This window comes from Sphaeramia orbicularis, chromosome 19, assembly GCF_902148855.1.
Source record: "Sphaeramia orbicularis chromosome 19, fSphaOr1.1, whole genome shotgun sequence".
Classification (NCBI taxonomy): domain Eukaryota; kingdom Metazoa; phylum Chordata; class Actinopteri; order Kurtiformes; family Apogonidae; genus Sphaeramia; species Sphaeramia orbicularis.
This window is the reverse complement of record NC_043975.1, coordinates 13,426,312-13,547,938: the sequence shown is the minus strand read 5'-3', so window position 1 is coordinate 13,547,938 and position 121,627 is coordinate 13,426,312. Positions and strand designations below refer to the sequence as shown.

At 34.7% G+C, this 121,627-nt stretch overlaps 5 protein-coding genes across 5 annotated transcripts in view; 1 reads left to right on the top strand and 4 right to left on the bottom strand.

Annotated features, from left to right (window-relative positions):
* Positions 1-7,759: 7,759 nt before the first annotated feature.
* Positions 7,760-29,520, bottom strand: LOC115410217 (annexin A4-like). The gene is given in 18 exon segments (XM_030121757.1): positions 7,760-8,380; positions 8,546-8,668; positions 10,078-10,136; positions 10,775-10,870; positions 11,000-11,039; positions 11,041-11,094; positions 11,407-11,463; positions 13,184-13,263; positions 13,950-14,040; positions 14,284-14,397; positions 14,486-14,499; positions 14,502-14,579; positions 16,204-16,291; positions 16,383-16,526; positions 16,697-16,734; positions 17,753-18,055; positions 18,058-18,118; positions 29,389-29,520. Coding segments are annotated over 17 exon segments (1,491 nt in total). The 5' UTR covers positions 18,110-18,118; positions 29,389-29,520; the 3' UTR covers positions 7,760-8,320.
* A 3,626-nt stretch (positions 29,521-33,146) lies between these two features.
* Positions 33,147-82,339, top strand: LOC115439265 (zinc finger CCHC domain-containing protein 24-like). Its single transcript, XM_030163084.1, has 4 exons — positions 33,147-33,605; positions 46,571-46,771; positions 77,610-77,774; positions 81,786-82,339. Exons 1-4 carry the CDS (start codon positions 33,393-33,395, stop codon positions 81,897-81,899), a joined length of 693 nt encoding a protein of 230 aa, XP_030018944.1. The 5' UTR covers positions 33,147-33,392; the 3' UTR covers positions 81,900-82,339.
* A 16,590-nt stretch (positions 82,340-98,929) lies between these two features.
* On the bottom strand, positions 98,930-108,839 carry LOC115439706 (peptidyl-prolyl cis-trans isomerase A-like). Its single transcript, XM_030163648.1, has 6 exons — positions 108,600-108,839; positions 108,373-108,403; positions 105,213-105,301; positions 105,036-105,132; positions 102,984-103,059; positions 98,930-99,337 (listed from the first exon to the last, which is right to left on the bottom strand). Exons 1-6 carry the CDS (start codon positions 108,750-108,752, stop codon positions 99,202-99,204), a joined length of 582 nt encoding a protein of 193 aa, XP_030019508.1. The 5' UTR covers positions 108,753-108,839; the 3' UTR covers positions 98,930-99,201.
* A 5,278-nt stretch (positions 108,840-114,117) lies between these two features.
* LOC115439708 (zinc finger MIZ domain-containing protein 1-like) lies at positions 114,118-117,639 on the bottom strand. Its single transcript, XM_030163649.1, has 3 exons — positions 117,627-117,639; positions 116,078-116,365; positions 114,118-114,815 (listed from the first exon to the last, which is right to left on the bottom strand). The coding sequence occupies exons 1-3, from the start codon at positions 117,636-117,638 to the stop codon at positions 114,708-114,710; spliced, it is 408 nt and encodes a 135-aa protein (XP_030019509.1). The 5' UTR covers position 117,639; the 3' UTR covers positions 114,118-114,707.
* An 83-nt stretch (positions 117,640-117,722) lies between these two features.
* The window catches only part of LOC115410470 (zinc finger MIZ domain-containing protein 1-like), a 6,935-nt gene continuing 3,030 nt past the window's right edge, over positions 117,723-121,627 (bottom strand). Inside the window, exons 2-6 of the mRNA XM_030122126.1 lie at positions 120,704-120,863; positions 120,539-120,606; positions 119,400-119,468; positions 119,073-119,317; positions 117,723-117,787 (exon numbers count right to left, since the gene is read on the bottom strand). Of these exons, the coding sequence (XP_029977986.1) occupies positions 117,723-117,787; positions 119,073-119,317; positions 119,400-119,468; positions 120,539-120,606; positions 120,704-120,863 (607 nt within the window). The remainder of the gene's footprint in view (positions 117,788-119,072; positions 119,318-119,399; positions 119,469-120,538; positions 120,607-120,703; positions 120,864-121,627) is intronic.

The window sequence follows — 121,627 nt, the reverse complement described above, 5'->3', positions numbered from 1 at the left end:
TGCTGTTCTTGATAAACCTGATCTGGAGTAACATGTTTGAGTGTAAATCAATTATTTGTTAGAAAAAAAAGTTTTGTTTTTTTTTTTTTGTTTTTTTTTGCATATTATCTCCATGAAAAGAGTAATAATTAGCATTAGAATATGTTAAAATGTGAGAAAACATCAGATTTTATTTCATTGTTTAATATCAATTTCTGATATTGGGTTTTAAACACGTTTCTTTACTTCAAAAATTAAATGCATGGACATTTTTGTAACTCTATGAAAAAAACAACTTGATCACGTGGTTTTTTCATGCCTATGGAGGAATAAAACACTCAAGAAAAAACTCTTAACTAAGGTTCTCATAATTAATGCATGAAAGGGTTAATGTTTGTATATTTTCACTCCTGAAATATATAGGTCAATATATATATATTGCTCCTGCTCACTCATGCATGTAAACCTGGGTCTGTAAATTTGGACGAATATCCACCAATCCCCTACGTACCGATGTCCATAAAAGAAAATTCAAAAAAAAAAAATTATCAAATGCGGAACTGGGGGTAATTTTTCAAATGTATAGTGTTTTTTAAATACACCCTGTATTCATTTATAGCCTAAATGTCATCTAAAATTAACATGTATTTGCAACGTAGTATTGCAAAATATTACATGATCAAAAATAAATTAATTTTAGCAAAAAAAAAAAAAGTCTCTGTTTTGAATGTTTGGGGTCGCCAGAAATTTGTGATGTAAAAATGGGGTCACGAGTAGGGATGTCCGATATTGGCTTTTTTGCCAAAAACCGATATGCCGATATTGTCCAACGCTTAATTTCCGATTCCGATATCTACCAATACCGCTGCCGATATATGTGGGAGATTAAACTAATTTCAGGTAACATCATATCTCCTGTCATGGAATTAACACATCATGTCTAATTTTATTGTGATGCCCCATTGGATGCATTCTCAAATGCAACAAGGCTTTCAAAATGTAAACACTGTCTGTGCAAAGAATACATACTTCAACTTAAGTTGTGGAAAAAATGCCATAATTTTTTATTTTCTCTCCCTCCCTCCATGAGTCTATACAGTGTGGCAACTCTACTGTACAATTTTGAAAACTGCACATTTCTTTCAGCTACAAACAATGCTTCATTTACGCGTGTCATTGCCGGCGAAATCAAGGCATTATTTATCGGTTTTAATGATAGGCACAAAAACCGATAACGATATTCACCGATATCACATTTTTTTGCCAATATCGGGCCAATATTAGGACATCCCTAGTCACGAGCCAAAAAAGGTTGTGAAGCATCGGAATAATACCTTATAAAACAGAATATGCAGATGAAAAACAGCAGTGTTTTTTGCTGTCTTTGTAATCATTCGCTCACACTTTAAATAAAGTAGTCCTCATGTTCTATTTTTAGGTGTAAGGAGGCTCCAGGAGCGTGATGAGAAGTGTGAAGGCCATGGGTTGATCAGCCGTTGACCTTAACAGCACCGCCTGCTCTGATGGCGTACACGTGTCCTATTGATCCACCGCCTGTCCACAGCCCATCTACCGTCTCTGAACACACTCAAACCCTATGTGCGTGCATGTGTGTAGAAATGGGATGACTCCCCAAAATGGCTGCAGCACGTCCACATGTTAATAATTAAAGCCACTTTGTCTAGAAATCAGGATCAGGAAAGTGCTCTGTTTTGTCTCTAAAAGTAAAAGCGAGCCAGATGGGAGCCCCACGCCTTTCCCAAACCACTCCTAGATTTCCTTTTGACCCATATATTTCAGGAGTGAAAATACACAAACATTAAATATTCATCCGTCGTTGTCCTTAGACCGGCAGAGTCAAACATGCGGTCCGCGGGCCAACACTAGCACGCCAAAGGTGACAAAGTGAAAAAATTACACTGAAGATATCAACAGTCAAGTGTTGAACCTGTCTAGGTCAGGGGCCACATAGACACAAATGTGATCACAAGTAAAACAAGTGGTGCCAGGTGCAACAAGCCCGCCCCTCACACGTATTTGTAGTTTATTTTGGCTTCGATCCAGCTGATGTCATCATGTCTATGCATGTGCTGATGTCACATATCAACTGCTTCTATATATGTGCCAAGTTTGAAGTAAACTGAAACATAATAGATGTTTTATAGACATGTGAAATTGGGCCTATATAAGTAAATGGGAGAAAAAAAACATTTTAAAAAATTCATAAAAATTTGAACTTTGACCTACTTTTCCCAAAATGTAATGACATCTAGTCTGGGTCACTGGCAATTTATAAACCAAATTTGGTATGAATTAAACCAATAGTTTTGCTGCTAGAGTGTTAATTAAAAACAGAAACAAACTGAACCACAAGCAATACCCCTTGCTTCCCCTTCAGGGGGGCAGGGTAATAATAAAGATTATAACATAACATGTAGATAATCTCCTTTTCTTTGGTTTAATGTGAAAAAAATATTACACTATGCCTATAAATAATGACAACTTCACATTTATCTCTTTGTTTTAGTGCAAAAACCCCATTAAATTATGAAAACATTTACAATAATAAACTATTCTTCAACAATAAAATGTGAATAACCTAAATATGAACAACCTGAAATGTATACAGAAAATCAGTAAGAATATCAGTATTTTATTATTTCTTATCAGTATTTTATTAGTATTTTACTAATTCAGATTCAAAAAATTTTTAATCTCAATCTGATGATAAATTGAGGCATAATATCGTAAAATAAAAATATTGTAAAAACACTTATTTGGTGCCTTTTTTTTTTATTAGGTTATTATTATTTATAGGTTGTTATGTTATTATTTTACTGGTCCTTATTATTATTTACAGGTTATGTTATTATTTTACTGGTCCTTATTAGTATTTATAGGTTATGTTATTTTACTGGTCATTATTATTATTTATAGGTTATGTTATTATTTTACTGGTCCTTATTAGTATTTATAGGTTATGTTATTATTTTACTGGTCCTTATTATTATTTATAGGTTATGTTATTATTTCACTGGTCATTATTATTTATAGGTTATGTATTATTTTACTGGTCCTTATTAGTATTTATAGGTTATGTTATTATTTTACTGGTCCTTATTATTATTTATAGGTTATGTTAATTTACTGGTCATATTATTATTTATAGGTGTTTTATTTCACTGGTCATTATTATATTATAGGTTATGTTATTTTTACTGGTCATTATTATTATTTATAGGTTATGTTATTATTTTACTGGTCATTATTATTATTTATGGTTATGTTATTATTTTACTGGTCCTTATTATTATTTATAGGTTATGTTATTATTTTACTGGTCCTTATTATTATTTATAGGTTATGTTATTATTTTACTGGTCCTTATTAGTATTTACAGGTTATGTTATTATTTACTGGTCCTTATTATTATTTATAGGTTAGTTATTTTTACTGGTCCTTAATATTATTATAGGTTATGTTATTATTTTACTAGTCATTATTATTATTTATAGGTTATGTTATTATTTTACTGGTCCTTATTATTTATAGGCTATTATTTTACTGGTCATTATTATTTATAGGTTATTATTACTGGTCCTTATTAGTATTTATAGGTTATGTTATTATTTTACTGGTCCTTATATTATTTATAGGTTATTATTTTACTGGTCCTTATTAGCATTTATAGATTATGTTATTATTTTACTGGTCCTTATTAGTATTTATAGGTTATGGTATTATTTTACTGGTCCTTATTATTATAGGTTATGTATATTTCACTGGTCATTATTATTATTTATAGGTTATGTTATTATTTTACTGGTCCTTATTATTATTTATAGGTTATTATTTTACTGGTCCTTATTAGCATTTATAGATTATGTTATTATTTTACTGGTCCTTATTAGTATTTATAGGTTATGGTATTATTTTACTGGTCCTTATTTTATTTATAGGTTATGTTATTATTTCACTGGTCATTATTATTATTTATAGGTTATGTTATTATTTTACTGGTCATTATTATTATTTATAGGTTATTATTTTACTGGTCCTTATTAGTATTTATAGATTATGCTATTATTTTACTGGTCCTTATTAGTATTTATAGATTATTATGTTATGTCTTTCAGTGGTCCGGCCCACTTGAAACCAAACTTGGCTGACTGTGACTCCTGAAGAACATGACTTTGACCCCTGCCTTAGACTTTCCAGTAACCGTTAAAGGAGAAAGTTGCAGAAGTGGAGTCATTCGTTTTCCCATTACATTTCCTCTGAGGCTGCACTTGGAAGCAAACAGAAAGACAACTTCAGGACGTTTCTATCTTCTATATGGACACTATTTATAGCCTGTTCATGCTGTGTCACTGGAGCTGAAAAGCAAACCTGACCCCCCCCCCCCCCTCCTCTGAGACTACAGAGCGCAGAAACATCACTTATGTAAGTCACATTACTCACACCTTTTAGCAGAACGTGCTTGTGATGCTCTGAAGAGAAAGAGGGCGTGGGGTGGGGGTGGGGGGGTGGGGTTGAGTTGTTTGTAACACAGACCAAGGTGGAGAAAATGAGACCAGCTTTGAAATGCAAATTGTTTATTGTGTGCCAACTCGCAGCAGGAAATCCACAGCGAGTGTTTCATGCAAACACATGATCCCATTTCAAAGAGACAATACGGGTAAGCCAAAATGTTTGTTTGGTTTTTTTTATTATTCAAATGACTGCTAGCTTTTGTTTTTTGTTGTTTTTTTTTTTTTAAGTCTCCACAGATTTACCGGATGGAAAATGTTAGAAAACTAAATTCAAATTCACTCACTATAGTGTTACAGGACAAGTGCAAGGCAGAGTTAGTGCATAGATACTCAGTCAGCAGATGAAATAAGCACATGGATGCAAGAAGTAGATACTTCATGTGAACAGAAGAGCCTCTGCTGGCAGTAAACACCAACCAGTAAAGGACTGTATGTTAATATGTAAACAAAAGAGTCAAATCCAAACAGTGGAATGAGAATTACACTTATGCAGCTTTTAAAGATGAGCGTTAAAAGCTTGAAAAAAAAATTTAACACTGGTTGTCAATAGTTGGTCTGATTTAACCCATAAAGACCTGGTGCTACTTTATTGGCAGTTCACAATGAATTTTTCACTTTATTTAACCTGTCTGAAGTGATTTATCACCATTTATTATAATATTATCTGTTGTATTTTGTGTTTTTTGAGTGAAAATCAGCTATTTTTTACTTCCTGTGTGTCACTAGACTGCAACAAACATGGACTGGACTTGCATTGTTGTATGAAGTTTGAATGTACATGTACTGTAAACATGTGGGGGATTCACCTTGTGCACTTTGTAAATAAGCTTTTGCACTGGCTGAACACTGGGGTGTGATGGGATGAACGACATCTTGTCTTTTTATGGCAATGACAATAAACTGAAACTGAACTGAAACTATTTTCCTATATTCAATTCACAGATCATGCAGATGGTCACAAAAGCTCAGATTAACCCTTTCATGCATGAATTATGAGAACCTAAATCAAGTTTTGTTTGGTTTTTTCTTCCTGTTTTTCTTCCTCTTTAGGCAAGAAAAAAAAAAAAGAAAAATTTTAATGAACCTATTTTTCATGGAGTTACAAAAATGTCCACTCAGCTGGACACCATTCATTCAATTTTAGAAGCAAAGAAACATGTATTTACTGAAATACTGTGTGAAAACTATGAAATAAAAACATGTTTAATGCTGCTAATCGTATGTTTTCTCACATTTTAACGTACCTGCATGGAGATAGTATGCAAAAAAACAACCTTTTTGTTTAAAAAATACAAAACAGTTAATTACAGTCTAATAACAATTAGCAGTTTTTTTAAAACTCAAACATGTCACTGCAGATTAGGTTTATCTAGAACAGCAAATTTACAGTAATGGTATGAATTACAGTGTATGGGATGATGCATAAGTGCCCACTGTGTTGGCCGATATGGAAAAAACAACAAAAACTATAAATATGCAAGAGACCAGCTTTGATATAGCTGTCCACTGTAGTGATCATTATGCATGAAAGGGTTAAAGTTGACTGTTATATCAGAATCAGAGAAAACTGAAGAAAAAATTACATTTTCAACTAAATATATCACTAACTGAACATAAACCAAGTGCCTCCATCCACTGTTACTGATCCAACTCAATGGGTTTTACTGGTGAATCAATGTTTTATAAGTTGACGGTGTTTCCACATTCACTACAGAGCCTCTGAACGTCCAAATAGGTCTAATCTGATGACCATGAAAAGAGGAAAAACTGCATTTTACACTAATTATTTACATGAACTGACAGAATTAGTGGATTGACAGGTACTAAACAGTTTATATCAGTAGATGATTGTGGTTGCCAGTAGCTTTTTGGGTCTTTATGGGTTAAAAAAAAAGGCACCATGATTTGTCTTCAAGCTTTGGGTTTTCAGCATTTACCACAAGGCAACATTGCGTTAAAGATAATTTTACATTCAGAAGCAAGTGATTTATGAAGAAGAAATGTTCCGAAGGAAACGAAAAGCTGAATTGCATAGACTGGCAAGCAAGAGGCATAAAGAGTAGGTGATATGATAGTGTTGCAGTTTTCTGATTTCTGGTTTGTTAAATCGGTCAATTGGGTCAATACATTCTCTACCGATTACACTGTGGTGGTTTTAGGAAAATTTAGATTTTGTCATTTTTATTGAAGTCCACTGATTTGTCATTTATTTCACTTGCTGAATTCACTAAAAAATACATTCTAGTCCAGTTATTTTATCCTTTAACAATGTCAGAAATGATTCAATTCATTTGTATCACAATATGTTTAAGTGGTTGTGAAACTACACATACAGTACCACAGGATTCTATTCATATCACCTGTTTGTTAGTCCGTTAGTTGATACTAACACTTAAAGCTGCTCATTTCTTGATTACTTTACATTGAAATGACTGTATATACCAAATACACTGTGATTATACTTTGACACTTCAAAAAGACAAATGACACAATTAGTATGTATGAATTAAAGCCTCACCACATGGTCCTGTATAGATTTACTTGTACACAGTTGTAATGCTTGGTAATACAACATGCTAAATGTTTCATATGTGTAGATATACATGTATATAGTTGCCTTCAGGGACATCCATGTTAGATTGTCAGGTTTAATGATTCATGTGAATAAGGTGAAAGTGACAATATTTTTTTTTCTTAAACTGTCCGGTCAATAGATGTTTTCCATTGAGCCTCAAATATTATTTGCACATAAAAATGTACCTAATGGAAAAAACTCTAATTTTTCGCTAAAAAGTTTTTTCAGGCAAGGCGCAAATAGTATATCATGCAAAACTGCAATGGAAAGACCTTTTTCCGCAACTAGAGTCACATGAATTAAAAAAAAAACAGATGTTGACGGACGTTACAACAAGCGAAGAAAAAGAGTTTTAAAAGAAACATGTCGCGGTATGTGTGGACACACCAGGAAACCGAATCGTTTTTTAATTTAGTACGGGATAGAGGGGTAATATAATAATGATGATATATCTGTAAATCAACACAATATTTACGCTTGTCACCATGTTTATGGCATGACTTCTCGTGCCATCTCGCAATAATATATAACAAATTATCGCATTTGTGATTTAATGGAAAAATCGACATTACGCACTTGTTTTTTCGACATTTGGTAAATATGGGTAAAGTTTTGCGGAGATGTCCAATGGAAAAGCGACTAATGAGGACTTAAAAATGTCATAAATGCCCTCTATTTCTGTTGATATCTTTTGGCAGGATGTTTGTTCAACGACAGAAACCTTTTATTCTATAGAAGATTTTATTCACCATGCCTCGCAGAGAAAAAAGTATTTGAAGGCCGAACTATAAAATAACCTGATTTTGTGATTACATGAAATGTTTGACCACTGCACTTGTAGTTTGATTCCCTTGAGGGTTGGGCACTTTGTGTACATGACAAACAAATAAAAGGATCTATCAATGTACTTTTTTTTTTTTCTGTCTTAATTTTATCTTCATTAATCCTCCTTCTGGGGATTTCTTTAACCACTTCAGACATATAGTTCAGCATTTTTACGTAAATTCTGTGTAAAATTAGTACATGTGGCGGGATTTAGCATTAGCTCTAAGATTTAGCATATCCACTCTATTTATAAATCTTTATATAAATATATTTACTATTTGGCAGCTGTCTACTTCAACACATAGTGTACAAAATTAACTGCATGCATCATATGTGGCTTATAGAACTAGAACAATGTTTCAGTGTGGACACTTTAGTCGTCCTTTACGGTGAAGCCGTTTTCCGTCGATTAGTCGCTTCCTCCGCAGAGCTTCAGCAGCAGCTTCTTGTAGTCGCCAGAGGTATCGCCCTGAAGAAGAAATCAGAAAACAAAAACATGAATCTCAAAAATCACCATCATGTTAGCTTCATAACACATTTTAGCAAAAAAAAAAAAAAAAATGTAGGCAATTATGCTATGAGGCTAACGATGTGTTTGTGTCTATGCTGTGATAATACGACTGTGTGGACTTACTGAGATGTGAGTGTACAGTGATTTGCCGTAGGTCCTCAGATACTCCTGTCTGATGTCCAACATGTCTATCTCAGAGCGGGACACCATGATGCGGATCAGGGTTCTGTCCTTGGTCCCTGCTCCCTGTTAACACATCGTATGGGACACTTCATTGTTCTGCTGCAGTAACCTACTCTCCAGATGAACACCCAGGTCTTACAGGAACTCTTAAGTACTCTTTTTGTGTTTAAAATGTCACTTGGTTTCTGTAATTACCATTTTTGTTACATCAGTGGTTCTCAAACTTTTTACAGTGGCATACCCCCTGAAATATACTTTTTTAGCCAAGTACCCCCAACTCTCGCTTCAGCATTTTTGACTGAAAAAAAAATTGGCAAAATTTGTTTCAGTGCCAGACGTGTCTGTTTATATTTCCAAAACTTTGTAAACAAACAACGTATTTTTAACCGGGTGCTTCTATGAAACTGGGTTTATTTTGGTACCTGGCACTTTCCCAGCTATTTTAGACCCAATAATAAAAGAGAAATTTAGACATATTTCCCCCCAGGATATACCTAATGATGACCTCAGATAAATGCAAAAAAAATTATACTTTTGCTCTCAGCCATCCCAAAATTAATGAATTTTTAATAAAATATTGGGGCCAAAAATAGAACCAAAACTGGGACATGAAAAGCTACCTAAGTGTCAGTGCATTTGATCTGGAAAACATGGCTGTAAATGGTCTTACATACTGCTATAAATAAAGACACTGTGTTTAAATTTTAATGATCCTAGTGGTTTTTTCTAATCCACACATGCAGGTTTTCAACGAATCTCAGTCTCATTCCAGGTTCATGTGTAACCCATTGTGTCCACTGGGTTACATGCAGAACCTGCTCATTTAAACACACATAAATCGCAAGTGATTCTACAACAGCGGTCATTTTTGTGAAACACTCTGCCTTGCATAAGTGGTTTGATTCCCAAAAATATACCTGTGACAGAATAAAAAGGTATTCGAAAAAATTTTAGCGCGTATTTTCGTGTCCTTCATATTGTGTTACATGCAGATTCTTGTATTAAAACATCTAAAAATGTGTTTTATCTGAAAATAGTTTCTCTTTTATCTCACTGAATATTTATTTTAAAATAGACCCAAAGTGCTTCCAAACTTGCTTCGTAACAGTCTACATCTGGTTGAATTTTAGCCCCCATGTCCTGTTTTTAGGGACCAGTTTCATAGAAGCACCCAACTGTAATACATAAAAAAATACACATGCACACACATTTCAAATGATCAATAATCTGAACAAATAAAGTCAATTTTAAATATTGTCAAAATAATCACATTTTTTCACCAATCAAGCAGTTTAGTTCCGATCTAATGGAACACATTTTAAAACCTGGTGTAAACTCTGCTGATGTAAACCCTCACAACTCTCACTGTAAACATGCCAACCTCCTTCACATCACGTGGATACTACATTAGCCAAATTCTGGCTTATGCAAATGACTAATGAACAAATGAAAATTAAAAAAAATGGCCGTACCTGCATGGCTTTGTGCAGCCTTTCTGCAAAGTAGCCAGGAGTGTTCTTGATGCATTTCACTGGAAAAAACAGAGCAAATATTGATATTAGTCACTGAAATGCAAAGTTTACCCAGGATAGAATCTAACACGGTGCTGACACGTTTTCTAGTGATCAGATAAGATATAAAAACACAGCCTTAACATCTACACTTGTGCAGAATTCACCTCTTTGTAGTTGTACAGTTGATGCTTTTATCCTGAAAATGTGAGTAACTAATGTGGATTCTGCATTAAACATGTGGGAAAAACTGATTTTAAACTAACGCCACCACAGACACCTTTGATATTTCACACCGTAACACCAAGGACAGCAAACAGACTGAAGTACTGCATGATAACCTGATTTTGTATTACTACATCTACTGAGAGAGCTGCAGATTCAATAGCAGTTCAGACATTTTTCATTATTTAACAGCCTGACAGTATTGGGCCACCTTTAGTGTGATAAATTATTAAGGATATATTAAAGGCATTCAAGCCGACAGCAGACTATCTGACTTATTTAATAACATATTCAAGGCATCGGCAAAATATTTCCAGTTTTTCCTGGAAGGCTTTGTGAAAGAAAACATCTTGAGGAGTAACTCTGATGTACAGATGATGTGTTTTAGGGCCTCGAATCCAGTTCACTGAGGGTTTGGAAATAAAGTACGTACCCACAGCAACCATGCCAGACTCCAGGTTGCCAGACATTTCCCTGCAGATGCTCTTCTCAATGTCTCTACCAGTCATCTGCTGGTACTCCTGGAACACTGTGAAAGACCATTCACACATGAAAACTGAGCCAAAAAGGCCAAACAGAGCAGATGAAGGAATTAAACTGCAACTACAACTATTGTTGGAACACAATAGTTTGTTCTTCTTTTTTTTTTATGACAAACCTGCACGAAGGTGAGGCTTGCTACGAGCACACAATATGGCATTTAAACTGGGACTCATCTGTTCCCACTTTATTTTCCCCAGCAGCATACAATTTCTGTTGTGCACAAACAAAATTAAAAAAAAAAAAATCAGAATCACCTTTATTTGCTGAGTATCTTCAAAAGAATACAAGGAATTTTTACACTGTTTTTTTTTAAAGCTATGCTCTGTACAACATAGTGAACAAGCACTGAAAAAAACACAACTAAAACAGAATTTAATAAAGTAAAAAAAACAAAAAAACAACAACTTTTGTACAAAAAAAAGTGTATAAACATTTAAGTTATGTTGTTAAATCAGAAACAAAACAAAATACGCTAATAGCTTCCTTATGATATAACCCATCCAATCTGAGTTTAACTGGTACCTGAGCGTCCTGTTTGGCCAAAGACACGTCAACAGTTTCCCTCTCGTCACGGTTGCCCTGGAAACATAACATATTTTGCTTTCACACATTGGCAGAGCATATTTTCAGAGTAAACTCAAGTTATGGCCTCTAGTCTCAGAACCTGTGCACAGAAACCAGGTGTGTGCGTGTGATTTCATCGTGCACAGAACGGTGCACGATGAGCAGTTCTGGTTCCTGGAACATTAGGCTGTGAAAAACGCTCACTCTTGCTTGCTACTGCTCAAAACACGCTCGCTCGTCAAGTGAAGTCAGGACAGATGCTTCCTCTCCCTCAACACTCACTATCGCCGGCCTGTCTCTGACCTCTGACCTCATTCTTGGCAGGAGCAACTTCAACAGGAAAAACAAAGCTTCGGGCCAAGTTACTCAGATTCTATGGAGTCATTTGTAAGCTTAGTGCATTCAGATTATAGTATTTTACACCGTTTTACTGAAAAAGTTCTGAATATGTTGCTGATATAAGGTTTAGAATTTCAGTGCTAATACTTGATATCAAACAAGGCTTACGGTGTTGGGGGCTGACATCAAGGGTATATCCCCAAAATCCACCCAATCCTCTGCTATATAATAAAGCAAATAAACAACACAATATACAAAAGACACTAAATTAATTTTGGATTATTGATATGAACCAAATTTGAGCTTGATTGGCCTACTATATCTATTACTAATGCCCAAAAAACAGATGTTTCAACAGAAGCGCCCCCATTTGGACAAGCGATACACCCAAAATCAACAGGGTTCTTCCCCTAGGGTTCACCTATGATGGTGCTAAAGGGGGATAGTTATTACGTTCACATGAAGGAAATCTGGCCTGAATTATGTCAGACAAGATATTAGATATTTGTTGGATGATCAATATGAACCAAGTTTGATTTGCCTACTATTTCCTTGACAATGTCAAAAACAAACAGATTTTTCAACAGAAGCTCCCCCAACCATGTGGGAAAAAACACACCACCTTATTTACAAAATATGACATCATGTAAATTCAGGTAGTGGCATGAAGAAAGATCATTGTTAGACAATTGATATGAACTTAATTTGAGCTACATCGACCTGATAGTGGCAGAATAATGGTCGAAGAAGAACACAAAACTCCACCTAGTGAATGAAAATGATGCCATATGACTCTGGATGGTAGTGAAAAAATGGACATTTGTAAGACGATCAATTTGAAACCAAATTTTATCTCAATTGATCTATTATTGCTTGATTTATGTCCAAAAAACTGATTTTCAACTAAAGCACCCCCATCTGAATGACTTATAATACTCAGAGAAGCTGAAATCGATAGGGTTCTTGCACTAGGGGTCCCCTGTGTTGGATATCAAGGGTGAAGAAATCCAACCAAATCTGTCCTAGTTAACGCAGCGGTCAGGGTAAAACTATTATATCCTCAAAACTCGATTTTGGGGATATAATAATGTAACAACAAGACCTACACAGTTTTTTTTTTTTTTTTTTTTTAAATGGGTAATGCGTCCTGAAATACAAGAGCAGCTGCAAAAACATAACAGAAGTAATTTTTTCAGATCTTAGCATGGCCTGTGGAAGATGAGGTTATGTGTGTCAATCAAACCAAACACTCATTCAAAGATCATGGTTAGTATTAAACTGAGCGCTCAAAGCATTGATATTTGAAAGCTAACATGCCTGTTTTTAATGTGCACAGGTTTGAGCTTAACAGAATGCCACAGTGGTCGTCTGCTATGTACCAATATGCAGTGTTTACCTGACAGAGAGAAACCAGGAGTCTGCGGAAGTGACCAGAGGTGTCACTGTTGATGGCGTCCTCCAGGGTTTTCCCGTACTCTGAAAGGAGGGGGTGGAGCATTTTAGGAAAATAGAATCATTTGAATGGCAGTGTTTGTTAGCTATGAGTCTGGACAACCCTTGAACTGGTACACAGACCTATTTCCTCCTACACTGTTTCTGTTTTTTAGTGATTGTTTTTACATATTTCTTCTAAACAGAATGAAAATTACACCATTTTTGAAACTCATCCCTTTTGACCATGGAAAAGAAAAATGTCTTCCATTCCAATTAAGATTTTGTATCTTAAAACCAAAAAAAAAAACAAAAAACAAGAGATATTTTTAATGTTAACTTCAATTTAAGTCAAACAAAATGACTTTAAATCAAGTTAAAAACCTGAAAATGTTAGAAAAAGTGCAGCTTCAGTGTCAAACAGGCAATGTCTTACTACAAATAGCCAGTCGTCTTCAATTTGAGACATGCATGTAAATGTGGTAAAAACGTTCAGAAATGATAATTTAATAACAAAAGTAAAAAACAATTCTGAGTCATGGTCAGGTCTGTATTAAAAAACGTGGAGGGTTTTAGGGTTTTCCTTTCCTTATAGTTTAATGTAACAACATTTAAGATTAAGACTTAAGATGGTATAAGAAAAAGATGTTTTCCTGTCCTTCACAAGCACAAACATGGCTCCAAATTGTGTAATATTAAGAGTGTGCAGTGAATGTAAAGATGACACTCACCAGATTTGTAGATTCTGTTGATTTCATGAATGTCTGCATTGTTGCGTGATGAAAGGATCTCAATGAGACAGGCCTCATCTGTCCCTGCACCCTGGAAAAAAAAAACATACAGAGATGTTCATAAGACACACCTACGTCACTGACTAAATACAAACAACAATCATTGGTCAAAAGCCTCCAGTCGAGTCACAACTTGTCTGGTCTTAAATTGCATTTAAAGCCTCATTTTCCCTTAAATCCTCGTTCCATGATGAGTCACACAATGTGGTTTGGACAAACAACAAAACCAAAATTAAAGCATTTGCTGAGTCGCGGAACAACTCGAGTCTCGGACCTTTATGGCCTCTCGGAGTTCAGCTGCATCAAACTGCGCGGGGCTCATCAACATGGCAAGAACCAGATTCTCAAAGTTTCCAGTGAGCTCAGACTTCAAATCGCGGATTAAATCCTGAGAGGAAAAGCAGACGACAATAGTGATGTAAGACCCGTTAGAAGGAGCATCAATCATATCTTACAGTTTCTAAAGAAGGCAGTACCTTTCCATAGGTGGTTTATAAGCTGCGACCATTGGAACCCTCTGCTTGTTGGTACGATTTCCAAGAAGTTCGATTATGGCATTCTCATCAGTGCCTGTAACGAAAAAATATAGACAAAGTAGGTTGAGAAGAAATCATGACTCATAAAACCATGTTTGTATTAGTTCACAAGTTTTACACAGGGTTCATACCGAATTAACATCTTAGTACAAATAGTTAGATGATTATTATGTAAATACTTGGCTTTAATCCAAGTCTTAACATGTTGTGGTCCATTTTGGCCTCATGTCAAGATGAGCTAAAAACTCACTAGAAGCCAGTGCTTTTGACCCTTGATGTGGCGTTCACTTTCTGCCTCCCCCATGTTGGAGATATTTGACAGAAAGTGTGCGTTAAACCCTCTTTTACATTTGGAATTCCTTCGCTAACCAGGATTTTTTTTTTCCTTCCAAACTTTGTTTATTTGGAGTTTTGCAGAAATTGAGCAATACAAACATTGTATCATATGTAACAAACAATTAAAATGATTTGTTGCACAATTTCCTTTTGTTTCACAGAGCAGTTTAAACCAGTGTTCTTGTCATGTACATGTTTTTTTCCAGGGTGCAGGGACTGATGAGGCCTGTCTCATTGAGATCCTTTCATCACGCACCAATGCAGACATTCATTCATTCATTGTGGTCGGTTTCAGATGCTGCAGCTCTTTCATAATACATAGTTTGAGTTATTGTTTTGTTCAGTATTAATATGCAGCCTTGTAAATCCAAGCTGGACTGACTGTACATATCCTGACCAAGGAAAATCAAATTCTCACTTTGTGTAGTAATCTAACCCTGGCTTTACTGCCTCCGTCCAGAATAATACACATTATATAGACTAAATGTCATCTAAAATTAACGTTTATTTGCAACATAGTATAACAAACTATTACATGATCAAAAACAAATTAATTTCAGCAAAAAAATGTCTCCGTTTTGAATGTCTGGGTTGCCAGAAATTTGGGATATTAAAATGGGGTCATGAGCCAAAAAAGGCTGGGAGCCACTGGGTTAAACCAACATTCTCCATTAACACATAAGGGGCTTAAAAAGTTTCCATTTAACCCATAAAGACCCAGTGCTACTTCTGTGGCAGTTCTCAAATGGATTTTTTCCTCCATTTAACCAGTCTTAAATTATTTATCACCATTTATAGTAATATTATCCTTTGTATTTTGCATTTTTTCAATAAAACTCTGGTATTTTCTATATTTAATTCACTGATCATGTAGAGGTTCATAAAAGCTCAGAGTAAAGTTGATTGTCATAATATCAGAATCAGAGAAAAATTAAGAAAGCGTGACTTTTTCGACAAAATATATCATTAACTGAGCATAAACCCAGTGTGTCCATCCACTGTCACTAATCCGACTCCATGGGTTTTACTGGTGAATCAATGTTGTAGAAGATGACAGTGTTTCCACGTTCACTATGGAGCCTCTGAACGTCCAAATGGGTCATATCTGATGACCACGAAAAGATGACAAAATGTATTTTACACCAATTACTTCCATGTATTGATAGAATTATTGGATCAACAGGTTTTAAACATTTTACATCAGTAGATGGTTTGAGTTGCCAGTGGCTGTTTGGATCTTTATGGGTTACGGCTCTGTTTAAAATCAAACTTCATACTTGTCGTTAATGCATATGAACCCTGTTATTAGACTCTGCACTCACCAAAACCCTTCATGGCTTTCCGAAGAACCTCCACATCCCTCAGTGGATCGGCCCCTGGAAAGTCCTTCATGGAGCCCCTGTAGCCTTTCTAAAAAAAAAAAAAAACATCACTAGTTAAATATTAAAACTTATTTGAAGTGATTCAAAGGAGGTGTGAACTTTAACAGTGGTGATCTTACAGGAAAGGCCGGTGCCTGAGGGTGGGACGGAGCGCCACCTCCATGTGCAGGCATTGAGGGGCTAGTTGCAGGGCCTGCTGGGTAATTCGGCATGGGCTGGCCTGGTGCAGGGCCCCCTGGGTAACCCTGCGGAGCTCCTCCCGGCTGCAAACAGAAGGCAGCTGTCAGTGCTAAGTATAGGTTAACAAACTCAGAACTGAAGGTGGGGGTGGTGGTGTAGATAAAGTGATTTAAGTAAATAAGAGATTTAGTTTTCGAGTCCACGTGTTATTAATGACACTGCAGGGGTGAGAGGTCAGATAAGATTTAATTACCGCTCCGTATCCGCCTGGTGCTGCACCCCAGCCTCCACCTGTACAGACAAATATTGACACAACATTCAGAATATAATCAATTTACATGTCAAATCATTTTTTTTCCAGCTGTGTTCTGTTTTTGTTCAGTAACAGACAAAGAAGAGTACAGCATCAACTCAAAGGAGTCGTATCATCTGCTAAATCTTCAACAAATACAGACAAACTACAAAACAGATGTTATCTTCCAATTTTCATTCAATGTGTTTTTACAGAGGATATGCATTAATTTGCAGATTAACAAATCTGGAGGCCCTGTGGGAGAAGCTGGACTAAAATAAGTAAAACTATTAAATAAAGTAACACTATTTATAAAGCACTTTTTAAATCACATGATTACAAACTGCTGCACAGGCATAAAAGATAAAACAAAATAATAATAGACCAACCAGGGAGGAATTATAGCAAACATACATGAAATAAACAGGGTTTGTACACATTTTTTCCATGTCAAATTCAAGCACTTTTTAAGCATTTTTAAGGGTCAGTTTCTAAATTTTCCAGCACAGCACCTTATCGCTGGGGTTAAATACATATCTACGGGAATACATGTACTCATGATTTTTTTTCCACTTTTTATCACGTTGATGTACATTATGCCAAAAGGATCTAAAATTATGTTTCATAATAGTAAAAAGTTTAGAAATTACAGGAGAACTCAAGTTTAATCCAAAAAAGGGAGGTGTCTTCAGACACACTCACACCGAGTCAAAGATTAAGATAAAAATGAACCTGGAGTTGACCTGAGAACACCTGGAAACTTTTTTTTTTTGACATAAAATTTTATTTTTCAAAATGTATCATCTCTAAGTAGCTTTGGCTTGCCATCTAACCTAGCAGAGTTAACATAAACAATAAATAAATAAATCACAGAGTTAGAATTGCAAGCACTTAAACTAAAATTCAAGCAGTTTTTAGACCTTGAAAACACAACACTTATATTCAAGCATTTTTTAAGGACTTCAAGCACCTGTATGAACCCTGAATAAACTTTCCCCCATACATCAGCAGACCCACCTGATGGAGGCATGGCAGGGTAACCTCCAGCTCCAGGCGGTGCTGGGTAGCCTCCTGCCTGAGGAGGGAAGCCTCCGGCTGGGGCAGGGTAGCCCCCGGCCTGAGGGTAGCCCCCTGCTGCTGGGGGGTAACTGCCTGCTGCTGGAGGGTAACCACCGGACTGGGGTGGGAATCCGCCTGCCTGTGGGGGGTATCCACCAGCCTGTGGGGGGTAGCCTCCAGCCTGTGGGGGGTAGCCGCCTCCTGCTGGAGGGTAGCCGCCTCCTTGAGGTGGTGGATAAGCGCCAGGTTGAGGTGGGTAACCCCCGTCTGAGGAGGGTACCCACCAGATTGAGGCGGGTATCCTGGGTAACTCATCTTCAGAACCTGCAAGTGGCATAAAAATATCATCTGTTACAGGGTGTGTCATTTTTAAAACTGACTTATTGTGTTTTATGTATATTTTTTTGGTGTGGATGTACGGCTGGGATTCCTATGTTGTGTCACTTTAGCTGCTGCTGTTTTGGCCAGGACAGGATTTTTAATTTCAATGAGCTTTTTTCCTAGTTAAATAAAAATGTCGGCCTGTCAGGACTCTAGAGGCTTGAACATTAATCTTTGTCCTTCTCTATTGTCATATTATGTGATCGGAGACCTACTGCTGTTTCTGGACTTGTGAGTCCTTTGTTCAAGTCCAGTAAAACCCATTTAGATCAAACACCGCTTTGATGTCTATGCAAAGTGTTTAATCCTCTTACAACCAAACTGACCAGAATCTGCTTTTGAATTTTAGACCTACAATGTTTTATTTAACGAAAGAACATATACAGAGACATATGGTAACAAAACTATTCCACTGATCTGCAGGAAACACACCAATATGTGCAGCAGTGTTGCAGGAGAGGCAGCAAAGATGACTCAAGTTAGTATTTATGGTAGAAAACATGTTGAGGAAGTCCGGCAGTTAGGCCTGTCATAATTACTCTGTGACCATCTGATTATTATTATTTGAGCTGACCACAGTCATTTTACATAACTGTTAGAAGTGGATGAAAAGGTCATTCTCACTACAGGGTTCCTACAAGTTAAATTTAAGACTTTTTAAACTAGTTTGAACAGAATTTAATGCCCATTTCACAGCCATACTGCCAAAAATTTGCGACTCCTAGAATTTAGGAAAAAATGTTGATTTCCAAGGCCTTGAATCCCACCACTCCGAGTCATTTCTCACCAGGGGAGGCAAAGTTAGCGATAATTGGTTCCTAACTTCAATATAAATTGTTGGGTTGGAACGGGTGGAACTGAGTTGAATAACGTTAGTTTCTTTGCCGTTTGGACATTTAACAGACACACTTAAACACAACACAGCAAACAAGTAAATTTAAAGATTCATAAAGTACGCACTACATTAAAAAGTTTCTGTATTACCATCTGTGGAGTAAATTTGTGGAACAAATTGTGTGTGGAGATAAAACAAATATCAAACATAATTCAGTTTAAAAAAAAAAAAAACATATATACAATTGATTCTTGAGAGGTACAGTATTTAATAATGACAATGAGTGCTGTTTGTTTATGGATAATGATAAATACACTGTAATCATTGAAGAAAATTGTTGAATTGTTGAGTCTGTTTATATGACCTTACTGCCATGAACATATTGTTATGTCTAATTCAAACACTGCATTATGTATTTGTTGTGGCTGAATGATAAAATTAGGACAAATGTATTGCTTGATTGTTGTATTAAGTTAGTGATAAAGGTGTAAAAGCACTTCCGTGGGGTAGGATAAAATTAGTTTATACTTCTTCCTACTCCTTTTTGACCATGCAAAATTCAGACTTGCACGTACTTGAAGATAGATTCTGTTCATTTAAATGTTATTTGGTTTTTGTCTTAATTTGCTTTGTTTTGTTTTGTTTCTTTACATGTTTGAAATAAATAAATAAATAAAATAAGATAAAAAAAATAAGTTTATGGCAGCATAACACCTACCATAACAAATTTAATACCTTTTCAAGACTTTTTAAGGGTATTAAATGCAGATTTGTAAATTCCAGACTTAAGACTTTTTAAGACCCCATGGGAACCCTGCACTATTTCTCTGTCATCTTCAATCATGTGAAGTTGGACTAGAGTTCTTTTAGAAAACACCATCTCATCGTGCACTGTTTTGCAGATATGGTTGTTGTGTGGAAAATTAGTGTTTCTCTGGAGGTAATTATTTCTAATATTCAAGCTATCATATTTCAGGGTGCACGGATTGCCATTTATATCGTGAGTTATCACATGGAAATAGAACAGGTCACATAGCTCTGTGGGCATGTTTAGGGTTTAAACCACATTAAAAGGAAAGCATCTATCTATCTATCTATCTATAAAAACATTATCTATCTATAGGTATAGATCAATATACATGTTTTTTTTTTTTTTAAACTTAAAAATGTAAGTTATGTTTTATCAACCAAACTGTAATGCATTTTTTATTTCGATGAGAAAAATGTGTTACATCACTGTGTCAAAAACACAAAATATTGATGTATAAAAAAATCAGGTGATGAGAAAAGGGGCAAAAGACAGTTGCAAAAAAGCTATAATCAATGTTCTCAAAGTAAGTGCTGCAAAAATACAACAGCCAGAAACAAGCTCAAGGCACTCTGATACAGAAATAAAAACCCATATTCTCCCACAGGGACACCATCACATCCGCCTTTCAACTAAACAGAGTCACGGCCAAGTTTTATCTGTTCTAATATTCACTGTTCTTCCTGAGGTGTATGGGTATTACTGAACTAGTCTATGGTTATACTACCGCAGTGGTATAAAATGAAAAAAAGATTCATCACAATTATCCGTATGACCATTAAATACCTGATGGTTTCATGATCATGGGATATAATCTTTAAAATCACAGAAGTCACAAACTTCTCCTGATTTTACCACAGAAAACATGAGCTGATATTTCATTCCTGGTGCATTGTGTTTCCTAAAACATAAGAGTTGTTTGTGTTTGTCAGTGAGGATGGTAATACGTTTAGGCTGCAGACAGAGAAACATTAGGAAACAATAGACAGCTTTCTGCCCCAGGGGTAGATGCTGTCATAGATCCAGGAATGGCTGAGGTGGAGTCAATGCATTGAGGCCAGTGGATGCCAAAAAAGTGTAATGGTGTACTTTTGTATAATGTACAGTGTAGAGCTGCGTATAATGCTAATTTTTTTATATACATATATATCCTTAACTACAATTATCTTACACATTTAGTACTTTTTATCCCCACCTAACTAGTCTTTTTAGTATTTGCTGTACATTGTTTGTTCTATGAAACACACTGTGAAACATAATCTTATCCCATGTATGTACAGTACTACACACAAGACTTAGTCCACATTCAGCTTCATTGTTTTAATTGGATTGAAATGTGCATACTTATTTATTTCTCATTCTCTTTTCTTCCAACACAACAAGAAAAAACAGGTATTATGTGCACAGCCTAAACAGACACACAAAAAACTGAATAAAATGGGTGGTAAATGTTCAAGTCACTACTTAGCATGACCAGTGTTTCCTGTGGATTTGATCTGTTGGTGTTGTGGTGTGCAATGGGGGTGGGGGGGCATGTGCGTAAGTGGTGTGTATGGCTGCATAAGTAGGTCGCGTCGGTTTCCATCCTACTTATAATACTATGGGGGTATGGGGCAGTGAAGTCTGTGTCCCACCGCAAAAGTCAAAGTGAAACTTGATGGTATTTTATCTTTTCCATACCTCCTGAAGCTTCACAAAAAAAAAAAATTAAAAAAAAAAAAAAAAAAAAAAAAATTATATAAGTCTAATGCGACGGTGATGATTTTTCTTTGTATGAAATGTTTGAAACGCCGAGTGTGACCTCTGACCCCATGACAAGAACACAAACAGTTATAAACATGTGACATATGTTGAACGAAACCTTGTATAAAACAATCAGAAAATTAATGCAATACATCTGATATTGTCTGAACAAAAGGGTTAAAGACATGTTAAGTGCAATGGGGGGTGTCACTAAATATGACTACATTGGTTTATAGAAGCTGTTTTAGCCTGAAACTTCGGTTTTTACTGCTGTACATACGTCACATATATCCTGTTTGGATCTTAATACAGAGACTGGAACTTTATAAACCAACAAACCTAATGTTGGACTGAGACTTTTGCACTGTACTATACAAGACACACATATGAGAGAATAACAATAAAAGCAGGATTCACTTGATTTCACTTTGTTGAAAAGAATAGAAAACATCATATGACTGAGTCTGCAGGGCTTTAGATTACCTTAATTTGGGCACATCAGATGCTGGAATCGGCGGAGGGGGTGGGTGCGGGATTAGATTTTTCAACAGTAATTCCTGTTTTCTCAGACTATTTCAGATATATTCAAGAGTATGAAGGCATGGATTCCACAAGTCTAATTTCCAGAAATATTGATCAGCATATGGCCAGCTGATTTTAATTCCAAAATCACAGGACTGCATGCAGGCAGATAATTCATATGTCATATATTTCACTGCGTTTGTTATGTGAGCGGCCTGAACTTATAGGTCGCCCACGAGGCATGGTTGTTGAGAGAAAACCTTTGGCGTACAACGTACGAGTCAATCTCCAAGCTCTCATCACCTCTCATTGGCCGAAACGGGTGATTTAGACCAATCAAACGGCGCAAATATGTCATACCTGCTGCCAGACAATAGTCTGGTCTTGTCTGTCTTTTATGTTTTGTGTGTCACTTCCTGTTTTATTTTGTTAAGTTTTCCCTCATGTGTCTTGTCTGTCGTCTTTACTTCCTGTTCCCCGCTCATCCTGACCTCTGTCCTGATTACCTGTCTCCGCCCTAATTTGCTTCACCTGTGTCTAGTTGTCTTCCCTCCCTTTTGTGTATTTAAACCCTGTCTTTTCCCCTTGTCAGTCGCCAGTTTGTAACTCCAGTAGTTCAGACCAGCGTACTTGACCTCGTTTGTTTGCCTGTTTTGGATTCCTCGGTTTTTCGTCTTCTGCCTGATCCCTGTCGGTTTTTGTCTGCCTCATCTGATCTGGTTTTGACCTTCTCGCCCTGACTACCGGTACGTGAGTTTGCCTAGTCCTTATGTCCTGTTGCTCGATTGTTAGCCTGCCTGTGTATGACCTGTTTCCGTCCCTGACCTCCCTTTGCTTTTCCCCAGTCGGGGAAAAGACTCCTAACACCGCTCGGGGAGACAGGCTGCTGCCCTCGATCCGGAGGACGAATCTGAGGAGAAAATCCCCAACCATTATCCTCAAGATTCTGTCACTCATTATATTTTTTCACCTGTGTGTGAACAATAAACCTTTTGGAACTAACTTTTGTTGTCGGAGTTCTGCATTTGGATTCTGTGTTTGTCCTAACGTTATCACAAAATATGACTTCTGCGGGAAGCATGAATACTTGTGCTTTCCTGTTCGGTACATATGTGTTGTTGTCAATGTTTTCTCTGTCGTTATGAACAAGCCTTGTATATTATAACCGATGTGTTTTACGGGAGGAAAAAAGCAGGGGCGAGTCAATACTTTCGTTTACACTCTGCTCTGGCCTTTTTTTATTTTTAATTTGGGGACACTAATTTGGGGACATTTAATTTGGGCACACCGTTAGTCGGCCCAGCCAAGGTGTAATCTAAAGGCCTGGTCTGTTGCATTAATTGTACAAACGTGATATCATGATGAATATACACGCCACTTTTAATCGGTGTGTTATCAGTATGTATAAGCTTACTGTGTGTATATTCATGCCTCGTCAAATACCACGCACTGATGGTTAGGCTTCAGGTTATGTGAACTGGAGATTTTGGCGTTAATTGACACGTGATCAAATGGCATTGAATAACACACAAAAGGTCAAAAATGCATAAGTATAGTACACCAAATGTCATAAGAACTGATGCGATTTCATGATATCAGTCTCAATTGTACTCTGGTTTGTAGTTTTGCATTCCAAAAACCTTTATTAAAAACCTAAAGACACCATATATTTGGTGGCCATAAAACAGCAACCTTGTCAGTAGCTCAAAAATGTCTAAAAATTTTTCTCTGTAATGTCAGACTGGTATGGAAGGTGGCTGTGAGGGTCCATTTCTAAAAAAACAAAAAACAAAATGCTATTTCCCAAAATAGTACGTCCTTTGAAACGTTCCGGTGTCTTATGAGGAAAGTTTTTTTTGTTTTTTAAAAACTGCATCTTCAATTAAGACAAAAATGCAGAACATCTGGCAAAAACATTCTGAAATATATACAGGGTGGGGAAGCAAAATTTAAAATGAACATTTAGTTGTTTTTTCGCAGCAGGCACTACGTCAATTGTTTTGAAACCAAACATATATTGATGTCATTATCATACCTAACACTATTATCCATACCTTTTCAGAAACTTTTGCCCATATGAGTAATCAGGAAAGCAAACGTCAAAGAGTGTGTGATTTGCTGAATGCACTCGTCACACCAAAGGAGATTTCAAAAATAGTTGGAGTGTCCATAAAGACTGTTTATAATGGAAAGAAGAGAATGACTATGAGCAAAACTATTACGAGAAAGTCTGGAAGATACTATTAAAGAAGAATGGGAGAAGTTGTCACCCGAATATTTGAGGAACACTTGCGCAAGTTCCAGGAAGCGTGTGAAGGCAGTTATTGAGAAAGAAGGAGGACACATAGAATAAAAACATTTTCTATTATGTCAATTTTCTTGTGGCAAATAAATTCTCATGACTTTCAATAAACTAATTGGTCATACACTGTCTTTCAATCCCTGCCTCAAAGTATTGTAAATTTTGCTTCCCCACCCTGTATATATAAAAAAAGGTCGAAGTATTGCAGAAAAAGTAGATGTATAGGTAAAAACCAAATGCAGGTGTAATGGAAACATATTTAGCAGATAATCACGTGTATGCGAGGGTGTCGCAGTAATGACACTGTAGCCTAATGTTCACTGAATCAGTAGTAACAGAAATTACATTTTCATGCAAAACATCAAGAAACTGAACCATATAAGAAAAACTGTCGAAACAGACGTTAGTCAAAGGTTTTGATAAACCACGGCAGGGTTTAAGCTTTATGATCCACACCAACGGTTCATTTCAGGGGACAAAAGTAACAGCTAGCTTCAGATTTTTGACAAATATAGGCGACCTCTTACGTCTATAACCTCCATAATGAACAGTTCAGGTGGTGTAATCCTACAGGAAATGCTACATTTTACAGACAAAGCCTTACACTATGATGAATAATCATAATGAAAAACCAGCTGATTTTCACAGTAATGGATGGAAATGGCCCTTAGAGTTAACGTGGTTAGAGTTACATCTCCTATAAACAGAATGGAAATTTAGGAAACTCTCCATTTCCCTTTAACAGCCACAGAAAAAAAGAATTAAGCATGTCTGTCTTCCTCTTTCTTGTTGTGTAGGAAACTGTCTTAACAAAAGTCCTCAAATGTTTTATTAAGCAATATTTTTCACAGTATTCATTCAGTCAATGGGTTCTTATCTGGAGATTACATAACTGTGAGGTATGGATGATGTTATTACAGGTGCCTGAATGTCTGTCAGCTGCCATGAGTGATAATCCCACAGAATGTTTACATGCACACATAAGTGGGCTGGTATTGGGTAAAGCCCTGTCACAATGCGTCATTCAGGGAGATCCTACAAATGCAACTGTTTTTATGGCGTAAAAATTGTACAAAAGCACTTCTGTCCTGTGACGAACCCTTGGAGTTTGTGCTTTTATGATCTGCTAATGACAAATAACATGATAAGAAGCTGGAAAAATGACTGTGTGCAAAAGGTGACGGCTCCTTGAAGGACGTTTCTGATTGTTGACGCACCCATTCTGAATGACTTTCCAGTTTCCTACTTTAGACCACGGTGAGGCTTTTGGGTGTAACTGGAAATATCAGCGTTTCCATTTTAAGGACCATTTCCAAGGATATAAGCAGTTATGTCTATAGTCATTTGTACCTGACAGTTTGGGTTTTAGTGATTTTGCAGACTTTTATTCATCACTATAAAAACAGTCACTATAGGTTTTTTGTTTTAATTTTTTTGCTCTTTAAACCAAAAAGGCAACAAAGTACATCTCAATCATTATTTACTCCTTCTGTTGTATGAAAAACTACAAATTAGACTGGACTCAGCTTTCCATGTGTTGCAACTCATGATTTTTGGTGTTAAATAGGGTAGTGATCTGGAGTGAACTGTATAGCTTTAGTTCTAATTTGGGAAGTAAATGGAACAAGCTAAGCTAAAACATGTTTCTGCTATATGCGCTGACATCTGTGAAAACTTGATGTGATGCGATAATGATCCTCAGAGTGTCAGATGTGGAAAGGAAAGCTAGTACAGAAATGCAAAAATAAGTAAGAGTGAAAAAGTACTATCAGAGTTCAGTAGTATCAAAGTTAAACAGGACAGATCTTTTAAAAACATGTCATATCATACTAGTGTCAGTCATTTAGCCATACTTTGAATACTACTGAGTATATTCCCAGTTCTCTAACACCATACACTTATTTTCAATCATACAACTATTGCACAAAAAGTTGGAATCATTTTGTATTTTCACGCATTCTTCTTTTTATTCCTATTTACACACATCATGAATCAGTTTCAATGATTACATACTGAGACCCAGTTACGCTTTATCGATCAAGAATAAATCACATTAAATCATTTCAGGAGAAGAGGTAAAAACAATTTATTAAAACTTTACTTTTACAACACAATAGAATAGCTCTTGCGTTTTTTAATTTCTTATGTAAATTTGTATGTAGTTTTCTTTTATATTTTTGCATTATCTTTGCTTCATGTACAATTTATTTTCCTTGCAAATTTATCCATCTTGACCTTCAAAGATCTAAATAATCACCAGCGACCAAAACTATCTACTGATCTAAAACGTTTAATAACTTTTGATCTACTCATCCTCTAAATATATGTAAATTATTCGGGTCAAATATAGTTTTTCAGCTTTAATCATCATTAGATACGACCCATTTGGATGTACAGAGGCTCTGTAGTGAACATGGAAACAACACTGATTCACCAGTAAAACCCATGTAGTTTCACAAATAATACTGGTTGTAGATGCTTAATTTTACATTTAGTTAACGATATATTTAATGCTAAAAGTCACTTTTTATTTAGTTTCTTCTGTTTTCTATTGTAAGTTTTGAATTTACTTTGACTTTTTATTAAACTCTAGAATCAGAATCAGTTTTATTGGCCAAGTATGTGAACACATACAAGGAATTTGACATCTTTTTCTTTTTCTTAGCACACAACGTACAATTTCAACATAAACCCAAACACACTGAAATGTAGACCTAATATAAACATTTGTCTAGAGAAAGGAAAACAATGGGTTGAGAATAGTTAAGATAAATATGAATAACTGGATAGATGTGTACAGAGAACCGGTCTATTAAAATATGTTATATTTACAGTGAGGATTTACATTGTCATATGTACAGAGTGCAAATTAGAGTTTTACACACTGAGTAGATGTGTACAGGTCTGTTAAAAACCATATGTTTATGTATATATTATTTACAGTGGATCTATATTGTCAATATGTACAGACTGCAAATTAGTCAGAGTCATCTACATGAATTAAATTAATTAAATATAGGAACATTCCCTACCTGTCACTGAAAATGCTAATTACTTACAGCAGTATTTAAAAAATGGTGATAAATCATTTTGGTATAGTTAAATACAAAGGAAAATTCATTTGGAAGAGGCTACAAAAATAATTCTAGGCCTGTAAGTGTTAAATCATGTGTATAAGTACAATCAGCAAAGTATTATCAAAGTGAAAGTAATACAGGACAGACCTTTTTTATTAATATTATTACAGAATATTATAATAATATTACTCATTGGTTAGTCTTTGTTTGCTACTGAGTATATTAGCAGACCTCTTGTACTAGATCATACACACTGTTGCCCATAAAGTCAGAAAAATGTTTGGGTTTTTTTGCCTCTTCTCATGAAATAATTGTGAAATTGTAATTTATTCTTGATAGATGAGGTGTAACTGGGACTCAGTATGTTGTCACTGCACCTGGTCAAAGGTGATTACAGATGTATAGAAACAGAAATAAAAAGAGAAATGAGTCTGAAAACAAAATTATTCCAACTTTATGGGCAAGAGTGTATGTTAAATCCCACTCGTATATTTTACCAAGTAGCATGTAGAGTAACAGTATATGTTTATGGAGCAAAAGAAAAACATTTCCCTCTGAAATATATTGGGGTGAAGTATAAAGAAGCATAAATGCGATATATATTAAGTACAAATCAGTAATCTGGACTACACACTGTATGCAAACCTGAATGCATGTCACAGTCTACTATGATAAAAGCGAAATCAGAATTTAATAGATGGCCCATTTCTCCAAAAGTAAAAGAAACTCACTTCAAAATCATCCACAATATTTACCCAGTTGCAGAATTTCTCAAAAAAAGTTTTAAATTTGAAGTAGACGCTTATTCTCTCTGTGACAAGTCTGAGGAAACATTAGAATATTTGTTCGTTGTATGTCCAGTTACTCTAGAATTTTGGTTTGACATCAAGAATTGGTTGTCTCTCAAAAATGATGATCTACCGTTACTTGATACTGTTGATATTCTTTATTTTAGGGATAATTTGAATTCATCTGTATCTGATCTTATCAGTATAATCATTATTTTGTGTAAATATCATATTCATTGCAGTAAATGTACAAAATTATTCCTCCTTCTCCTTTAGTTGGTTCACAAATGAATTCAAACTGTTCTTTTCATCACTTCAAAAAACTAAGTCTCATAAATCAGTTAAAAATTACATGGTGAAATTAAGCAATATTTGTTATTTTGATTTCAATAGTCTTGTTCCACTGATTTGTTTTATTTTTATTTTATACTTGTTTTACAGCTCCCATTTTATTTGTTTTATTTAATTTTTTTTTCTTTACATGTTCCTTGTATACTTTGACTTTATCTCCTGTCATTATTAAAATGTCCTCTATAAGAGTTGGTATATTGCATTGGATGTTCTAAAGTTCCAATAAAATAAATAATGGATGCAACTAACTTTTACATGGAGCACCTGAATGCAACACAACTGCCAGTTATGACTGTCTGAGCATCACAGGCCTTGAATTTCCCAACGGGCCACACAGTTTATCTGATATAAAACTTCTGTGTTACTAAATAGAACTTACCTTATGTATAAAACATGCTGTATTTATATTTTCCCCCGTATATCCCTTGTTGTTCTTGTATTTCTGTCCTTGCATAACACATTCGTTTGAAGTTCTAGCATTTGACGCTAGCATCCAATTAGAAAACTAGCGATGTTAGCATAAAAATATCAACATAAAACCGCTTTTAAAACATTGAATTGTTATATTATGTCGTTGTTGTACCGTTACACATCTCTGCTCCCACTCCCTTCTGCTGTTAGAACAGGCCAGGCTAATTTACTGCATTGTCGAATAAGCTAAAACGCACCACAAGAGGGTTTTTTGTTTTTTTCTATCGAAGTAAAAGTAAAATTGTTGCTAGCTTTGCGCGGCGGAAGCGATTTTTAGCCACATTTTCGGTAAAAACAGAGGACAGTCGTGACTTACTTGAGAGGTACGGAGTTCAGAACCAGGAAGAGCCGAGCAGAGAGCGGCAGGGTTGGGTTAGTTTGGTTTAGTGTGGACTGGAGCGGAGGTGGGTGGGTCCACGGCATTGTTTCCGTCCGGCTGCAGCTTTGCAACCTTTGGTCCGTCATGATTGTTACACAGACAGACACAGACAGATACACAGACAGACAGAGGCGTGATGTTGACTCACACTGTCACAACACTAAGCATTTACACACACTGTGGTGTTGGGACAAGGTATGTATGCGCACTCACAACTGTTTCCCCTGGCCTGGAGTGTCATTTTGACTTTCTATCCCCATGGAAAGTCAGAATTGTGAAATAAAAACTTGAAATGATTAGATGAAAAGTTATAATTATTAGATAAAAAGTCATAATTATGATGAAAAAGTCGAAATTATGAGATAAAAAGTCGATTATTAGATAAAAAGTCATAATTATGAGGTAAGAAGTCATAATTATGAGATAAAAAGTCGAAATTATGAGATTCAAAGTTGAAATTATGAGATAAAAAGCAATAATTATGAGCTAAAAGTAATAATTATTAGATAAAAAGTCAAAATTATGAGATAAATAGTAATAATTGTAAGATAGAGTTATAATTATGAGATAGAGTCATAATTATGAGATGAAAGAGTCAAAATTATGAGATAAAAAGTCAGAATTATGAGGTAAAAAGTCACAATTATGAGATAAAAAAGTCGTAACTATAAGATAAAAAGTCAAAATTATGAGATAGAAAGTCACAATCATGAGATAAAAAGACATCATTAGGAAATAAAAAGTCAAAATTATGAGGAAAAATAGTAATAATTATAAGATAAAAAGTTATAATTATGAGATAGAGTCATAATTATGAGATAAAAAGGCATAATTATGAAATAAAAGGTCATAATTATGAGATGGATTCATAATTAAAAGAGGAAAAAGTCATTATTATGAGGGGGGAAAAGTCAGAATTATGATATTTAAAAAGTCGTAAATATGAGCTAAAAGTCACAATTATGAGATAAAAACAGTCATAATTATGAGATAGTCATAATTATGAAATTAAAAGTCATAACTTGAAGATAAAAAGTCAAAATTATGAGATAAACAGTCATAATTCAGAGATTTTAAAAAAGTCATAATTATGATAAGAGGTTGAAATTATGAGATTAAAAGTCACATTTATGAGGTAAAAAGTCAAAATTATGAGATAAAAAGTCATAACTATAAGATAAAAAGTCAAAATTATAAGATAGAAATTCACAATCATGAGATAAAAAGACATAATTATGAAATAGAAAGTCAAACTTATTAGCGGACCGGAGGTGGGTCCTCGGCATTGTTTCCGTCCAGCTGCAGCTTTGCAACCTTCGATCGGTCATGATTGTTACCGTCCACACACACACACACACACACACACACACAGACAGGGGCCTGATGTTGACTCACACTGACACAACACTAAGCATTTACACACGCTGTGGTGTTGGGACAAGGTATGTATGCGCACTCACAACTGTTTCCCCTGGCCTGGAGTGTCATTTTAACTTTTTATCCCCATGGAAAGTCATAATTATGTTATAAAAAGTTGAAATTATTAGATGAAAAGTTATAATTATGAGGAAAAAGTTGAAATTATGAGATAAAAAGTCATAATCATGGGAAAACGTTGAAGTTATTAGATAAAAAGTCATAATTATGAGGAAAAAATGAAATTATGAGATAAAAAGTCATAATTCTGAGATAAAAGTTGAAATTCTGAGATAAAATATAATTATGGGAAAAGGCTGAAATTATGAGATGAAAAGTCATAATTATGAGGAAAAAGTTGAAATTATGAGATAAAAAGTCATAATTATGGGATATAAAGTCATAATCATGAGATAAAAGTCAAAATTCTGAGATAAAAAGTCATAATATTGAGATAAAGATGAAATTATGAGATTAAAAGTCATACTTAAGAGATAAAGTTGAAATTATGAGATTAAAAGTCATTATGAGATTAAAAAAAAAAAAAAAGTCAAAATTATGAGATTCAAAGTTGAAATTATGAGATAAAATCATAATTATGGGATAAAAAGTGGAAATTATTAGATAAAAAGTCAAAATTATGAGATAAAAAGCAATAATTGAGCTAAAAGTAATAATTATGATAAAAAGTTGAAATTATGAGATAAAAAGTAATAATTATTAGATAAAAGTTGAAATTATGAGATAAAAAGTCATGAATATGAGATAAAAGGTCATAATTATGAGATAAAGTCATAATTATAGGAGGAAAAAGTCATAATTATGAGATAAAAATTCATAATTATTAGATAAAAGTTGAAATTATGAGATAAAAAGTTGAAATGATGCGTCAGAAGTTATAATTCTGAGATAAAAGGCTGAAATTATGAGATAAAAAGTTGTAATTAGCAGATAAAAAGTTGAAATTATTAGATAAAAGATGAAAAATTATGAGATAAAAAAGTAGAAATTATGAGGGAAAAAAAGTCATAATTATGTGATACATCGAAATGATGAGATCATCTCATATGAGCCATCATCATGAGATAAAAAGTCATAATTATGAGATAAAAAGTCAAAACAATTCTGAGTGGGGACATATATATATATATATATATATATATATACTTTTACATATACATATTATTTATATTATTTTTTTTAATAACCTCTGCTGTTTATATTGACCTTCTGAGTCACTACCAGTATCTGAACACTAGATGGCAGCAGTCTACTATTATGTTCAATATGTGCAGTGTGGCGCATCCCTCCCCACATCCACATCCACCGCATCTTCCTGTTGCACAATCTTTTATCTCAACTTTTTATTGGCCTCAAACAAAGACTGAATTAAACAGTTGCAAAAAAGCATTTGTTACTTTTATTTAGATTATTATGTCACTAAACTATAGACTGTCAAAGCTAGGAAACACTTCACTCTTACATACAGCAAGTGTCTGCAATATAATCAGTAAATATTAAAGGGTTTTTATTTATTTATTTATTTAAGTTTCATTTATTTCGAATATGCAACAAAACAAAGGAATCTTACTTAGTCCCGAGAAATAACACAGATAGTAAGAAATCATGGGGAAAAAAAAAAAACTTATACATGTACATGAAAGTAAAGTATGACCTAATTTGCACATTCGAAAAGGAGTGGGGGGGGAGTATAACTTAAAGTTTTACAAAGTAGTTTTTTAAAAAATTGACCCTAATGATGGCAAAAGCAAGAAAACCGAGTCAGCATCCCTGTATTTACATGGGTGTACTTTTTATACAGCAGTGCTCATAAATGTGCATAGCCCTATTAAATAAACCAATAAAATGAAATAAAATAAAATAAATCTGTCATGTTTTTATCCACTGTATGTGCATCAGTGTGCTGACATGAATGATTTATAAGCAGATAGTTATTTTTTTTTTGTTCAACTTTATTGAAAATCTATAGGTATACAGAATTATACATTTGGAACAAACATCCAGATGTGAAAAGGAAAAAGCATCTAAACAAACAAATGAATGCAAATATTTACAGACACAAAGAAGAATAGACAAATAACAATAATAAAAACTTAAAATATACAGATCTAAAAATAAATAAACAAACACATAAGAGAGTAAGTTGGGTCCATGAAAGCAGACCCACAGTGGGCTCGGACCTCCTCTCCTCTGTGACGCAGCTGCAGTACTTCCAGCTGGCGCACAGACTTTTTTTGCGCTTCATGCTTCCAGTGAACGCGCACCCCAAGTGTCAGCAGTCCCGGTACTTGGAGTCCCCCCTGTAGGACTCCCTCCCCCCCTTACCCATCTGAACACTACAGGACCCTTCCCACCAGTCCGGATCTGCAGGGGGATGACTGAAAGCAGCTGGGTGATTCCTCCAACCCGGCGCTTCTGACGGTTCTGATCCAAGGGGCGCAGAGTCTTCAGCCCCTCCATCACCCTAACCCCCTCATCCTCCCCCTTTACCCCCCCAAACTATCATGATGTCCGCTATAGAGCCTGGTACCCCTGTGTACCAGCCTGCACAGCTGCTCAACTGGGTCTACATGTCTCTGCAGGACGCTCCGAGCAGCGCTTTTGATGCGTTCAGGGCCGAATCGGACACTTCTTCTCAAGAGCTCAACAACTCCAAGCGCAACGCAGCAGATCTGAGCTCCAACTATCTCAACAACTTCTTCCATCTGAGGAGTGAGGTAAACTTCCAGTGATGTGATGCTACCATTTCTGTTCAACTACTACTGCATGTGTCTGTGTCCTATAGTGCCATATTTGAGTGCAGGTTATTTTGGTTGCCCATACAGTAAACCTCACCTGCATGCCTTCATTGGGCAGCACTGTGGTGAGTGGCTAGTATATGAATATGTGTTTTGTATGCTGGTATAGTGCCTGTGTGTGCTCAGACTGTTCTGGTGTCAGTGTGCAGCTGCAGCAGGAGGCAGGTTGAGAAAGACCTCTCACAAGCTTTTCAAAATGTGAGAGTTCACCCCAGCCGGCCTCTGCTCGGTTTAGAGGAGTATGCAGTGTGGTGGGACAAGTATTCACATCCCAGTACTTAAGTACAAGTACTAGTACTGCACTGTCAGAGTACTCCACTAGGTTCAGCATTAGGAACTTATGAGTAAAACTGCAGAAAAAAAAGGTCCTTGTCAGTGTTTTACTACTATATATGATGTTTTTGGATACATTTATTTATTTATTTTACCTTTATTTAACCAGGAAGTCCCGTTGAGATTAGAAATCTCTTTTGCAAGGGAGACCTGGCCAAGGTATTTGACTGCTGTGTTGTATTATACTCACTTTTACTACTTTAGTACAGTCGTGCATCATGTTCTATAAGATCGTCATGTCTGTAAAGTTGCCATTCTATCTAAAAAGTCAAGTTTTCATAAAAAAATAAGCCTGTTTTCAGCTTTGGGATCATGCATTAAGAGTTTATTTAAGGAGGACGACTTGAAATTTAACCAATAACAGAAAATTCACTCCCAAACATTGAAAAATCACCTAATTTGGGGAGATTCACTGGATAGGAAGGGGTGAAGAAATTGTAAAAGTAACTAAGTTTGTCAGAAAAAGTACAATATTTGCTTCTGAGATGTAGTGGAACATTAGTATAAAGTTACATAAAATGGAAATATTCACTATTTGCAATGAACTTAAAAGAACACAACTTTGCAGCAAAAAGTGAACTGTGCAGAAAAAAGTTCCTTGTCAGTGTTTTACTATTATATATGATGTTTTTGGATACATTTTACTGCTGTGTTGCATTATACTCACTTTTACTACTTTATTACAGTCATGCATCATATTCTATAAGATCATCATGTCTGCAAAGTTGCCATCCTATCTAAAAAGTCAGCTTTTCATAAAAAACAAGCCTGTTTTCAGCTTTGAGATGATGCATTTTGAGTTTATTGAAGGAGGACGACTTGAAATTTAACCAATAATAGAAAATTCACTCCCAAACATTGAAAAATCACCTAATTTGGGGAGTTTCACTGAATAAGAAGGGGTTGAAAATTTGTAAAAGTAACTAAATCTGTCAGAAAAATAATTAATAATAAACAATAAAAGAAGCTTCACTCTTCATTTTATCACAAACATTGAAAAATCAACACATTTAAGGAATTTCACTGGATAGGAAGGGGTCGAAATGTAACTAAATCTGTCAAAAAAAAAGTACAATATTTGCTTCTGAGATAGTGAAACCTTTGTATAAAGTTACATAAAATGGAAATAGTCACTATTTGCAATGAACTTTAAAGAACAAAACTTTGAAGCAAAAAGTGAACTGTGCAGAGAAGTGGTCCTTGTCAGTGTTTTACTGTTATATATGATGTCTTCAAATACATTTTACTGCTGTGTTGCATTATACTCACTTTTACTAGTTTATTACAGTCGTGCATCATATTCTATAAGATCATCATGTAAATTCAATTCATTTGGGGAGTTTCACTGGATAGGAAAGGGTTGAAAATTTGGAAAAGTAACTAAATCTGTCAGAAAAAGTACAATATTTGCTTCTGAAATAGTGAAACCTTTGTATAAAGTTACATAAAATGAAAATATTTACTATTTGCAATGAACTTTAAAGAACACAACTTTGCAGCAAAAAGTGAACTGTGCAGAAAAAAGTTCCTTGTCTGTGTTTTACTATTATATATGATGTTTTTGGATACATTTTACTGCTGTGTTGCATTATACTCACTTTTACTACTTTATTACAGTTGTGCATCATATTCTATAAGATCATCATGTCTGCAAAGTTGCCATCCTATCTAAAAAGTCAAGTTTTCATAAAAAACAAGCCTGTTTTCATCTTTGAGATGATGCATTTTGAGTTTATTTAAGGAGGACGACTTGAAATTTAACCAATAATAGAAAATTCACTCCCAAACATTGAAAATCACCTCGTTTAGGGAGTTTCACTGGATAAGAAGGGGTTGAAAATTTGTAAAAGTAACTAAATCTGTCAGAAAAATAATAAATAATAAACAATAATAGAAACTTCACTCTTCATTTTATCACAAACATTGAAAAATCAACTCATTTAAGGAGTTTCACTGGATAGGAAGGGCTTGAAAATGTAACTAAATCTGTCAAAAAAAAGTACAATATTTGCTTCTGAAATAGTGAAACCTTTGTATAAAGTTACATAAAATGAAAATATTTACTATTTGCAATGAACTTTAAAGAACACAACTTTGCAGCAAAAAGTGAACTGTGCAGAAAAAAGTTCCTTGTCTGTGTTTTACTATTATATATGATGTTTTTGGATACATTTTACTGCTGTGTTGCATTATACTCACTTTTACTACTTTATTACAGTTGTGCATCATATTCTATAAGATCATCATGTCTGCAAAGTTGCCATCATATCTAAAAAGTCAAGTTTTCAGCTTCGGGATCATGTATTTTGAGTTTATTTAAGGAGGACGACTTGAAATTTAACCAATAATAGAAAATTCACTCCCAAACATTGAAAATCACCTCATTCGGGGAGTTTCACTGGATAAGAAGGGGTTGAAAATTTGTAAAAGTAACTAAATCTGTCAGAAAAATAATAAATAATAAACAATAATAGAAACTTCACTCTTCATTTTATCACAAACACTGAAAAATCAACTCATTTAAGGAGTTTCACTGGATAGGAAGGGCTTGAAAATGTAACTAAATCTGTCCAAAAAAAAGTACAATATTTGCTTCGGGGATAGTGAAGCATCAGTATAAAGCTACATAAAATGGAAATATTCACTGTTTGCGATGAACTTATATGAGTAAAAACTTTGCAGCAAAAAGTGAAAGTAGTCAATGTGCAGAAAAGTGGTCCTTGTCTGTGTTTTACTATGATATATGAGGTTTTTGGATATATTTTTCTGCTGTGTTGCATTATACTCACTTTTACTACTTTATTACAGTTGTGCATCATATTCTATAAGATCTTCATGTCTCCAAAGTTGCCATCCTATCTAAAAAGTCATGTTTTCATTAAAAAAAAGCCTGTTTTCAGCTTTGGGAGCATGCATTTAGAGTTTATTTAAGGAGGACGACTTGAAATTTAACCAATAATAGAAAATTCACTCTTCAGTTTATCCCAAACACTGAAAAATTGACTCATTTGGGGAGTTTCACTGGATAGAAAGGGGTAGAAATTTGTAAAAGTAACTAAATCTGTCAGAAAAAGTACAATATTTGCTTCGGGGATAGTGAAACATTAGTATAAGTTTACATAAAATGGAAATATTCACTGTTTGCAAAGAAGTTACATGAGTAAAAACTTTGCAGCAAAAAGTGAAAGTAGTCAGTGTGCAGAAAAAAGTTCCATTCTATCTAAAAAGTCAAGTTTTCATAAAAGAAACAAGCCTGTTTTCAGCTATGGGATCATGTATTTAGAGTTTATTTAAGGAGGACGACTTGAAATTTAACCAACAATAGAAACTTCACTCCCAAACATTGAAAAATCAAGTCATTTGGGCAGTTTCACTGGATAGGAGGGGGTTGAAAATTTGTAAAAGTAATTAAATCTGTCAGAAAAAGTACAATATTTGCTTCAGAGATAGTGAAACATTAGTATAAAGTTACATTCAATGGAAATATTCAAGTAAAGTACATGTACAAATCTATTTTTAAGTTCAGTGCTTGAGTAATAGAAGCTACATTCTACAGCTGTCTGAAATGAATCCACTGCAAAAAGTAAGACATGTAAAAGAAACTATAAAAATTAACACCTCTGGAGATACATGGATTTCACTGGACAGGAAGGGGATGAAAAACTGTAATCTGAACAAGACAAATGTAATAAGAGTAAAAAGTGTTACATTCCCCCTGAAATTGACTATAATAGGAGTATAAAGGTGTGAAATGGAAATACTCAACACAAATTTATACTTATGTAGAATACTTAAGGTAAGATAAGATAAGATAAGATAAGATAAGATAAGATAAGATAAGATGAAAGATAAGATAAGATAAGATAAGATGAAAGATAAGAGAAGCTAACACAAGATAAGATATGTTAAGATCAGATAAGATATAAGATAAGATAAGGTAAGATGAAAGAAAAGCTAAATATAAGATAAAGATAAGAGAAGCTAAAGATAAGCTAAGCTAAAGATAAGATATAAAATATAAGATATAAGATATAATATATAACATACCATGAAAGATAAGCTAAGCTAAATATAAGATAAAGATAAGACAAGCTAAAGATAAGATAAGTTAAGATAAGATATAAGATATAATATATAAGATAAGATGAAAGATAAGCTAAGCTAAAGATAAGATAGAGATAAGAGAAGCTAAAGATAAGATAACACAAGATAAGATAAGATATGTTAAGATCAGATAAGATATAAGATAAGATAAGATGAAAGATAAGCTAAGCTAAATATAAGATAAAGATAAGAGAAGCTAAAGATACGCTAAGCTAAAGATAAGATATAAAATATAAGATATAATATATAACATACCATGAAAGATAAGATAAGCTAAATATAAGATAAAGATAAGACAAGCTAAAGATAAGATAAGTTAAGATAAGATATAAGATTTAATATATAAGATAAGATGAAAGATAAGCTAAGCTAAAGATAAGATAGAGATAAGAGAAGCTAAAGATAAGATAACACAAGATAAGATAAGATATGTTAAGATCAGATAAGATATAAGATAAGATAAGACGAAAGATAAGCTAAGCTAAATATAAGATAAAGATAAGAGAAGCTAAAGATACGCTAAGCTAAAGATAAGATATAAAATATAAGATATAATATATAACATACCATGAAAGATAAGATAAGCTAAATATAAGATAAAGATAAGACAAGCTAAAGATAAGATAAGTTAAGATAAGATATAAGATATAATATATAAGATAAGATGAAAGATAAGCTAAGCTAAAGATAAGATAGAGATAAGAGAAGCTAAAGATAAGATAACACAAGATAAGATAAGATATGTTAAGATCAGATAAGATATAAGATAAGATAAGATGAAAGATAAGCTAAGCTAAATATAAGATAAAGATAAGAGAAGCTAAAGATAAGCTAAGCTAAAGATAAGATAAGATATAATATATAAGATAAGATGAAAGATAAAATAAGCTAAAGATAAGATAAAGATAAGAGAAGCTAAAGATAAGCTAAGCTAAAGATAAGTTAGGATAAGATATAAGATATAATATATAAGATAAGATAAGATGACAGATAAGATAAGCTAAAGATAAGATAAAGATAAGAGAAGCTAAAGCTAAGCTAAGCTAAAGCTAAGCTAAGCTAAGATAAGATAAGATAAGATATCAGCAAATACAAAAATAAAGTGCAGGAAAGACAGAAAACAGAAAATATACACTTGTGAAACAACATGTAAAGAGAAAAACATATGTTTTAATATAAATTTAAATATAAATATTATATACTTATTTACAATGTATTTGCACATGTGCACATTATGATATTGGGGGGTTAAGACTGGTATTAAACCTTGTGAAGATTAGTTTAATGTCAACACACTAAAAAAAAAAAAAAAGGGTGACGTGGAAATTTGGTGCTACAAACTAAATTTTGGTTGTGAAATTGGTGTAAAAATCCTGCTAAATGAAAGCCTTCCAGTGCTGTCTTGTATGTGCGCTCATGCCACAGATATGCAGTGGTTTGATGTCTGATGCAGAACATTCCCCACTCTAACAGACATGTGCGTCTCATCACAATCCTCTTTCTGTGATGCGTTCAGCCAGTGCAAACATCCAGTGTCTGCAGGCTGGTCTTCATGTTGGCCTTGCGGTGCCATAGCACCCATCTCCTCCACAGGCACAATGACGCCGATTGTGCCGCACCGATACGAGGAGTTTACAAGAATGTACGACAAAGGCATTTTGTTCTGCCTGGGAAACAGACACTATTGGCTCACAGAGTAAATGCAGCACATCTGCAGAAATGAAATAATGTCAGCTACTGTTACTGTCTTGTGTTGTGCTGCTGAGTGGAGAGATAAACAGGAGAATCAATCAGTATGATGGACTGACAGACTGCCTCAAACGCTCTTTCATCAGCATCGCAACAATAATCTACTGTCTTTTTGTTCAATATAAAAAAAAACAACAGAAAATTATTACCAGTCTCATAGCTGATTAGGGGCCAGGCAAAGATATGACATACGCAATTAACCCCTAAAGACCCAGTGCTACTTGTGTGGCAGTTCCCACACTGTAAAAAATGATGCTAAGAAAGTGTGACAAGCCTTACAGTCGTGGAAAAAATTATTAGACCACCTTTGTTTTCTTCAATTTCTTGTTCATTTTAACCCTTTCATGCATACTGGTCCCTACAGTGGACAGTTATTTTACATCTATTCTCTTGTATATTCATGGATTTTATTGTTTTAGTTCCATATCAGCCAACACAGTGGACGCCTATGCATTATCCCATACATTGCAATTAGGGATGATGATGATGATGATGATAATGAAATTCTTTATTCAGTCATCACATAATAATACAACCAGTGTCAACAACAACACTTCAAACATTACAAACATTACCAACAGGTTAATGACTGAAAAGGCACAGGCAGAAGCAAAATGCTTATATTAATGCCTGTCCTATATAACAAATTCAGCTACCCAGCATCCAATATAGGAAAAAGAGAAAAAACAAAAAAACAAAAAAACAAACAAAAAAAAAACAAAACAATGTATCCAAGCAAACAAACATGCGATACATAAAAAGGGGAAAATAAACCAGAGAAATAGAAAACTTAACCACCAAATTAATGGTAATTTAATGTAGAACCAAAAATAAATTATTTACCTATTACTTATTAGAGCTTAACAATTGTATCCTTCAAAAACTGCCTTACGTACCATTTTTTTTAAATATCAAAAATGTGCTACACATTCTTAAATCCATGCTGGCCTCATTCCATAGTTTAACTCCTACAACAGATATACATCTTCTTTTTGTCTGTTTTTTAGCTTTTTGTACAACAAATTTACAAATATCTTGCAAATCATATTTAGACTCGTGTTGACAAGAACCTTTGTACACAGACGGGGAGTAACTTTAATTTGGCTTGATACATTATTTGCATTATTTTATAGTAAACCAAATTATTACATTTCATAATATGGGATTTCGTAAACAATTCATTTGTATGTTCATAGTAACCGGCCTTATTAATAATACGTATGGCTCGTTTTTGTAGGAGGACTATAGTATTTACAGTTGTTTTATATGTCGAGCCCCACACTCCCACACAATACGACATATAAGGGAGTATAAGTGAACAGTAAATTATATGTAGTGCCTTATGATTGAGTATATTTCTGGATTTATACAAGATTGCCATTGATTTTGCAGTCTTTCCTTTTATATATGTAATATGGGGTTTCCATGTTAATTTGTGATCAATAAAAACCCCTAAAAATTTTGTGTGAGGGATGTAATGATTACCGGTAAAACGATAAACCGCGGTAAAATTGCAGACGGTTAGTATTACCGTTTAAATTCTAATTATCATAATAACCGTGTTTAATTACCGCACTTTTCCGGAGAAAACGCCTATGTAAAGATCTGCTTTTATGTCAAATATTTGAGTATAGTTTTAATCTATTACAATTTTAATTGTATATACCTAATGTTTGGAACCAATATTCACTTTTAAAGTCTTTGAAAAGGTTCGTTAAGCATCTTTGTGTTATTTATGCAATAAATTATATTCATTTTTCAAATCGGATTTTATATATATTTTTTGTTTTTTGTCCTTTTATGTTTTTATAGTAGGTTAAAGTGAAAAAATAATAGGCAGTTGTTATAAATGAAGTTGTGCTGAAAAAAAAGATACCAAATATGGGTATAGTAAACATTTGTTTATATAGCTAAAGGCAAAATCAAAAGTACTGAAAAACGGACAAAATAGGTTCAGACCACTAAGGGTTAATATTTGAATGTTTCTGCAACAGAAACAATACATTGTACCTATTATTTTATGTTTGTTTGTTTTTCAAAATACAACTTGGTTAAATTATTTTAGTGTGTGTCACGCTGAACATTCTGAGCACATTTTCAACAATACCACAATAATAATGATAACCGTGATAATTTTGGTCACAATAACCGTGATATAAAATTTTCATATCGTCAAATTCCTAATTGCAGTTCATACCATTACTGTAACTTTGCTGTTCTTGATAAACCTGACCTGCACTAACATTTTTTAATGTAAATCTGTTGCTTGTTACTGTTAATAGACTGTAATTAACCATTTTTCTTAAACAAATTTTTTTTTTTGCACATTATCTCCATAAAGTGAGTAATAACTAATATTACAGTATGTTAAAATGTGACAAAACACCAGTTTAGCAGCATTTTAAAAAATTGATTTCATAGTTTTCACTCAGTATATCAGTAAATACATGTTTCTTTGCTTCAAAAATTAAATGCAAGACGTCCAGCTGAGTGAATATTTTTGCAACTCCATAAAAAATAAGTTCATAAAAAAATTTTCGATTGCATTTTTTTTTTTTTCATGCCTAAAGAGGAATAAAAACACTCAGTATCTTGATTAGGGTCAAAACACGGTATTCAAAATCTCTCTGACGGGACATTTTAGAGAGAATTTGACCCACAATTTTACTTTTTAATTAATTTTTGCTTTAGTTGGAGCATAAGGGATTATCCAAAACAAGGAGCTACTTTATATTGAAATAAATGTTGGAGTGGGAATCAATTAAAGTTCGTTCTCTGATGGGACATGACTGTGTTTTGACCCATTAAGGTTCTCATAACTCATGCATGAAAGGGTTAATGCCTGGTACAACTAAAGGTACATTTGTTTGGACAAATATAATAATAACAACAAAAATAGCTCATAAGAATTTCATTTCAGAGCTGATATCTAGTCATTTTCCATGGTTTTCTTGATAATAACCAAAATCACTTCAGTTCTTACATCAATATCTATGGCAGGGGTGTCAAACTCATTTTTTTCGGGGGCCATATTCAGCCCAATTTACTCTGAAGTGGGCCAGACCAGTAAAATAAAAACATGATAGCCAATAAATAATGACAACTCCAAATTGTTGTAGTGCAAAAAATTACTTTCAGTTATGCCAATTTTTACATTTACAAACTATCCAAACAAAAAGGATGTGAATAACCTGAAAAAAAAAAAGAAATTTGTTAATAAATATACGTACAATTTTATCAATATTCTGCCTCGACTTAACATTTATACAAGTGCATTACAGATGACGTCTACAAAGGCACAAAACATTTAGTAACAGGCAGAAAATTGTTAAAATTGCACTTAATTTACTTCAGACATGTTAGGTTATTCACATTTTATTATTAAAGGATAGTTTGTTAAACCTTTCATGCATGAATTATGAGAACCCTGATCAAAATTTATTTTCTTGAGTTTTTATTCCTCTTTAGGCATGAAAAAAAAAAAGCGATTGAAAATTTTGTTGTGAATCTATTTTTCATGAACTTCAAAAAATGTCCGCTCAGTTTGACACCATGGATTTAATTTTTGAAGCAAAGAAGCATTTTTTTTACTGATAGATCATGTGAAAACTATGAAATTACAACACTTTTAATGCAGCTAATCTGATGTTTTCTCACATTTTAACATACTCTAATACTAGTCATTACTCACTTTATGGAGATAATATGCAAAAAAACAAAAACAAAAAAACAAAAAAAAACCTTTATGTAAAAAAAAAAACAAAAACCAAAACTGTTTAATAATAATGACAAGCAATTGATTTCCACTCAAACATGTTAGTGCAGATCAGGTTTATCAAGAACAGCAAAGCTACAGTAATGGTATAAATGTCAGTGTATTATTATGGGATGGGGCATTAGTGTCCACTGTGTTGGCTGATATGGAACTAAAACAACAAAACCCATGAATATATAAGTAAACATTTTCATAACTTAATGTTTTTTGCACTAAAATCAAAGAGAAAAAAATGGAGTTGTCATTATTTATAGGTTACTATGATATTATTTTTTAGTTTGATGCCCTAATCTGCACTTTGCAAATTCATCCCACGGGCCGGATTAGAACCTTTGGCGGGCCAGTTTTGGCCCCCGGGCCGCATGTTTGACACCTGTGATCTATGGCATTGTACTGACAAAAACAGTGCTTTTAGGCATTCCATGTTTTCTTTTCTGTCTGTTTTAGTCACATGATACACACAGGAGTTAGTACTGGATTGCATAACCATTGTTTCTGATGACTTTTGATGGTCTAATCATTTTTTCCGCGACTGTTTGTGTTTCCTAGGCTTCCTATTACAGCTGATGTTCAACTTCCTGCTATTTTACTCCATCAAAATTCAAGATATTGTACTTTATTTACCTGTATGTTAATCTGGATCTGTAGAAATGTTCGGACACATTTAATACTGTAAATATTTAGTTGTTACAGTTAACTAAGATGCAGCATATGGTGGTGTTTTTCAGAACCTTAATCGTCATCCTCAACACTTCATGTCTTTTCCCTATCTTCTTTTTCACATCCGTCTTTAAAAGCAGTAATGTTTCTCTGCGCTCCTCTTAAATCTTGTGTGTACCAACCAGAGGGATTTGTGATATCTCACATATTTTCCAGCAAAGATAAGAATTTCCATTTATAACTCGACAAATGGGAGGGTTTTAAGTTGGTTTTTTTTATACTTTATATCACTGTACATTGAATTTAACAGCTTATTCTATGAAACAACAACACACTAATTCCTATTTTTACATGATTATATACAAATTATAGCATAATTATGAGTATTACATAGCATTGCTGTTATTATATCCCCTAAATGTTACATAATGATCCGCTCCAATAACATTATAAAAATAATACTTGGCTTTAAATAATGATTTCAGAGGTTATGACAAAAATGTTGAATTATTATTATTATAAAGCCATTTGGTCCAATTGTGCTATCTGCTTAAAATAAATTGGCAGTGTTAGAAGAGTAAAGTTAAGGAGCTATAACAATTTGGCCAAAAATGTGACTTATGACTTAGAAATGCAGTATATCCCCAACATGTTTTGTTACCACTTAAAACTAAATTTAAGCTTATGTAGTTGTTTTGTATTTCTCTTGGGAATGTTTGAAAACAGTTGGGATCAAATTACTGGCTCAGATTTAATGTGAGCACTGAAATGGTTTGATGATGTAAATATGTAAATAATGTTTGATTTTTAATTCTAATTCTTTATTTATATATAAATGTCAAATTTCTTATTTTTCTCTTTATATTTTCATTTTTTTTGTATCTGTCTTTTTTATCTGCACTTGTTATTGTATTTTTGCTGCTCTTAACTGTGAAATTTCCCCAAAATCTTATCTTATTTTACCTTACTTTATCTCATTTTGTATTCTGAATTTTGTAGTCTGAATTTCCCCTTGGGGATCAATAGAGTAAATCAATCAATCTATCTATCTATCTATCTATCTATCTATCTATCTATCTATCTATCTATCTATCTATCTATCTATCTATCTATCTATCTATCTATCTATCTATCTATCTATCTATCTATCTATCTATCTATCTATCTATCTATCTATCTATCTATCTATCCATCCATCCATCCATCCATCCATCCATCCATCCATCCATCCATCCATCCATCCATCCATCCATCCATCCATCTATCTATCTATCTATCTATCTATCTATCTATCTATCTATCTATCTATCTATCTATCTATCTATCTATCTATCTATCTCACTGTATTTAACCTTATCTTACTTTTTCTTATTTTACCTTACCTTATCTCATCTCATTGTCTTTTATCTCATCTCAAATTACTGTATTTTACCTTATCATATCTTACCTTACCTTATCGTATCGTATTTGACCTTATCTTATCTCACTGTATTTTATCTTACCTTATCTCGTCTCATCGTCTTTTATCTCATCTCAAATTACTGTATTTTACCTTATCTTATTTCATTTCATCTTATTGTATTTTACCTTATCTTATTTTACCTTACCTTATCTCATCTTATCGTCTTTTATCTCATCTCAAATTACTGTATTTTACCATATCATATCTTACCTTATCATATTTTTACCTTATCTTATGTCATCCTACTGTGTTTTACCTTATACTTTACCTTACCTTATCTCATCTCATCTTATCATCTCTTATCTCATCTCAAATTACTGTATTTTACCTTATCTTAACTTATTTCATCTCATCTTACTGTATTTTACCTTATCTTACCTTATCTTATCTCATCTTATATCATCTTATCGCCTCTTATTTCATCTCAAATTACTGTATTTTACCTTATCTTACCTTACCTTACCTTATCTTATCTTACCTCATTTCATCTCATCTTACAGCATTTTACCTTATCATATCTCATCTCCATCTTACTGTATTTTACCTTACCTTATCTTACCTCACCTCATCTCATCTCATCTTATAAGCTCCACCCTCTAGAGCTGACCTTAAATGCATCTTATATTATATTTTACTTTGCGATTCTCAAAGAAACAAGTAAATTTTAAAGATAATTTACAATTGTCAGTGAAAATCATCATGAATCACACCTTAGTGTTATTCTTTCTTTGGTATAATCCAGTGTTCATACCTACATGTGTGACTTTTCTTGACTTTCCTCCATATGTTTTTCTCTCACAGGCCTTAAACAATAACTTCTATAAGAGCTCCTCACCGTATGGTTCCCTCAACAACATTGTGGACGGCCTGAGCTCTTTAGCCGACCATTTCTCCGACCTCTCCCTTTCCCCGGAGACGCGTAAACCCAGCAAAAGGCCGCCGCCCAACTACCTGTGCCACCTCTGCTTCAACAAAGGACACTACATCAAAGACTGCCCTCAGGTGAGCTGTGTCCGGTGGGCTCTGCGCTGCTTTACATCAGTCAGGTGCATTAGTCTGAAGCTTTACATCAGGCTTTGGTCTAAACTGAACCAGGTGTGCAGTGTGTGGGCCGTTGGAGCCGTCCATCAAACGCACACACACATGCAAATGAACTGCAGCCTGATGAGATGATAGAACTTAAAATACTGTGAACAGTTCAGGGCTTTGACACAGTTCTATTCATCATGTTATAAAACGGTATTTTTATATCCCTTTTCAGGGGGAAACAGACTCCTCAGCACATATTTGGGTCAGTTGTGCCACCACAGGTTGGTAATGAGCAGCAGATGCCAGATTGGATCTGTGAGCTCGCTTTAATGAAAGATGATAGGTTTCTCTGTGGAAATAGGCACGACCTCTACTCCAAACACGAAAAGAAATATTAACCGCCGCTTTATGCGCAGCTGCGGTTCCCCATTGATCATGTTGAGGGGGAAATGCCTGACATTTGTTAGGTGTAATGGAAATAACCATATGACTGATGGACAGGATGTTCTGCACAAGCAAGTCAGCAAAAGGGAAAAACTCAAATAGATCACAAACTTTAAATGAACTGTTGCACAAAGTAGTGAAGTTTAATAGTTTCCTTTAGAGCAGGGGTGTCAAACGTGCAGCCCGGGGGCCAAATGCGGCCCGCCAAAGGGTCCAGTTCAGCCCCTGGGATGTTTTTGCCAAGTGCAAAAATTCCACAGTCTTGAATTGAATTAAGCAAAAAAAATTTAGCTTGAATTAAGGTAAAAATCTTGAATTAAGCCAAAAAAAAAAAATCTTTAATTAAGTAAAAAAAAATATAAAAATCTTGAATTAAGCCAAAAAAAAAAAAAAAAACATCTCAAATTTAGCAAAAAAAAATCTTGAATTAAGCCAAAAAAAATCTCAAATTTAGCAAAAAATCTTGAACTATGCCAAAAAAATCTTCAATTAAGTAAAAAAAATCTTGAATTAAGCCAAAAAAATTCTCAAATTTAGCAAAAAATCTTGAATTAAGCCAAAAAAAAATCTTCAATTAAATAAAAAAAAAATCTTGAATTAAGCCAAAAAAATCTTCAACTAAGTTAAAAAAAATCTTCAATTAAGCAAAAAAAAATCTTCAATTAAGTCAATTAAATTACCTGCTGCACTGAACTGTGAATGTCACACGGCCATAAGTGGTATCGGTGCATTTGTATCGGATGTCTTTTACGAGTACGAGTACACACACTGAGTATCGGAGCCGATGCCGATACTCGTATCGGTATCGGTGCATCCCTACTTTCATGTATGCATTGATATATTTGGACCAAGTCTTCCTTGGTCTCCCACATTCTCTGGGGCTGGGAATCACCATGCTTGTGACTGTGTTAACAAATGAAGTGGCAAGTTTGACGCGCCAGTACCATACTAACAAGGTCAGAACAAACAATAACTTAGCAAAGATAATAACATCACATGATAACTTTCTACCTTCACAAGCCTCATAATCCACATATTCAACAGAGACGCTGCCATTTCAGCATCAAACCCCATTCTTTTCATTTAGAGCTGTGTCCAATGCAATAGGTTCTATTTCTATTGCTTCTTTTCTTTGACTCCAAAAGTTGTTTCATAGGCCCTGTCCATACGAAGACGGTTTCGGTCGTATCTGCAGAAGTTTTGTATCGGATAGGTTTTTGTCCACACGAAACCAGCATTTTCAGTCACTGAAACCGCAACTTTTTGAAACCGGGTCCCAGTGTGGATAAATTTGAAAAAGCTGGTTTTGAGTCGTCTGTACCAACAAACTGCAACTTTTCTAAAACGATGATGTCATAGCCCCACCTCTCTAACTAGGGATGCAAATTATTGATTAATCCATTAATCATTAGTTGGTTGACCTTATCGATCGATTAACGATTAATTGATAAGCGGTGATTTTCCTGAGAACCAGAGTTTCTCTTTCGATAGGGTCTAAAAGAATAAAAGCTAAATACTGCTTATATACTTCATGAAAAAACGTGTCATATTCCTTAATGATTGATGTATTACCATTACATTACCATTACATACATTACCACTGGATACAGTACAGGTAATGACATTTATGTGGCAGAACTAAATAAATTCTGCAGAGAAATTCAATAAAATAAATGGATCTGAAGAGGGGCAGTTTAGAAGGAATGCGCATTTCTGACTTTGTATCACTAGCTGACATGATGGAGTGAGATTTCAGCAGAGACAAACCAGCAGCCTTCGAACAGGTGTGGACAGGTGGACAGGGTGACTCCCCTGTTATTCAACTTCAGCGATGAAGCCTAGTTTAATGACTAGTTCACGCAGGCATTTTAAATCCAACTGACTCAGGGCTGCTACAAACTGACTGCACTTTATGTATTTATCACATTTTCATTGTATTTTTAGCTGCATTTCAAAACTGTATCTGACTCTACATTTTTAATTGCTTTTAAATGCATCTGCACTGTAAAGCACTTTGTGACCCCCTGTCTGTGAAAAGTGATCTATAAAGAAAATTTACTTACTTACTTACTTACTTCGGGCAGTGGCGCCCCCTACTGTCGACACCACAAATCCCGCGGTGGAAAAGGGCAATTAACCGACAATTAATAATTCAACTGAGCACATTCTTATCAACAATTAATTGATAGTTGATTAATTGTTTGCATCCCTGTCTCTAACCTTTCACCCCGGAAGCAAGACGTCACATCACAACGACAACAACAATAGCAGACTACAGAGTTATGCTCGTGCTACAACAGCTATTGAGTTTATTGGAAATGTTGAATCCAAATCTTCATCTACTCTTTCATTACAATGAGCAACAAACAACCATAGCAAATAATATTCACTATGCTCTTGGATTTACCACAGAGAAGGGCAACCAGGAGGAAATATTGAATCAGACCCGGTAGAACCAAGCAAGCTTTATGTGCATGCTCCATGTCTTCTCTGTTTTTTGCGATAAAGCTGGGGACAGACCCAGTGGTGGCTGCTCATCTTTCAGACAAGGGAAGCTCATTGTTGGCTAACATAAAAAGAAAAAAAGTCAAGTTATTTAAACATAAATTCGTCCCTCCGTTCCTTTTTAAGAAAATGGTCAGTGACCTTATCGTACCAACTAAACAAGAAAACGTTGAAATTATGTTAAATTGAAACAATGAAGTCCAATAAGTGTGTTTTATTTATAGTGCAAGAAATGAACCAGTAATTTCGTAGTGGTTTCTCTCTCGATTTCACAGCAGAATGCGCAACGGTATTAAACTGAACTCTGTCAAGTGAAGGAGTAGATCTGAAAATAGCTGTTAATCAAACGGGATTCAGCCTTTCGACTGATCCTCCAATCAGCGCGTGGAAGCCCAGCGTCCAGCCTTGCCAAGCTCCGCCCACAGCTCCATTCACTCCCAGAGACACCGAGTGTCTGGGGGCGGGACAACATTGTGGCATTTAACCAATTACCATCCAGTTTTGAAGCAATGAAAAAAACTGTTCCACTCAGTCCCATTGAAGTGCATGGACGCTGAGCGTCTACGGACAAATGCACTGAGCAGAGATCGAATGAGAAAACAGCACAACGGGAATGTATGAGAAGTGAACAACATCGAGTCTGTTGATTTGTGATAAAGCTGATTCTGAACGAACTCGTCTGTGAGTTGAACGTGTTCTAACACATTTGTAGTCAATGAAATGTCAACACAACCGAACATATTTAACCATTTAATTTTTGTAATTTTAGGTGAAGCCGGGCTTCCCTTGCAGTCTGTGAGAAATCGCCTTTGGACAGACCGTTGTTGAACATTTCAGAAGAGTTTTGTTGTGGTTAAATGAGGAATAAACACAACTTAACTTAAAGAACTAAGTTGGAATCTCTAATCAGAAGAAATATTAGTGATGTAAGTGCACTTCTAGACTTTGACACTATTTTTACACTTACACAGTACTTAAGGAAATCAGATTTGGTCTTTTTTTTTTTTTTAATGGTAAAGCATGTTTCTTGCAGTGGTGAGTTTCTGTGGACTGTGCAGGCCTTCATAGTTGCCTGGTTTGCATCTGAGCTGCAGTGGACGGGAATCAAAGAATGTCACGGCTCAGTAAGATGAGAGAAGACGCACACAGGAAGTGGGTGTGCTGGGTCTTTAACAGGCTTTCTCTGGGAGGAATGAGGCCCAAGTTAACTGTGAAACTCTGCCTGTTTGATAAAGAAACACTCAGCGGAGCTCAGTGGAAGCATGTTGAGCTGGAAAACAACTGGTGAAGGTGCATTAAAGCGTTTCATTCTACTTAATGGTATGAGATCCACGCTGTGCCCAGCATGTCAGCGATAAACATCCTGTTGACGACACGTCGAAGGGTTGGCTTCACTCGCTCCACCAGGAGGTTAAGATGTCAAAGGATTACTATGAGATATTTACGATTCCTCTTTACAACCACGCCTCTCGAAATGTGCAAAATCTGGAAATCATTTCTGTGGGCTGGATCTGGGCCATTCTTGCTCTGTTTTAGAAGGATGATGTCAGATTTTATCATGTGTTGCTGATATTTTAGACCCTGAGTAATGACTGCAGAGCTGTTGTCATGATGAAGGCTCCTTAAGACGAAGCTGAGCCCAGTGTTGTGAAGCTACGACTAATGAACAAACTGCTTTTTGTTCTTGTCGGCAGGAATCTGAGGCATTTTTTACTCTGCCTCAATGAAATACTGTATGTGCGCTATGGATTTCTTAGTAGGTTGAGCAAAGTTTTGAAACACCTGTACTGTTTTGACTTTACATGCTACTTGATATTTCTTCTCTTCTATGACAGTTTTAGTCACTTTTCATGAGTCAGTAGGCAAAAATGCATGGAAACATTCAATTATCATCTCTTAAATTATGGTCATGGGAGCTGTTTTTATCACTGCTGATGAAAATCTGATTTGACTTAGAAATCATATTTACAGACAAGGCTTTATGTTAAAATTTCACTTCATGTTAATGACTTAGTCACAGTATTTCATTTCATTATAATGAAAAGGTAAGGTTAGTAGTGTTAATCAGCTGTTACAATGGATGCAAGTTTGTTTTTTACTGTTTGCAAACATGTGATACAGTGCGAGTAACAAAATATGCACAACTTATATAAAATAGGTAGATTTTTAGATATTTTAATGAGGAAATATTACATATTAGATAATTAAGAAAACTCTACGGTGGCCTGGAGGACCTTCACCAGAGGCTGGAGCATCCATTTAGAGTGATGGAGAAGAAGTCAGAGGATTTTCAAGTAATATATTATCCTTTCCTCGTACAACCTGTCAAGCGCTAATTTGCTACTTTTCTGAGAAAGATGTAACAGTAAACTGTATAAACAAAATCAGTTTTAATTAAACAACCAAATATGTAGTTACTACACCTTTCACCCCTTAACCTAGGGTCATAACATTTTAACGACCCCTTGCCAATTAAGGAGCTGAGTTCAGTTACTGTAAAGAAAGTACACAAGTGACAGTGTGCTGAGAGTAAATGGGTGTATGGTGGGAAGGGCCTGGGCTAAATAAGGAGTGCATTGTTTCACCAGAGCGGCTGTGGAACCAAAGGTCAGGAAGTCAGGCTGTATTGTTCGCTCAGCTCTGCTTGGCTGCAGTCATCCCTGTATCTCTGTGCAGAGGAATGGCTATCAGTGACTTATTTAAAGGGACAGAGATGAAGAAATTTCTGGAAACTACTTAGAAAAGGAAGTGAGTGTGTGTTCTTCCAGTCATAATAACAATTTACATTGTTGCAGGACATTTAAGTTCACACTGTAATAGAACATCTAGCAATGAAAGTAGGTTCCATGATGAAGGAAGTAAGGGGAGGGGTGTATAAAATGAATGCAAGTTGTCCTAACAATGACCCCTGTGGAACACATAGGACATTTAAATTCACCTTATAATAGAACATCAGCAATGAAAGAATTGCCGTGTTTCCACTACATAGTACTGGCTCAACTCAACTCGACTCGGCCTTTTTGTGTTTCTGTTACGTAGAAGAACCTGGAATCTGGTACCTGGTACTACTTCTTTAGTACTTGCTCGGCCAAGGTTCTAAAATGGGTGAAAAGATACTAAAATGTGATGTGTAAACACTGCAGACCACTGATTGGTCAGAGAGTTGTCTCTGCATCATTGTGTCATCAATGCACAACACGCCAGTTTTTAAAAAAGCCATTCTGAAGTTTACAATAATTATACCGGTAGGCTAATCCATGATGACAGCCCACAAAATGACACTGGCCGGTTGAGGAGTTTCAGATATTTTTGTCCTGAGTGGCCGATGAAAAGATTCAGTGTGAGCTTGACGGGGCAACACGCAATGATCGCGTTTATCAGCAACTCTCTGAGCAGACGTCACGGAAGTTACACATCGCATCGCTCTGACGTCCAGGTACTCTAAAGTCGGTAGTTTCCTGTAATGGAAATGGTCTCCAGGAATAGTACCTGATACCTAAGTCGAGTCAAGTCAGACATAAAATAAAATTGGACATAAAAAAGTCTACATATATGGTTTAATAATGCAAAAAAAACCCAACAAAACATCTAATGTATAGTATGCAGTTATAATAATCATCGTTACTGTCCCAAAATCCCCCATTTGACTACCCTCCAATCATTTATTTCATGAATTTATTCTGTTGTGTTGATGTCTTACTCATCTAAAACCCTGGCACTGTTAAACTCTCTGGGATAAAGATAAGAACAAATATAAAAACGCAGTTCAAACCAATAAGTAGCTTAATGTCAAATCCTATAAGATCAACAAGTACAAGACTTTAGTGCTTTAATTAGTCTCTGTTTTAGGATTATATTAATATAGAAAGTCCTGTAGAACAAAGAAGCAGTTTCTACCATTGTATACTTCTTTTATTCAAAAATTATGACTGATCCCAGTCCTGTTTCTTGGTGGAGACCACTGGTTTGTATTGATATTTGGAGAAAGAACTACTTCATATGAGTGCCAGATTCACAAGAAAATTCAATGAAGCCAGAAAGACATTTATTGGACTTTGAGTCCCTTTAACTTTCATTTACATAGTCTTTGATCAGTACATTAAAGTGGACATTTATGCTTTTTCTGGAATGATGTATCCCTTTTGTTTTTGCACATGAAACTGTAGCTGTATAGTTCAGTTCAGTGAATCTCATGTAACAGCATCTGATTGCCGCCTCTTCGGTCCTTTTGTTTTCGGTGACTGATAAATGTCTTATCTGTCCTCAGTAGGTCGTCTGTTGCTTTTGGCTTGATCGTCTGCTGAGGAGGACAAGTTAGATAGAGGAAACTGTGGAATGTGGGGTAGATAGACTCCCTCTGATAAACAGTGGCTGCATGGATGAGACGGGAATGCACTGAGGCCCTGGGTTTTTACAGAGCATGTTTTAAATAGAAAACCACTTTGCCATAGCCTTTTCCTTAAAGGAGTGATATTTTGCTTTTTTAAATGGAATTATGCATTTTAAAACATTTCCCTGTGGTCTATATAAACTGTAAATGCTATGCTTGGGTCTGAATTCTTCATTAATTCAACTCCACAGGTCCATCTTCAACCCTATTTGTGAGTAATGACACTAGACAGGTCATTTTAAGCGCTGGCCCTTTAAATGCAAATGAGCCACTTCACGCCCCACCTCCTCCAGGTTGTTGATCGTGCTTGCAACTTGAGTTCGTTAATACAACCAACAACTGAACATTTTAGGTAATCGGCTTGAAGTTTGGACATATTTTCAGTTTTTACTACAACCGCTGCTGCTGCTGAACAATTCTGTCGTACTCAGAGAAATGTTCGTCGGAAATCTTGACCTTATATGTGCAAATGTTGTGATGTAACTAGTTATAGACACAACAAATTAAGCAGGAATTAAAACTGGTTGTAGAAATCCACTCGATTTTTGCCCAAATGAATATAAAGATAGCTTTGCAGCACCTGGAGGGTTCAAATTCAAACTTTATGAACTATTAGGGTCCACATACACAAATAAATGAACCAAAGACTAATAAAAGTAGGTTTAGCGAAATATGACCCCTTTAAGTGATTTACCACCATTTATTATAAAATTATCTCATGTATTTTTGCACTTTTCAGTGAAAACCAGGTATTTTCCTATATTTAATTTACAGATCATGTACTTTAATCATCATTCTCAAATTCTATTTGAGGGTTATTCAATCAAAAACAGAGAAAACACAAGAAAAACTGACTTTTCCAGTAAAATATATCATAAAAACAAGCATGTCCATCCACTGTCATTGATCCAACTCCATGGTTTTTACTTCTGAGTCAATGTTGTAGAAGATGATGGAGTTTCCACGTTCACTACGGAGCCTCTGAATGTCCAAATGGGTCATATCTGATGACCATGAGAAGATGACAATCTGTATTTACACCAATTATTTCCATGTATTGGATCAACAGTAAACATTTTAGATCAGTAGATGGCTTGAGTCACCAGTGGCTGTTTGGGTCTCTATGGGTTAAGGCTCTGTTTAGACTATGAAGGTTTAGTCATACAACAGAATGCTTTCAGGACTTTGTTTAAGGTTAGATGACCTCAACTGTCATGGTTGAGATAATACACATTTGTTTACTGTTACTGATAAAACATAAACTATTGCTGGTCTGAAACAGGAAATACATGCGAGTCTGCTGTGTTTTTTTGACCCATCAATCCAACCTCCTCTGACGCTGTGTAAAAATACTACATGTTTGTATGTGGCTGATGCTGCTTCGCACAACCACTGTGTTGCTCAATAACAAAATGCAATAAGCTATAGTAAAATACTGCAAAAACAACATATGGCTTCTAACAGCACTAACTACCAGTAGTCGAAGAAGTATTCGGAGGTAAAAGTACCAATACAGCAATGTGGAAATACGTCATACAAGTAAAAGTTAAAGTGTATGAGGGTGTGGTCCCTGTAACAATTTATTATAAAAGACAATAACATCAGATTATTTACAGTGAAGCATTGGTATTAGCACAGCGTGTTACTGTCAAAGCTGGTTTTAACTACTTTGGATCCAGTTTTATATGTAGACACACCAGAAAACCTGAAACCTGAGGGCTGGGTGTGATGAAAGAATCTGTTTTGAGTTTGTGGCCTTTTTCATCTAATCATATCCTACATACTGGATGATTTTAGCATTTACTGAAACCAAACAACATGGGAAATTCAGAATAAAAGTAAAAGAATAATTGTGTGGAGATGTTATAGCATACACACCTGAGATGTGAATTTTACTACACACAACTTATGGTAAAGCAAGGAACACACTGGAATTTTTGGGCCATTCCAGACCAAAGATGATGAAGGAGTAGGGATGGATTGATGGATGGATGGATGGATGGGTGAGTGAGTGAGTGAGTGAGTGGCTGGCTGGATGGATGGACGGGTGGATGGGTGGGTGTATGGATGGATGGATGATGGATGGATGATGGATGGATGGATGGATGGATGGATGGACGGACGGACGGGTGGATGGGTGGGTGTATGGATGTATGGATGATGGATGGATGGATGGATGGACGGATGGGTGGGTGGATGGGTGGGTGTATGGATGGATGGATGGACGGACGGACGGGTGGGTGGATTGGTGGGTGTATGGATGGATGGATGGATGGATGGATGGGTGGGGGGGTGGATTTATGGATGGATGGATGGATGGATGGGGTGTGGGTGGGTGGGTGGATAGATGGATGGACAGACGGACGGACAGATGGATGGATGGATGGATGGATGAATGGATGGATGGGTGTATGGACCTTACTGATCCAAATCTGCGACATTGCAGTTTACAACAGCATTTGACAGTAAATAACAGAACACAAGAGCAAACACACTATACATAATAAATCAGAAATAAGTACAAACAGAACAGGGTCAGAAATCCAGATGATTAACAGTAAGGTGCAATAATTACCTTTAATGTGCAAGTGAAATGTAACTATATGGTAGGATGGAGGTACATAAATAACAGTAAAGTGCACAGTGGAAATAGGATTTAAGACCAGGTTTAAACATCAGTCAGAGTTGAGTTTATTGTAAAGAGAAACGACACATGGCACACCAGAGTGAGAATGTGAGAGTGAATGAACAATGGGTCAATAATGTAAAGCGCTTTGGGTGTCTAGAAAAGCGCTACATAAAATCCAATCCATTATTATTATTATTATTATTATTATTATTATCATTAAACGGTTATGGTTGTTTTTTTATTATAGAGTCTCCTCATAAAGAGTCTCCTCGCTAAAGTTATTTGTAGCAGTATTGAGTTGGAGTAAAAAAAGTACACATATGCGTTAAAGGTTACTTTCCACCCCTGCTGTTTTTTGATTATGAAAGAAACGTTTTGGGCATCTTATTAGCGACCTCTGGGAGCCCGTCTGTCAGGCATCTGGTGGCTGCGGAGAATCTCAATGCCAGAAAAAAACGAGCACTAACTCTTCCTCCCCACAGCGGTTTCCTCTCTTGAATCTCGATCAGTGTTTTCAACTGAAGTGGGGGATATTTCGCTGTTGCATATTTTCTGCCAGCCCACCTGCCCCTGTCATTCACCCCGTGTTAAACATAACGCTGCTCTACAGATGTATTTGTCGTCAACTTGACCACATGTTCCAGCAGACTCTGAGTTTTGCAGACATTATCTTTGCTTTATAATCCTTTTTTTTTTGTGTGTGAAAAAGATATGGATGGGAATATAATGTGTGTGGAAATGAAATGTCTGTGCGTGTTTTCAACAATGGCTTTGATGGATGACTGAAATTGTAGGAAAACAGAAAAGCTGCAGTTCTTGGATTTTTAATATTTATCTTAGGGGGAGTGAAGGCAAACCTCACAGTTGGTCAGATAGATGGAAATTTATAAAATCATTTGATATCTTGATGCGTCTAAAAGTGGACCACTTGGCCCTGGTAGTTCTGGAAAGAGGAAGTCCCATTGTGTAAAACAGGACATTAGTTTGCTTCCATTGGCTGTGGAGCGTCTCGCATCTCGTTTCCTCGACTCACAACGCTCTGTGGTTTGTGCTTATTGTTTTGGTGAGGGGTTTGATCTGCTTTTACATGTGTGCAGAAATGCTGAGTTCAGCTTTGACACTATTACACTTCCAGTATGGTAATTAACCCTTTCATGCATGAATTACAAGAACCTTAGTCAAGATTTTTTTCCTGATTGCTTTTATTCCTCTTTAGGCATGAAAACAACAATGTGATTGACTTTTTTTTTATTTATAGAGCACTTTTCACAGACAGAGTCACAAAGTGCTTTATCAATTCAAATCAGAATCAAATTAAGTTTACAGAGAAGTTTTTTAACCCTTTCATGCATACTGGTCACTACAGTGGACAGCTATTCTACAGCTGTTCTCTTGTATATTCATGGGTTTTGTTGTTCTTTTTTTTTTTTTTTTTTTTTTTTTTTTTACACATATCTTTATTAAAGTTTTAAGACACTACATATCTTTTCTGACATGAATTGGTAACATGTAGATCTCTCCTGAGGATAAACCCCCAGAATCACAAGCCCTCCCCATAGTTTTCACACAGTTTATAAGTAAATACATGTTTCTGTGCGTCAAAAATTAAACGTGTGGTGTCCAGCTGAGTAGACATTTTTGCAACTTCATGAAAAATAGGTTCATAAGAATTTTTTTTGTTTTGTTTTTCATTATTATTTTTTTAATGTATTTTTTAAATTTTTAAATTATTTTTCAGAAGAAAATTTTCAATCGCATTGTTTTTTTTTTTCATGCCTAAAGAGGAATAAAAACACTCAGGAAAAAAATTTGATTAAGGTTCTCATAATTTGTGCATGAAAGGGTTAATGAACCTCTTTGTCATGGAGTTACAAAAACCATGTGTTTAATTTTTGAAGCAAAGAAACATGTATTTAAAACCTATTATTGGAAAGTGATATACTGTGTGAAAACTATGAAATAAATATTTTTAATGTAGCTAATCTGATGTTGTCTCATATTTTAACATAGTCTAATACGAGTTGTTACTCACTTCATGGAGATAATATGCAAAAAAAAAAAAAGAAAACTTAATTACAGTCTTATAACAATTAGCAACTGATTTACACTAAAACATGTTACTACAGATCAGGTTTATCACAAACAGCAAAGTTATAGTAATTGTATGAATGTCAGTGTATGGGATAATGCATGAGTGTCCATTGTATTGGCTGATATGCAATTAAAACAACAAAACCTGTGAATATACAGGGTGGGGAAGCAAAATTTACAATGAAAATTTAGTTGTTTTTTCTCAGCAGGCACTACGTCAATTGTTTTGAAACCAAACATATATAGATGTCATAATCATACCTAACACTATTATCCATACCTTTTCAGAAACTTTTGCCCATGTGAGTAATCAGGAAAGCAAACGTCAAAGAGTGTGTGATTTGCTGAATGCACTCGTCACACCAAAGGAGATTTCAAAAATAGTTGGAGTGTCCATAAAGACTGTTTATAATGGAAAGAAGAGAATGACTATGAGCAAAACTATTACGAGAAAGTCTGGAAGATACTATTAAAGAAGAATGGGAGAAGTTGTCACCCCAATATTTGAGGAACACTTGCGCAAGTTTCAGGAAGCGTGTGAAGGCAGTTATTGAGAAAGAAGGAGGACACAGAATAAAAACATTTTCTATTATATCAATTTTCTTGTGGCAAATAAATTCTCATGACTTTCAATAAACTAATTGGTCATACACTGTCTTTCAATCCTTGCCTCAAAATATTGTAAATTTTGCTTCCCCACCCTGTACAAGAGAACAGCTGGAGAAGAACTGTCCACTGTAGTGACCACTATACATGAAAGGGTTAAAGCAGGAGTGCGTGATAGTTTTTTGGCGTTATTGATCAAAGATCCCATGAACGATTGTCAGAATTCCATCATTCAGCTTTTGATTAATCCCAGTCATAGTTTGGTGCGATACCAATCATCCCTGTGGCGACACTGGTACAGTTGTCTTTTACAGGGGTTGGACAAAATAATGGAAACACCTAACATTGTGGCATCATAGAAGGTGTTTCCATTATTTTGTCCAACCCCTGTATAATATTGATGTTTTGTTTGTATTTTTAACCTATATTTCTAAATGTATTCTGTTTGTTGATTGCTTGTTTGTTTTTAAATGGACTTCCAAGTCTGCAAATAAAGATGATGATGATGATGACGACTACCTTCCAGGAATTCATTCAAGGGCTGCACAATATTGGAAAAAACTGGCATTGCGATTTTTTTAAACCCTGCGATATATATTGCAATATGAAAAAATACTCAGGAGGATATAATAGCTGTGTGGTGCCGACGTAAAGGGTCAAACAGATTAGTTGTGTTTCCTCTCATACAGAACACGCATTTTTGTATCATCCTTCTTGTAGCCGAAATAATTCCAGCTAACTGACATTGCTTTTGTTTTTTGGCACCAAGTCTTCGTTTACGGTGATTTTCTGTTGTTCGTTGCTCATTTTTCAATGTTGTTACCAGCGACTCACTCAAAACTGATTAAGAACGATTGTGATTGGTGGATCGCTGCATGCAGTGTGTGTCAGGTACTCTTGAAATTAGATGAGAACACGTTGAGTCCATTTGCCTCCGACATCGCAGGACCTGCGATGTAACTATTGTGCACACGTACGTCATGATGTCGATGCTCAAAGGATATATTGTGCAGCTCTAATTCATTCATTTATTTTATTTATTTCGTTCATGGTTGTGCATTTCATCAGTTTAAGTTTTCACGTTGTTGGAATGCATTACTTTTTCTTTTTTTTTCCATGGTTAATTCTTATGTTTTTGTTTTTCTCTCCTTATGTCATTACTGTCCCACCAGAAGAAATTCTTTTTTGCATCTTTTGCTACAGTAAACTTTTGAAGAAATCAATTATTACTTGGTTTTATTGCTGGTTTTAGTTTTTAGTTTTTTGGGGGGTTTTTTTAGGTCTTGGTTTGTAAAAGCTGAGATAAGGCACGATGTTTCATATGTTTATTAAAGCCACTTCATTCGAACACAATGACACATTAACATTAGGGGGAAATTAAGCTGATTTACATGCAGTTCTGTTTTATTTCAGTTTTAGTTTTAATGTTGTTGGAATGTATTACTTTTATTTTTTTTGAGGTAATTTTTATTTTTCATGGTTAATTCTTCTGTTTTTGTTTTTCTCCCCTGATGTCATTACTGTCCCACAAGAAGACATTATTTTTTTTTACAAATTTAGCTACAGTAAAGATTTGAAGAATTCAGTTATTACTTGGTTTTATTGCTGGTTTTAGTTTTAGTTTTTTGTTTTTTTTAGGTATTTATGTTTTGGTTTATAAAAGCTGAGATAAGGCATGATGATGTTTCATATGTTTATTAAAGGCACTTCATTCTAACACAATAAAACATTAACATTAGGGGAAAATGAAGCTGATTTACATGCAATTCTGTTTTATTTCAGTTTAAGTTTTCACATTGTTGGAATGTATTACTTGTTTTTTTTTTTCATGGTTAATTCTTATGTTTTTCTCCCCTTATGTCATTACTGTCCCACATGAAGAATTTTTTTTTTTTCATCTTTAGCTACAGTAAAGATTTGAAGAATTCAATTATTACTTGGTTTTATTGCTGGTTTTAGTTTTTAGGGTTTTTTTTGTCTTAGTTTCTAAAAGCTGAGCTAAGGCACGATGTTTCGTTTATTAAAGCCACTTGATTCTAACACAATGAAACATTAACATTACGGGGAAATGAAGCTGATTTACATGCAATTCTGTTTGATTTCGGTTTTCACATTGTTGGAATGTATTACTTTTATTTTATTTGAGGTAACTTTTATTTCATGGTTAGTTCTTGTGTTTTTGTTTTTCTCCCCTTACGTCATTACTGTCCCACCAGAAGAAATTCTTTTTTGCATCTTTTGCTACAGTAAACTTTTGAAGAAATCAATTATTACTTGGTTTTATTGCTGGTTTTACTTTCTAGTTTTCTTGGGGGGGGGGGGGGGGGGGGGGGGAGTTAGGTCTTGGTGTATAAAAGCTGAGATAAGGCATGATGATGTTTCATATGTTTATTAAAGGCACTTCATTCTAACACAATAAAACATTAACATTAGGGGAAAATGAAGCTGATTTACATGCAATTCTGTTTTATTTCAGTTTAAGTTTTCACATTGTTGGAATGTATTACTTGATTTTTTTTTTTCATGGTTAATTCTTATGTTTTTCTCCCCTTATGTCATTACTGTCCCACAAGAAGACATTATTATTATTATTATTTTTTTTTTAACAAATTTAGCTACAGTAAAGATTTGAAGAATTCAATTATTACTTGGTTTTATTGCTGGTTTTAGTTTTTAGGGGTTTTTTTGTCTTGGTTTCTAAAAGCTGAGCTAAGGCACGATGTTTCGTTTATTAAAGCCACTTGATTCTAACACAATGAAACATTAACATTACGGGGAAATGAAGCTGATTTACATGCAATTCTGTTTGATTTCGGTTTTCACATTGTTGGAATGTATTACTTTTATTTTATTTGAGGTAATTTTTATTTCATGGTTAGTTCTTGTGTTTTTGTTTTTCTCCCCTTATGTCATTACTGTCCCACCAGAAGAAATTCTTTTTTACATCTTTTGCTACAGTAAACTTTTGAAGAAATCAATTATTACTTGGTTTTATTGCTGGTTTTAGTTTTTAGTTTTCTTGGGGGGGGGGGTTTAGGTCGTGGTTTATAAAAGCTGAGATAAGGCATGATGATGTTTCATATGTTTATTAAAGGCACTTCATTCTAACACAATGAAACATTAATATTAGGGGAAAATAAACTGAAATAAAACAGAATTGCATGTAAATCAGCTTAAAGTTTTCACATTGTTGGAATGCATTACTTGATTTTTTTTTTTCATGGTTAATTCTTATGTTTTTCTCCCCTTATGTCATTACTGTCCCACAAGAAGACAATATTATTATTATTATCATTTTTTTTTTTTTTTACAAATTTAGCTACAGTAAAGATTTGAAGAATTCATTTATTACTTGGTTTTATTGCTGGTTTTAGTTTTTAGGGGGTTTTTTTGTCTTGGTTTATAAAAGCTGAGCTAAGGCACGATGTTTCGTTTATTAAAGCCACTTGATTCTAACACAATGAAACATTAACATTACGGGGAAATGAAGCTGATTTACATGCAATTCTGTTTGATTTCGGTTTTCACATTGTTGGAATGTATTACTTTTATTTTATTTGAGGTAATTTTTATTTCATGGTTAGTTCTTGTGTTTTTGTTTTTCTCCCCTTATGTCATTACTGTCCCACCAGAAGAAATTCTTTATTGCATGAAAAACAAACTGTAAGAAACATTCATCTTTTTTTTCTTTTAACCTATAACTCAATCCAGTTCCAAAAATCCTCTTCTTTAAAAAAAAATAACATACAGTCATCTATTTGTTTTCTTTATTATGGGATAAATGCTTACACAAGATAAGGAAAAGCAACACTTAATCCGACAGAGGAGCCTTTAAAACTCACAAAAGCCCTCAGTGTGGAAGTCAGCCCAGGCATTTATGTGTTGTTTTCTTTTGGTAACAGCTGATGCCGCGGGGGTCCGTTACAAATGAAACCCAGCGAGATGGAGAGATAGAGCTGTGTGGGTTTGTTAGTGTGGCGTAATTGACCACAAGCTATCCAATGGGCCTCTAAGTCTCATGGGAGCCGGGGAGAGAGTGAATGAGGTGGAGAGAAAGGAGAAGGGGTAGTGCCGGTGGTGGTGATGGTGGTGGTGGTGGGGGGGGGGTCCATTGTTTATCCTGATGGTTTCCAGATGATGGCAGAGGGAGGGGGAGCCAAGCTGCTGGGCCTCTCTCACCAGGCTGCACTGATCTGGGCCAAACTTATCTGCCGCAGCTATAAAATCTAGCTTTACATCGCTCAGCGCGTCCTGGGTCTGATTTAAGCGACATGACTTAAGTTACGAGTTTTGCATGGGATGTGTTGTAATGCACGTAATAAATGAATTTAATATACCAAGAGGTTTCTCACATGTGGTTTCAGACTGCAGAGATCTTCAATCACACACAAAAGTGTACCGTCTGCGTCTATTTTAATTATCGACCAGATGATAAAGCAAAGACGCTGTCTAAGAACGCCCCAATTTTTTTTTTTTTTTTTTTTTTTTTTTTTATCAGATCAGATAAAAACTGAGAAATGTCATGTTTTTGTTTAGGAGGGAATCATTTCAGCACATGACATCTGAACATAGTTAACAGTTGACATCATCAGATCTAATTACATGACTTTTTTTTTTGTCTTTATTTCTGTTTTTATGTCACTTCACAGCCAACGCATCTTTATACCTAAACTACAGAAGAGGTCGATCACTAAATACTCCCTGATCAGGAACTTTTCCTAAACCTAACCAAGTGTTTTTGTGTGCGTAAAAATGACTAAAGGGCGAGGTCAAGGGCGTCACAAATGTACCGCCCACTACTTTTTGATTCATAACTTTTGAACCAGACAAGTTTAAGACAAATATTACACATAATTGGAAAGGTCTAAATGTCATCCTAAACATACTCAAAGGGCAAAATTTAGTGTCAAATGTTTTTAAATGAAAACTATCAAAAACTACTAAACTACTAAAAAATTGACGTCTATTTTTTTGCAAGAGTTACAACGTTCAAAAGTGAAGTTCCCATGACATTTTCATCCTCACATGTATTCAGTGTATACTTTAAACTACCTATTTTACAACCCAATAATTGGTTACAAGGAAAAAATATTTTATCATAGCTAAATAGGAAGAGTTTTGAAAAATGGCCGCATCACGGATGGACAACAAAAGTAAATATCAAATTCAACATTTTTTATTTCAGTTATCAATATCATATACTTTTTTTTTTTTTTTTAACAATATTTACAACACACAAATAATGTTAACATTATATTCAAATGTATTTTGCATAGACACATGCATTTATTAATTTTAAACAATGTTTTTCAACCTTGGGGTCGCCTGGAATTTAAATGGGGTCACCTGAAATTTCTAGTAATTGATAAAAATTCCAAAAAATTACTAATAAAAAAATATATGATGAGTTGACAGAGACAATCCCAATACGTAAAAGACATGACAAACTCTGAAGCTGAAACTGAAGCACTGTGGTACTACTTATCTTTCAAATCCATAATAATATAGCCTAAATGTCATCTAAAATTAATGTTTATTTGCAGTATAGTATAGCAAACTATAACATGATCAAAAACAAACTAATTTTAGCAAAAAAAAATTCTCAATTTTGAATGTCTGGGGTCGCCAGAAATGTGTTATTTTAAAATAGAAAAAAAAAAAAAAAGCCAAAAAAGGTTGGGAACCACTGGTTTAGAATATTAAATAAATAATATAATAGTCAAATATCAATATATTTGGAATAAATGTAGTTTATTAATGAGAATTTATAAAACGAACCCAGAATGACAGCACAAAACTTTGTCACTTTACAAACGTTCACGCTCATAAAACTCCTCTAATTTTTTTTTTTCCCACAAATTTGTCCTCATTTCAAAATACATTTTCCTGAAAATATAATTACCTACCCAAAAATATAAATTTGGTGTAGATTATTATAATGTAATTTTTTTGACCAGATGCTAACCTTCCCTTGACTTCGTGCTAAATACAGCTATGGCATTGAGTGTGTTCACATGCACATGAACATTGTACTTTATTCTGAAATTATAAACAGCATATTTCACTTTGTTAACCTCACAGCATAATTATTTAACCCTTTATTGGGCAAGTGACCATATTTGGTCATTTCCGTTAACATTAAATACAGAGCCAGTCCCATGCCTCAGTGATTCAGAGTGATTTTACATTAATTTCTGAAGCTGTAAATAGTGAATATTAGTGATTTTTGTCAGTTTATGACTTGATAATAGTCGTGTTATTGCATGTGTGAGTGCTGCTCAGATGTTTTATGGCATGAGGAGGTAAATGACAAAAAATAATGTTGAAAAATCTCACAAAAATAATAAAGTCTGGTTATGTCCTCCAATAACACACTAAGGTTGAAATTTGGAATTTCTGAGTATTTCAATGAGTGGACAAAAGTATTGGGACATATTGAATTCAGGTGTTTTTTTTCTAACATGAGTCTGGGATACAAAACAAGAACACATAAATGTCATAATATAGTTTTATATTGTGATAAATACCATATTGATTATTAATATTGATGTTTTTATCTCAAATAAGCATGAACAGGACATCTTACAGCTGTAGCCATGTTGTGTCCCAATATTTTTGTCCATATAGTTTATAAACATCAATATTTCCTTAAAGTTTAATGGGAGATTTTTTTTTTTAAAGTGAGATGTGAAGAAAGTAGATGGTTAGATGTGGCAGAAAATTATTATTTACAGCCAGAGCATTAAAAATATTTTAGAAATTTAGAGGTAGAACATTTAAAATTATAGTCATGGATTAAAAAAACAAAATCAGTGTTGAGAGAAATTAAGTCAAAACCTGTGAGGCATTTGGAAGCAAAGATAACAATTTAAACCAAACTAACCAATGAAATATAATGACATTTGTCACAATATAAAACTATATCATGACATTTATCATGATTATTTTGGATCCCAAACCCCTGTTAGAAAAGAAACACCTGAATTCAACATGTCCCAGTACTTTTGTCCACATAGTGTATGAGGCTAACGACTTGTATATTCCGAATCAGGCCTTTTTCCGATTAAGATGTGGGATAAAACATTTAACATAATCCACTTTAATGATGATTGTTTGGATATGTTTAGCCTACAGTGACTTTAGAAAATCTAATTTGTGGGTTTTACTGCAGGTCGTGACATATTATGTTCAGCTGGAGTAAAGGCAAAGATGGTCTGTGATGCAGATGGATGAACCCAAACAGAAGTCCACGTTTATGTTCAGAAGGAGAAACACATCTACTGTTATAGATTATGACAGAGGATTTCAACAGGTTGACAGATAGGAGTAGATACTGAAAGGCTGTCCTTATCTACAAGAGGTTTGATGGAAAAAAAAGAGAGGGAGGTGAATTCACACAATGGAAAACTTTGAGAAAACAATATTTCTGTGGGGAACACGTGGCTGTATATAAACAGGAGGAATATTAATGTTCATTGACCATGTGAACAGCTGATTCAGAATAGTGTCTTTTTCAGAATTGGAAATAATGGAATATTAGTGAGCATGTGAACAATTTTTGTACCTATATGTCATTTCTGAGTCATATTCAATTTCAATTTTTTTATTTCAGTTTATTTATTACATGTATATACTTGAAATGAAATCAGTACTCAAGACCAGCAATGTACATCGTAAAAATTTCTATAAAAATTAGTCCTATATTAGAACAAGTGTTCAGAGAACGCAAACCTCCGCCAAGCACCCCAAACGGTGTGCATGTGTGGACCGATTATTTCTTTTTAAATTGAACAGTTTCAAGGTTGTTCCATACAGCAGAAAAAGTTGAAGCTTGGTACCAGTCAGATAAAATATGGCAGATAAAATATGGAAAACCCTTGGATGGAGACTCCTTCATCTGCTAATTTTATATGAATTATATGTGTTGTATTAATCTTATTTTGAAATCAGTTCTTTCATCCTCCTATTGATCTCTTTCTCTTATTGTTATTTTCATCCATCAGTGTTCTGTGCATTTTAATATTAACTCTATGTCTGATATATACACTATAGATTGTATAAAAAATGCTGTATTGGTTTTTCAACTGCAGTTTTGAGCCTTTTGTACGGTGGACCAGAGGGGCAATAGCCCAAAAAATTATCCACTGTAATAAAAAAAAGGAGATTGTGATTTATATAAAAAGAAATATCTGAAAAATAAATGTACCCCTTAAATAAAAATACACAACATAACACATTCTCAGAATAGACTCATTCCTTTTTCAAACTAAATGGATGTGACTGTATGTAAAATATGTATGTTGCTTCAGAGAGAAAATCAGTGAGAGAAGGAGCACAGGCTGTGACCTGGGTCGGTACCAGGGTCAGTACCAGAGTCCAGTATGGGTTCAGTACCAGAGTCCTGTACAGGGTCAGTACCAGGGTCCAGTACCAGGGTCCAGTACAGGGTCAGTACCAGAGTCCAGTATGGGTTCAGTACCAGAGTCCTGTACAGGGTCAGTACCAGAGTCCTGTACAGGGTCCAGTACAGGTCCACTTTTTCCAAACTTTTCCGCCTGTACCCCCAACGCTCAGTACTGTGATTAAACACACTGTCTACACAGTAAGTCACTTTTAAGGGCTTTATTTTTGGCTGAAACACACACCATCCATAAATCTCTAATACGTGCTGCTCTATGCCGTCTTTGGACGGATGTGAACAGAGGAGAAGTTCACTTCAAAATAAAACAAACCGGTTTTGGATAAGCCATGGTCAAATTAGATGATCATCATCATTAAATGTCCTGAAAATTATTTCCCTCCATGAATCTTCTTTTACTTTTTCTCTTCCTTGCCCACTATCCACCCGCATTTCCATTAATTACCTCCACCAGGAGGTATTGTGATCACTTTGCTTTGTGTGTGTGCATGTTTGTTTGTTTGTTAGCAAGATAACTCAAAAAGTTATGGACAGATTTTCATGAAATTTTCAGGAAATGTTGATACTGGCACAAGGAACAAATGATTATCTGTCTTGGCGGAGGTCTACGCTCTCTGAGTTCTTTTCTTTGTTTTACCTGTAGTTGTGAAAATTCTTATGTTTTTTTTTTTTTACCTGTCCCAGGTTACCTGTTCAGTACCCGACTCGGTGCCTGACTCTGGTCAGAACCATTCACTGTGGAATTAGAAAATGGAAACTTTTATGATTTTGCCTGGTTAAATAAGTATTGTTTCATTCATGGCAAAAAATGCAGTTTTACCTTTTTACCTCCACCAAGGAACGGTGGAGGTTATGTTTTCATCGGGGTTTGTCTGTTTGTCTGTCTGTTAGCAAGACAACTCAAAAAGTTACAGACGGATTTGGATGACATTTTCAGGAAATGTTGATACTGGCACAAGGAACAAATTATTAAATTTTGGTGGTGATGGGGGGGTGGGGGGGCTGATCTGCCTTGGTGGAGGTCTGCGCTATCCAAGTGCTTTTCTAGTTACTTTTGTGCTTTATTACAGTTGAGAAGTTGTACTTTTTTACTTTTAAGTAAAGGAGTTGAATCAGTACTTCTACTTTTACAAGAGTATTTTTTCACAAAAGTAGCTGTACTTCTACTTAAGTACAGAATGTGAGTACTTCTGCCACCTCTGTGTGGTAATAAACACCACATATGTCATGTGCCTATCTGATTCCAGGAAAAGGTTAGGGCACTAGTAACCAGAAGCTGGTTTGTGCACCTATTCACACTTTCAGTTTCAATATGCAGGAAAACAACATAAAACATGTTTTGTCTCATATGAGGAATTTGCCCGGGTTTTGATGAATCTAAATCAGCCACTGGGACAATGCTCAGAATGCAGAATTCAGATCATTTCATTGGCTCTGTGGCAATAGACAAACTGGTATTTCATGCCACAGCACTCTCATTGCCAAAAAAAACCAAACAAACCTGAGCCCACTAGTGGCCTTCAGTAGTATTACCATGAATATATATAAACATACTGATGCTTAAGTTTCATTTTCCAGCTGCGGTTGTTACCTGCTGGTAGACACCTGTCACAGACTAAGAAGAGGTTTTTTGTTTTTGTTGTGGACGCTGGTTTAAGCACTTCGAGAAGGTGATGACGAAAACAAAGGGAAAGGTAAAAACATCAACAATAGTACCTTAATTTTTTTAAATTACTGGAATTACTGGAAGTGCAACTGCATAGATACTGAACTCAGCATTTGTGCACAGATTGTTCTTTACTCAAAAGTAAGTTAATCAAGACGAAACAGACAGTCATGTTGTTGGTAGAAAGATTTGAATGTCACATAAAGTTAGTTTATATAAGTATGTGACTCTAAACACCTTTATGTTTGATAGAGCTACCTCTTAATTATCTCTCCAGTCTCCACTTGTATTAATATTCATATTGAATTCCTGTACAGTGTGTGATATTAACACAGAATAGAAAAGAAAGCATACAGTATTATATATATATATTTTTAACACAACAGCAGCTGGGAGTAAAAAATAGGAAAAAAGGTGAACGACACGCACATCCAAAATTAGAGGTGTGCTGGATCCCAAAAAAGTAGAACGTGAGAAAAAATAAAGGAAGGTCCGCACAACCAGTGAGCTCCCAAACCATTTAATGGTGACGTTTCGGGCCGAGGCCCTTCATCAGACTGAGGACAGAAACTTACACAGGTGTTCTATATGTGGCATCTAATCACAACACGTGACCCGCATTACACGTCATAACAGAAAAAAATTATTAAAACTCTTCAAACATATGACCAATTGTAAATGATCAAGAGTCTTACATTTCAAAGTATCCACAAATACAAAATACACAGGCATTATTGTTATTGCTAAAAAAAATCATTAACGTCATCACACACTGTCCAAACCAAAGTAATGCATACTTAAATGACCAAATAAATACTTGAAATTCAATTATTTATAAATTTATTCAGGTGTCTGTACGTGGGGGTGTGGTCCATATGTAACATCACTTACACTAGTGTGAAATGAAACTGAAACTTAAAATGCTTTCAGTGTCCGACTCCCCACTTCTGTTCCTCTATTATACAGCGGACCTTTCACAAAATTTTCACAACTTCTTACTTTTATCGACTGCCCCCCATGAATTCGTCATGTTAACCCCCCCCCCCCCTTATTGGCACCCCAGGGTCTGATACTATCATAATAACCTATAAATAATGAAAACTGCAATTATTTATTTGTTTTAGTGTAAAAAATTCACTTATTTTTCTTAAATTTTAGTTTGTTCATTTTATTCACATTTTTTAAAGAATAGTTTGTAGATGTTAACATTTCCTTGATGTAATTTTACTTTTTTCACCCAAAAACATAATGAAAAGTTTGGAGTTGACATTTTTTAAAATATTATTATGTAATTATTTTTGTGGTTTAATCCACTTCAGATCATATTGTGCTAAATGTGGCCCCTGAACTGTATGAGTGTTCATATTTCGAAATTATACTTCACAAAATATGTGAAAAACCTGAACAAATGTGAATAATCTGAAATATCTTAAGAGAAGTAAGAGCAATTTTTGCAATATTATGTGTGTTATTACATTTTTGTGTGTATTTGTAGCGCCACTGTGATCTGTAAGTTGTAATACACATGTGTAAGTGATAAACTGAGGTATAATATAGTTAAAATTGCACTTATTTTTCTTAATAACTTTTAGCTTGTTCATGTTATTCACATTTTTTGACATAATTCTACTTTTTTCACCTGAAAACATAGTGAAAGGTATGGAGTTGATTTTTTTTTTTTTTTTTTTTTTTTTATTATGTTATTATGTTTGTGATCCAATCCATCTGTAAGTTGTAAAACACATGTATAAGTGATAAACTGAGGTATAATATAGTTAAAATTGCACTTATTTTTCTTAACAAATTTTAGGTTGTTCATGTTATTCACATTTTTTGACATAATTCTACTTTTCTCACCTGAAAACATAGCGAAAGGTATGGAATTAACTTTTTCTTTTTTTAAAAAACATTATGTTCTTATTTTTGTGATCCAATCCATCTGTAAGTTGTAATACACATGTGTAAGTGATAAACTGAGGTATAATATAGTTAAAATTGCACTTATTTTTCTTAATAAATTTTAGTTCGTTCATGTTTTTCACATTTTTTGACGTAATTCTACTTTTTTCAGGTGAAAACATAGTGAAAGGTATGGAGTTGACTTTTTATACATAATTTAACATCTGAAATATGTTAAATATGTTAAATAAATACTTTTTTTTATATTATGTTATTATTTTTGTGATCCAATCCATCTGTAAGTTGTAATACACATGTGTAAATGATAAACTGAGGTATAACTTAGTTCAAATTGCATTTATTTTTCTTCATGAATTTTAGCTTGTTCATGTTATTCACATTTTGTGACGTAATTCTACTTTTTTCACCTGAAAACATAGCGAAAGGTATGGAGTTGACTTTTTTTTATTTATTTATTATTATTATGTTATTATGTTTGTGATCCAATACATCTGTAAGTTGTAATACACGTGTAAATGATAAAATGAGGTATAATATAGTTAAAATTGCACTTATTTTTCTTAACAAATTTTAGGTTGTTCATGTTATTCACATTTTTTGACGTAATTCTACTTTTTTCCCCTGAAAACATAGTGAAAGGTATGGAACTGACTTTTCTTTTAAAATTATATTATTTTTGTGATCCAATCCATCTGTAAGTTGTAATACACATGTGTAAGTGATAAACTGAGGTATAATGTAGTTAAAGTTGCACTTATTTTTCTTAACTTTTAGCTTGTTCATGTTATTCAGATTTTTTGATGTATTTCCACTTTTTCCACCTGAAAACAGTGAAAGGTATGGAGTTGATTTTTTTTTTTTTTTTTATATTGTTATTATTTTTGTGATCCAGCCCACTTCAGATCATATTGTGCTAAATGTGGCCTCTGAATTTAAATAAATTTGACACCCCTGCTATAGACAAACTGATAAATCGGTATAAAACAGTGCTTGAGTCTAATGTTTACATGTGATATGAAGTGACTGCGTTTTTTGTGCGTACATGGTGACACTAGCCTCATCATTTTCTGTCATTACTCAGACTTTCCCTGAGTGTCCGTCCGTCCGGTCATTGGAGTCATGTTCATATGTCGGTTTGTCAGTGTCACAGCTTGGATGGGACCGGTGGAAACTTCAGAGTGCGCCGTGCCCTTTGCCACCCCATGAACTTCAGACTTTGAGCGCAGTTTGTTTTGCTTTCTGCAAAGTGAAAGCTGCTTCCTCCCTCAGGAAGATGATGCAGTCTGTACGCACACGCTTGAGAAACAGCTATCAGAAGTGACCTCCCACTGCGCGTCGCCGTGGCAAAACGATACAAACACAGGCCTGAACGCTGCTTTTAACCCTTTATACTCTGAAATTCAAACATTCAGCCTTAGTGTGTTTTTGGAGGACATAACCAGACTTTATTACTTTTGTGAAATTTTTCAAATTTGTAGGAAATCAAGGTCAATGAAGTTACCATATTTGGTTCCTTGCCCATAAGTGGCAAAAAAAAAAAAAAAAAAATTCCAAAAAGTATATATTAAAATGCGGTTCCTACAGGTTTCCACAAATTAAAATTAAGACTTTTGAAGACTCCTTAAAACAGATTTTAACCCTTTCATACATGAATTATATAAAAAAAAGTAACTAGATTTTTTTTAGATTGATTTTATTACTCAAAATTGGGCTACCATTGAAATGCATTTTGATATATATATGTGTATATATATATATATATATATATATATATATATATATATATATATAAAATATCATATATATATATATTTTTTTAAATATGGTTTTATTAAGAAGATAATTAATCCCGAGACCCAGGAAAGTACAAGTTTTGTTTTTTTTAATTAAATAATTGCCTATATTGGAAACATCATGATGCAACAGTTTTTTCAGATGTATTTTTAGTTTTATTTTTATGGAATGTCTTTTGCAGTGGACTTTTTTTTTTTTTTTTTTTTTGTATAAAGCTGTGAAAGTCTAGTCCAGAAACATGCACAGAAAACCCATACCTGGGTCTTTGGAGGTTAACTATATAAAATCACAGAGCAGTCTAAATTCTAAAACTAAAATGATATTTTTATTCATTGTGTTGCTTAGGATCTATAGAGACTGCCCCCATGTGATTTGGAGAATATTGCCTTTGTAAACCTTTGGAAAATGGGCTTAAACTCATGCATGAAGGGGTTAATGCCTGTTTCATGGCCATACTGGCAAAAAATTGTGACTCCTTGAATTTACAAAAATGTATTTATTTACTCCAACGCATTGATTCCCACAAAGTTACCTATAATTGATTCCTAATTTCAGGATAAATTGTCACATTTATGGCAACATAACTTAAGACCTACCATATCTAATTCAACCCTTTCATGCATGATGTCTACATTTGCGGACACATAGTTTAAAGTCACTTTCCAAAGGGTTATAAAGGCAATATTCTCCAAACCACATGGGAGCAGTCTCTGTACACCCTAAGAAATACAGTGAAAAAAGTATCATCTTAGTTTTATAATTTGGACTGCTCTGTAATCTCATAAAGGTAACCTCCTAAGACCCAGCTATGGGTTTTGAGTTTCACAGCTTTATACAAAAACAAAACAAAACAAAAAAAATAAACCATTCACCTCAAAGGACATTCCATAATTTTTTTTTTTAAAAATGCATCTGAAAAAACAGTTACATCATGATGTTTCCAATCCAATATAGGCAATTATTTGATTAAAAAAAGCTTAAAAAAAAAAAAAAAAAAAAAAAAAGTACTTTCCTAGGTCTCAGGAGCTCAAGAATCTTCTTATTAAAACCATATTAAAAAAAATAAATAAATAAATAAATAATAATAATAATAATAATTCAAAATGCATTTCAACTTTAGCCTAATTTTGGGTAATAAAATCAATCCCTCAAAAAATATTGATACTTGTTTCAGAATTCATGCATGAAAGGGTTAATACTTTTTTTTTTTTTTTTTTTTTTAAATAATTGTATTTTTTCATTTGGAGAGACACTTTACAACAGACATCCAAACACATTTGTATACATTGTCTGAAAAATCAACAATGCTAAAACATGAAATTCAACATATACACGTTTCATATAGTTCTCTGTTTAGAGAAAAAACACAAAAAACAAAACAAATACATCTGTAGTAAGTCTTCTCCTGTTTTTTCTTTTATTATACATATATATATATTATTTAATACCTTTTAAAGACTTTTTTTAAGGCATTAAGTGTAGATTTGTAAATTCAAGAAAAACACATTTAAGGTGAAAGGAACATGTATTTTAGAACATTAGAACATGACTTTTAGAACATTAGACCAACATAAGTGCTGATCCAGACCCCCGTCCACATCCAGTGAAAAAAATATCTTGAATTCAGAAAAAAAAAAAAAAAAAAAAATCTTCAATTAAGTTTAAAAAAAAAAAAAAAAATCTTGAATTAAGCCAAAAAAAAAATCTTCAATTAAGTAAAAAAAAATCTTGAATTTGGCAAAAAAAAAAAACTTCAATAAAGTAAAAAAAATCTTGAATTAAGCCGAAAAAATCTTGAATTAACAACTTAATTTTTTTTTGTTTGTTTTAATGCAAAAAATAACACTAAATTATGAAAATATTGACATTTCCAAACTATCCTGTAACAATAAAATGTGAATAACCTGAATAAATATGAACAACCTGAAATGTCTAAAGAAAATTAAGCACAATTTTAACTATTTTTCTTCCTGTTCCTCAGTGTTTAGTGTCTTTGTAAATCTGATCCATAATGCACATGGAGAAATGATAAGTTGAGAAATAATTTTGTTAAAATTGCACTACATTTTCTTGCGTTTTTTAATTTAAATTTCAGTTTTTTCAGTTTTTTTTTTGATAGTTTATAAAAGTAAGTACTTTCATAATTTAATGGGTTTTTTTTACACTAAAACAAAGACAAAAAATTGGAGTTGTCATTATTTATAGGTTATTATGCTATTATTTTTCTGGTTCTAGTTGTTTGATTGTTGACTTACTGTCCTCACTGGAACTATTGCTGTCACTGTCTTGTAATGTGTGTGGAAATGACCAAAAACAGTCACCTGCCCGGTAAAGGGTTAATAGCGTTCTTTTGCCATGTCAAACACATTTCCGAGGCATACTGAGAGTGGGAAGAAAATGTATTTGAAGCTTTCCTCACTTGACATGTGCTCAAGCTGTGAAATCAAAACAAGATTTCATGAACTCCTCCAGTGGTGTGGGTCCAAACTTAATTTTGACTTGCTCTACTTTTCAGCTTCTAATTTAAACCAGTCTGGTCCAGATGATTTCTTTGTGATGGGTAGAGGATTTTGTCATGTTATACAAGTGCAGAGTTCATCTGGGTTTTATTTCCTCCCCGCTAAGATCTCTGCTTCCTGATTGGTGTGTCGGGGCCAGCTGGGAGGGATGACTGAGGACCTGAGGTATTTGTCCTGTAGTAGGGAGGCCTCTCCCATTGGTCCCCCACAGGCCGGGGCCTCCTTTACGGTCCCTGGGGAACACAGCTGGAGGGAGAGATTTCATTTCTAATGGGAAAGCCGAGACTCCTTCTTTTCTGTCTCACAAATAAATCAGACTCAACAATTAGGATGCGTTTCCACTTCCTATTTGTTATTATTATTATTATTATTTTTTTTAACGTATAAATCGTTTTTTTTTTGTCTAAAACGGCATCATTTTACACCTGTAATCCTGTTGAGATAAAACTGTAAGACACTGTCAGACACTTAACCCATGAAGACTCAGTGTTACTTTTGTGTCAGTTCCCAAAATAATTTTTCCTCTCTATTTAACGTTCCTTAAGTGACTTATCACCATTTATTGTAGTAATTTCTCCTGTATTTTAAGGTTTTTCCAGTGAAAATCGGGTATTTTCTCATATTTAATTTACTAACCATTTAGATCACAGGTCTCAAACATCTGGCCCGGGGGCTAAATGCGGCCCGCCAAAGGGTCCAGTTCGGCCCCTGGGATGTTTTTGCCAAGCGCAAAAATTCCAGTCTTGAATTGAATTAAGCAAAAAAGAATTTTGTTTGAATTAAGGAAAAAATCTTGAATTAAGCCAAAATAAATCTTCAATTAAATAAAAAAAATAATCAATTAAGCCAAAAAAAAATCTTCAAGTAAAGAAATCTTTAATCAAGCCAAAAAAAATCTCAAATTTTGCAAAAAATCTTGAATTAAACAAAAAAAATCTTCAATTAAGTTAAAAAAAAATCTTGAATTAAGCAAAAAAAAAAAAAAATCTTCAATTAAGTAAAAAAAAAAATCTTGAATTAAGCCAAAAAAAAAAAAAATCTAGAATTAACAACTTAAATTTTTTTTCTTTGTTTTAGTGCAAAAAATAACATTAAATTATGAAAATATTTACATTTACAAACTATCCTGTAACACTAAAATGTGAATAACTTGAACAAATATGAACAACCTGAAATGTCTAAAGAAAATTAAGCACAGTTTGAACATTTTTTCTGTCTGTTCCTCAGTGTTTAGTGTCTTTATAGATCTGATCCATAAAGCACATGGACAAATGAGAAGTTGAGGAATAATATTGTTAAAATTGTACTAAATTTTCTTACGTTTTTTTTTTTATTTAAATTTCAGTTTTTTCAGGGTTTTTTTTTTTTTTTTTGGATAGTTTATAAAAGTATTTTCATAATTTAATAGGGTTTTTTTTTTTACACTAAAACAAAGACAAAAATTTGGAGTTGTCAATATTTATAGGTTATTATTGTTATTATTTTTCTGGTCTGGCCCACTTCAGATCAAATTTAGCTGAATATGACCCCTGAACTAAAATGAGTTTGACACCCCTGGGTTAAAGTATCAAAGCAAATGAGCTGTTTTCTAACGTGCGCTGACAGTGGACATAAATAATCATCTCATTCCTCGAGACTCGTCTACTTCATAAACTCCCCCGTCTGGGCCACCAGTGGGGCTCCGATCACCTCCCAGTCTAATCATGCAGAGCTTTGATTCTGGCCCTTATCCAAAGAAAAGGTGGTGAGAGGCAAAAAAACAAACCAAAGCGTTTCCAAAGCTGCTGAGGTTTATACACTGACAAAGGTTTTGTTTTTTATTTTACAGGCTCGGCCCAAAGGGGAAGGCCTCACCCCGTATCAGGGAAAGAAGCGGTGTTTTGGGGAATATAAATGCCCCAAATGCAAGCGGAAGTGGATGAGCGGAAACTCCTGGGCCAACATGGGACAAGAATGTATTAAGTGCCACATCAACGTTTACCCTCATAAGCAGGTAAGGACAGAAAACCACAAAAAGAAAGACATATACTGTCATACCGTTAGAAAAAAGATGAGAAAAACTGTAGAATAGTGTCTTAAGACAGGGGTGTCACACTCATTTTCTTTCAGGGGCCACATTCTGCCTAATATGATCTAAAGTGGGCCGGACCAGTAAAACAATATAAATAATAGATTAAGAACTTATAAATAATGTCAACTCCAAAGCTTTCTCTGTTTTTGAGTGAAAAAAGTCAAATTCCGTAATGAAAATGTTTTCATCTACGAACCGTACTTGAACACAACATGAACAAATATGAACAACCTGAAAATTTTAAAGAAAAATAAGTGCGATTTTACCAATATTACACCTTAGTTTATCATTTATACATGTGCATCACAACTTAGAGATCACAGTGGATCTACAAATACACAAAATATTTAGTAAGAGGCAGAATATTGGTCAAATTCCACATACTTATGTTAAGAAATTTCATATTGTTCATTTTTGTTCAGGTTATTCACATTTTTTGTAAAAGGAAAAGTAAAATAAAAGGAAAGGCTGTAAATATTAATATTTTTGTGTAATTTTACTTTTTTTACACAAAAAAAAGACAAAAATTTGCGTTTTTCATTATTTATAGGTTGTTACGATTGTATTTTACTGGTTCTCGCCCACTTCAGATTGAATTGACCTAAAATAATTTTCACATCCTTGATTGTTTATATCTTCATTATAATTTTTGCATTTCACAAATTCATCCTAGGGGCCGGATGGGACCCTTTGGCGGGCTGGATTTGGCCCCCGGGCCGGATGTTTGACACCTGTGTCTTAAGATGTATTTTAGGGGCACTTTATAAGATTGCCATTATAACAGACTGACTCGGTGTTTTCATATTTTCTTTGCAATAAAAGTGTCAGAAAATGTCTTTTTTGACAATTCCTTTGCACCTTTGTTTTCAGGAAGAACTTAACTTTCAATATCTGGCCATTAATTATCAGTATTATAAATACTAAATGCTTAAAACAGTGTGTTTTAGGAAAAAAGAAAAAACAGACTTGAAGTTTTTAACATATTTGTTACCAGTAACAACTATAAATGTCAAAAACAAACATTTTGAGATTTCAGAAATAAACTTTCAACTATTTTGCATCTGCTCAAACATGCTTTTTGGTCTGGAACATTCAGTATCCATTTTATGGCTTCATAATTTTTGTTATTTCCAGGAGTTTTTTAGCCTGTGTGGAAGTCTCTGAAACCGTTCCTTTCTACTTGTACCAGAGTTCCGAATCATTGCCGTAAAGTGTTATATAGTGTTGGAAAGCTCAAGATTTCAGCTTTCCGATGCCATTTGAATTTTGTTGAGAGCACAGACCGTACAGGAGTGATAGTAATTTAAATGCTATAAAGTGCAAAATGCGGAGAGAGAACAGTTGTTAAAGGGTTAATTTGTTAAAAAAAAATTAACTGTTTTCTTCAAAAAAAATCTCACTTGTAAAGAATCCAAAGCCCCTTTTCATGTGCTTAAGTCAATAAACTATGAAGGTAGATTTGTTTCTTTATTGCTTTAACAGAAAAATATTTTAAATAAAAAAAACAAAAACATTTTTGACAAAAAAAAATCCCTTTTCAATCAAAGAAAAAAGTGGCTGAATGCAAAAAATATATTTGAGATCCCCTTTTTTTTATTGAAAAGGTCTTTTTTTTATTGAAGCAAGTTATTTTTTTTATTGGAAATCATTTTTTTGATTGAAGTCATCTTTTTTGTATTTGGGCCATATTAGGAGTAGGATATTTATGTCTTTATTGTTCAATCCCAAAAAAACTTCCCTTCAATCAAAAAAAATTTTTTTTTTGATTGAAGTGAAGTTTTTTTATTGGAAATATATATATATATTTTTTTAATTGAAAGTATTTTTTTTTTGGTTCAAACAATAAACAAACAAATCTACCTTCATAATAAACCAGTTAAAGAACAGAGATGTGCCAGTACTGATGGTTATAATGTCTATTTGGCCAGTTTCTGTCGCCACTATTTTGTATTTTGTCGTATTTTGTTTCCTTTTCATGTTGTTTTGTCTATATCTGCTTACACACTAATCACTCACAGACTAAACTCACAGTCGACATCAATAAAGTTGACTTAAATATCACTGAGTGTTGGAAAACACACACAGGACACTACAGATTCAGGCGACACACTTGAACGATTACTTGATTATGTGCATGAACAAAGTAAGGAACAATACAGCCTTAATTCCATCCTTATTTCTACTAAGTTAATTGCTTTTACGTCATTTTCTTTTTTCCTGCATGTCTTGTATTATATGTGTCACTGTTGAACATCTTAAGTAGTACATGACAGTACAATATAGTACAGGAATATGTAATGTCTAATAATGATAATAATATAATAATGTTTTTTTTTTTAAATTATTCCTTGTTCATGCGTTAAAAAAATTAAGCACATTTTTTGTAATTGTGAGTGTTTGGTAAGATTACTTTACACACTAGGGACAGCCCTTTTTATTCACACCTGAACAATTCTTTCATTCAAAAAACCCAAAAAAAAACCCCATACTTTTTATTGCAATTTTGCACCAGTAAAAAGTTGAATCAGCTGTTGAAAAATGAGCAGTTTATACATACAAAACAATGCAGTAAAACAGCAGTTGATAATGACGCAGTACTGATTTTGTAGTCTTTTAAATAAAGTGGTAAATCATGCTTAAATGCATTCTTTGATTTGTTATCTCATTTTTATACTAATGACCCCGCCCCCCAAAGGGGAGGCAAGGGGTATTTGATTTTGGTTCGATTTGTCTCTTTGTTTGTTTGTTTGTTTGTTAACACTCTAGCAGCAAAACTATTGGTTGAATTCATACCAAATTGGGTTTATAGATTGCCAGTAACCATGAATAGATCTCATTACATTTTGGGTAAAGTAGGTCAAAGTTCACATTTTTAGGAATTTTTGAAATCTTTTTGTTTCTCCATTTACTTATAATGGGCAAAATTTCAAATGTCTGTAGCAGCAAAACTATAGGGTGAATTCCTACCAAATTTGGTTTATAGATTGCCAGTGACCCAGAATAGATGTCATAACATTTTGGGAACATTAAGTCAAAGTTAATTTTTCTTTTTTTTTTTTTTTTACGCATTTACTTATAATGGGCGAAATTTCACATCTGTAGCAGCAAAAATATTGGTTGAATTTCTACCCAATTTGATTTATAGATTGACAGTGACCCAGAATATATGTCATTAAATTTTTGGAAAAGTAGGTAAAAGTTTACATTATTTATTAATTTTAAAATTACACCCCCCCCCCCCAATTTTCTTATAATGGGCAAAATTTCAAATGTCTGTAGCAGCAAAACTATTGATTGAATTCATACCAAACTGGGTTTATAGATTGCCAGTAACCCAGAATAGATGTCATCAAATTATGGGAACATTAAGTCAAAGTTTAATTTTATTTTATTTTTTCTCGCATTTACTTATAATGGGTGAAATTTCACATGTCTGTAGCAGCAAAACTATTGGTTGAATTCCTACCCAATTTGATTTATAGATTGCCAGTGACCCAGAATAGGCGTCATTAAATTATGGGAACATTAAGTCAAAGTTTAAATTTTTTATGATTTTTTTTTATCGTTTTTTTTTTTTCCCCCATTTACTTACAATGCGCGAAATTTCACGTCTGTAGCAACACAACTGTTGGTTTAATTCATACCAAATTAGGTTTATAGATTGCCTTTGACCCAGAATAGATCTCATTACATTTTGAGAACAGTTAAATTTCACTTTTTTAATGAATTTTTAAAATCTTCCCACTTACTTATAATGGGTAAAATACATGCGAGGGGCGGGGTTTGTTGTGCCTGGCACCACTTGTAAATACATTATCATGGTTATATTATCTGGCTTTATTAAAAACAGGTCATTAAAGATGATCAAAAATGAAGTTTGATTACTGAAAATAAATATTACGTTGTGAAATTTTCCCTTTTTCTTTATTCCAGCGTCCTCTGGAGAAACCAGACGGGTTGGACGTGTCGGACCAGAGCAAAGAGCATCCACAACACCTGTGCGAAAAATGCAAAGTCCTCGGCTACTACTGCCGACGTGTGCAATAACACTCCTCATCAGCCCCCATATCCCCTACAGTTTTATCAAGAAGGGGTAGTTACACGATCCAGTGACTAAAAGTTCATGATTATAAACTTTGTTGTACTGTTATGCAACTAATGTTAAGTGAAGTATATTTCTCCAGTGTGACTCTGGGTAGAAGTAAATGGGAAATGTCATCTTTTTAGTGGAGATCAGTCCTTTGCCTTTGCTGAGTTTCCTATAACAGTCAGACCTTTATCGTTATGTGAGTTTTCACTTTAAGCCTTAACTATGAATCTTACCAACTGTGAATTAAGATACTTTTCTGTCTTCTCTCATGTTCAAAACGTAGGAACAAAGTTCAAGAATTAAGATTCTCTTTTACATGTTTGTATATTCCAGAAATAACTTAAAAGGTTCTGTATCATGATGTTTTCTGTATAAAATATGCAAAGGAGGATATGCAGCATTGTTGTGTATCTGCATTATTATCTGTATTATCAGTACTGGATGGTACATAATTTTTTGAATATACTGTCTTTTAAAGCTGTTAGTGTTATGTTTATTACTATGGAAAGAATATATTAGCCAACTAACATTTATAGTTTATACTGTCAAATATTCACCTTTCAGGTAGTTTTAGTAATGATGTATTTTAGGACCATTTTCTTGTATAAATGAAAACAGTTATTATTTGGGCACCTAGTTTTAACCCATAAAGACCCAAACAGCCACTGGTGACACAAACCATCTATAGTTATAAACGGTTTAATACCTGTTGATCCAATAATTCTATCAATCCATGTTAATAATTGATGTAAAATACAGTTTATCATCTTTTCATGGTCATCAGATATGACCCATTTGGATATTCAGAGGCTCAGTAGTTACCATGGAAACACCATCATCTTCTCCAACATTAATTTACCAGGAAAACCCATGGAGTTGGATAGCAATATCTTTGCTGAAAAAGTAACGTTTTCGTCATTTTTTTTCTGTTTTGATATAATTAACTTGGGATTTACTCTGAGTTTTCATGAACATCTACATCACAGGTGTCAAACTCATGTGAGTTCAGGTGCCACATACAGACTAATATGATATAAAGTGGGCCAAACCAGTAGAATAATAACATAATAATATATAAATGATGTCAACTCCAAACTTTTCTCTATGTTTTGGAGCGAAAGAAGTAAATTTACATTACGAACAGGTTTACATATATAAACTATCCTTTCAAAAGATGTGAATAACATGGAAAAAAACTGAAAAAATCTGTCATTTTAACAATATTCTGCCTCAGTTTATCATTTACACATGTACATTATAACTTACAAATACACAAAACATTTAACAACAGGCAGAATATTGTTAAAATTACACTTATTTCTCTTAAGAAATTTCCGGTTGTTCATATTTGTTCAGGTTATTTACATTTTTTTGCGAAATTATACTTTGTTTTAGTGTAAATACAAGAAAATATTTACATTTACAAGAAAAAAATGTGGAGTTGTCATTATTTTTATGTTATTATGATAGTATTTTACTGGTCCTGCCCACTTGAGATTGAATTGGTCTGAATGTGGAACCTGAACTAAAAGGATTTTTCATACCTTGGTGTAATTTTGGCATTTCACAAATTCATCCCAGGGGCTGGACCGGACCCTTCAGCGGGCCGGATTTGGCCCCCAGGCCGCATGCTTGACACCTGTGATCTACATGATCTGTGAATTAAATATAGGAAAGTACGTGGTTTACACCAAAAATGCAAAATCCAGAAGATAATATTTCTTAAAAATCAGTGATAAATCAGTTAAGAAAGGTAGAAATAGAGAAAAATTCATTTGGGAATTGCCACAAAAGTAGCACTGGGTCTTTATGGGTTAAAAAAAAAGTCACCAAAGAGCTTCAGATGGGTTTTAGATCGTAGTATTTGTCTTAAAATTACAAACTTTTAATGGTGTTTTTAATGTACCAAAGATCATTAAAGGTTAAACCGTTGACTTAAACTGATAGATATGGGTGCCTATGGTGGATTTAAGGTCTCAGTTCATCCAAATAACATGAAAAAGTACTCACTATAATGTTGGGTTAGTGGAATTTCTTTTACATGGTCTTTATTAGTAAGTGCTTGGATGGAAATGTTTAAATCTCAGTTTTTTTCTAAGGACTTAAGGGAGCTTTTTGTGATGTTTACAGATTAAAATATTACAAATAACACCTTCTAACTTTACTCCAAAGATACAGTACATATGCACTAAACCTGTCTTCACGTGCTATGGGAATTATGGTAAATACTTGTTATGAACTCAAAAATTACACATGAACGCCCCCTCAATGTCGTATTTTCCACTGGAGACATGGGAAAGTATTTTGATACACAAGCTGCTGAGATTAAAATAACCTTTAAACTTTTCAACATAGCTGAGAGCAACAAGGGATTCATTGCTAATAGACTGATAAACAATGCTTTTATAACACAATTTATGAAATTTTTTTTTAAAAAGTATTAAAATTCAATGGCAGATGAATTAACATGTCCAAAACTCTTATACCCAAGAGGAAGGTAACGATAAATTGTGTCGGCAATTTTTCATCTTGCTACGACAGCACAAGCATTTGAACACAACACACCTGTAAATTCTAATTCATTAGTGGAAAGGATCATCTTCCCAATAGCATGTGAAGGCAGCATTAGTCATCAGTGAGGCAGGGAAAGCAACGGTGTAATACCATTTTGTACCACTAGAGTGAGTATTGAGCCTCTGCAGCCTTGAGTCTGCCCTCACAGCCTCAGTCTCATGGAGGGCAAATACAAAGTAACCTGGGTAGTCTCAGGTGAAACTCTGTACACATCAGATGGCTTAAGCTTTTTTAACCTCCTAAGACCCATCTACATTTGTGGAAAAGTTTCACAACTTTATACAAAAAAAAAAGAAAGAAAGAAAGAAAACTGTCTACCACAAAGGACATTCCATAAAAATTTTAAAAATTGCATCTGAAAATACTGTTGCATCATGATGTTTCCAATATAGGCACTTATTTACTTAAAAAAAAAAAAAGAAAAAAAAAAAAAGCTTGTACTTTGCTGACATTTCCTGGGTCTTAGGAGGTTAAAACAACAAAGTCATTAAAGATGTAAAACAAGTTAATGTTAGAATTGGTTTCCATATGGAGATAAGGCTCAGTGGGCAGAAAAGGAGTTTGGCGTTACGCTCAGATCATTTCTTCTAAACTGCAGTTGTCATTGTACCACTTTACACATGATGATAAAGAGCAGAGGAAGTGGATGAAGGTGGTAAGTAAAGTTATAAGTAACTGAGGGAGGAAAAAAGTGTGGATCTATGAAGCGTTTTACATCTGGGTGCTTCTATGAAACAGGACAGAGGGGCTAAAAGTTTAAACCAGATGTAGACTAACGTTATGAGGCAACTTTGGAAGCATTTTGGGTCTATTTTAAAAATAAATATTTACTGAGATAAAAGAGGAACTATTTTTCAGATCAAACACATTTTTGTATTATTTTTATACAAGAATCTGCATGTAACATGGCAAAAAGGACACGGAAATTACACGCTACTATTTTTTTTGAATATCTTTTTATTCTCTCATAGGTACATTTTGGGAACTGAACTAATTATGCAAGGCAGAGTGTTTCACAAAAATGACCGCTTCTGCAAAATCACTCATTTGTGTTTAAATGGGCAGGTTCTGTATGTAACGCCAGTGGACATGATGGGTTACATGCAGAACCTGGAATGACACTGAGATTCATGAAAAACCTGTATGTCTGGATTAGAAAAAACACTTGGACTGTCAAATTTAACACAGTGTCTTTATTTATAGTGGTATATAAGACCATTGAAAGCTATGTTTTCCAGATCAAATGCACTGACACATATTTAGCTTTTCCTGTCCCAACTTTGGTCCTATTTTTGGCTCCAACATTTTATTAAAAATGCATTAACTTTGGGATGGCTCAGAGCAAGAGTATAATTTTTTTGCATTTATCTGAGGTCATCATTAGGTACATCCTGGGGGGAAATATGTCTAAATTTCTCTTTAATTATGGGGTCTTAAAAGCTGGCAAAGTGCCAGGTACCAAAATTAACCCAGTTTCAAAGAAGCACCCATCTTTACATTTAGTTTTTCCTTTTTCAGGCCTTTATCTATGTCGTCTAGTTCAGGGGAAGGTAAATAACATAAGGATTTATGTTGTCACAGCTGTTGTAAACAAACCTGGCATTTAAGACACAACTACAGGTAAAACAGTGACTGTGGAAAATTGCTCTAATAAGTGTATTTGACATAAATAAATGACTTTAGCCTCATGTGAACCTTGTTATTGTAAATCAGAACTCAGGCTCCGATGGTAATCGACTGTTTGGACCCAGAAATTTGTTTCACGGCACCATGATGTCAAACTTAGCAAGTGGATAACGGCACAAAATTCCTGACAGTTTTTATGTTTGACAGATTTGCTATTTGTTGATTCATAGTTCAAACCATACTGAGACAGTTTGAAACAGATGGGGGGGGGGGGTTCTGCAAAATAACTCAAATCTAATTCAGCTTTACTGTAAACTATAGGTTAAGGAGGCTTGTGAGGGCTTTAAGACAGCAGTATTATTATTATTATTATTCACTCATCTTCCAGTGTGCTTAGGCCTAAAGAGGGTCCTGGGGGTGTTGGAGTTTATCCCAGTTATCAGTGGGTAGGGGTGGGGGTCCGAGGATGTGTCACCAGTTCATCACAGGGTTAAAGCAGGATTATTTTGACAGAAATTATAGAAAACATAGATGATTCCATAAGTCAAAGGAAGTCCACTGTAAACAATGCTCTTCCTATTAATAGGCCTAATTCGGGGTGTGGCAGTTAATAAGGGGGTGATGGTTTGGGGGTCTGTTCTAGTAAACTACTGCCCCCTACTGTTGTCAGATGGAATCTCAAAATTGCAAATAACTCCTTTAACCCATAAAGACCCACACAGCCACTGGCGACCAAAATCATCTACTGATATAAAATGTTTAATAACTTCTGAACCATTAATTCTATCAATATATGTAAATAATTGGTGTAAAATACAGTTTGTCGTCTTTTCATGGTCATCAGATATGACCCATTAGGGCATTCAGAGGCTCCGTAGTTACCGTGGAAACACTGTCATCTTCTACAATGTTGATTCACCAGGAAAAGCCATGGAGTTGCGTTATATTTTTATGAAAAAGTCACTTTTTCTTCAGTTTTCTCTGTTTTTTTGTTTTTTTTTTGTCCTTTAAGTTTTGATTGGTTTTATCATATTTTTCAGTCATTTACAAAAAGGAGAAAAACAAAGTGATATAGTTTTTGATATAATAACCCTCAACTTTACACTGAGCTTTTATGAACATCTACATGATCAGTAAATAAAATACAGAAAAATACATGATTTTCACTGAAAATATGCAAAACTCAGAGGATAATATAATAAGTGGTGATAAATCACTTGAAAAAGGTTAAATCTGGAGGAAAAATTCATTTGGAAACTACCACAAAAGTAGCACTGGGCCTTTACGGGTTAAAGACATGTATGTTTTGGCTTAAAATTCAGTTTACTTTTATTTCATCTCACGACAGTCTTCAATGGTGGAAAAAATTATTAGACCACCCTTGTTTTCTTCAGTTTCTTGTTCATTTTAATGCCTGGTACAACTAAAGGTACATTTGTTTGGACAAATATAATGATAACAACAAAAATAGCTCATAATAGTTTAATTTCAGAGCTGATAGTATCTATTCATGTTCCATGTTTTTCTTGATAATAACCAAAATCACTCCAGTTCTTACATCAACAACTATCACATTGTGCTGCCAAAAACAGCACTTTTAGGCATTCCATGTTTTCTTTTCTGTCTGTTTTAGTCACATGATACACACAGGAGTTAGTACTTGATTGCACAACAATCGTTTTTGATGACTTTTGACGGTCTAATAATTTTTTCCACGACTGTATGTAGTGACTTTTCTAGCCTTTTTTTTCTTCATCAACAGTTGTAAAGGATCTTAAATGCACTACATGTACACGTTTTATGGCATTAGAACATATTTTTAAGCTCCAGGTGCATCAATATTGACCTAAGTTTACTTTGTAGCCAGCAACAAATCTTATCTGCACATATGACGTTCACTGATGGCAGTGACCAATGTTTATCTGTTGTGCTGTAAACTTTTCTGTTGAACAAACTCATTGAATTTATGCTCGTTCAAGCATTCAAGAGGCTGAGAGGTTTTGTAATGAAGATTGCTTTGTTTCCATGGAACAAAAAGGGGAATAAACAACAAGAAGAAATTAAACAAAAAGAATCGGTACTTGCATCAGCTGTTGGTCTTCTCAGCATTGTCAGTTATTATTTGGGATCATTCCTTTTGGTGGAAACTAGGTTAAAAGAAAACAGACGTATGCAAACTTGGAAGCTTTAACCCATAAAGACCCAAACATCCACCATCTACCAAATTAATCTACTGATATAAACTGTGTAATACCTGTTAATTTACTAATTCTATCAATACATGTAAATAATTGGTGTAAAATACAGTTTGTCATTTTTTCATGGTCATCAGATATGACCCATTTGGACATTCAGAGGCTCCGTAGTTACCGTGGAAACACAGTCATCTTCTACAACATTGACTCACCAGTAAGACCCATGGAGTTGGATCAATGACAGAGGATGGAGACACTTGATTTATGTTCAATTAATAATAGATTCTGCTGAAAAACTCATTTTTCTTCAGTTTTCTCTATTTTTGATACAATAACCCTCAACTTTACTCTGAGCTATTATGAATAAATGCTGGAAAATACCTGATTTTCACTGAAAAAAACAAAACAAAACACAAAATACAGAAGATAATATTACAATAAATGGTGATAAACCACTTAAGGATGGTTAAAAGTCAAAACACGGTATTTGAAATCGCTCTGACAGGACATTTTACAGACAATTAGTTTAGTGTTAGTGTTGCTAAGAGGCCCACATTTTTACTTTTAAATTAATTTTTGCTTTAGTTGGACCATAAGGGATTATCCAAAACAAGGAGCTACTTTATACTGAAATAAATGTTGGAATGGCAGTCAATTAAAGTTCAGTGTCTGACGGGATATTTTTGGCCTCTGGTATTTTCAGCTAAAACTCCAACTAAAACTTCTCTTTGGAATTTTATTTAATCTATACCTGTGCAATTCATATAGCAAGGTATAAGTTTTAAGAAGTAATTAGGCATAAATAGTCCAGGTTTTTGTACTTTCTTTGACAGCATGGGGCGTCGAGTGTAAAAAGTCATTATCTCTGACGGGACATCTCTGATGGGACACTTTTGACGACAAAATATAGAGAAACATAAATTTGGGAACTGCAAAAGATGTCACACTGGGTCCTTATGGGTTAAATGAGAAATACAATGGAAAACCCCTCTTTCTGTGTCTGTATAAGTAACCTATGGATGGATCTCATAAGTTCGTGCAGTGTTTTTTCTATTAAAACATACAGAAACATTTTATTCTGCTTGTTTATGATTTGTTTTGTTGACATAGAATGACGTCATCCTGTGCAACTGCCAAAGTCGTCACTGATCTACGGTTGACAGGTTAAAACCTAAACATCGACTGATCCTGATGGTTTTAATCTCCTCACAAGATAAAATTGTTGGATTTCTCTGTTTCTCAAAGCATCTGGTAAAATTCATTTACAGTCAAACATAATCAGATTTGGCTTTATCATATTCCCAGTAAGCTGTGACAAGACCAAGCACGTTCAAGCCAACCCCCACAAAGAAACATTTCCCCACGCAGAAGCAATTATACATGACATTGTAGACCTTAATTCTTTCGGACAGACCTCAGCAGAATAAATACTTAGCGGAATAAGATCATTAGTCAACGGACACTGATGAGAAAAGCAGAAGGCGGCAGGAGTTAGAACAGTTCACTTAAATGGACACACCTTTGACTTGAACTGCTCTGCTTCTCCACTGAAAAAAGGCAGTTAACCCATGACGACCCAAACAGCAACTGACGACCAAAACCATCTACTGATCTACAATATTTAACCCATGAAGACCCAAACAGCAACGGATGACCAAAACCATCTACTGATCTAAAATATTTAACCCATTAAGACCCAAACGGCAACTGATGACCAAAACGTCTACCGATCTACTAAATTTAATAACTTCTGAACCATTAATCCGATCAATACATGTAAATAATTGGTGTAAAATACAGTTTGTCATCAGATACGACCCATTTGGACATTCAGAGGCTCTGTAGTGAACTTGACTTGACTTCTATGGACACCTACATGATCAGTAAATTAAAAAGAAAAAAGAAAATACATGGTTTTCATTGGAAAAAAAACAAAAACAAAACACAAAATACAAAGGATAATATTATAATGGTGAGAAATAATGAGTCATAGGGATCATATTTTGCTAAATCCACTTTTATTACTCTTTCGTACATTTATTTGTGTATATTTTGACCCTAATCGTTGGAAAAGTTGTATTCCTTCTTTTTTTATTGTGATTATTTTTATCTTTATTGAAAATATATATTTATACAAAACATTGTAATTTTGAAGGAACATCAAGATGTCAAAAAGAAAAATCATCCAAAAAAAATTAAAATAAATAAATAACATGATGCAAGGGCTTACAGAAAAAACTAAAAATAAAAAACAAAAATAATAGTATTAATACCTTGACATGCAAAAATCTAAAGAAATAAAAATACAATAAATTCATTCCATTTTAGATAAATTCTAGTGAGTGAATATATTTTCCAAATTCTATCATAAAGACTTTAAAATTTGGGAGTGTTTTGGCATATCTACTTTTATGTACATAAAATTTACCAATTTTCTTTTTTTTTTTATCAGTTCAACAATAAATTCAAGATTACGCATGTCATGCTCAAATTATGTAAATCCATTTGAGATGTTATAACAATATTTTTTATTACATTTAGATATTTTAATTCCTTCTTAATTTGTTACGTCTATAACTAGTTACGTCATGACATTTGCACATATAAGGTCAAGACTTCCGACAAACATTTTTCCGAATGTTAAAACTGGCTTATTGGTAAGAATATAATTACTTTACTATGGAAGGAAATCTGTTTCATCAGATTTTAAATTAAAAAAGCTATTGAATTTCTAGCACTGAATTTTTTTTGCTCTGAAATTAAGTATCTGAATTTTTTTGTCTCTGAATTTAACTGTGTTCATAAATTTAGAATTAAAAAAATTCAGATGCAAAAAATTCAGACACAAAAAATTCAGATCACACATACGGGACATCAAACATAAGCAATGATTGTATCTCAAGTCGAACCCACAGCCAGCCAATCAAGTTACATTTGGTTGGTCATGTGACACTGATGCAGGAAGACGGTCAGCGCGGATGTGTGATCTGAATTTTTTGCATCTGAATTTTTTGCTTTTGAATTTTTTGCGTCCAAATTTTTTGCATCTGAATTTTTTAAATTCAAAATTTATGAACATAGTTGAATTCAGAGACAAAAAAATCAGACACTTAATTTCAGTGCAAAAAAATTCAGATACTTAATTTCAGTGCAAAAAAATTCAGTGCTAGAAATTCAATAGCTTCTATAATTCAAAATCTGATGAGACACATTTACTTCCATACTTTACATAACCATCATAGATATAGAGGGTATGCACGTGCCGTCACCGCTAGCCACGAGCGGCTAGCGGAAGTCACCGCAGTTCCGTCCACTGAGTGGCAGAAAGAGGGAGATGAGTAGTGGCTTTGGCTTGAATACTGCGAGAATTTTAGAACAATCTAAAAAATGGGGAAGAGCTGTTGTGCCATTGATTGCACAAATAGGTTTAAAAAAGCACTCGGCGCTATCGTTTTAGCGGCGACCTAAAGCCAAAGACAGAGGAAGCAGATGGATCGCTGCAATTCGTAGAAATAACTGGAATCCAGACAACAAAACCTGGATTTGTGGTTGGCATTTCATGTCAGGTAACGTTAATTTATGCTGTATTCTTGTGTAAAATCATACCTTAAATTACATATCGTTTGGCTAATGTTACTCCTTAGTAAAGCTCTTAATGTTAGCATCTGTCATTTAGTTCTATATTTCATAACTGAAACGTTTTTGTCTTCAATTGTGTGATTATGAACCTTGTGCTCTACATAATTTGTAAACTAGCTTAAACTGAGGCTAACCTAGTTTTCCGAATAAGGGGGTACTCTAGCACAAAGCTGTTGTAGCTGTGTTGTATCAAGTATTTGATGTTAACTCTACTTAAATCTCCACAGTACCAGTAGATCATCCACTCACTTGGGTCAATACTAAGGGTTCAACTCCAGTAAATCAGTAGTGAACTGTGAGCACTACTGCTGGGCCTTTACCTTGGAAATCACCGCCAAGAAAATACGTCTGCACTGACATAAAACCTCAAAAACAATAGTATGTTGAATTGAAAGCACTCACCAGCTGTAATCCTCTAATTAACGATGACGAGGATGTCAACAACTCTTTGGCTTTTGTATGCTTTCAGCCTTTGCATTGTGGATTTTCCCAGCGTTGAAATCAGGTTCATATAAATGTCAGGATACGTGATTTCTGTCCACATATCAATGTTCGTAGACCACTTGTTGTTTGGTAGCTTGTATGGATCCATGTCCAGTCCAATTGTCTTTAATTTCATATTATATTCCACATTTTTCCCGGTCTCGCTGTAGTTACTGCTATGCTCCGCCATGTTGAGCCGGTTTGTTTTTGCCACTCAGTCTGATTTAGAGGGGCGTGGCCCAGGGAGGAAGTGACGTATGTGCATTCCCTCTATTCCCTGTGCTCATGTTCAATAACACACCAGCCCAGTATGTGGCGGTAATGCTCCTAAAATGGTGGACAACCGCCAAATAAACCTGACGGAAGAAGAAGAAGAAGAAGTACATTTCTCCTAGTCCGCCATATTTGTTTGCCAGCAGCTGCTGTTGTAGTCCATACTGAAAATATGTCCAAACTTCGAGCAGATTACCTCAAATGTTCAGTTGTTGGTTGTAATACCGAACACAAGTCACTACACCGACCTCCAGCCTGTGAACCGTTTAGAAGGGCCTGGTTGAATTTTATTTTCCGTGGGAATATCCCTAAAACAGTGGGAAAATCTCTTCTTGTCTGCGCTAACCACTTTGAAGACGAGTGTTTTAGCAACCTCGGCCAATACAGAGAGGGATTTGCCTTAAAACTGCATTTAATCGAGGGGTCAGTTCCGACTGTCTACACTAGCAATGGTGAAGACAAACAAGTGGTAAGTTACAGTTAACGACAAAATGACTTAATTGTATTTTAGATGGCTAGCGATATGTGTTTACATGACAGCGGTTAGCATACTGCTAGCATTAGCATTGAGCCCGTAGATGGAAGATTGAAACTTTAGTTTGTGTTTTGCACTACGCTGACATTTAATGACTTGGTAACATATATAATATCAGAGCTAGTAGTTAGTATTTTATGTTAGATAAGTGACCGTCGTCTTGCATTTTGTGTGACGTTATTTTATTGTCTGCACAGTAAGTGCTAATGCTATTCTTACAATTGGCTTCATTCTGCGTTGTGGCTGTTAACTCCACAAACGTCATAAAAATTAACAGCTTTTAACGTAATGACTCCACAAATGTGATAACTTTCCCACAAACTTAATAGGCTTAAACCGCAAACGTAATAAAACATGGCAGTTTTTGGCATAATAATTCCAACAGTATAATAACTTTCCCACAAACGTAATAAAAAATTGCAGCTTTTGTCGTAATAACCCCCCACAAACGTAATAAACCACAAACGTAATAAAAATTGGCAGTTTTTAACATAATAATCCCACAAATGTAATAACTTTCCCACAAACGTAATAAAAAATTAGCAGCTTTTAACGTAATAACTCCCCATAAACGTAATAACTCCCCACAATTGTAATAAACTGCAAATGTAATAAAAAAATTAGCAGCTTTTAATGTAATAACCCCCCACAAACGTAATAAACCACAAACGTAATAAAAATTTGCAGTTTTTAACATAATAATCCCAAAAATGTTATAACTTTCCCACAAACATAATAAAAATTTGCAGTTTTTAACATAATAATCCCACAAATGTAATAACTTTCCCACAAACGTAATAAAAAATTAGCAGCTTTTAACGTAATAACACCCCACAAACATAATAACTCCCCACAATTGTAATAAACTGCAAATGTAATTTAAAAAAAATTCGCAGCTTTTAATGTAGTAACTCCCCACAAACGTAATAAAAATTAGCAGTTTTTAATTTAATAATCCCACAAATGTAATAACTCCCCACAAACATAATAAACCACAAACGTAATAAAAATTTGCAGTTTTTAACATAATAATCCCAAAAATGTTATAACTTTCCCACAAACATAATAAAAAATTTGCAGCTTTTAACGTAATAACCCCCCATAAACGTAATTAACCACAAATGTAATAAAAATTTGCAGTTTTTAAGATGATCCCACAAATGTAATTACTTTCCCACAAACATAATAAAAAATTGGCAGCTTTTAATGTAGTAACCCCACAAACGTAATAAACCGCCAACATAATAAATATTAGCAGTTTTTAACGTAATAATCCCACAAATGTAATAAACCGCAAACGTAATAAAAATTGGCAGCTTTTAATGTAATGTAACAACCCCACTATTGTAATAAACCACAAATGTAATAAAAATTAGCAGCTTTTAACGTAATAACTCCCCACAAACGTAATAAATTGCAAATGTAATAAAAATTAGCAGCTTTTAATTTAATAATCCCACAAATGTAATAACTCCCCACAAACATAATAAACCGCAAACGTAATAAAAATGTGCAGCTTTTAATGTAATAACCCCCACGAACATAATAAACCACAAACGTAATAAAAATTTGCAGTTTTTAACAAAATAATCCCACAAATGTAATAACTTTACCACAAACGTAATAAAAATTTGCAGTTTTTAACATAATAATCCCACAAATGTAATAATTTTCCCACAAACATAATAAACAACAAACGTAATAAAAATTTGCACGTTATGTTTTGTGTTTAATTTTCATTTACATATGGCATTATTTTTATTTCAGAGGGCTGAGGCAATTGAGCAACCTTTGTTTGCTCACAAGGGCTGCCAAACAGAATCCAAACGGACATGCTCTGTTGGGACACAGCTTTCCATAAAAACCCTCCAACCTCATGTCAGAAGTGCAGGTTTGTGAAGTAGTGTCATACATTACATTTGCAGTGTTATCATGTGATATCAGAATAAAAACAGTTCAATGTAAATGTAGCTAATGTTTGTTATTTGTTTACAAAGGCATTCAGGTAACCCCACGTTGCACAGATGTTGGTGTTTGTACAATGACAACTGCTGCTGTGCACGAACATGAATGCCTGACATCAACACCAGCAAAGCGACGCAGACTGTCTGATACTGAGGAACAAGTAACACCAATGAAATAAGTCAAATATACCACGTCTAAAGGGGACAGAAGAGGAGGATGACTGTTTAGAAGGCAGCTCAATAATGGACATATGGACCCACAGGATTCCACGTATAATCCTGAAGATTCCATCACTGCTTTGTCAGGTGGCTGATGAGAAGTAAGTAAAGTTCCAAGAACAAAGTTATTGTGCAGGTACAAGTGTACATGTGTTTTAGGTGGTAGTGTATGTTTTGTAACAACAGAACAGTCAACAGTACCAATCCACAGAACCCCAACTTATATCATCTATGAAAAATGCCTTTTGGAGCTTTTTGAGGTGTGCACTGTCTGTCAAAGAGTGTCAGTGGTGCAGACAAGAAGGTTGGGAATGTTTGTGTAGAACAGCCATGCCGGTGTCATTTAGAATTTGACCCCTGGGTCACGATTCTACATAGAACTGTGAGCCGCAGGTCACTTTTCTTGTATGGAAAACTGACCCATCACATAGAATTTTGATGCCTTAAATTAATTTGCACTGTATGTTAATTAAAATGTTCTAATACATTTCTATATCATAATAAGCTTGAATATATGTGTATAATTTGAATTTTTCATCAGAAACTACTAAATTAATTAAATAATTAATGAAATCTACTGGAAATTTTGAAAAAATTGTGAAAAAATAGGTTTTATGTATTAATTTAGTAATATTTGTACAAAAACTATGTAACTGAATGGGTGAAAACAGATTGCAGTAAAGGTTATTGGATTTGAATCAACAACAGGTACACGTAACGTAGTTGTAATATGTACTGTAGGTCACTTTTCCATGCTATAGAATTTTGACCCTTTGCCTATTTCTGTTTTATTGTACTTTGTAGTTGTAAAATGTTATGTATTGTGACCTAGGTCACTTTTCCATACTGTAGAATTATGAGTCCTTTTTAATTTTTTTCCTAAACTTTTGTACTTTTCATAATATGTTTTGTGTTTATATACCTTGAATAAACTTTTTTTGTTACAAATTTGGTGATTTATTGGTGGTGGGTCACTTTTCTATAAGGGGGGAGGGGGTTCAGAATTCTATAACAGAAAACTGACCTGTGGGTCACTTTTTCATGGGAGTCACTTTTCTATCTGACACCGGCACTGTGATTTTTTTTTAGAAAATGGAAGTCAGCCTGTTGTTGGCAGCACTCTGGTTGGTAATCTATGACTTTTGGTTGTTATACAGTCATGGAAAAAATTATTAGACCACCCTTGTTTTCTTCAAATTTTTTCCTGGTACACCTAAAGGTACATTTGTTTGGACAAATATAATGATAACAAAAAAATAGCTCATAAGAGTTTAATTTCAGAGCTGATATGTAGACGTTTTCCATGGTTTTCTAGATAATAACCAAAATCACTTCAGTTCTTACACGAATAGCTGTAGCAGTGTACTGACAAAAATGGTGCTTTTAGGCATTCCATGTTTTCTTTCCTATCTGTTTTAGTCACATGATACACACAGGAATTAGTACTTGATTGCATAACCATTGTTTTTGATTACTTTTGATGGTCCAATATTTTTTTCTGCAACTGTATATACCAATGGTGGATTGTTTTTCAAAACTGAAAAGGTAATGGCTTAACATTTTGTTTGTTTGAAATGGGCACTTTTTTTATTTGTATTAATATTAGAGTAATGTTTTTTGGTTTTGTAGATATTCTGGGCAATGAGGCTGAAGATGTTTCTGTATGACACCTGTAGACGACATGCCCGTACTTGCATAGAGCCTGCTTTAATACACAAATGGAAGTCAACACAAGATGCCATGATGGAGAAGCTTCAAGAAGAACAAAATGTCATCCTTGGTGGTGATATGAGGAAGTTGGAAGTTCCACCATGATGGATCTGAGAAACAATACTGTCATTGACCTACACCTAGTTCTGGTAAGATTTAAAAAAAAAAAAAATCTTAGATTAGGAAAAATTTTGCTGCTTAATATTCCCTACAATGATTAACATGCAATAGTATACTGCAGGTAGAAATGTAAGGTCTTTGTATTATCAGTTCTTTAGGCAATACGTATATTTTTTCTGTCTGTTTTTAAGGCTATCCAAAAAGATGGTGAAGACTGCACAAAACAAAGACTGTACTATACTCAAAAAGTGGCTTCACAGTAAAAAAAAAAAAAAAAACCACATCTACTGGACTGCTGCTTCCTCTACAACACCCCAGGAAAGAGTGGCAAAGTGGATCGCTATACTTAACCATGTACAAGACCTCCACACACATGAAGATCCTGCTTTCCCTCAATGTTTACATCCACGATGCATTTCAAGAGATAAGAGCAACTGGTTAAAACCAGGTGACTCATTTTACCTCTATCATTTAATTTGGAATCTATTTATGCAACAAGTTTGAGTATGGATTTGTAAAAGCCACACCAGCCTGTTAACATTCAAGAGGATCCAAAAAGACGAAGAGAAGCTCAACCCTCACACGCAGACTTCGGCAGTGGAAGCGTTCCAGTGTGATTCTGCGCTTTGCACCTAAACGTTCCATCTATCCTTTCCTGGGAATGCTCTGCAGGTAAATTTGTTTGCATTTTGATAAACATATGTTTATGGTCAGTATATTTTATAATTCTTATTTGACTCTTCATTAGACTTTACCTGGCAGCCCTACATTTGAATGAAAATGCAGGACGTTGGCAAGCAACTTCCTCATCAGACCTGATCTTCAATCTGCATTTCCCAGAGTACAAGAAAAGAGAAGCCACAGCTCAGCCAGGTACAACAAAAGCAACCCTGAGTAAGTGTATGTTTGACTTTAGTTTACAAATACACTATGGATTTGCAAGCTAATCAGTATACAGAATAGTTACAGTAGTTTTAATCACATGAAAAGAGCAAATAAAAATTGGTAATTCATGATATAAAAATTCAAAAAAATCTGCATTTTGTAAACATTGCAAATTTACAACAACAAAAGAAGCACTATATGTCCTCGACATAAATAATAATAACTGCAACAAACATTGGAAAATCCAAACAACAGATAAATTATAATATGCCAGATGTGGAAAAAACAAAAACATTAACTCGCCTTTTTCTTAAAAACAAAATTAAAAAGTGATCGTCTCTCATTGCAGATTACATGGATGACATTTTGGAGCTGGTTTTTGAAAAGATTTTCCCAGACCCAAGCCAGTATTTTGAGGAGGTGCAGAAGATCTCCACTCCTGAACCAATCACTTCCCAGAATCCATGACTGGACAAAGCCACTGTCGCTGCTGCTTATTGCCTTTCTGGTGTCATTGGTCAGAAATAGGGTTAAAGATGGGCCTGTGGAGTTTAATTAATGAAGAATTCAGAACCAAGCAGAGCATTTACAGCTTATGTAGACCACAGGGAGACGTTTGAAAATTCCATTTAAAAAAGCAAAATATCCTTCCTTTAAGAAAGGAAAATCTAGAGAAAAATTTATTTGGAAAGTGCCACAACAGTAACACTGGGTCTTTATGGGTTAATGTAGTAAAAAGACAGATGACAGGAAGCTGAAATTCATAGAAAAATGACTTTATTTTATGCAAATAAACACCTCTAAGATATAGCTGAGTCACATTGAGTTCACATTTACTTTTGTGGCGTTAAGTGCCTTAATTATTCCCTGAAATGAACTAACAGAGGTTTTTAGTACCAAGTGAAAAGTGACAGGTTTCATGAAATAATGTATTGTTAGTTGAGACTGGTATGGCTCTGCTCCGACTGAGGAAACAGCCTCACATTGAATCTACAGCAGATGAGACGACAGCTGGGTCCTGCGTTCACATCCAGTCTTACTTGAGCTCTCCACAGTCCGTGATAGTGATCCTCTTGGAGGTCCGCCCAGACCGTGAACCGAAAGACTCCACTTTCTTGACCACGTCCATCCCCTCCTTCACGCTGCCAAACACAACATGCCTGCCATCCAGCCTGAGAGAAAGAAGAAGAGGTTTATTATCACTGAGACCACGCAGAATGCACCCGACGGGGCTCTGAGTCGCTGCGTTGTGTCGGGCGGTGCTGCTATTTCTGCCAGATTTCTGCTATTTTAGGCCAAAGTTCAAATCTTAACATTGTTCTACTTAAATGCCAAAACGTTACAGCTTCCAGGAAGAATTTGATTCCCAGCATGGTGGGAAACAAAACCTCTGGAACAGTTTTTTAATAAGTAGTGGACACTCCTAAACTAGTGAGTGATACAAACAAAAGAGTTAGAAAGGGTTTAAGGTCAAAGTTCTTCGACAACGTGAGCTTTTAGACTTAAACACAAATGTATACACATGTATTTATTAAACACCATGTTTGCTCTTTGTCCAAATCAAAAATCCAGACTTTTTCAAAAACTTTTTTTCCCCCCTAGACCTTGACTTTCTGTACTTTTATACTTGTGTGCCTACTTTTTTGGTTGATATTGTGCCTGTTGTGTGTAGTAGAAAAGTTCATTTTAATAAATATATGAATTAATGAATGTATAAGTCGCCGTAAATTATGTTTTACACAGAAACGCTTTCAAAACATACGAAAATCACAAAAGTGCATGGACATCACACAAACAAGCCTCACTACGATCATTCCAGCACCAACCGGTTAATCAAATCATATCAAGTTTTTTCTGTTTTCTTCATGTTTTCTTATTATCTTACAAGATTATTCTAAAATTCAGCTGTGAGAGAAACTGTATTAGGACTTTCACACAACATTCCAGCCTTTTCAAGGTCTGGAAAACAGCGTTTCAAGACCTGCACCAGCACCTTGATTAAAATTTTCATTAACAGGATGGGAGTCGCACTAAAGTGGCAAGAAAAGGGGAAACAGATCAGTATCTAAGTTGTATTATAAAGTAAAATGCTTTATGTCGTATCTTTATGTGTAACTTTGTTAAAACTTGGTAAGTTTCATGTGGAACCATCATAACTGCTTATATCACTGAAACACATTGGAGGAAATGTTACGTGCAGGGTTCGTACACACTTTTCAAGGTCAATTCCAAGCACTTTTAAGGGTCATTTTCAGATTTTTCCAGCACAGTACCTTATCATCGGGGTAAAATACATATCTTCAGGAATACATATAGTCATGATTAATGTTTTTTTTCTTTTTATCACAATGATGTACATTGTATTACGCGATAAACACATAAAATTATGTTTCATAAAAGCAAAAAGTTAATAAATTAAAGGAAAACACTTTTATCCCAAAAAAAGGGAAACCACTTTGTGTTCTTCAGACAGACTCACACCGAGAAAGATTAAGATAAAAATGTACCCGGAGTCAACTTGAGAACACCTGGGAATGTTCTTTTTTGACAAAGTTTTATTTTTCTAAATGTATCACCTCTCTGTAAGTAGCTTTGACTTGAGTTACTATTAAAAATTAATACATTACACTATATTAATAAAAGGACTCGTACTTTCCTGCAGAAATGAAGGAAGCCACTGGCACATTTGGGAGTGCAGTATAATTTGGACTTAAATACATAACATGATGGAAATCTGTCACTTTTTGTTTGGCTTTCTCTGCTTGTCTTCCTTTTCACTTGGATTGTCGAGAAATAACATTCTTGAATCACATACTTAGGCGTTTTATTTCACTAGACGATATGAGCCGTTGTGCAAACATTATGTACTACCTCAGTGTGCTAGTGATGTTGCACAAGCATAAATTACATAAACCAGTCTTGTAGCATCATTGTAATTTTAATTTTTACCAACAGTTTTTTTATGTTTGTAAAGTTGTAAAAAATTTGAATAAATAGAAGTTTATATAAATAAATAAATACATAAATCATATGACAGAGTTATAATTGCAAGCACTTAAATGAAAATTCACACTCTTTCCAGACCTTGAAAACACAATATTGAAATACAAGCATTTTCAAGGGTTTTAAGCACCCATACAAACTGTGCATGTGGAGAGAGATAAAGTGAGATATATGGCTCCTTTACACGACTGATTAAAAGTAAAGTATGTAACATTTAGAAAACCATTGTTTCTTGTGCGTGCTTGTGTGCTGACATGCAGTTTGTATTGTTGTTACTAAGGTCAGGGTAATTACTGTTGTGTACTATTACTGCTATCGATGATTTCAAGACTTGCAGGAGTGAGCTTTTCCTGCAAAATCTGACCCAGACCCTCTACATACCAATAACTGAACAGGCTATAATCCTGAAGAGGCAACAGAGAAAGTTAAGAAGCTGACATGTGTTAATATATTTGGGTCTTTCTATGAAACTGGGTTCATTTTGGTACCTGGCACTTTTCCAGCTTTTTAGACCCAATAATAAAAATGGAAATTTATCCATATTTCCACATAGGATGTAGCTAACGATGACCACAGATAAATGCAAAAAAAAATTATACTCTTGCTCTGAGCCATCCCAAAATTAATAACATTTTAAAACAATACTGGGGCCAAATTTCTGGGTCCAAACAGCTGATTACCAGTGGAGCCTGAGTTCTGATTTACAATAACAAGGTTCAGATGAGGCTAAAGTCATTTATTTCTGTCAAATACACTCATTAGAGCAATTTTCCACAGTCACTGTCGTACCTGTAGTTGTGTCTTAAATGCCAGGTTTGTTTACAACAGCTGTGACAACATAATTCCTTATTTTATTTATCTTACCCTGAACTACACAACATAGATAAAGGCCTGAAAAAGGAGAAATTAAGTGTAAAGACGGGTGGTTCTAGGAAACTGGGTTTATTTTTGGTACCTGGCACTTTTCCAGCTTTTTTAGACAAAACAATAAAATAAAAATTTAGACATATTTCCCCTCAGGGTGTAAGTAATGATGATCTCAGATAAATGCAAAAAAATTATACTCTTGCTTTGAGCCATCCCAAAATTAATGCATTTTCAATCAAATATTAGGACCAAAATTGGGACAGGAAAAACCACCTAGGTGTCAGTGCATTTGATCTGAAAACATTGCTTGAAATGGTCTTATATTGCGCTCTAAATAAAGACACTGTTAAATTTGATGATCCTAGTGGTTTTTCTAATCCAGGCATGCAGGTTTTTCATGAATCTCAATCAGGTTTTGTCCATAACCCATCGTGTCCACTGGTGTTACATGCAGAACCTGTCCATTTAAACATAAATCGTGAGTGATTTTGCAACAGCGGTAATTTTTGTGAAACACTGCTTTGGATAATTAGTTCGATTCGATTGAGAGAATAAAAAGACATTAAAAAAAAACAGTAGCACATAATTTTCGTGTCCTTTTTACCACGTTACATGCAGATTTTTGTATTAAAAGAATAACCTAAGAATGTGTTTTATCTGAGAAATAATTTCTCTTATCTCACTAAATACATATTTTTAAAATAGACCCAAACTTGCTTCATAACATCAGTCTACATCTGGTTTGAAGTTTCAGCCCCCATGTCCTGTTTTTAGGACCAGTTTCACAGAAGCACATATCTGTTCATGTCATTAATGCATTTCTCTATACGACACATCTTGTATCTTTGAGTTCTGCAGGACTGGAGGTGCCATGTTGGTATCTGGAATGTTCAACACACAGCTGAAGGCCACAGAATGGTCACTCATATCTACTCTGTCAGTACATACCATTCAGTTTTAGAGGTGCAGATGAAGAACTGAGATCCGTTGGTGTTGGGTCCAGCGTTGGCCATCGACAAGATACCTGCAGAGTAAATATTATAAACAGATGTTAGTTTAATATACTCAACTAACAGCATGTTAAAAGGAATGACACAAGATAGATTAATATCCAAGCTAAAAAACCTGCTGCCTTGGCTTGACTTAGCTTGAGCAGTAAAACTGAGGCAGTAAACTAATAAAACACACTTTAAACTGCATTAAAAACAACTTCAAATGGTCAAAATGAGGTAAATATGAATTTTTAGTATTGAATTCAATATTATGTAACAATTAAATATTATGTAACCTCATTATTTAACTCATAAAGACCCCAACAGCCACTGGTGACCAATACCATCTACAGGTCTAAACTGTTTCATACCTGTTGATCCACTCATCCTATCAGTACATTTAAAAAATAGCTGTAAAACACACTTTGTGGTCTTTCCATGGTCATCAGATATGACCCATTTGGACGTTCAGAGGCTCCGTAGTGAACCAGTAAAACATCACTGACAGTGGATGGAGACACTTGGTTTATGGTCAGTTAATGATATTTTTTGTTACAAATGTCATGTTTTCTTCATTTTTCTCAGTCTCTGATATTATGATAATCAACTTTAATCTGAGCTTTTATGAACATCCACATGATCAGTGAATTAGATATGGGAAAATACCTGATTTTCATTAAAAAAACAAACAAAACAAAACCGCAAAATACAGAGGATGATATTACAATAAATGGTGATAAATAACTTAAGAAAAGTTAAATAGAGAGAAACATTCATTTGTGAACTGCCACAAAAGTAGCACTGGGTCTTTATGGGTTATTAGTTCATTATTCGCTCACACTGTCATTTTCAGAGGAACATATAAAAGATATCCATATAAACTAAACTATATGAATTCCTTTTTGAACACATTTTTGCCATAAACCAGGACAAAGCAGCCTAACACAAAAAAAAATGTGGGAAAAAATGTTGTAGTGAACAGAGGGGTTGTTCCTACACATAGACTACTGTATACATTTATACTGCTGCCATCTAGTGGACATACAACAGCATTACATAGAACACTAAAGTATCTCCATATGCAGTTATGTTTTGTAGAAGTGCAGTAATAAACAGGTCATTTTACCCCCCCCCCCCCCCCGAAGGAGAGGCAAGAGGTATTGTTTTTGGTTCGGTTTGTTTCTTTCTTTGTTAACGCTCTAGCAGCAAAACTATTGGTTGAATTCATACCAAATTGGGTTTATATATACCACTGACCCAAAATAGAAGTGATTAGATTTTGGGAAAAGTAGGTCAAAGTTCAAATTTTAAAGAATTTTTTTTTACATCTTTTTTTACTCACATTTTCTTAAAATGGGCAAAATTTCACATGTCCGTAGCAACAAAACTATTGGTTGAATTCATACCAAATTGGGTTTACAGATTATTAGTGACCCAGAATAGATGTGGTTCCATTTTGGGAAAAGTAAGTCACAGTTCAAATTTTTGATGAATTTTTTTTTTTTTTTTTTTACATCTTTTTTTCCATTTACTTATAATGGGCGAGATTTCACATGTTTATAAAAACATCAATTTTGTTTCAATTTGCTTCAAACTTGCAACATAAATAGAGGCAACTGATATCCTGACATTAGCATACACATAGATATGATGACATCAGCTGATCGATACCAAAATAGGCTGCAATATGTGCGAGGGGCGGGGTTTGTTGTTCCTGGCAACACTTGTTTTTAATGATTTTAATACATCATATCCTCAAAGCCATCTGTCCTGTTGTGTTCTACTGAGGTCTTCGGGCTCATTATTCTATTTTTATGCATAAATTAAAATGTACAAATATAATCTGTCGTGTTCTTTTGTCTTATAAAGATTTATGCATAAATATTCTGTGGTTTCCTGCAAAATGGTCATCCCTATGGTAAATTAAACTCCCAAAAACTCTGATAAAGACAGAAAACACTACTTTTTATAATCATTTGTCGTTGTGTGCTCAGATCGGGACAGTTACCAGGTCCGGTGTGCTTCAGTCTGAAGTTCTCATCTGGGAATTTCCACCCGTAGATAGACTTTCCTCCAGTTCCATTGTGGTTTGTGAAGTCTCCACCCTGAAAACATAAAGGCACTGCGATGACAATCCAGACACCAGTGAATAAAAGTGAATAAATGAGAGCAGAGTAGGACCTACCTGGCACATGAACTGAGGGATCACCCTGTGGAAAGTGGATCCTTTGTAACCGAAGCCCTGTTCACCCGTGCACAGAGCTCTGAAGTTCTCTACAATAAACATGAGGATTCAGTCTCTCTCTGACGATCCAAACGCAACAAAAACGGGATGTGGTGAACAGTTCAGATGGATTCATGCTGACTAAATGCTTTATATTTATTAAACCAGGTAAAAAAAACCTCACTGACGTTACAAATCTCTTTTTCAAGCATGACCTGGACAAGAAAAGCAGAATAACACACAGTTTCTGACAAGACAAGAGATAACAGACACATAATACAACAAACTTACAATCCATAATTACAAAACAATCATTTATACAAGTTTAAAAACAGTTACATTGACCAAAATTATTGATTTCACGCGCCTTTAAAGGGGTCATATTTTGCTAAACCCACTTTTATTAGTCTTTGGTTCATTTATTTGTGTATTTGGACCCGAATAGTTCAAAAAAAGTTGGAATTTGAACCCTCCAGGTGCTGCAAAGCTATCTTTATATTCATTTTGGCGAATGGATTTCTACTACCTGTTTTCATTCCTTCTTAATTTGTTGTGTCTATAACTAGTTATGTCACAACATTTGCCCATATAAGGTCAAGACTTCCGACGAACATTTCTCCAAGTATGACATAATTGTCAGCAGCAGTGGTTGTAGTAAAAACTGAAAATATGTCCAAACTTCGAGCTGATTACCTAAAATGTTCAGTTGTTGGTTGTATTAATGAACACAAGTGGCTGAACGGGAAAGAAAGCATGGTCAACAACCTGGAGGGGGCGGGGCATGAACTAGCTCATTTGCATTTAAAGGGCCAGCGCTCAAAACGACCTTTCTGGTGTCATTACTCAGAAATAGGGTTGAAGATGGAGCTGTGGAGTTGAATTAATAAAGAATTCAGACCCAAGTATAGCATTTACAGTTTATATAGACCACAGGGAAATGTTTGAAAATGCATAATTCCATTAAAAAAAGCAAATATAACTCCCTTAAAATCGCTTTTAATTCACCTAAACTAACAAGTTCAGATAGATTTAAGTTGCTTTGCAGGACGTTCCATGCAGAGGGGGCAGCATGTTGAAATGCCGTCTTACCCAACTCTGTTCTGTTTGTTTGCTGTGCATCGAAGTGTCTCCCCCTACTTCCCCCCTCTCCCCCAGTCTCTCTCTCTCTTTCTCTTCCTTTACCCTCTCTCTTTAACCCCAACTGGTCAAGGCAGATGACCTTTCTCCAGGAGTCAGGGTCTGTTCAAAGTTTCTGCCTGTTTAAAGGATGTTTTTCCTCACCACTGTCACCAGTCACTAGCGTTTGCTCCTGGAGAATTCTGTTGGGTTTTTGTAAATTGGCTTGAGAGTCTGCTTTTGACCAGTTCCATATGTAAAGTGTCATGAGATAACTTTTGTTATGATTTGACACTCTATAAATAAAATTTGACTGATTGATTGTTCTGGCTCTAGGAACCACCATTAGTACGTTGTGTACTGTTGCTTTAGTGTGGTCTAGTGGATTGATATGGTTTTGTCAGGACGTTGCAATGAGAAACATACTGAACCTAAATGGGTCATTTATGTGTTTTACTAATACTTTACACATATCTTATTTTACATACATTTTAATCCTATTTCAATCACTACAGCTGCTTTGAAATCATCGTTTTTATTCGCTTAAATACAGGTAAAACAGACATTTCATCATTGCTTTGAACGGTGTTGAATGAATAAATGATATAACACACAACTTTGGTCAGATTTCATTAATTAAAACAACTTTATAAAAACTGACCAAATTAAACAAATGAAAGTGATTACACCACACTGACATGTATTTAATCATTTCTTCTAGAGGAATATGATTTGAAATATTACTCATTAGTTTGTGCTGTTGCTTGGGTACAATTAAAACAGCACAAAATGAGCAATTAGTAAAGCCCAACCGATTATAGCGTATCACCAATTAATCAACATCGGCCAATATGAAGTCAATGTAGCCGATATATAAACTTTTTTTTGTTGTTGTTGTGCAGGGATTCTGTCGCTTGCTGCTCCTGTGTGTGTGTGTGTGCTGCCCGGAGAATAAGAGTAACTTTAAAGCAAGTTAGTTTCACTTTCACGCCTGCTTTGACAATGATGCTATCACCCCCCCCCCTCCCCCTTATGAAGTATTCACCCCCCCCACACACGCACCCATGTCTGTGCACTTCCTGTCTACCTCACAGTTTCATTCTGCAGACAGGCCTGGGTGTTCATAGTGTAGGGGAGACTGGGGACAGTTGTAACACAGGTCAGTTGTAACTCTTGCAGTTGCTCCAATCAGGAACAACTTAGGACTCACCTAATTTACTCTGCACATGCTCAGTTTAGTCCTTAGTCCACATAAGAAGTTGTAGTGTTGTGAGGCAGACACATCCAAATTTGTGAGTGAAAACATAATTGTGTGGTCAGTCATATTTTTTGCTCTAATTATTTTTGTGATTGCACAGTTTGCATTTGAAAGTTATGTAAATTATATTTGTGAGATAAACAAACATTTATGTCTGTCAGTCTGCCCCAGGGCAACTGTGGCTACAGGTGTAGTTTACCACCACCAGAGGCAGAATGTGAGCGCGAATGAATAATGGGTCAATAATGTAAAGCGCTTTGGGTGTCTAGAAAGGCGCTATATAAATCCAATCAATCCATTATTATTATGCAACTGTTTCTCCACCTGTCCACAATTATCTAAAATAAGATTTTTATATCCTGTGTAGATCAGTGTTCTTATTCATATATTGGCCAATATATCGGTTATCAGCCGATATATTGGATATCGGCTTTTTTTTTTTTTTTTTAAAGCCCCCAATATCAGTATCATCGGCCCCAAAAACCCCATATCGGTCGGGCTCTAGCAATTAGTTTGATTTGTTGCACATGGAGAAACTGCAGGATTTAAATGCAATTCCAGAAAATGGAGAGTACATTTCTGCAAGTGATTAAATCAAACTAAAACAGACAAATATTGTATAACTGTATAATCTACACAATACCAGTTATGTGGTAAACTAATATTATTTAGTCATTAGTCATTTAAGTCACACTCTAAAATTAAATTAACATCTGACCTATTTTTAATATGAAAATCATGTGTTACCTGCGGTTTTCGGTACAACTTCTGCGTTGAGCTGTGGGGGAAAAAAAAAAACAAACACATTCATAAACCGCCTGAGGGTCAAAACACGAACGACCTGTTCTTCAAAAACCAGTCCAAGACAACACGGACAGAGAACACGTTTTGCAATTTTTACTCAGCTGTGTTCACTTAGATGTTATCGATAAAGTAGCGGTACAGCGTGTCTGGTGCAGTAAAAGTGGTTTTACCTCAAAGGTGACTCTGCCCAGGGGTTCATTATCCGCAGAAATGTCGAAGTAAACCACCGGGTTAGCGTTAGCGGCTGCGGGGCCGGTGCTGTACAGCCGGGCCGCCGTGAAAACCAGCGAACACAGCTTGGTTCTGTTCGATAGGAACAACATCTTCTCTGCACTGAGGGTCAGTTACCACACATATGTGAGTTACAACCCAAAGTCACGCCGTCAGCCGGTGGAGGAAGTTTTCCTAGTACTACTTCCGGGTGCAGCCACGGATCAAAATCTCGCGAGATGAGACCGCATTCATATTTATTTATTTATTTTATTTAATTTTTTATATATACAATAAATTTGCTCTTTTATTGAGTAGTTTAAACATCTTATCAACTCAAAACAGAAAAATAATCAAATGAGGAAAAATAATACAATAAAACTGTTATTGCTATCCATTGCTGTCTTCTTCTGATGATGATGATGATGTTAATTTTATGGGAGAAAAATGTACTAATAAATTCTTGCGTGGTGCCCTTACATGTAATCTTTTTCCCTTATCATTGAAACAGAAAAATGTATTAAAAGATTTTCCTTAAGAAATTATAATCAAGATTAGAACCAAATACCTGACTCTACCCATACCCCCAAAAGCGAAAGAAACTCATTTTAAAACACTAAATGATATTTACCCTTGCAATGATTTTATGAGACAAAGATTTAATATAGAGAAAAATAATTGTGTTTTTTGTAAATTTGAAATTGAATCATTAGAACATGTATTTTTTGACTGCCCATACACCAGGACATTTTGGACAACATTCAAGACTGCACATCTGATAAGGACACTCAATCGCCCAAATTGGAATACAAAGACATTAAATTTGGAATTATAATGGAAAACAGAAAAAGAGAAACTATGTATAACACTTTGATTATTATGGCCAAACAATTTACACATAAATGTAGATTTGCAAAGACCCCCCCACTGTTCTTAATTTACAAAAATGAAATGACAAATTTTAAAAAGACATTAAGACATGTAAAAACCAAACAAGCTTTGATTGTATATGAAAATTCAAATTTGTTGATTCCTGATTAGACCTCTGACTTTATTTTCATAATTATTTTATTTATTTATTCATTTGTATTTTACTTTATTTCATTTTATTTTATGATGTTCTTTATTAATATTGTTCTCTTAAGTTTGAAAATGTTGCTCAGTCTGGAGAAAATAAGAATTTTTGTATGAAAATGATGGAAATGTTTAACCAGATTTTGATTAATAAAGTTGAGGGGGGGGGGGGGCGGGGGGGCATTTCATATGACAAACCAAAAAAAAAAAAATCTTCTTCTTCTTCTTCTTCAATTCTTATTAGGCCTATATTGTTTTTACAATACAGAATAACGGAAAAACCCCCCAAAAAGGTTAATTATGTACAAGACTTTAATTATTATTGCTCAACAATTTATCCACAGATGTAGTTTTTATGAAGAGCCAGCCACTGTTCTAAATCTATATAAATGAAATAACAAACTCTAAAAAACAAACCAAAACACTGAAATATTAAGAACCAAAGAAGCCTTGATTGTATATGAATGGATGAATTTGAATGTACTGATGTCTGATTAGACCTCTGATTTTTATTTTTGTTATTTTATTTTATTTTTATATAATGTTCTATACAAATACTATTCTGTAAAAGTTTGATATTAATTCGCCATCTGGAAATAATTAGTGTTTCTCTATGGCAATCTTTTGAATGTATTGCCAGATTTTGATTGATAAAGTTGAGAAGAAGACAAAAAACAAAACAAAAAACAGAATAACACTGAGCAAATACACCTTAGACATTATTCACCATAAAATATATCAAAGAAGGCCAAAAAGAAAATAAAAGACAAATTTAAGGAAAGTAAAGGGAAAAAAATACAGGCACTGTCATTCTTGATTTACTGGCATCAAAGAGAACTCCTCAAGAATTTCACCAAAGTTCTTCACCTTTTAGATTTCCTCAGTTTTTTTTTTTTTTTTAATCATTCTTCTCAACATCTACAGTAGGTAATTAACCATTAATTTTTATGTTTGTATTTATTTTCATACAAACCCACCATCATTTATTTTATTGTTTAATTGACATTGTTATTTTTGTAAAAATAATGAAACAACCAGCACCAATTTTCATCCAGCTTTGATCCTTTTTTCCAAATTTTGCTAAAATGTTCTTAATAACCTAAAAGAGGACACTTTTCAGTTTATATTTTGCACACAAAATTTACTTAAAAACTGCTCTTTTACATATTACAGTTAAATATATGTTGTTTGTTTACAAAGTTTTGAATATATATACAGACACCTGTGACACAGGAACAAATTTTGCCAAATGTTTTTCAGCGAAGCAAGAGTTGGGGGTACTTGGATTAAAAAGTATATTTCAGGGGGTACTCCACTGTAAAAAGTTTTAGAACCACTGCAGTACAGTATGTGATTTTTTTTAAATTTTTTTATGTGATTTAGTTTTATAATTTTCATATTTTTTGTACCAACTTGCTCTCCTTTTGTCACCTACTGTATTTCCAGAACTTCTGACTGTTAATGTGATTATTGTTAATGTTGCGTATTGTTAGACTAGTGACAAAAAAAGCAAAAAAGACAAGACGACAGCGGCATACAGGTATCATCTGAATACATATTTATTAGATAAATATTAGGTTGTCACATCATCTAACTACATACAGTTCTGCAAGACTAAAAATCACAATTAGTTCCTTTATTTTCTGACCAGTTTAGAATATGAAATGATTGTACATACAATGTACAAACATAGAGACAATGAATGAATGAATCACCTTAGATTGTATCATTTTCTGTTCATGATATCAAAAATTGTACAAACTATGGATCTGGTTACAATCTTCTGGACCCGTCCCTCCCTCCCGCTGCTGCACACGCCTTTCTCCCACCCCTCCGAGCGTTCCCCTGGGTTTTCTTTGTAACCTTTTTTTTTTTTTTCTTTTTAATCTTTAGCACCTCAGAGTATGCAGGTGACAGACTAGAACACAGAGGCTAAATATTACATGTAAAACATAGCTGTCCCAGTTCCCCTAACAGAAGAGGTGAAAGTATTATACAGAGGGGGGAACAAAATGCTGAGAGATACCCACAGACACTAACTAACAAGTTTCATTTTCCATATTCAGCCACTTCCAGCAGAGGGGTTGCAAGCTTTTTATTATTCTGAAGAAACAATGCACATTCCCAGGGAAAATGAATACATTTCTGTTCACATGTCTCTATATTCATTTACATATATACAGGCATCCTCGGGACGTTTGACCAAGCTTTGCCCAAAAAAAAAAAAATCATCTCCAGGCCAATTGATGAACGTGCCCTTCCATTCTGTATTTTTTTTAAAATTTTTAAATTAATTTTTGCTTTATTTTTTTGCTTTATTTTTATTTTTTTTTTCTTAAACAACTTCCCCCAGAGAAATGGCCCTTAATTGTGATTGTGCAACTACAGATTTGGGGTGATGCCTAACACATCAAATTGGCTCAACTTGTACATAATATGAAATGATAACAACTTCCATGGGACTGATTAAAAGTTTCAATTCAGATATTAAAAAAAATGAACATAATGTGGCAGCGTGTTGTTAACAGATGGACTTCACGAGTGACTGAAATATGAAACATGTCAGCGTGTTGTACTGGAACAAATTATATTTTTTACATGAACATTAAACAAACAAACAAACAAACAAACAAACAAAAAAAAGCAGATTTTGAACCAGCACATAATCAGCTACAATTGAAAGAAATTGGATTTCTAGCCTTACAGTTTAATAAGAAAACCAGTACAAAATAATTTACCAAAAAAAGGGGATAAAAATGTATATGGTCTCATGCTTTTAAAAAAGCCACATTTTATAACAAAAATATAAACAATATCATGAATTTCTTTAAAATATGGTTGTGATATATCTTTAAAATACCACTGTGTATCCACAATTAGCAACAATTATGATATTCACATAGCTCACTTACTAATTACACTGAAAGCCGGCTGATACCACGTCTTTTTAAAAACCATTACTGGTCAGAATAATGGAAAACATAAAGTCATGAGCAGACGACAATCAATCAAATACATCAGAAAGGAAATATTGCTTCAAACTGAGCTTGAGGTGTGACATTTTTAGAAAACTTATATGTTATACGATCACTTTGAGCTGATGCAGGGTGGCTGGGGGGTAAGGGGTGTGGGGGGGTACGAGACACCTGTCTGCATGCGACAGGTGTGAGACAGAGCGCACCGGGAGGGAATAGCTTATGAGACGTTTTGCTGGTTTGTTTTGTTTTTTTTTTTCCCCAGCGGCAAGAAGACGAGACAGCTGTCGTATGCTGGTTACAAACATAGTCAGTGGTCAGGTGGGATCTGAGGAGCGGGTTAGGTCGAACGACTAATGATCGAAGGACAAACATTATTAAGATGATACAAAAATATTCACAATGATATTTACAGTACAATAGCATTTCTTAAAAATATACATTTGCATACTGAACAGCACTCTTCTCAAAAAAGTGAAGCTGAAAACAAATGTGGCAAAAGGTCTGCACCAATACTGCTTTAAAAACCACTTCTTTTTGAACAGCGGCGACGGATAAAACCTCCGCTACTGTATATACGACCTCCTATCACACACTCACACACACTCACACACGCACACACACATACATACTCTCAGTCTTACACAGCACCAAGCAAACACAAACATCTCCGTTCTCATCCCTCTAACTTTGGTGAGCAGTTTCCCAAAAAACGATTTATGGATAGTGTAATTATGCAGCAACGACAACAAAAAAAATCCAAATAAAAACCAGAAAAAAAAAAAACAAAATCAGCAAATACATGATAAGTGTACTGCTGACAGCTTTATCCCTTCAACGTTAGTGTTAAATAAATCAGACTAGACAGAAATCATAAAACAAATGTACAAAAAAAAAAAAACTATATTTTTTGTTTTTTTAACCACTTGGAACAGCACTAGACGAGGGCTTGGCACACATGCACTTTGTAGACTACTGGAACATTATTTAACAAGGGGAGAGAACTTAGTGAAAATAAAATAAAAAATAATCAAATAAAACACACGCACAAGTGACACCAGGCTCATGCAGAGCAGACGGCGTGGAAGGAGGTTTAGCAGGAAGCAATAAGTGCAGCAGGATCGTCACAGGAACCCCAATCTCTCATATTGTACCTTTCATTTCCATTAAAGGAGGATGACTACTATACAATACGGTGAAGTACAAATGTGTGTTTTTTTTCTTTGTGTTTGTGTGTGTTGTGTGGATTAAAGGCCGAAATCCGTTCCAGCTGTCAACCCTCAGAGGATATCTCTTTTTGACAAAAATATTTATGTATGTATCACAATCGTAGACAAAGTGGAAGCCGATCATTCCCAAAAAGCTTTTTAAAATGTTGGCATTCAGCAAAAAAACCGCTCTAAAAAACATTTTTGACAGATTTTTGTTGTAAAGACAGATTTTTTTTTTTGTTTTGTTTTGTTTTTTTGCATTGCCGAAATCTCTTGTGCTTTTTACGTAATGTGTGGAGAACAGAACAGAACCAGACTAACCAGTGAGGGAATGGAGCTGTGACAACAGGAAGCTGTGGCCTCTCAGACTGGAATAACATTACATGGACAGAAATGCACACCGGCCAGATAGCGCAGGTTTTTTTTTTTTTTTCTTTTTCTCTTTACAGTGAATTCCTTTTTTCTCAAAAGGAACAAAACATGGTTAAAAATGCTACAACACGTTCCTAATGTGCACACAAACACCTGTGTGTGGCATAAAAAAATCAACTGAGTATAGCTGCACAGTTCATAGGTATCGCAACAGGGAGCGAGAGGGCGGGGCCGACCCCTGACCCCGCCCCCTTCCATCCTGCCGTGTCTTTGTGTTTTAACCTCTTTCAGTCAATCTGCGCTGGCGAATGAAAACTGTACAAGAGGAAGAAGAGAAAGGGAGTGCATCTTTGTGTTTGTCAAGTACTGAGCGAGCGCCCTGGGTTCTCAGGGAAACTGCAGGCTGTCAGAGAAGTTCATATGTGTCTGAATGGCCTCAGTTGTTTTCGAAGAGCGATAGAAGGTCGTCGTTGCTATTGCTGGGGAGGTCCGGGGGGTCCAGGTACGACAACAGCTCGTCTGGGTTTGCGAGCTCTGGAAGAAGCTGCGAAGAAGACGAAACGACAAGTTTAGCCGAGAAGCAAAGTGAGCTCATAATAGTTAGATTTCACTGAAGTTATACGCATTCATGAAGCAAGAAAATCACAAAAACCACAAAATACATAAAGAGACACTACAACTAAATAATGGGGTCCAGAACTGATGCTATGACATCACAATTCAGTTTAACCCATAAAGACCCAAACACCCACCATCGACCAAAACCATCTACTGATCTAAACTGTTGAACACATGTTGAATCAATCCAGTCAATACGTGTAAATAACTGGTGTAAAATACAGTTTGTCGTCTTTTCATGGTCATCACATATGACCCATTTGGACGTTCAGAGGCTCTATAGTTACCATGGAAACACCATCATCCTCTCACTGCAAAAATCTAAATCTTATCAAGTGTATTTTTTCCTCAAACTAAAATGCATTTTCTGTACAGATTAGATTAAAATAGATTTTATGAGATTAGATTAGATTAGATTTTACTACATTGGATTAGATTCTATTAGACTAGATTAGATTTCATTTAGATTAGATTAGATTTTATTAGATTAGATTAGATTTCATTTAGATTAGATTAGATTTTATTAGATTGGATTAGATTAGATTTTATTAGATTAGATTGGATTGGATTTTATTAGATTAGATAGAACTTTATTGGTCCTTTGGGCAAAACCCTCGGGAAATTGAAGTATCAAAAGCAGCACAACATTGAATATACACACAAGAAATACCGCAAGAAAAAGCAATACAATAACTATAAAAAATTATTAAAAACTGAAGTGAAAAAATTGCAATTGCATATTGGAAAGGACTAGTAGAAACAAGTGGAAAAGTAGTAGTAATAACTCTAATGATAGGTAGCTTATTATGTTTTAATATAACATTATAGTATGTACAATATGTATATATATATATATATATATATATATATATATATATATATATATATAGTTTAATATCACAGAACAAAAGTATAATAACGTGAGTACAGATAGATTGTGCACAATATTGTGTGTAGAACCTTTTTTTGGCCATGCACAAAGGGCATGTATTAGTAGATAAATAGTTTCTGAATGTATAATATATGGATATACCTGTTGATAAAACACCCTCCCAGCTAAAACTAAACCTAAAGTAATGAATTCTTCAAATAAACTTAAAACAAACTACTAAGCACTTATAAAACTATAACTAAACCAATATAAAAAAGAAAAAAATACTGAATAAAAACCACTAAATATGAACTTACGTCTAAAGATGGCTCCGGCATGTCCGACCCCGCTTGGCCGTCCAAACTGTTGGATGGGTTGAAGGACAGGTCGCCATGGGGATGGTTGTTAGGGCCGGACTGCTGCTGCTGTTGCTGCTGCGGCGGTGGGGGCGGCTGCTGCTGCTGAGGGGGCGGAGCCTGCCGCGACGGCTGAGGCGGTCCGCTGTGGTGGAGCTGCTGCCCTGATTGGCTCCCAGGGTGAGGAGACGCATGTAAGCTCTGCTGCAACGAGCCATGAGACGGGTCATTGGCGGCAGAGTGAGGTATCTGCACAGACGACAGATTTAGAACAGAGTTAGAATAGGTCTGTACTGGGGAGAGTCATACGGATGAATGAACCTATGAGTATGTATTTAAACTGGTGCTGTCAAATGATTAAAATTTTTAATCTGATTAATTACAGGGTTGCTGCGGATTAATTTTGATTATTATGATTAAATATCATTTATTTTTAATCTATATTAATCGTGTTTCATCTTGCAGGAGCAAACAGACTCAAGAAAGAAGGAAATATATGCACTTAACGTGTTTGTGGCAAGCTGGACGACGCGTTAGCTGAAGTGCTAGCAGAATCCCAGACTAATGTATGCTTTGCGTCAATGTGGTATTTTAAGGTGGAAGCGCTTCAGTGAAAAGAAAACTCCTTCCTGCAGAGTGTGTATAACACTTTATGCTGGTCGACTGTTCATTTTGTTTTTTTCCTCCTCATATTTCCACCCAGAGGGCCAACGTACTGTTTAGTGTCTTCCATCTTTATGGGCTGGTTCTGCTGCTGTCACTACTGGATCAACTGCCCTTTTGTTCATGTGTGACTGTAACTGTACTTGGACAAACTGACCCAAATGCTTGGCAGAGACATTCAGACTCATTCTGCACTGCAGAGGGGTTAATTGTGTTAAAATTTGTAATCAGATTAATCATGATGATGGATTAATCTGCATTAACGCATTAATTTGACAGCTCTATTTACAACATAGGAAAATAGGCAGTAAGTTACTTTCTCAGCATAAATCTCTCACAGGAATGCAACTAAATACTTTTATTCAAGTAAAATTCCAGTGTAGTTGGAGAATGTAAATACAAACAGAATATATAGTGAGTTGTGTGACTGGACTAAGAGTGACCCTGCTGGTCACCCTGGCACTGGTCTTTTTGTTCTTCTTCCATCCGGCAGACGCTATCGTTCTATCAAATATTCTACCTCTCGGTCTGCCAACAGTTTCTTTCCCAGTGCTGTGTGTTGCATTAACAAGTTCATATAACACACTAACAATGTATGGTGTATCTTTTATTTTTGTATTTGTGTCTAAATAATGCACTTTATATTCATGCACTTTGTCCAAATGAGTGTCGGTTTATCTAAGGGGGCACCTGTCTTTTTATTACTGTTATTCATGTAATTTTCATTGTTTTTTTACCTTGTGCTGTCTTTTATGTATTTTATGCTAAGCTCTTGCAGCTCATTTTCCAGCTGCAGTTTTTCTGCAACAGCCAAATAAACTGATTCTGATTCTGATGGACCACTCACTGAGTCAGGCATGTTGTGGACAGGGGCTTGTCTTGGCTCATCCGGCTGTGGGCATGTCCGGGGGGTGGGACAGCTGTGGGCCGTGCATGAAATCATTCATCGACGTCGCACCGGGGTTACCGTGGGGGAGTCGAAGTTCCCGTGTCCCTGGTAACTGTTGCCTAAAAACAAATGCAGATGTCAGGTTAAGTTCGATTTGGTCAGTTATGGTGTATTATGCCCCGCCCCACGAAGGGGAGGCAAGGCGTATTGTTTTGGGTTTGATGTGTTTCTTTATTTGTTAACACTCTAGCGGCAAAACTATCGGTTGAATTCATACCAAATTTGGATTATAGATTGCCAGTGACCCAGAATAGATCTCCATTAGATTTTGGGAGCAGTAGGTCAAAGTTAAAAAATTTTATGAATTTTCAAATCTTTTTTCCCCCCATTTACTTAAATGGGTGAAATTTCAAATGTCTGTAGCACCAAAACCATTGGTTGAATTCATCCAAATTTGGATTATAAATTGCCAGTGGCCCAGAATAGATGTGATTACATTTTGGTAAAAGCAGGTCAAAGTTAAAATTTTTTATGAATTTTTTAAATCTTTTTTCTTTTCCCAAAGGGAAAACAAGGGGTATTGTTTTTGGTTCGGTCTGTTGTTTATTAACACTCTAGCAGCAAAACTATTGGTTGAATTCATACCAGATTTGGTTTATAGATTGCCAGTGACCCAGGATATATCTCATTACAATTTGGGAACATTAGATCAAAGTTCAAATTTTTTATACATTTTAAAATCTTGTTTTCCCCCATTTACTTATAATGGGCAAAATTTCAAATATCTGTAGCAGCAAAACTATTGGTTGAATTCATCCCAAATTTGGTTTATAGATTGCCAGTGACCCAAAATAAATGTCATTACATTTTGGGAAAATGGTTCAAAGTTTACATTTTTATGAATTTTTCCCAAATTTTTTTCCCCCCATTTACTTAAAATGGCCAAAATTTCACATTTCTATAAAAACATCAATTTTGTTTCAATTTATTTCAAACTTGGCACATATATAGAGGCAATTGATTTGCTGACATCAGCACACGCATAGACATGATGACATCAGCTGGATCAATGCCAAAATAAGCTACAATATGTGTGAGGGGCGGGGGTTGTTGAGCCTGGCACCACTTGTTTTACTTTTTCCACATGTAACCAAGAAGAAAAGTTGAAGTTGTCACTATTTGTAGGGTGAGATTTCAAATGTCTATAAAAACATCAATTTTGTTTCAATTTACTTCAAACTTGGCACATATATAGAGGTAATTGATCTGCTGACATCACCACACGCATAGACATGATGACATCAGCTGGATCGATGCCAAAATAAACTGCAATACGTGCGAGGGGCAGGGTTTGTTGTGCCTGGTACTATTTGTTTCTTTTGTGTACTTGAAACTGTGTCGTACCTTGACTGCTGTATTCGCTGTTGTTGCCTCCTTGCTGAGCAGGTAGCGACGGGTACGGCGACGGCCCCGGTCCGAGCTGAGCGATCATCTCCATCACGTTGGGCATGATCATCTGACTGGGGCTCATTGTCTTAAACCTCTTGGCCAGCGGTCCGTCCGGATCCTCTTTAATGTGGATGTCGGATTTGATCGCCACCGGCCGCCAGCTACACGTCGGGTCGATCGTCACCTCCTCGAACTCCGAACTGACGGGTACGAAGACGCAAATGTGAGAAACACACGCACATTTCATTTCAGGTAAGAAATGAACTGTCGGTCTTAACTTACTTCTGGATGGCGTTTAAGATTCCCCACATGTACTGGTCCACCTCGAGGCCTTCTAACAACGCTGTTTTACTGAAAAGAAAGAAACGATTCAGATTCATTCTTTATTTGTCATTACCCTTTCATGCATACTAGTCACTAGAGTGGACAGCTATTCTACAGCTGTTCTCTTGTATATTCATGGATTTTTTTTTTTTGTTTTTTTTTGTTATACATATCTTTATTAAAGTTTTAAGACCTACATATCTTTTCTGACATGAATTGGTAACCTTGTGTAGATCTCCCCTGAGCATAAACCCCCAGAATCACAAGCCCCCCCTCCCCACAGTTTTCACACAATTTATCAGTAAATACATGTTTTGTGTGCTTCAAAAATTAAACACATGGTGTCCAGCTGATGATGATGATGATTATTATTATTATTTATTTTATTTTTATTTTTTTAAACTTTTTTTTATTTTTTAATGTTTTTTTTTTTACTTTTTATTTATTCTATCTGTTTATTTTTTATTTTTTTTTAATAATTTTTTCAATCACACTGTTTTTTTCATGTTTAAAGAGAAATGAAAACACATGGTGCAATATTGTTAAAATTGCACATATTTTTCTTAAGAATTTTCAGTTTGTTCATATTTGTTCATGTTATGTTCCAGTACAGTTCGTAGATGTAAACGTTTTCATTACGGAATTTTACTTTTTTCCACTCAAAACATAGAGAAACTTTGGAATTGATATTATTTATAAGTTCTTATCTTATTATTTTACTGGTCTGGCCCACTATATTTCATAATAGGCTGTATGTGGTCCCTGAACTAAAATGAGTTTGACACCCCAGTCTTAACATTTTAAATTGTTCATGGTTGTTCAGGTGATTTATATTTTATTGTGAAAAGATAATTTGTAAATGTAAATATTTTCAAATGTAATTTACTTTTTTCCACATTAAACCAAGAAGAAACTTTGAAGTTGTCACTATTTGTCGGTTATTGGAGGTTTTTAATGAGTTCGACACTTTTGACTGTTGTACTTTTGCTCTGTAAATTCATCCCGTGGGCCAGAGTGGATACTTTGGTGGCCAGTTTTGGGCTGCGGACCATACGTTTAACCCCCCCCCCCCAGCTGTAGGTGTTGGATACACTTACTTGCACACTGGACATCGCCATGTCCCCCGCTCACAGTTCAGTTGCAAATACGATTCCAAATCAAAACACTGCAAAACAATGAAAAAGCCCATGTCATTAATAGTCACATTTGTTATATTCTTTTTTTTTTTTTTTGCCTCCTTGTGTTTTGTGTTGAATTCTTGCCTGAACGTGTTTGCAGTCGTGGCCTCTCGCTGGAAGCTGTATTCGCCGGAAGGTGATTGGACATTTCAGGGAAACCTTGATGGCCGTCTGCTCCACCCCGTCCTCTCCGTTGAGGTTGGCGTGCCTGATGACGCTGCTACGCTGCTGAAGTTTCTTTTGACTGTTAGGCGAAGAAAAGAAAAGCAGTCTGTGAGAAACAACTAATTTACTCTGATTTTTGTCTGTTTTCTGCAGAATCTCGATAGTTATTAACCCTTTCATGCATAAGTCACTACAGTGGACAGTTATTCTACAGCTGTTCTCTTGTATATTCATGGGTTTTGCTGTTTTAGTTTCATATCAGCCAACACAGTGGACACTTATGCACCATCTCATACCCTGACATTCAGACCATTACTGTAACTTTGATGTTCTTGATAAACCTGATCTGCAGTGACATGTTTTAATGTAAATCAATTGTTATTTGTTAGACAAAAAGGTTTTTTTGCATATTATCTCCATGAAGTGAGTAATTACTAGCATTAGAATATGTTAAAATGTGAGAAGACCATCAGATTAGCAGCATTAAAACATGTTTTTATTTCATTGTTTTCATATCACTTTCTCATATTGGGTTTTAAACATATGTTTCTTTGCTTCAAAAATTAAATGCATGGATATTTTTGTAACTACAGAAAAAAAAAAACTTGATCACATTGTTTTTTTTATGCCTAAGGAGGAATAAAAAACACTCAAGAAAAAAAATCTTGCCTAAGGTTCTCATAATTCATGCATGAAAGGGTTAATATGAACTGAAATGAGTGGTTTAACGAGTGAAATTCCTCTTTAATTTAGCTGCTCTCACGTCTGTGAAGCAACTAGACAATGGTCATTTTGATTATTATTATTATATTATGAATCCCAAACCAGAAACAGATGAAGAGC

What these genes read in the sequence shown, in the direction of transcription:
- LOC115439708 (XM_030163649.1), bottom strand. An exon ending in TGCCGGAGCCATCTTTAGAC is followed by an intron (nt 114,816 to 116,077) that starts GTAAGTTCATAT and finishes TCTTCTTCGCAG; the next exon opens with CTTCTTCCAGAGCTCGCAAA.
- LOC115439265 (XM_030163084.1), top strand. Translation starts at nt 33,393, where the DNA reads ATGATGTCCGCTATAGAGCCTGGTACCCCTGTGTACCAGCCTGCACAG. An exon ending in TCTTCCATCTGAGGAGTGAG is followed by an intron (nt 33,606 to 46,570) that starts GTAAACTTCCAG and finishes TTTCTCTCACAG; the next exon opens with GCCTTAAACAATAACTTCTA. An exon ending in ACATCAAAGACTGCCCTCAG is followed by an intron (nt 46,772 to 77,609) that starts GTGAGCTGTGTC and finishes TTTATTTTACAG; the next exon opens with GCTCGGCCCAAAGGGGAAGG.
- LOC115439706 (XM_030163648.1), bottom strand. Translation starts at nt 108,752, where the DNA reads ATGTTGTTCCTATCGAACAGAACCAAGCTGTGTTCGCTGGTTTTCACG. An exon ending in AGTTGTACCGAAAACCGCAG is followed by an intron (nt 105,302 to 108,372) that starts GTAACACATGAT and finishes TGTTTATTGTAG; the next exon opens with AGAACTTCAGAGCTCTGTGC. An exon ending in TCCCTCAGTTCATGTGCCAG is followed by an intron (nt 105,133 to 105,212) that starts GTAGGTCCTACT and finishes TTATGTTTTCAG; the next exon opens with GGTGGAGACTTCACAAACCA.